Here is a 144179-nt window from a genome sequence, read left to right as displayed (position 1 = left end):
CTGCCAGTTCCCATTTCTAGTGAACCAAGCAGGACGTGTGATTTAGGCGCCAAAATGCTCATTTGGAGAATTATAATTACCGGTGTATTCATCATGTATTTATTTCTGTATTTATTTATTTACTTGTTTATCTATTTTGAAAAAGTTGTAACTTTTTATTTAACAAAGCGGGAGATGTTGTGTCTTGTAAATAAAAGAATGCTGGAACTCTTTTGGTTCCAGCTATACACCTTAGGCCTGTCACATAAGCGTTGGAGAGATGATTTGAAGGCAGGCTTAGAATAATGAGTTCTGACTTATACGCAGCAGAATAAAGATTTAAAAAATTGCTTTCTATGTGTGCTGTGGTTATTGGCGAATACCTGGGCTGGTAGGACTCTACAACATGGTGTGGTACAGCCTCACTTCAAAATGTAAGGCAATACATCGTAGGTTATGTTAGCGTATGTTTGATTTAAAGCATTTTAGAATTAAGTCATTTTTTATTGACAATATGCATAGTAGAAGCCATACAAAGCAAGCCGCCTACAACCCTTTTGGGCCAACCGCAATGGAGGCACCAACAAGAGGGGTGCAATCATCAAGACATTAATGTACTAAGAATGAGCAAGGGTTACTGTAGCGATCACCCATAGAACAAGGCCTCGCTACACACCCATGCCCGGTTTTCGCCACTTCCACAGTTTATGCCCCAAAGACTACGACTCCCAGCAGGCCATGGGGCACATATCCATGCCTGCAGTACATAAGCACTGCCGCCGGGATGGTAAGGTGCTTGACAACAAGAAGCATATCAGGATTGTAATGGCGGATGGTGCTCCCCGCCGGAGTTCAGCTTGAAGCATTTCCGCACCTAGTCCCGTGTCGGGCCGTGACCCGTCTCCTTAGAGAACCTCGACCAGTGCGAGAAGAGAAGAGTCCGAGTCCCGTCTCCTCACAGGAAACGTGAGAGAAGTGGGAGAGCCTTTGAAACCCGGAGTCAGGTAACACGGAGATTGCTCCGTAACTTTCCAGCTTCACTGAGTTCATTACCCGTGATTGCAGCGACCTGTGGCTTTGAGTGCCTTCCGTGTACAAACATTGAGTGCAGGAGGAACGAGAAGTCCAGTCCATATTTCCCCGTGCGCGCTGAGATAGAGCGCATATTTTCGAGACTGTTCCCGGTTGGTGATTATTTCATTTACTGGAGTTAGAAAGGGCCAGATAGGGACGTAGGTATTCACTCGCATGCTTGGCAGCAAGACTATGGACAGAAGTTCGTTTTATGTGGAGTTTGGCATGAAGTGTCTTCTATCCAGCTGCCATTTTACTATGTTCTAGGGTACCCTCGTGTTGGTTCTTTCACTCCGCAATTTCACTTGTTCTGTTTTCTTTCCTGTGCAGTTTGTCCTGGCCCTGGTATTAGTGAGAAGTCATCACTGTCCACGCTAGACGAACAAAGACTAATTACAGGAATCCTTGCGGTGTCAAGGACCTTAGCCATTCCTGCTCATTCAGAAACAAGCATAGGATTGCACCCTTTCCTTGAGTTTCCCCTTCCCTGTATCCCCCAGATAGCGTCTCACGCAGGAGGGTTTTCTATTCCTCTGTTGGGGGCGCTGTTCAAGGGAGTCAGGGAACAATTCATCGTCCCTGCTGGAGCACTGGAATTACGGTTAGTGGCGTTATTTGGAATACCGTGTGCTACTGACAACCTGACAATCCTGACAGTTTGTCAAGCCCACGAAAAGACGCACAGCCCGGACGATGGATACCAATGCGGTATTGGCTTCCTTGTTGGAGAGTCTGACGGCTCTGCAACAGGAGGTGCAGACCTCCAGAGTAGAGAATCACAACTTGCATAAAGAAGTAAGCTCGTTACGACGGGAAGTAGCGGGTATTTCATGTAGAGGCCCTGTGGAGGGTTCATACATCCGACCCGCTACTCTGCCCCCTCCTGTATCGTCTATACACACTCCCAACCCTGGCAGTTCAGGAGCGGGGTTTTTTACCACAAATCCGCATCCACCCTCCACGTCGGATACGGTACCTACAGTACACATAGTACAAAACACTAGCATCCCCTTGGCACCCCCGGAAAGGTTTTATGGGGATCCGAAGAAGTTCGAAACATTCCTGAATCAATGTCGACTTCATTTCCTCTGCAAACCTGCCGTGTTCCAGGACAAAGAATCGAAGACGGCCTTTATGATGTCATATATGGGCGGAAACGCCGCCAGTTGGACTATTCCTCATATGGAAAGAAACGATCCAATCCTCCATAACTTCCAAGGCTTTTGCCAAGAACTAAGGAAACTGTTTGATCGGAAGAATCATATGATGACCTTGGATCGCGAACTTCTCACCTTACGGCAAGGATCTCAAGATCTACTGTCCTACATCACGTCATTTAATCGGTTGGTGGTTGAAACGGAATGGCCCCCGGAGAAAAGAATCACTCTGTTTTACCAGGGGTTGAGAGGGGAACTTAAGGACGTCCTCGCTCAGGTTGTAAAACTGCCTCAAACCTGTGAAGAGCTCATTGACCTGACGGTGCAGTTAGATCATCGCTTGCTGGAACGCAAAGGGGACAAGAATAAGAGTGAAACAAGAGCACCTTATCTACGTCCGAGAGCAGTCCTGGACGACCAGTCCAAAGCCCTGGAGGGACCCGAACCAATGCAGTTGGGAGGAATTCGAGGCCCTCTAACCCAGGAAGAGAGAGATAAACGGAGGAGATTAAAACTATGCCTCTATTGCGGTAAAGGGGGCCACTTCATAAGGGAATGCCGAGCCCGAACCTCAGGAGACAGCAGAAATTCTAGTCCGCGAGGGCTATCTACTCCCAGACGAGAAGAGCTGACGGAAAACTAAGGAGCCCAAGTCAGGATGAGGTCTCTGGCTTGAGCATGTCACCTAACATGATCTCGTCGGTGTTAGCGAACACACAACAATCCGCCGTGGCACACCTCCATATTGCAGTGACTTTATGGATTGCCGCCCAAGACAAAGCTCAAGTGGACGCTCTGCTGGACTCAGGCGCCACTGGTAATTACATCGACCAGGAATATGCACTCAGAATGGGAATCCCATGTGTAAAGAAGGACTTCCCAGAACTGGTGAAATCTGTGGACGGAACACCGCTTTCTTCGGGTATTGTACGATTCCGTACCCCGACCCTCCGCATGGCCATAGGTGCGGACCATTATGAAGACATCCACTTTGATCTGATAGATGCACCACAGTTTGGGTTGATATTAGGAATGCCTTGGCTGACCTTGCATGATCCTGTAATCAGTTGGACCGCACGAACAATTGCCATGTCATCTGTGTACTGCCAAGAAAACTGCAAACCAGTTGACGTTTATCCTACAGACTACGAGAGTACACCAGCGACATACCTTGCTACCGCCTGCACTCCAGAGAAATACTGTTGTTCTACGGTTCTGCCTGACGAGTATCGGGTGTACCATACTCTGTTCAACAAACAACAAGCAACACGGTTGCCACCTCATCGACCCTATGATTGTCGTATCGATCTGATACCAGGAGCGGCCATTCCGTGCAGCCGAGTGTACGCCTTAACGGAACCCGAAACGCAATATTTGAAAACCTATTTGGAAGATAATTTGGCCTCTGGGTTCATCAGGCATTCCTCGTCTCCCGCATCCTCTCCTCTTTTTTTTATACCGAAGAAGGATTGCGAGGAGTTACGAACGTGCATTGACTACCGTGCACTCAACAGGGTGACTATTAAGAATCGCTACCCTCTGCCCTTAATCCCGGTACTTCTGGACCAATTAAAGGGGGCACGATATTTCACGAAGCTCGACCTCAGAGGAGCCTATCACCTCGTGAGGGTTCAGAAGGGGGATGAGTGGAAGACCGCTTTCAGAACCAAGTTTGGGCTCTATGAGTATCAGGTGATGCCCTTTGGGCTCTGCAACGCCCCCGCGGCTTTTCAGTTTTTTATGGACGAGGTGTTGCGAGGGTACTTAGACACGTTTTGCGTTGTCTACATCGATGACATTTTAATCTACTCCTCTACCCTCACGGAACACATCACTCAAGTAAAAAAGGTGTTGGAGAGACTCCGGCAACATTCCTTGTATGCCAAACTTGAGAAATGTCTCTTTCACGTTACGGAAGTGGCATTTTTGGGTTATATCATCACCTCTCAGGGGTTTCGCATGGATCCAAGAAAGGTGGAAGCGATCACCCAATGGCAAACCCCTCAGAACGTAAAAGCAGTGCAGAGTTTTCTCGGCTTCGCTAACTTCTACCGGCGATTCATAAAGGATTTCTCTGCAGTGATTCATCCCATCTCCAGCCTACTGAGAAAGCATGTTCCGTTTGTTTGGGGGAAAGAGGCAGCACACTCATTTCAAATACTAAAGAACAAATTCACGCAGGCCCCCGTCTTGCGCCATCCGGATCCACAACTCCCTTTTATTCTGGAAACAGACGCTTCCCAACATGCCTTAGGAGGCGTACTCTCCCAGCGACACCCCGAAAGCGGCCAACTTCACCCAGTGGCATTCTACTCTAAAAAACTCTCTCCCAGTGAGATCAATTACACCATCTCTAACAAAGAATTGCTAGCGATCAAAAGAGCATGTGAAGAATGGAGGCATTATCTGCTGGGTGCCCTTCACACCACTGAAATTTACACTGATCACAGGAATTTATTGTTTTTGAAAACGGCAAAGGCCTTGACTCCTCGTCAATTAAGGTGGACCCTGTTCTTTTCGGACTATGATTTTGTGATCAAATACCGACCGGGACCTCAGAATGGGAAAGCGGATGCACTCTCCCGTATCGGGGAATCAGAAGACACACTGGCTCACAACCCGATGCCACAACCGTTCATACTCACTGAAGTCGAATCTCCCCAACAATCCCTAGCACTGCTAACTTCCCCGGATTTCCTTGAGGACGTGAAAATCTCCTTGACGGATGTAGACATCCCTGCGTGGATCCAGGAGGAACCGGAACACAGATCGGAAAGAGACGAATTGGTCTATCATTACCATGCTTTGTACATCCCTCACAAGACACAACAACACCAAGTATTGGAATGGGCGCATGATTCGGTACTGGGAGGGCATCTAGGAATCTACAAAACCATTGCCTGTGTGGAACGTTCCTTTTGGTGGATAGGGCTACGCCAGGATGTCAAAGACTATGTCAAGAATTGTGTGGTGTGTGTACAGGGAAAAGCTACCCACAACAAACCAACGGGATTACTCCGTTCCTTGTCGACTCCCCCGTCTCCCTGGCACACCCTCTCCATGGACTTCATTGTTGAAATGCCCCCCAGTGAAGGGAAAACAGTAATCCTGGTGGTAGTCGATCATCTTACCAAGATGGGTCATTTCATCGCCCTCAAGGGGTTACCCACGTCATCTGAACTGGCTTTGATATTTCTCCAGCATGTGGTCAGAGCACACGGACTTCCAAATGTGCTTATAACTGATAGGGGAACGCAGTTTACTTCTCGCTTTTGGAAATCCCTCTGCAGAATATTGAATATGGAAGCACGACTGCCCTCTAGTTACCACCCCCAAACTGATGGCAAAACAGAACGCCTAAACCAGACATTAGAGCAATATCTCCGCTGTTTTACCATGCAAAACACCTTACATTGGCCCACATTGTTATGGTTGGCAGAGTTCGCCTACAATAACGCAACACATTCCACATTGGGTTGTTCTCCTTTTTTTTGTGTTTATGGTCATCACCCCAATATGCTCCCTTTTGAATGGCCAGCTCAGTCCCCGGTACCCAGCATACACGAACACCATGCACATCTTCGAGCGATCTTGATAGCGGCCAAACAGAACATAGCCAGTGCTCAGGAGGCCCAAAAGACCCAAGCCGATAAGAAAAGATCAAAAGAACCCGAGTACCAAGTGGGGGACAAGGTTTGGCTTTCAACAAAGAACTTACATTTAAGGGGTATAAATAAACTCAAACCCAAATACATAGGGCCGTATGGTATTGAGGAATGTATCAACCCGGTAGCCATGCGATTGTCTTTACCTCACTCCTGGAAAATCCATCCGGTTTTCCATGTGTCCCTTCTTCAACCTTGCTTACCCAGTATGAGATTACCCAGGAAGCCATTACCCGTCGATATCGATGGGCAAGAGGAATACGAGGTAGAGGAGATCCTAGATTCCCGTTTGGTACGCGGGCGAATACACTACCTGGTGGACTGGAAAGGCTATGGGGTGGAGGACAGAACTTGGGAACCGGAAGACAATTTGCATTGCCCTGAGTTGCTGAAACGCTTTCATGAGGCTTATCCGGGCAAACCAGGCCAACCGCCGAGTCGTCGGTCCTTGAGAAGGGGTACTGTAGCGATCACCCATAGAACAAGGCCTCACTACACACCCATGCCCGGTTTTCGCCACTTCCACAGTTTATGCCCCAAAGACTACGACTCCCAGCAGGCCATGGGGCGCATATCCACGCCTGCAGTACATAAGCACTGCCGCCGGGAGGGTAAGGTGCTTGACAACAAGAAGCATATCAGGATTGTAATGGCGGATGGTGCTCCCCGCCGGAATTCAGCTTGAAGCATTTCCGCACCTAGTCCCGTGTCGGGCCGTGACCCGTCTCCTTAGAGAACCTCGACCAGTGCGAGAAGAGAAGAGTCCGAGTCCCGTCTCCTCACAGGAAACGTGAGAGAAGTGGGAGAGCCTTTGAAACCCGGAGTCAGGTGTGAGAAGTTGGCCTGATATGTAGTGCTCACTATTCTAGTGATCACTGTGTATCATTCCAAACGACCCTTATTGATGATTGGTTGTAAGTCAACCTTATAGACCAGCTATCCTAGTAGCGTGGATACGAGCAGTCTTAGGCTAAACTCTAGAGGGCGTGTTAAGCCAGCTGTTTACCATCACATATACCCCTTGAACGTCAAGTGAAAGGACACCACACAAGTTGTTATGAAAATAAAAGATATTTATTTATAACAAGACTACCCTGGCTCTTTATGAGTCAGGGAGCTAAGCACACTACAAAACTCTTGGAAAATACTTCAAGTTGCACAATTTACACAAATGCCCGAGGGGCACGAGAAACCATCTACGCTAACAGTGAAATGCGAATGGTTAGAGTCTGGAGTTACTGATTCCGGAGTGATCCGATCAGTGGGACTAAACGAAAAAGGAACTGGACACTTGTAGAGCGAACCTGCGATGTAGCACCGAAATGCTCGAGTTACCTAGCCCAGAGGCTGCGGCTGCGGGATGTTCGGCAAGATGTCGGGAGTCCTCGTTGTAGTCTCAGGAGCCTGAAAGAAGAAGTTGCTGGCAGGCGACCAGTGACGATGTTCAGCGAGATCCAAGCCTGGATCGGTGATGAAGGAAACCTGAAAGCAGAGGGGACTCAGTTCTCAACCGCTAGCCAGCGATCGTGTGGGTACCAGGAAGGTACCGGCTGAAGTCACCTCGACCAGGTGAGTGGATGACGTCGGACTCGGCTGTTCCTCGGACCAGGAGGCGCGGCGGCGACCAGGCTGGAGGGCGAGCTGTCCCACGAAGGTGTCTGCTGTCGACGATGCTGGGCCCAAGAGTGAGGCAGCAGGTCTTGGCAGTGGCAACCCACGCGGTGGAGTCAAGATGGCGTCTGGAGTGGACCAGGAGGGTCCGAGGTACTCCTCTGTTGAAGGGGAGCAAGGGCCAGTCTGGAGCAACCAGACCAGTGATGAAAACAAACTATCGTGGTGCGTCGTGAAGAGGGCCACAAGCCGGTCGGCGAGTGGTCGGACAACGCGGTGAACAGCAAGGAGCAGAAGGGCCCCCACGCAGATCTCGTGGATGCTGGGGAGGCGGACTTCGGTGCTGGAGCCGCTCAGGGTTAGGGCTTCTCAAACCCTAGGTACACTCACTCGAGGGTCCCTCGGTGGGCGTGTTAGGTAAGTGTCGTGCAGGTTCTGAAGATGGCCGGTCCCGCAAGTCTCGTCACACCAACGAATCTCAGCTGAGCTGACGATGTAGGTAGAGGTCAGAGATGGCAGGGAACCCGGGTCTCGTCGAGCTGGGCAGTCTTGATCCGTGGGAGAGACGTACAGCAAACCGCAAGCGCTTAGTTGGTGCCTGCTGGTGCAGGGTGGCTACTCCTTAGCCACAAGGGAGAGTCTTCAGAAAAGTCAAGAGTTCGTTTCGCGGAAAGTAGTTCAAGATTCAGAATTATCCCATTTGGGAAGGGGACCCGCTCCCACCTTTATTCTAGGAAAAAGGGGCTGGCCTGTGACTAGGTCCTACCTATGGGTGGGACCAGGAGGGGGGTGGTTACACCCCTATCCTTTGTCCGGCTTCGCCCCAGCTCAGGGGCTGGTGTGCCCCCAAAACTGGTTTGAGCCGGGCTATGCACAGTGAGCACCGGGGTGCCACTTGCAATCACCTTCCTTTCAGCCCTGCCTACCTGGGATACACAAACCCTGTCTGGGATGGTGCTAACACCGCCCTCGACAGGAAACCCTTTGTCCAAGCTCCCTTCGCTGGAAGGTCTCCCAGCAGCAGGAGGTCAGACTTGTGTCTGGTGGCAGCATCCATTTTGTGATGCTGAGGCTTGAGTCAACTTTAACCGGGGTTCAAGGTTACTTCCATGTCGTGCCCCTCTAAAAGGGGGGAATGCTAACCCCGTCGCCAGAATTGGCGAGGGGTTCGTATTCCAATTCGTATGACACCTTACTCGACATGTGTAGATGATGCGATGCCAAAGTTAGCAAATAACCGCAAGGATTATAATGCATTTTAAGGTAGTTGGCCCGCGTCACCATGGAACGGCTATTTAGGACTTGGTTCCGCAAGCCGTCGACGGGCTCAGCTCGTGCCAGAGCACCGTCCCACATGATCCCCAGCACTCTGCCTTCAGGATTGATAAGGCCTGCCATAGGAGTGACTGATAGGAATCCATGTGTCCATTTTAGGGTTAGGTATAGGAATACTACACCTACAGCAACGGGTGATTACACCACCTTGCCCCAGCTGTCGTGCAGCCAGTTGTGTCAGATTTGGGCGGCCATCCAGGGGTGGCATAATACATGCTGCAGCCCCTGGTAGGCCCTGGGTACACCGATGCCCTGGATACCTGTGGTATGCTGAGACAGGGACTGACAAGGCGGCCCAGTTCCAATTAGTGGATGCACCTAATGTACATGTGTGTTAATTTCGAGAGAGAACAGCTAGGCTGTGGGTCTGATTGGCAGGCCCACAGCCAGGGAAAGTCGTAAACCAATGAAGAAAAAGCAAAAAATCTGGGTGATCATAGGATTGCAGACCCTACTCTCCTACATCAGGTAACACGGAGATTGCTCCGTAACTTTCCAGCTTCACTGAGTTCATTACCCGTGATTGCAGCGACCTGTGGCTTTGAGTGCCTTCCGTGTACAAACATTGAGTGCAGGAGGAACGAGAAGTCCAGTTCATATTTCCCCGTGCGCGCTGAGATAGAGCGCATATTTTCGAGACTGTTCCCGGTTGGTGATTATTTCATTTACTGGAGTTAGAAAGGGCCAGATAGGGACGTAGGTATTCACTCGCATGCTTGGCAGCAAGACTATGGACAGAAGTTCGTTTTATGTGGAGTTTGGCATGAAGTGTCTTCTATCCAGCTGCCATTTTACTATGTTCTAGGGTACCCTCGTGTTGGTTCTTTCACTCCGCAATTTCACTTGTTCTGTTTTCTTTCCTGTGCAGTTTGTCCTGGCCCTGGTATTAGTGAGAAGTCATCACTGTCCACGCTAGACGAACAAAGACTAATTACAGGAATCCTTGCGGTGTCAAGGACCTTAGCCATTCCGGCTCATTCAGAAACAAGCATAGGATTGCACCCTTTCCTTGAGTTTCCCCTTCCCTGTATCCCCCAGATAGCGTCTCACGCAGGAGGGTTTTCTATTCCTCTGTTGGGGGCGCTGTTCAAGGGAGTCAGGGAACAATTCATCGTCCCTGCTGGAGCACTGGAATTACGGTTAGTGGCGTTATTTGGAATACCGTGTGCTACTGACAACCTGACAATCCTGACAGTTACCCACGAAGATGCCTACAACCCATCAAGGGCCAGCCTTATCATCCGGAGAATTGAGGTAGCGGGCAAATCAACAAGATTCCACCATAGCAGACAAAATCAAATGTCTTTGTAGAGTAGCCTCCACTACTCAGTCTCATACAAGGATGGCTGCTGGATTTCTTTTAGATTGTCTTTCCCAAACTGAAAACAACAAAGAAAACCCAGAAATAGGGAACTCAACAAAAAAAAAACACCCACCCCTACCCCAACCCCTTCTCAGCAAGCCAAGCACCCCAGGTGTATCGCACTCAAGGAGAGAAACTGAATCCTAGCGATCAGCAGGTGGCACTAGTAGCCTCCTTATCTTCTTGGTCCATCAGGATCAGCCACAATATGCACAGATATTTTGGGAAATTCAGTTCGCAGAACTCCCAGGAGAGGATGGAAACAAATGGTCCAAATTTCAGTGTAATCTGATTGATCTCCCAGGGTTGCCATTGACAGACGCTCCATGCCCAATAGGACCCACAAATGCTGGAGCCACTGCTGATGATCCAGGATTTTATCAGAGTTCCAATTGGCCAGCAGCACATGGTGAGCATTGTTAAGCGCAAGGGCCATCTCTCTACCTTTTATAGAGCTGAGCCGGAATGATTAAGGGTTCGGTAGACCTAGGAGTGTATATGTGGGAAATCTGGGAATAGTCGTGTCAAAGGCCCGGTCAACCTCGTCCATAATCTGCTCCCAGTATCTAGTGAGTTTCGGGCAGTGCCAGAGGAGATTAAGCAATGTGCCAGGTTTGCCACTCCCCCGCCAACACACGCCGTCGCTCTCAGGATTCCATTCTTGCATCCGGGAGGGGGTGTAGTACCAGTGGGAGATGATTTTGTAAGAAGTCTCTATATGCCCCAAGGTCCATGGTATGTGCGATGTGGTGTGCTCTATAAAAAATGTCTTTCCATCCCTTATCGGTCATTATTCGCCCCAAAACTTCTTCCCATCGCGTCTGGCCTGGGTATCTACCTTTGTGCGTCTGCAGCGACAAATGGGAGTAAATTTCCTAAATGATTTTTTTATTATCTTTCTTGAGGAACAACCATTTTTCAAAGGGGAACATAGGTCTGCTTGCCTGAGCCCTGGTTGTTGCGCCAAGCAAGCAGTGCATCATTTGCGAGTGGAGAGATTGGTCCCAATCAGTCAAACCATAATCTTCCTTAAATTGGGCAGAAGGGATAGGGCCGATGTGATCAAAGAAACAGCCAATCTGTTTGCACCCACCTGCCACCCAACGCATGTTAGCACCTTTTGCCATGCCAGGAGGGAAGCCTGGGTTCAAGAATAAGGGGGCTAGAGGAGAGGGGAACATGGTGAGTTTCTCAGAGATTGCTACCTTATCCTACACCTGGAATGTCGGACGCGTTACAGCAGAAGAGTACAACCCCCAGGCTCTAAAAGACCTAGGTATCCACGTCTCTCTCCCGATATGTCGTCCCGCGTCTGATCCATAAAAACCAAATGCTTCTCTGTAAATGGTCGATTCCACTCCACCAGGTAGCGCAGTACAGCAGCTTGGGAATAGCGAGTCACATTGGGTATAGCAAGACATCCGTTCTGCTTTGAACGTTGCAGAAGCTGTTTCTGCAACTGAGGTTTTACAGTCCCCCAGAAAAAGTGATCGATCTCCCTTTGGAGCTTGTCAAGTAAGGCGAGAGGTGGCTGTTGCGGTAACATCTGAAAAATGTATAGAGCTCTAGGAAGGATGTTTATTTTTACCACGGCAAACCTGCCAAACCATGGTAACAGGAGTCGCTGAGATTGAATCAAATCCTTGCGAATAAGGGCAAGCATCTTAGCATAATTAGAATCTGCGGTCTTAGCCAGAGTCCTACTGAACACCAAGCCCAAATAAGGTAGATCTTCTGTAACCCATTCGAAATCAAACTAGGAGCACAACACACCTTCTGTGTGTACATGGAAGTCAGATTCAAGATTTGAGATATTTTGCAAATTAACCTGGAAACCAGAGATTCGGCCAAATGTTTGAAGATCTGCCATGATAGCTGGGAGTGAAGTCCCCAGGTGAGTAATGGATAAAATGATGTCATCAGCATAAAGACTACTCAAATGGTGATCGGCTCCAAAAATTATGCTCTTAGCCCTGGGATTATCGCGGAGCCGTTGAGCAAAGGGCTCCATGTAAAGGGCGAACAAGAGGGGCGAGAGAAAACACCCTTGTTTTGTGACCCGACCAATGTGAAAGTTGGCGGAACTGATCCCATTTACTCTAACCGAGGCGCAAGGTGAGCTGTAAATGCTCGCGATCCAGCTTCAAAATGCCATAATGTTTGAGAGTTGAGAACAGATAAGGCGAGTCAAAAGCTTTCTCCGCGTCTCCCGCAAAGAGCAAAGCCTCCTCTCTGAAACGCTGAACTTTGTCAATTAAGTAGCAGAGGTGTTTGGTGTTGTCGCCACACTGTAGACCTGGAATAAATCCTGCTTGACCTGGATCTACGAGGCCAGGCATGAGGGAGTTGAGGCGCTGAGCTAAAATGCTAGCAAACAACTCTGCATCTATTGAAATGAAAATTGGGTTACAGGTAAAATGCCCGGCGCCCTAAAGTCTCAGACACTGGTCCCCACCAGTGTTAGTCAAAAATATTTAACACAAACAAATCTGAGAACTGTATATATTCACACATTCAATAAGACAAAGAAAATTCGTCTTCTTATTCGTTCATCTTTTGATGTTTTTATTCTTGTTTCTTTTGAAGTCAGGTTAACAGAAAATTTGTCACAATAATGCCAACAAGTGTTTCGCGCCCACTGCGCTTCTTCAGGGCTGTCATATAAACAAAATAATATACTTAGAAATCATATATACAAACATATTCTTATAATTGTACATACACTCATAATATCTCATAATATCTCATACTTATTTGAATTTCGTAAACTCTAGCAAAATAATCCAAAACAAATCGTATTTTGTGTTGAGACACACAGATAAAAGGGGCTGACATATTTGTAATACACTCAATTTTTGGTTATCTAACCTATATATCTTGCTACTTCAGTTTATTATCTAATGACCACGTGCATTTATTAAATGGATTAAGGACTGGAGCATAGTTTACCTCATCTTCCATTGTTAGTCCCATTTCTAGAAACAAAGCTCGAAAGTGTCTTCCGTAATGATATAGGCTCCCTTTATTTCGAAACAGGTCCTAAAATGACATATATTTGTTTTTATATCCCTGTTGGTTGGTCTGTCCAAACTTATTCTCCTAACATTATTTGCACCAATGTAGATTTAATAGTACTCTCACCTTATTATTGAGTCTATTCCAATTGAGACTTGTCATTGAAAAATTATTTTTCGATTGATGTTGCATCTATTCAACAGAGAAATCGTTTTGGGCCCTTCCCTGTTTTGACTGTAATCGAGGCTTGGAGCATCTTTTCAGTAAGAGAGCCCGTTTCAGCCGATGAGAAAGGGGGCTAGCTCCGGGCAAAAAGTTTTATAAAAAGTGGCGCTGAACCCATCCAGTCCGGGAGCTTTCATGGGTTTCAGGCATGCGATCACCTAAATAATTTCCTCAGTTCAAATAGGCTCCTCTAGAGCAGCAGCATCGCCAATGGAGAGGGGGGTAACCACAGCCGCATCTAAGTAGGCTTTTTGGGTCCTTTGTGATTGAATCATCGTTTGAATACAGTTCCGAGTAGTAAGCTCGGAAAGCATCAGCGATTCCAGTGGTCTCGGTGACATCTACTCCCACATTCCGACAGATCGCTTTAACTGCTTGTGCATGTTGTTCACTATGGACACAGTGGGCTAACATGCGCCTCCTCTATTAGTTCCTATGTAATATTTATGTTTCAGACGCACTGTCGCATGTTCCGCCCTATCTAAATCCAATTGTTTAAGGTGAAGCCTCTCTTTTTCAAGTTGTCTCCAGATCCGCGGAGCACCTGAACGCTTATGAATAGCTTCTAGTTCCTGCACCTTTAACTCAAGCTCCTCCATCTTGGCACTCCTTAATTTATTGTCATGTATGAGCGCCTCAGGCTACCAGCTTCAAGGCCTCCCACACCGAAGACAGAGCGGTGTTGCCATCATCATTTAACAATAGGTACTCCTGTATAGTGGTCCTAAGAGCGGCCGTAGTCACAGAGGACGACAAGATGGGTCCCAGGCGGTAGGGGAGACTAGGAAATAATCCAACAGGGCGTAAATCTTGTGAGCAGCGGAGTAAAAGGTAAAAGGTAAAATCTCGCTCCCCAGGGTGTATGGCGCGCCACACATCCCCAGTCCACATTCTTCCAACCATTCCCGGCTGCCTGTGGACAGGGCGCCCACGCCACCAACCCTTTGGCCAGAACGATCTAAATCGCCATCCATTAATATATTCAGATCCCTGCCCACCACTACCCCCTTTCTTGCCCTTCCCAGAGGAACAACATTTCTGCTGAAACCCTCTAGCATGCATTCTGCGTGTATCTTTAGGGTGTAAATGTGTCTCCTGAAGCAAACATATTCCCCTCAGGGAGTGCTCTAACAGGGATAATACCGCCTTTCTCTTGGTAGGGTTATTAATGCCTCGCACATTGATGCTAACTAACTTAGTCTTGCCAGGCATAAGAAGCAAGACAGCTCTTGAGAGGCCAAGTTTGCACTTTGCTAGTCCCAAATGAGATAGTGAGGCAGCGTAATCCATGAAGCCGTCTGCTAGTGATAGACGAGGGTAAAGAGTACAAAGGAATTGACTCGCTGGAGGGGGTGGAGGGGGGCCCAAACGCAAGAGATTAATGGCCCCAACATAGTAAAAAAAAAATAAAGAAACATATAAATAACAAAAGTCATGCAAAGTCCATCAATGGAAAGGAAGAGGGGGTGGCCAAGAGGGCAGGAGACACTCACCAAGATCAAAGTTGGCCGACCCCGTCCCCACCAAATCCAACGCAGAAGATTCCCCCATCACCTGGATAAGCTTCAGCTTGGAGGATCAGCAATGTCTCCTTCAGCGCCGGAGAGTGAATTAATCACTGCAGACCTTTCTTTGATGATGGTAGCTAAATACGGGCAAAGACGGTCAAATCTAGACACACGTCGGCGACTAACTTGAACCCCCTCTCCATTAGAGTAGCTCTGTGGTGTTTGCTCGTCCAGATCCAGTTTAAGAAGCTTGCAGGTCTCCGACAGGGAGCGAAGCTGGTGAAGCTTGCCCTCATAGCAAAAGATAAGGCAAAAGGGGTGGCCCTAGGAATATGCTATTCCAGAGGATCGCAGCTGGTTAGACACAGGCCGGAAGTCTCTCCTTTGTAGAGTGCTTTCTGCAGGGTCCTGGAAGACTGCGGGGAGTGACCTCTAAATTGTAGTGTCTAGACGGATCAGGTCGCTTTCAGAATGGCTTCTTTTACTTTAAAGTCCTCTGCGCAGGCTAAAATGTACGCGGCGGTGGTACGGATGGTGCAGAGGACCCACCTGGTGACACCGGTCCACTTTCATCACATTTTCTTCTGAGGAGCCTATAACTGCATTAAACAAGGCCTGCATGTACCCCTCCAGGTCCGCTCCCTCCAAACCAGTAGGAACCGCCCAGATGCGTATATTATTCCACCTGGATCTATTCTCCAGATCCTCTGCGTGTGATTGGAGATCAATTTGCTGGTCTTGTAATCAGACCACTTCCTGTTGGAGCGCAGCAAATTCCTCCTCCTTGGACACCAAGCTTTCCTCTAGGGCAGCCACCCTCTCTCCAACCGCATCCACATCCCATCTCACTGCCCTTAAGTCGTCCTTCAGGTCGGTCTTCACCATCAGGATGTCCTCGTGGAGAGAAACACACTGAGATTCCAGAAATTCACGAGTCACCGCAACGTTGGCACCCTCTTCTCTTCCGGCCTGCGCTGGGCCTTGTGGGTCCCCAGTAGTCTTCAGAAGCAGGTCGCACACTGACCGCTTCTTCTTCAACTTGGGTGTCACCATGGTCTCAGCTCAGGTGGCTCAGCAATCCGGGCCGCAATCCGGGATAAGAAAAATAGCCCCTGCTATCGTCCCACAGCAGTGCACTTCAAAACGCCAATGACTCCGGGCTCACGTACTTCAAAGCAGTGACTGGGGGTACCGCAGAGGGCACCGCCGCAACACCACACCGTCACCTTGGTCTCACCGACGATGCCTGTCGACACTGCCACCGAGCCGCTGCTCGCACCGCGACCTGTGAGCACCGCACTCCACACCGCCTCACTTCATGACGATGCCTTGGTATCCCCGACGACGACGCTCCACGCTTGACTCAACGCCACTGCTTGCCCCGTGGTTCGAGGGCACTGCTCGTAAAGTTACACGACGCACTGCCCTTATCCCGCACCGCAGCCTTGGCCTACCGATGCCGGTGCCATCGACGACAGCGCTTCAGCAACGACGATGCCGCTGCTGCACCGTGACCTGCCAGCACCGTGACGAGCACCGCCTTCATCTCACACCGCGACCCTGGTCTCACCGACGACGCCAACTGATGCCGCCACCGAGCCGCTGCTCGCACCGCGACCTGAGGGCACTGCTGCACTTCGCACCGCAGCACCCGATGCCAGCGCCCCTGACTCCATCAGAGAGGTGATCGACCTGCAACGCGTGTGACAACAAAAGGTCATCGACGACCTGCATTTCTGAAAGGTACTGTTTGTGGGTCTTCCCGACACCGTAGCTGACCCGCGACGCCACGGTCAGCCTGGACTGTTTGGACTTGTTTGTTCACGACGCCGTGATACCCCCGGACGGAGCTATCGACATCCAGGAACTGTTTTTCAAGGATACTGTGATAGCTGAAGATTTTTAAAGTACTGTACTGTGGATTTTTATCGTTTTGGTCTTGTCTTAAGTATAAAAAAATATTGGATATTTTTCTAAACTGGTGTGGTGTCCGTTAGTATTGCTTACACTGCATTACTGTTGGTTTTGTGCAAATGCTCATTACTGTTGGTTTTATGCAAATGCTTTACACACTGCCTCTAAGATAAGCCGACTGCTAGTGCCAAGCTACCAATGGGGTGAGCAGGGGTTATTTAAGGAGTGTAACTCCCTTATCCTGACTAGGAAGAAGGGTCCCTACTTGGACAAAGGTGCAAGCCCTTGCCAACTAGAGACCCCCATTTCTAACATTGGTTGTCAGCAGTGAGGATAGCACTTGACTTACAGCGATTGGTGTGCCCTACTACCAAATCGCAGACCATTACATAAAACATACAGGTTCTTTTTGGCCTATTTTTGGTCTTGCTAGTTTGAACTTGTTACTTCAACATGCTTGAATCAATTACATCATCTATTGCATCAGTGGAAACTGCCTTTGAGGAGAATTGATTGGAAGCCTACAATGTAAAGGAGTTAAAATCGATTTGCAAGAACCTGAAAGTCCAAGTCAGAGGCCTCACCAGGAAGGATGAGCTACAAAAGGCGCTGAGGGCCTGGGTAGCAGCCCAGACATGCCAGTGGGCAATCTGGTGTTCTCGGTAGAGAGGTGGAGGAGCCTGTTCCTAGGGTGGATGTGCTTTTGGGAGGGGGGAACCCTTCAGGCAGGGCAGCAGTAGCTTGTCCCCAGAGGAGCTGGAGGACAGGTGGGAAGCCAGGAAGTCTGAGTTGGAGAAACTCAGAATAGAAAGTGAGAGGGAAGACAAGAAAGTAGCCATGGAGGAACGAAATATGCTACTAGATCATGAGAGAATGATCAAGGAGCTGGAGCTAAAGAGTAGAACCAGCTCAGATGGTGGCAGCAACCCTTCAGCACACACAGACAGGATTGGACACATCCCTAAGAACGTAGGTAAAGAGTACAAAAAGGGTGATGACATAGAAAGGTGGTTTCAAGGGTACAAGTCGTCTATTCATATGATTGGGGTCCCTGAGAGGAACTGGGGTGCAGAGTTGTGGCCTCTCTTTCCAGAAGAAGCTAGGGATCCTCTGATAGCTTTGGTTAAGGGGCAGGACCTCACATATGCTGACATGAAAGACACTCTCCTCACTAGGTATGGACTCATTCCTGAAAAGTACAGGGATCAGTTTAGGTCCAGTAAAAAGTCTGAGGCCAACACTTGGTTGGAATGTGTAGATTTGTTCTGTAGGTCGCTGGATGGCTGGGTGATGGGCAGTAATGTAACAGATTTTCAGGGGCTCTACAATTTGATTGCGTGGGAGCACTTGTCTAGTCTATATTTTGCAGATCTGCACCAGCACCTAGTTGATAGTAAGCTTACTGACCCCAGGCAGCTTGCTATGGAGGCGGACCGCTGGGTGAGTACCAGGGTCCACAAGAAAGCGTTTGGGGGAGACTCAGCCAAAGATGGGCAGGGTCCCCAGCAGAAAAGTGGGGGGTACAGGAGTTCTCTAAAGGGCCCCAAACTAGTACCCAGGATAAATGTTCCCATCCCCCAGGAGATATGAAGAAAGGGGTCTCTACAGGAAAGCCTGCTGAGACCGGCCCCGCAAGTGTTTTGCATGTGACCAGGTGGGTCACTTGAAGGGAGACCCCAGGTACCCAAAGGGGACACAGCCACCCACCGGTGGACAGTCCAAGGTGTTGGCTAGTGTAGCGCTTGGGGAGTAGGGGTGCCCCCAGTAGGGTGGGGATCCCGCAGAAATGACCCTCGTCTCACGAGGGGACAGTGAGATGGTCCCAGGAAACCAGGTGCCCCTAACACAAAGAAATATAGCACCTGGGTGACCATCAATGGGAAAAGGGTAGAGGCTCTCAGAGATACTGGAGCCAGTGTGATCTCAGTCCGTTGTCACCTGGTCTCTGAGAAGCAGGTGTTCCCAGGGGCATTCAACCAAGTAGTTGCAGTAGACAACTCTGCGCGCCAGTGTATGGTGGCGCAGGTTCCGTTTGAGTGGGGGGGTCTCAGGTCCCTTGAGGGTGGTTATGAGCCCTACCATGCCTGTAGATTGTCTGCTAGGTAACGACCTGGAGCAGTCCCTATGGAAGGATGTTGAGCTCAGGTCTCACTTGGAGATGCTTGGGTTGCCAGAGTGGGCATGCGTATCTACTCAGTCAATGGCAGCCAGAAGGGGCGACCAAGAGGGCTTGGAGCCTGAAACAGTTGCCCAAGTCCATGCCAAGAGAAAGGGCGGGGCGTGCTGGAAACCGGCCCCTGAAGTTCCCACAGACCGGGAGGAGGCAGACCTTGAGGGGGATGCCCCGGTGCCTACAGGGGAGCAGGTAGCCGAACTGGGAGACATCTCTGAGCTGACCCATTGGCAGCAAGAAGGGGGTTCCACCAGGGAGGAATTCTCCAAGGAGCAGAAAGAGTGCCCTACTCTGGAGGGTCTGCAGTGGCAGGCTGCAGACCAGGCAGCTGGTGTACAGTCCTGGTCACATCTGATCTACTGGGAGAATGGTCTCCTATACAGTGAGCCTAAGGTTGCTGAGCCTGGGTCAGCCCGTGTGCTGGTGGTACCCCAGCGCTTCAGGACCTTCCTACTGGGTCTGGCTCATGACGTGCCTTTGGCAGGACATTTGGGGCAGGGCAAGACCTTTGACAGGCTTGTCACCCACTTCTTATAGCCCCAAATGCGAAGGCAGTCAGATGGACACTGCAGGTCTTGCCAAACTTTCCAGGCAAGTGGCAAGAGTGGGAGGAAGGTCAAAGCTCCTCTCCAACCTTTTCCTGTTGTCGGAACACCCTTTAAAAGGGTAGGGATGGATATTGTGGGGCCACTGGATCCCAAGACAGCCATGGGCAACAGGTACATCCTGGTCTTGGTTGACCATGCCACCCGGTACCCGGAGGCAATCCCTCTCAGGACAACGACGGCGCCAGTGGTGGGCCGGGCGTTAATGGGGATCTCTTCCCACGTGGGATTCCCTAGAGAGGTGGTTTCTGACAGGGGGACCAATTTCATAGTCAAGTATATAACATCCCTGTGGAAGGAGTATGGTGTAACCTACAAGTTCACCACTCCTTACCACCCACAAGGAAATGGTCTGGTGGAGAGATTCAACCAGACCTTGAAAGACATGATCAAGGGTCTAACAGAACCCATGAGGCGTAAGTGGGATGTCCTCTTGCCACGCCTTCTCTTTGCATACAGGGAGGTGCCTCAGAAGTCTCTTGGGTACAGCCCCCTTGAGCTCCTGTATGGCCACTCTGCCAGAGGACCTCTGAATTTGGTAAAGGAAGGCTGGGAGTCAGCTCCCAGGAAAACTCCCCAGGATGTGTTTAGTTACATGCTGGCCTTCATAAACCAAACTGCCCGCTTTAGTAAACTCACTCAGGCGAACCTAGAAGCAAGCCAGGAAGAAATTAAGAGGTAGTATGACCAGAATGCCACTCTTGTCGAATTTCAACCTGGGCAAAAAGTGTGTGTCATTGCCCCAGTGGAACCTTGTGCCTTGCAGGACAAGTGTACTGGACCATATGAAATGGTGAAGTGCAAAAGTAACGTCACCTACCTGGTGGATTTGCGGACTCCAAGGAACTCTTTGAGGGTCCTCCACCTGAACCGCCTCAAGCCCCACTTCGAGAGGTCCGAAGTGAGTATGCTCTTGGTGACAGATGATGGGGTGGAAGAGGAGAGTGAGCCTCTCCCTGACCTCCTGTCTACCAAGGAGCTGATGGGTCAGTGGAAGGTGTGATCCTCTCCCCTACAGTGACTCCGGAGCAGCAGGGGGACTGTCACCAGTTGTTGGGACAGTTCACCCCACTGTTCTCTCTGACCCCAGGTGTTACTCACTGGTGTATCCATGGACACTGGTGTCAGCCCTCCTGTAAAACACAAAATGTACAGGTTGACTGACCGGGTCAGGGCCAGCATCAAGCAGGAGGTCTCTAAGATGTTGGCGTTAGGGGTGATTCAGCCCTCCAACAGTCCTTGGGCCAGCCCAGTGGTTTTGGTCTCAAAAGCTGCTGCACCTGGTGCCACTCCAGAACTCCGGTTTTGTGTGGACTACCGTGAGCTCAATGCCATCACCAGGACTGACGTGCACACCATCCCCAGAGCTGATGAGCTCATTGATCGGTTGGGAGCTGCCCGGTTCCTCAACACATTTGATTTAACGTCTGGGTACTGGCAGATTGCCTTAACCGATGAGGCCAAGGAGAGATCAGCATTCTCAACTCCAGAAGGTCATTACCAGTTTCTGGTGATGCCCTTTGGGTTGAAGAATGCCCCTGCCACCTTTCAGAGGTTGGTCAATCAGGTGTTGGCTGGACTGGAGGATTTCAATGCCGCCTACCTGGATGACATTGATGTGTTCAGTTCCAGCTGGGAAGAACATTTACAGCTTCTTGAGAAAGTGTTGAGGGCTCTGCAAGGTGTAGGCCTCGCGATCAAGGCCAGTAAGTGCCAGATCGGGCAGGGTTCTGTGGTGTACTTGGGACACCAGGTAGCAAGCGGCCAGGTGGCGCCCCTACAACCCAATATTGACACCATTCTGGCTTGGGAACCCCCCAAGACCTAGACAGAGGTGAGAGCCTTCTTAGGTCTCACTGGCTACTATAGGAGAATTGTTAAGGGCTGCAGCACCATTGTTGCCCCCTTAACAGAGCTGGCTTCCCAGAAGCAGCCCAGGAAGGTGATCTGGACTGAGTCCTGCCAGAAAGCTTTTTATGCCCTGAAGGCAGCCATGTACACGGCATCCATGCTCAAGGCAACTGACTTCTCCAAAGAATTTGTCGTGCAGACTGACGCTTCGGAGCATGGTGTGGGAGCGGTGCTCTCACAACTGAATGAAGAGGGCCTAGATCAGCCAGTAGTCTTCCTTAGCAGGAGACTACTCCCCAGGGACCAGAGGTGGAGTGCCATAGAAAGGGAAGCTTTTGTTGTGGTCTGGGCGCTGAAGAAGCTGAGACCATTCCTGTTTGGGACTCACTTCCGGGTTCAGACAGACCACAGGCCCCTCGGATGGTTGATGCAAATGAGGTGTGAGAATCCAAAACTGCTGAGGTGGTCCATCTCCCTACAGGGAATGGACTTTACGGTGGAACACCGCCCTGGCACAGAACACGCCAATGCAGATGGTCTGTCCAGGTTCTTCTGCCTTAGTGAAGAGAACTCCCAGGAGGTTGGGTAGTTCTCCCTACTTTCAGCTGGAGGGGACATGTGTTAGACTTGGCATCTTTTGGCGTGTTTCCCCCGACTTTTTGCTTTCTGACCTCCCGTTTTGACTCTGTTTTTGCTGGTGTAATGATTCTGTGCACTTTCCTCACTGCTGTCCAGTGGTAAAGTGCAAGTGCTCCTGTATAAACTGTGTTATGGATTGGTGTTTCCATGATTGGCCTATTTGATTTATGTGTTAGTCCCTAGTAAAGTGCACTGCGAGTACCAGGGCCTATAAATCAAAAGCTGTTGGTGGGCTGCAGCACTGGATTGTGCCACCCACGCAAACAGCCCGTAAAGTGTAACTCTGGCCTGCCATTGCAGAGCCTGTGCGCAGCCTGGGGCTGCCATGTCGACTTGGCAAGTGCACACACTTGCAAGTCCCTAAACTTTCCCTTTTCTACATGTGAGTCACCCCTCTGGTAGGCCCAATGTACCCCCATGGGCAGGGTGCATTGTATGTGAAAGGTAGGACATGCCCTGGTATGTGTGGCATGTCCTGATAGTGAATTACAGCCTACTTCATTTTTCACTATTGCAAGGCTACCTGTTCCCCATAGGCCAGAATGGGTAGTTTGATTATTACATCCTATAATCCTAACTGACCAAGGGAACATGGTAGAAATTTGAGTTTAGTATGCCTGAACTCAGAATGATAAAATGCATCTTTTAGTGAAGTTGGTTTTAACATTCTGGGTTTGAAAATACCACTTAGTAGGTATTTTCTTGTCTAACCATCGAAGCCTGCCTCTGCTAGGTTGTGTATTCCTTGTCTGGAATTTGAGTGACAGAGGCTGGGGGATTCCAGGAGACAGGGTGAGTCAGCACAGGGCTGAATAGCAAGATCTACATGTAGATGGGTGGGAGGAGTTGTACCTGGGACCTGAATAGGGCTGTGCATTCACTTCACAATGCTGGCTCCACCTCCCGTGGTGCGTCTGATGTCCCTAGCCTACACTGTGAAAGGAAAGAAGGAGTCTTGTTAACAAAGTTCTCCAGGACTGACCAGAACTTGTTTGGACTAGGCAAAGGCATCTCTGCCTTCAGAGAACAAAGATAAATTGAGGATAAAAAGAGGGACCCAGACCCCAGAACTTTAGAACTCTTTTGGATCAAGAAGACTGCCAAGAAGAAGAGCTGGAGAAGCTGTGAGGAGGAACTACCACTTTGTTGTGTGCTTTGCTGTGTTGGCCTGCAGTGGCTGCTTCTGTCTTGGGCAGGGAAAGGACTGGACTGATCTTTCAACAATCTACTTTTGTGGGTTTCTCCAAGGGCTTGCGGTAGAGCTTGCCCCCTGTTCAAGAAGTCTCAGGAACAGCAAAGACTTCAAGCCCGACGCCATCTACGACGCCACTGTCGACTCCGTGTCCTAAAGGCACCGCAGAGGGCATGGCCGCAACACCACACCACCACCTTGGTCTCACCAATGACGCCTGTCGATGCCGCCACCGAGCTGCTGCTTGCACCGCGACCTGTGGGCACCGCACTGCGTACCATCTCACTTCACGCTGAAGCTTTGGCACCGCAGAGAGCATCGCCACACTGCGACCCTGGTTTCATAGCGACCCTGGTCTCACCTGTGGGCCCACACTCCGCACTGCCTCGCCTCACGACGACACATTGGGATCCCCGACGATGCCGCTCCATGCCGGACTCGATGCCGCTGCTTGCCCCGTGGTTCGAGGGCACCGCTCGTAAAGTTACGCAACGCACTGCCCTCATCCCGCACCGCAGCCTTGGCCTACCGACGCCGGTGCCATCGACTCCAGCCGCCGACACCACTTCAGCAACGACGACGCCGCTGTTGCACCGTGACCTGCCAGCATTGTGATGAGCACCACCTTCATCTCACACCACGACCCTGGTCTCACCGGCGATGCCATCTGACGGCGCCACCGAGCCGCAGCTCGCACCGCACCGCGACCTGAGGGCAATGCACGCCGCACCGCTGCACTTCGCACCGCAGCACCCGACGCCAGCGCCCATTACTCCATCAGAGAGGAGATTGACCCACAACGCGTGTGACAACGAGAGGTCATCGACGACCTGCATTTCTGAAAGGTACTGTTTGCGGGTCTTCCCGACACCGTAGCTGACCCGCGACACCACGGTCAGCCAGAACTGTTTGGATTTGTTTGTTCACAACGCCGTGATAGCCCCGAGCGGAGCTATCGACATCCAGGAACTGTTTTTCAAGGATACTGTGATAACTGAAGATTTTTAAAGTACTGTACTGTGGATTTTTATCGTTTTGGTCTTGTCTTAAGTATATAAAAATATTGGATATGTTTCTAAACTGGTGTGGTGTCCGTTTTTAGTGCCTACACTGTATTACTGTTGGTTTTGTGAAATGCTTTACACACTTCCTCTAAGATAAGCCTGACTGCTCGTGCCAAGCTACCAAGGGAGTGAGCAGGGGTTATTTTAGGAGTGTAACTCCCTTATCCTGACTAGGAAGAAGGGTCCCTACCTGGACAAAGGGGCAAGCCCTTGTCAACTAGAGACCCCCATTTCTAACACCCAATGATCCAGATGTTGCGCCTTCTCAGAGGCAGACCTGGGCCATATAACTCAAGACCATCTGCTCACTTCCCTCGGGAAGCCCAATTTCCTCGGATGTCGACAACAAGGAACCAGGACCAAAGCAGTGGTACTTCGGATCCAGTCCCCACCCAGACAGTGCCTTGTCCAGAGGGGAAAGCCACCTTGCTCCTAAGGTTCTTCGGCTGGGTCCTCTGCCTTCGCAAGTCTCTCCCGGTCCAGTCAGGCAGGTATCACAACAAGCTCTCCCCCCTCAAGCTCTTCCCCCTCACCCATGCAGGCCTTGCCTCCTACACCTATTTTGTGGGAAGCAAATGTAGGCAGCCATCTCAGGTAATGCTGCGCCATGAGGACAGCCCGGAGCTTGGCCAGAGGAGGACCCTGGATTAGTGGAGCGGTGTGTCGGGCCAAGTCCTCTAACCCAAGTCAAACAGGAAGATCATCCTGGTCTCATTCTGAAGTCATTCGATGATTTCAGCTGAGCTATTCCTGTAATTATCTGGGGCAGTCATATGAAGCCATCCCGAAGTATGCCTACAGGGCAGAATATTTAAATGAGATGACTTCTAGAGTCATCAGAGAAACTACTCCAGGATTAGTTCCTGATTACGTCATTTAAAAGTGTGTGATGATCTCCTACTACTTCAGGAATACTAAGTGACAACTTCAGGATGAGTGTGAATTACTCCTGGATGATTTCAGGACACCTTCGGGATGAGTCGTAATTACACCAGGATGATTTCAGGACAACTTCAGGATGGCTGGGTATTACTTGAGTATTATATTAGGATAATTTAAGAATGAGCCTTAAACTACTCTATGATAATTTTATGACAACTTTAGAATGCACATGGATTACTCTATTATTATTTTTTATCATCGTCCAAATTATTATGGGATACGTTTGAAGGATTTAATGGCAACTGTGTGATGAATTGCAATGATTCCATAAAAAGGGATGGATAATCACAGATTATTCCCCAATGACTAAATATTAAGTTAGGGTTGTATCACCGTGAGGGTTCTGTGAAGGGAGTATAATCTCCGATTGACACTTTGCCCATCCAGGGTCCATCAGGAAGAATTAGGAAAACAAACTTGTAAGTAATAACTGGAGAAGTACCACCTTCTTTTAAAAATGGCAATTGTGTTTGGGTGTAACAAATATTCCTTCTATGTACAATATAGCTATTTAAAAAATAACCAGTGATCAGACCAACCAATGCTTTTTCTTTGGCATATAATTTTGTGCATCTTCACAGTAAAAGGTGGAGAGTGATAGAAACCTGTGAGAAAAGTAGATGCCAGAAAAAGATCATATAATTTGTATTTAAAAAAAGCAGTATTGCATCTTGTGACGTTCACCCATACTAATAGGGTCTTAGGTACAGTTTATTATACCATGTTTAACAGTGACTTGCTAATTGAAATAAAATGGACTTGAATGACATTTCAACATTTAATTTTAATACGTTAAAACACATACTTTGGTCCGCAGGATTCCAGGATACCATACAAGACAATATTAAAAATATGCATAAATAAAAGTAGTCAATGAAAACAAGCAAAATTGTTGTAAGTTTTCAGTTTCAGCATTTCCTTTAGTTCTCCTCTGACAGCATTTTCATGTTAAGCTTTTTCTTCATAGATCTGTTTTTGGAGATTGCCAGCTGTTGGGTCTTGTACAAGGGTTTCATAAACTCTAAATAAAAATAAAAAAAGATAACAAAAGCATAGATTAGTACCTTGCTTCTATTAGACTGGCCTGCCTTCAAAACTCAGCAAATGTATTTACAGCCAGCATGATAAAATGTTATAAGTATAAGGATTCATAAGTTCGCTTAGGGAAAGCTTGTGTCATAGGTGCAAAAAGGAGCACATGTACATATACAGCATTTATAGGATTATAGGTAACAAAAGAAAATCTCTCTCTCTCTGAACTAGACGAGTGATGGGCCAGAATGTGGCAAAGCCAATAGGTCTCTCCTATGCAAGAGCTATTGGCTTTGCCAATATGTTTTAGCAATGTTGTACACCAGAGTGGCTGCTGTTTGGCATAGCTCAAAGTTAGTAGGGTAAAAGAGAGTGGCATGGAGTATTGTTAAGTGCAGCAGAGTAGAGTGCAGTGTTATGGAGTGGCATACAATAGAGTTGAGTCGCGTGGATAGGAGAGGAGTGAAGTGGAGTAGCATGCAGTGTTGTGGAGTGCTGTAGAGTAGAAGGGCTTCGAGTTGAATGGAGCACAGTGTCAGAGCTGAGTAGAGTATCGTAGAGTGGCACAGTGGCATGGAGTGGTGTAGAGCAGAGTGGAGCGGTGAAGAAGGTAATGCATAGAGGAGAGTGGCGTACAGCAGAGTAGATGGTCATAGAGTGGAGTAGATTGTCATAGAACAGAGTGGAGTAAAGTGGCCTAGAGAAAGCGTTGTAGATTGGAATAGTGTCGTAGAATGGCACAGAGTGGAGTAGAGTGCTTTGGAGTGGCATATAGTGGAGTAGATTGTCAGTGGAGCAGAGTTTAATGGGATAGAGCATCATAGAGTGTAGTGTATTAGAGTGGCCTCGAGTGAAATGGCGTAAAGTAAAGTGGTGCAGAGTAGATTGACGTAGAGCCCATTGGTTTGGAGTACAGTGGTGTAGAATAGCACAGAGTGCAGTGGAGTAGAGTAGTACAGTGGCATAGGGTAGAGTGGTGCAGTGGCATAGACTGCAGTCATTTTTTTTTTTTTTTGAAAAACCTTCATTATTCACAGGTTCATCATCCTATAGCATACTTTCACCATCTAAGGCGTTGAATCAGTTATACAATAAGCACATGGTTCCAGACAGTATGACACAGCCATTCAGCCGGCAACCCAGGGGTCCGGCGGCGTTGTACGTGTTGGCATTATTACAGGAATCAGGTGTGCGCTTTGTTAAACGGCAGGTCTATGTTGTTTTTTGGTGATTTGTCGTGGTGTTCCTTATTCGTGATATCAGCGACAAAGGATGGCGCTGTATTCCAGCCCGCATCACGGCTAACTCGGTCGCCACTCAGGCCCCTATCTGGAGTCGTGTAGGACACCGTGGTTAACCTCAAGCGTAAAGGCCTTCGGTCAGTACAGCGTCAGTGTCGTGCTCGCAATGCGGGCCGGAGCGCGGCAAGAACATTTCGATATAGCTCACTGAGACATAGATGCTAACGTTTAGATCCGGTGAATCCTGTCTGCAGCTTCGCAGTTCGAGACCATGTGTGGGCTACGTGGCACGCATCCGTCCCCTCGGCGCTACACCCCTCAAGCCGCTGATTATCGGGGTACGTCTGGTATTCAATACAGTGTGCTCTTGTCAAGATCTTGCTGCTCACTCTGGGCGTACCCGTCCCTGGTATGGTGTGTGCGTCATCGCTGCTCCTCTGTCAGTAAGCGGGGCACACTAAGTAGGGTAGCGTTTCGGGGACGCCTGACAACGCATACACCGTCTGTTATCTGTGATTAGGTAGGAGTCCGGTCAGGGAACTCGACCAGTAAACAAATTGTCCCCTGCGCTTATGCGGTGATAGGGGAAGTAGGGGTTAGGTTTATAAATTCAAACAGAATCAAGGGGGAGGGGAGGAGATCATCCTGCGTTAGAGCGGGGGGGCGAGCAGCCGCTGAGTGGGGCGCAGCGGGACCGCGCGGTGCACGCGGGAAGCAGCGGGCCGGGGGAGGGAGGGGAGGGGGCTTCCTGGCAGGTTGGGATCTCAGTGCGCCAACGCCCACACCCTTTTTCTTGCTGCATAGGGTGCTCCGCTGTATTGGACAGGGAGCAGCAGGGTAGGGTGATGCAGTCGTGTCTTCCCGTCTGGGCCCTCAGCTAGGCATTGCGCGTGGTGCTTCGGATCGTGGCAGCAGTGTTCGCTGGGTGCGCGCGATAGCGTGCGGTGGGCAATCCCTGGCAGCAGTCTCATTTAGGGCGGGAGTAGGGGCCACCAGGGGGCGAGCGGAGGGGGGTGGGAGCTAGCTCCGTCGCATTCTTAGGGCTGTCGCTGCCAATCAGCAAGAGAGTGACAGATTCTAGAGGCTCAGGTTATCCCTCGGTCCTGGCAGGCCATCTGAAACGCTTTGAGGAGGTTATCCCAAAGCTGGGCGATGGGGAACTTCCGGAGCCCCGCGGTTTCCTCACGGAGGAGCACTGCGCTCTCCGCTTGTGCCCAATTAACGAAGGAGGCTTTCCAGTGTCGGATGTGTGGGGGGGTCGTGGCCTTCCAGTGTTTAGTGAGCAAGCGTTTGGCCGTTATAAGTCCCATGTCCCAGAAGCGTGCCTGCGCTTTGTTATCTTTTGTGCGCTTATACAGCCCTAATATGCATGCTTCCCACGTGCGCGAGAGTTGCCCGTCAGTGTCGCGCGCGAGTAGTGTCAACACTTCGTCCCAATATGTCTGTATATCAGGGCAGTGCCACAGCATGTGTAGGAGGTCCGCTCCCAGTAGCGAGCAGCGCTGGCAAGCTGCATCCGTCCGCAAGAAGTATCTATTAATCTTATCGGGCGTGAGGTATGCGCGTTGCAGTATGTAGTATTGTATAGTTTTAAAACGGGGGTTACGTGGGATGTTGGTCAGGCCGGCCAGTATCAGTGCCCATTCTTTGTCTGTCCAGTCTCTTCCCCTGTCTGTCGCCCAGCGCTCCCTCAGTGGTAATGTGGATGGTTGCGAGTGTGCCTGCAGTGCCTGCGCTAGCCAGTGTATGATGTGTGAGCCATTACCCATAACATGCAGGTATTGTATGAAGGTGTGCGTCGGGAGCTCTACTGCGATGTCGCCCCAGGAAGCAGTGAGCGTGTGCAAGAGGGAGGCGTGCAGTAAGAACTGCCCCGCCGGGAGGGCCGTGTCATCAGCCAGGTTGGCGAATGTGAGTAAGTCACCATCTGCGTATAAGTCACTCAGCGTGTCTACCCCTGCGCGCTCCCAGCTAGCCAAGTGGACCTCTGTGAGCGGCCCCGTCGGGCCAGGCGTGCCCAAGAGTGGTAAAATAGGGGTGTTAGAAATGGGATTTCTGGTTGGCTAAGGCTTGCGCCAAAGTCAGGCAGAAACCACCACTCTAGTCAGGGCAAGGAAGTTACACGCCAAAGATAACCCCTGCTCACCCCCTCGGTAGCTTGGCACGAGCAGACAGGCTTATCCCTGAGGCAATGTGTAAAGCGTTTGCGCGCGCACCCAGCAACAACACCCAAGGCCCACCACAAAAGAAACTCCACACAAGGTATTATATAAAAATAGCCTTTGTATTATAGCAAAACACATTAGATAATAAATATACACTTTACAAAGTGCCACTGGTACGGGTAGAATTTACAAGGGATATGTACAAGACAGGGCCACCTGGACCACTGTCAGGAATAAGCACTTTTTGGACATAGCCCGTTTTGTAGAACTAGTACTTTGTAGGAATTAGCACTTGGTAGAAATAATACTTTGAGAACATAGCACATATAATCACTGTAGCACCAATTAGAAGACGTAGAGCACAACCAGTAGCCACTGGTAACAGGTAAGTACCACCTACGCAACCCTAACCACCTTAGGAGAATCTCACGCAGAGAACCAGTACCACTATGCTAGGTAACACAACCTCCTAGGGATAAAAATACATCTAGAGGGGTACACAAAGCATGGTATAAATCATATTAGGAAGGCATCAAGCATCACAGCAATGCACAGGCGCAAAAGCGCATAAGTAACAATGATCAGGAAAAGTTCCTTCTTTAGGAGATAGTTCCTTAGCAACCAAATTAAATATTCTTCTGAACACAGTTCTTTGGCAACAATGTGACCCCCACGGGAGTCACACGACGTCGAGTCTACGATATTCCCAAGGTTCGGCGTCGACCGCGAGGAGCGCTACGTCGAGCCTGGAGTTACAACAGACCCCATAAACACAGTACCTTTGGAAATGAAGAAACGATGATCCACGGCGTCGAGAGGTCGGCGTCGAGGTCAGCGTCGATCGTGCCTCGGAGTCGGGTCGATCTGCACCGGCGTCGAGAGATGTCGGGCCGGAGCAGCGCTCACAGCGTCGAGAAAGGCGTCGAGTCGATGCGATCAGCAGCGGCGTCGAGACGGGGTCGCTTGGAGCCGGGGCCGATACCCACTGCTCACTGGCGTCGATACCGGCGTCAAGACGGGGCACTTGGAGCCGGGGCGATACCCACTGCTCACTGGCGTTGCTGCTGGCGTCAATCGGGCCCGGCGGCCGGCGTCGAAGGCTCAGAACACTGGGGCCGTTACCCACGATGTCGAGCTGGATTCGGCGGCGTCCGGCGACGTCGAGACTGCAGATTTTCCCTTGGGTACTGGAGACAACACTTTCCAGCAACCAGCAATTCAGTAGAGGGTGAAGTCCTTTGGCCCTGTGACTTCAACAGGAGGCTGGCACTCTTCCAGCCCTTGGAGATTTTCTTAGCAAGATTGAGAGTACACACACAGTTCCTCTCTCCTGGTCCCTAGGCAAAAATAAAGAAGCAGCTTTCAGGTTCCTCCACAGCAAAACAGCACTCTGGCAGAAAGGGGAGGCAAGTCCTTAGATCAGCAGGCTTCTTGTCCTTGGTACAGGTTTCCTTGTCAGAATGGATCTCAAGAAAAGCAAAAGGTCCTAAAGAGTCCTGGAGTTATCAGGGGGACAGAACAGCCCCCAGCAAAGGCAGAAGGGTCCCAAGAAGTCCTGGGCATAAAGAAATGGAGCAGAAAAGCTCCCAGCAAAGAAAAGTCCTCCAGGCAACCAGGGGCAGGGCAGGGCCCAGGGAGGCAAGCCTTCCCCTGAGCCCCAGCAGCAGCACGCCCCTGGTAGATTCAAGTCCAGAACAAGAACAGAACAAGAACATTTTCATGGGGTCACAGCCCCTCTTTTATACACCAAATCCCTTTGTCTCAAGGGTGCAGGGAAGGGGCGAACCAGATACAACTGGTTCCTGAGCACTTTGTTTTGCTCAGCCCCTCTCCCTCTTCAGAGGACAGGCCAGGGTCATCAGTCGCACCACAGGGGGCGGAGCCATCAGTGTGTGGGGAAAACCCAGCCCTATTCAGGACCCAGGTGTACTCCTCCCACCCATCTAGCTGCTGATCTCTCCATTCACCACTGGGCGACTCCTCCTGACTGGGGATTCCCTAGCCCGTCACATGACCTCACTCAGCCAATCACGCGACAGGCACACATTTCATACTGCACACAGAAGTGCCTACTTCTAGAAGTGGCACTTCCACACTAGGTACATGCACGCCGCACACATCATCGCGCAGCATTCAATCCCACGAGTCTGCACATACCAAACTCGGGCCTGCACACCCCACGCATCAGGAACTACCAGGACACATACATTCCCCCATGCATTCCTATGGGAGGGCAGGCCAACCTCAACACACGCACGCACTTTACCCTGGGACACAGCGGTAAAGTGCGCAGAAACCCCAAAATCACTACACCATGTCATCAATAAAAGCAAAAAAAAAGTTCCGGGGTGAACCTGCCAGAAGGGCCAAGTCCAACAAGGGGCATATGGCGTGGTCGCGCGTGTGAGACGAAGGCACCGCAGAAAACACCTGCGTGCCACCGCCAGGTATATCTGGGAGGGGCATAGCGCGCGGGTTATCGGGTGGAATAGCGTATGTATTTGCGTTCGTGTCCAGGCATCTGCGTACGAAGCGGTGTCCTCGAGTTGTTTGCCACTCAGCCATCCCGCCACCCATTGCATCTGTGCCGCGAGGTAGTATAGTTCCATGTTAGGGACTGCCAAGCCCCCCGAGTCCGTGGGCATGTATAATTTGGTCAGCGCCATGCGCGGTCTCCCCTTGTTCCAGATGAGGCTGCGCAGCAGCACCTCTAGTTCGCGGAATAGCTTGGTGGGAACATACATAGGCATGTTCGCAAAATAATAGAGTAGTCGAGGCAGCACAATCATCTTGGTCAATGCTACGCGGCTAGGCACGTTAAGGGGTAAGGTGTTCCAGAAGCTAATTTGTGCTCGGATAGAAGCTATCGCGCTAAGGAGATTTCCCTCCAAAACGTCTGCTGGTGTTCTGTATATTCTTATCCCCATGTAGCAGAAGGTGGTGGGGTACCACTGCAGCCTGTCCCCTCCCAGCCGGATGTCGCATTCAGGCATGTCTGGGCTAAAGGGATAGGCCCCCGACTTGGACCAATTGACTCTCAGGCCCGATACCTCCTCAAAGGTGCGGAAGATGTCTGTGAGGGAGGCGGGGATGGCAGTTATGTCTCTGACGTACAGCAATAAGTCATCCGCGTACAGTGACACCGCATGCAGACCGTCCGCCAATGGGACTCCCCACTCCAGCCCGTGCGTCCGAAGAGTCGCGGCCAGTGGTTCCATGGCCAGAGAAAACAGCAATGGCGACAATGGGCAGCCCTGTCGAGTGCCTCTGCGGACCTGGATGGCGGCTGAGAGGAGGCAGCCCGTGCGGACTCGGACTGTCGGTCCGCCATAAAGCAGGTCGACCATGGCTCTGTACCCTCCCCCTAGCATCCCGCTCTGGGCCATTGCTGTGTGGCGTATTCTTGCACCCGAAAGAGGCGTCGGATGTTGTAGGAGGTGTGGCATGTGGGGACAAAGCCATTTTGGTCCCGGTGCACCAGGCTGGGTACATGAGTGACCAGCCTCCTGGCTAGCGCAGAAGCCAGGATCTTATAATCCGTGTTTAGCAGCGCCAAAGGGCGGTAAGAGCCCACCTGTGTGCTATCCTTGCCAGGTTTAAGAATAGAGACCAGCGTGGCCTCATTTAACGTTGGGGGTAAAGCGGCGTCTTCTGCTGCCGCATTATACATTCTCAGTAGTTCCGGGACGAGGATGTCCGAGCCGGCCTTGTAAAGCTCAGCTGGCAGCCCATCCGGGCCCGGTGCTTTGCCATTTGACAGGTTGAAGATGGCTTCTCGGAGCTCGTCCGACCCGAGCGGAGCTCCCAACTCGTCCTGCTGCGCAATAGTCAGTTGTGGCAATTGCAGGGGGGAGAGATAGCCGGTTATATCAGGATGAGGGACAGAGAGGCGGGAACGATACAATGCTTCATAGTGGGCGATAAAGGCGTTGTGTATGCTAAGCTGCGTGTATACTAAGTCCCCCCTCCCGTCTGTATGGCCGCCACTGGGGCTGAGCGGGTTTCTTGTGAGATCAGCCACGCTAAAAGTTTGCCAGGCCTGTCGCTGAGGTGGTGTGTTCTCGCCGAGTGCGCAGCATAGTTGACATTTCGGAGTCGCTCTAAGAGGCGCGCATGTTCCGTGTGGGCTTCGTGTAGCGGGTCCTCAGCGCCATCCATAGCCCCCTCCTCCCTTGCGAGTAAGTCAGACTCCAACCTAGTTAGGTCCCTCTCCAGTTGGTGCCTCACGTGGCCTTGTGCACGCAGACAGTGTCCTCGGAGCACTACCTTGAAGGCGTCCCACTCCACCTGGGGAGTGGATGCCGTACCGGTGTTATCTTCAAAATACTGCGCAGCACGCGCATGTAAGGAATCACGGAAAGCCGCGTCTAGCAGCAGTGTAGGTTGTAGACGCCATGTGGGCACAGGGGGGTGTGGGTGGTCCCAGGTTATGGACATGAAGTGTGGGTTGTGGTCTGAGTGTGTGCGGCCCATGTAATGCGTGTCTGTCACGTGGGGCAGGAGGTCAGTGGATGCCATGAACCGGTCCAGGCGGACATATAAGTCATGAGCGCCAGAGTAGTAGGAGTATGTCCGCGTCCCCGGGTTGCGTGTTCACCAAACGTCATGCAGATCCCACCGTGCGGCCCACTCCAGTAGTGCTTTTGTGGCTCCCCGTGTGGAGGCGTTAGCTGGGGGTGGGGAGGAGCGGCCCAGTGGTATGTCTAGAGTGCAATTATAATCGCCTCCTATTATCCACGAGGTTGCATGCCAAGGTGCCATGGTCGCTGAGAGCCGCGCCAGGAAGCTGCCCTGATCAATGTTGGGGGAGTAGAGGGACACTAGTGTAATATGTTGGCCATCTAGCCTGCCCTGCGCAGCGGCATATCTACCCTCCCGATCCACTACAATATCTGTGGCTTCCCAAGGGGTCCCAGGGCGGATCCATATCAGTGTTCCGCGTGCGTATGAGGAATAGTCCGTTGCATACAGTTGCCCCCGCCATCTACGGTGCAGCGCCCGCACCTCAGCTCTGCTTAAGTGAGTTTCCTGGAGCAGCGCTATGTTAATTTTATGTCGCTTTAGGTATGGATAAATGTGATAGCGTCTAGCCGGTGTGTGCACTCCCCTGACGTTCCAGGTGCATATTTGTACATTAGCCATAACGGTCGTGTGTGTGCGCGCCTCCCACTCCCTCCCAAGGCGGGGCCCCCAGCTCAACGGCCCCCCAACTCCAGCGGTCCGCTCCCACCGTACAGCTAGGATTAGTGTCGCGTGTGCGGTGCCATGATCTCCAGTGGGGCAAGGGGGTAGGGGAGAAAGGGAAAACATAATGCCTCAACATGGCAACAATATCAAAAATACCAAAAGGTCGGTTGCACAACATTTCGCCGTCCAAACACTCAAGTGAGCTCGTAAACTATACAGTCTTAGGGGGATCTTGTGGTTTATAGTTTATCAGTAAGCAAAACGGTGCAGTCTTGGAAGAGCCCGGCATCCCACCCGGGCGGTGTGGAGGCCGCTGCTGTCCGGCGGACGCCTAGTGTCTGCCGCTCAGTGTCGCAGCAGCTGCGTGCCCAGATGTCAGTCAAGTGTGGGCAAGGGTGTCAGGGGGGGCATACCCCTCTCCAAGTGGTTCATGTGGCAGCGAACCGACAGGAGAGCACCGTAGGGCACATTTGCGTAGCTGCGATTTGGGTGATTGAGTCTCGTGTCTATGATTAGAAAATGTACTTACAGTGTCTGGCTCCGTGCTTAGGCCCTCCAGAGCGGCGATGGTGCGGGCGCAGGTAGGCCCAAGACATTTTCATTGGAGGGCGGGGCAGCTATGCAGGAACCTAGGTAGGTCTGTGCCACGCGGTAGGTGGCAGTCCGCTACCGGATTCCCATCAGCCAAAGAGATCTGCTGTTTGCGGCGTGACCTCCAGGGGTCCCCCAGAGCTCTGGGTATCCGGGATACCATAGATCGCCTCATCATCCGTTGAGGACACAGCCGGGCTAGCGCCCGGATGGAGTGATGGCGCCGGGGAGTTGCTGATTGCCGCCACCTTGCGTAGGGCGTCTCGCTGTTCTTGCTGAATGAGTTCCACCGTTGGGGAGTGAATCAGCGCTTCTCGGACCAGTGGTGGCGTGGGCGACCTGCGGCGGCGTCGTCGCCTTGGTCCTCGGGTCCGCTCTGTGGTAGTAGTTCCCGGCGTTCTCCTCGGTGCTTCGGGCATTCCTCCATCCAGCCAGGCCTCTGCTTCCTCCGGGCTCATGAAGAAATGCGTCTTGTCTCGCGCTATCACCCTCAGTTTGGCAGGAAAAAGCAGCGAGTACTTAAGGTCTGCTTCGCGCAGTCGTCTTTTTACTGCCAGGAAGGAGTGCCTCCGTCTCTGTACTTGCACCGTGTAGTCTGGAAAGAACATCACTGCGGCGTTGTCTATGGTGATTTCACCTAGTTTCCTGGCTTTGCGCAATATGGCGTCGCGATCCCTGTAGTTGAGAACCCGAAGGAGAAACGGTCTAGGGTTAGAGCCAGGGGGGAGCGGTCTCGTGGGCACTCGATGGGCTCTCTCCACCACAAAGTAGGGGGAAAGCGCGCTTTCCGGCAGCAGTTCTCTTAGCCATTCCTCCACCCTGCGAGTAGGATCCGCTCCTTCCCATTTCTCCGGAATGCCCACTAGGCGGATGTTGTTTCTTCGTGCCCGTCCCTCTGCATCCTCGGCTCGGTCTTCCAAGAATTCTACTCTGTGCAAGAGGTCTTGCATTTTTTTGTCTGTCTGCGCCGCCGTTGGTTCGATAACTGCCATTGTATCTTCCAGCGCCTTAGTGCGAGCCTGCAACTTCTTATGATCGGCCCGAAGGTGAGTTAAGTCTATCGCCACGCCGTCGATTCTGGTCTCCAGGGAGGTGCGTGTCTGCTGGAGGGATTCTTCCATCCATTCCATGACTGCCAGGACGCTGTCCAGCTTCAACGCCACCTGCTCAGCATCCATCTTGGGCGCCGCTTTCGCTTGCTTTCCCTTCGCCGATGCGGTCCCCGATCCGGTGCGTGTTCGCACCCCTCCAGGCATGGGGCTGGCGGCGCGTGCAAGGTATTCTCTCCTGTCGCAGGGGGGATGGAGGTCCGTCTCGCGTGGCGAACCACCCTTGTGGCGCCGAGGCAATCGTTGTGGGCCGTGTAGCGCCTCCAGGGAGCGGGGCGGCCAGCGCACTTATCTCAGTGTGGCGCCAGGTTCCGCTGCCCCAAGCTGCCAGTCCTCGCACAATGCGTCCCGGTCGTCGCGGATCCAGAGGCTCCAAGTAGTGAAGGGCCCAACGGCCGCTGGGCGGGTGCTAGACGTCTCCCCCCTAGTGGTATGGTTGCATCTGTGCCGCTTGCCCACTCCGTGTACACGCTCCCCCTCCGCAGTGTCCGGAGGCACAGGGTCCGCGTTTCGAGGGCCTACGGGGTCCGGCCAGTCACCCCATCAGCCCCCCCGGCGCCGGCAGGCAGCGACGACGTGGGCAGCTATGTCCGTTAGTGGTGTAGCTCCTGTCCGGAGCGAGTCCGCCTCCAGTTTCCAACATCTTGCAGGAGAGGGGGGGGGGAGAGCAGCCCCAGCTCAGGAGAAACCGGGCAGAGCGGGGGGAGGGGGAGCCTCAGTGTCCCTTTGTGCGTCCTTGGATCTCTATTGCCGTTGGGGTACCCCACTCCTCCAGTAGGCCATCCAGAGGGCCTCCACCACCGCGTGGCAGCGGCCAGGTACCATCGTCTCCCCGGCACCGCCCCGCCGCTCCCAGGGCCCCAGGCAGGCAACCCACATGCAGGCCAGGCGCTTAGGACTTCCTCCACGTGGTTGCCCCAGGCCGTCTCCAGCTCGTCGCTGCCGCCAATTAGATCTCCGTGGGGGAGGGGGGGTCCCCAGGCATCTCCGGGCGCAGCCTCAGTCGTGCGGGGGGCCTCTCCGCGAGGGTCGCGGGCCTTCGCGCGTTGCCGCGATGCTTCCCCCGCAGGCCGCTGTTCAAGGCCCAGGGGTCCGTCAGAAGCCGCGGGCTCGCGTAGCCAGAGTCCCCAGCTGTGCCTCCATCAAGGCGGCCTCAGTCTCGCCGTCGGGGTCGGTGCGGAGCCCTACCTCCGATTCGCCCCAGAGTCAGCCAGGGCTTGCAGCAGGTCCCGATGCAGGTCCGCCGGCAGTATCGGGCCGTGCAAGAGAAGTTTGATCGGATAATCGACCCGGGGTAGGGAGGCTCAGCCGGGAGCTCTACCCGGGCACGTCCATTCGCATCGCGTGCTAAGCCACGCCCCCCCGTGGCATAGACTGCATTCATGCAGAGTAGAGTGTCAGACTGCAGGGTCGTAGAATGGTGCAGAGAGCAGTGACGTACAGAACAGTGGTGCAGAGTAGACTAGGTTGACGTAGAGTGCAGTGACGTAGAGTGATGTGGCATAGAGTGCAATGGCAGAGTAGAATGTTGTAGAGTATAGTGGCAGAAAGTGTATTGGTGGAAAGTAGTTGGCATAGGTGCAATGGTTTAGGATGCTCTGACTGAGTAAAGTGGTGTAGAGTGCATTGGCATAGAGTGCAGTCATTTAGAGTACAGTGACATAGCATCGAGTGGTGCAGAGTAGAGGGGTGCACAGAGCATTGACACAGTATAGTGGTACAGAGTAGAAAAGAGTGGCATAGAGTGCAGTGACAGAGCATAATGGTGTAGAATGAGGTAACATGCAGTGATATAGAGTGCAGTGGCATAGAGTAGAATGTTGTAGAGTATAGTGGCATAAAGCGTAGTGGTGCAATGTAGTTGGCATAGGTATAGTGGCTTAGGGTGCATTGGTTTTGAGTAAAGTGATGTAGAGTGAATTGGCCTAGAGTAAAGTGGTTTAGAGTACAGTGGCGTAGCGTAGCCAACAGTGCAGTGGTATAGAGTGTATTGTTTTGACAAAAGTGGTGTAGAGTACAGTGGCGTAGAGTGCAGTGGTGTGGTATGTAGTGATGTGGAGTGGCGAAGAGTGCAATAGAGTGGCGTAGACTGCAGTGGCAGGGTAGACTGTTTCAGAGTAGAGTGAAGTGGCGTAGAGTGCAGTGGTATGGAGTAGAGTGTCTTAGAGTACAGTGGTGCAGAATAGACTAGAGTGGATTGGCATAGAGTGCAGTGGCGTACAGTGACAAAGTAGAGAGTGGATTGGCAGAGAGTGCAGAGTATATTGTCGTAGAGTGCAGTGGTGTAGAGTAGCTTAGAGTGCATTGGAGTAAATTGACATAGAGTGCAGTGGCAGAGTAGAGTGGCGTACAGTGTAATGGCACAGATTTGAGAGGCGTAGAGAGCAGTGGCATAGAGTACAGTGGTGAAGACTAGAATAGAGTGGCATAGAGTGCAGTGACGCAGAGTAGAAAATAGTGGCTTAGAGTGCAGTGGCCTAGAGTGATTTGGTGCAGAGTAGATTGGCGTAGTGTGCATTGGTTTTGAGCAAAATAATGTAGAGTGCATTGGAGTTAAGTGCAGTGCTATACCCACTTATAGCACTGCCGTCTATGCCAATGCTCTACACCTCTATAGGGTGCGGTGTTGCAGAGTAGTATAGCATAGAGTGGAGTGGTGCAGTTGTATAGAGTGAATTGGTGAAGTGTGCAGTGGTGCATAGTAGAGTGCATTGGCATTGAGTAGAGTGGTGTAGAACAGTGACGTAGTATGGAGTGGTGCAGAGGAGAGTGGAGTAATTTGGAGTATGCATAGTATGCTAGCCTACTGCCATTAAAGACACCACATCTTCAATTGAAATGACCATTATATTTGCACTCACAAAGTTTTACTGATAAAAGTATACCGCGCACAAACAATAATGTGTGGAAATGTCTTACCCAATGTATTGATTTGATCATCAGCATAGTTTATTTACAGACATTTACATTTTGTTGTGTGCTAGGAAAAAAAACAACATCTGAAGAGCCTTCCTCAAGCAGACTCCCACTAGACAGCCTGATTATCACATAAATCCTCTCACTTTGAAGTCAGAGAAAGACAAATTAACACCAAGCTCCCTGGAAGACACAACCTGACATTTGCCCTCATTCTTTGAATGGACAGCAAATGTGACAAGATAAGAACATGATTTAAAGGCCTGTTTACAGAATGGGAGTACATGGAAGAATACAGTAAACAAGGTTTGGGCACAGGGAGGGACGAACTCGAGCTGGACAGCCTAAAGCAAAAAAGCCAGCAAATAGAAAGCCAGAAAATGTGAATTACAAAGCCAATGGTAAGCAATGGGCGGAATGCATTCCTAGGCCAACCTTCTGGATGTCTCCAATATGTCTTAAGCAAACCAGACAGCTGTGCTGTCGGGTAGGCTGTGACCTAAAAATGTCCATCTGTGAATGTGCGGTTTCATTTTTGTTCTGTTTTTCAACTGAAGAGGAAAGTGGAGGATCTTAGCTCTACCCCATGGGATGCCATAGTTTTACATGGTAGCATCTTTAGACACTGTCTCTCTGGATTTTGAGATGTAGAGATCATAGCAGGAAAGAAGAGAGACAGGTTAAGGTACAGAAGTAGAAAAGTAAAACCCAATAGAATGTTTTACCAGTACCACCAATTGTAGTCAACAGATCTCAGCTGTGCAAACAGAGGATAAACAGTCACGACCTCAAGATATGGCTTCTTCAAGATGGGCACTGAGGGAGATTTGATATTTAACTGTGCTTGCATCATGCTTAACTAGAAAAAAGTTTTAAAACTGTTCTGGAGATCAGTATTGTATGACAAATAGAAGCCTTTATACAGCACTATTACATAGTCTAACCAGCACAGTCTAATATAAAGCTGGGAACACAGTGTGCCATCAATGTAGTTCCGTCTAATGCAGATTTATGGTTTGAATTATTTTCACGAGACCAGGAAAGACTTGCTCCTTTAGAAACAAGTGGCTGGAAAAGTGGAGAGAGAGAATACAAAACAGCAATGATTTCATCCTTTTCCAATGTGATTTGCTAGGAGGCTAACCTATGCATAGCGGTTTTAAGGCTCAAAACAAATATATCATGTATAATACTATTTTTATGCAAACAATACAATAACTTTCACCGGAATGATTGTTACTAGTTGATCCTTGTGCAATTCTCTCTCTTGAAGACTAGTGTATTTGGTACTCAGGAGGGCCCATTGGATTCCTTCAGCCGATGCTGCAGATCAGTCTGCATGTAACAAAACATAGTATTATCATACATGTCATTATGTATACTTAGGTGTCGATTCCAACCCTGTAAAACCCGTGTACTGTGGTAAATAATTTAATTACCGGGACTTAATTTGATACAGAAACATAATAAAAATAGCTCAGTAAATAAGAGGCAAAATCCGTGGTATTAGAGGTTCGGAATGGGCTTTATTCCAAAGGACGATTCGAATCGGTGACTCCAAGTTCCATCACCACGGAGGTTCAGAAAGTGAAGTACATACTTTATTGATAAGTAATTACTTTTATACAATAGGCATTACAGTGAAGCAAATGCAAGAGGCGTAACAATTGATAGTGTAGATAAAACTTACATGCGTAGCAAAAGTGGGCGTAACTGGGTGTAACTAAAGAACGTCATCAGGTGTGATGTCATAATAGGGTGGTTCCATAAAAGAATTTCGCAATGTCAGCAGAAATACTTGGCAGAAATGCGCGCGCAGCAGCATGACGTGTGATTGACGTGCAACTAGGGGGTGAAGGGGACTTGACATTTAGCTCTACATGTGGCGACAGAAGTCTGGAGGGTCAAGTCAACCTAATCCCAAATCATATCTAACATCCTATGTTTAAAGAACTATGTTATCCAAAAGAGAGGTCTCTTAGAGTAGAATCTTATTCTATACTGACTATACTGACTGTTAGTGCGTGTACAAGCGTCTAAGTGTCTACACTAGATGCGAGGGCAGAAGTCTTCCATAATAATAGGGCTATGAATTACTTGCATAAAGACAGAGAAACCGGGCCTTGCTCGGTAGCTGGAAGAATGTTTACTTAAACTACTAGACAGGAATGCATTGGGCAGGGAACGGAGCAGATAATTTCGAAGGTGAAATACAGTTTTTGGCAGGCAACAGGCTGATGTCAGGCATCGTGAGCTGCGCAGGGAATGAGACAAAGTTCATGGTCACAGATGCAGGCTCAGACTGGAGCTTTCAGAGACAGAAGGCAAGAAAAAGCTTGATGACAGAATCAGGGCCTACTTGCCTGGACTGTAAAATGGCATAAGTGAACCATATAAAGCCGATGGCCTTTCATACTTAGGAATGGAATATCCGGCCTATTCATGGCGGATCTGAAAGAGGACATGTTGACGGTGGACGCACATGTGTTTGCGTCTTCATAACTGGAACTGGAGGGAACATACATGTACTTGTGATTCATACATGAAACCGTTGGGGTCCAAGATAGGGGACATAACTGATCGGAAAAATCCATATTTCCACATTCCCTCCTTGTCCCCTACTTGCCCGTTAAGAGATATCAATCTTCATCAATCCGTTGATCTGTTCATATAGCATCATTTGTTCTTCTTTTTTCTTCTGGGATGAATGAAATCTTGGTGGTGGAATACACGATGTGGCACACAGACCACAGATCGCTGGTCCACATTGTAGACATAGACAGCAACTGAATAGTATGAGAAGGCCAATACCTAGGAAGGATAGGACCTTCCATCCAAAGGTAGATAATACACTCCAAAACCAACCGGACCAAGTCCAGGTGCCTGGATTCTGGTGTATCTGGCTTACAATCTTATGAAGGCGAGTTATGGCTTTATATACAGATGGCGAATTTTCTGGTATGAAAATGCAACAACTTGATCCGATGACCCTACAAGCTCCGCCCCTATCGGCCAGGATGACGTCAAGGACAAGACGATTTTGAAGCACAACAATCCGCATAGCAGACTGCTCTTCTGTTAAATTGCCTAAGGCGGAAATAGTTTCGTTCACTACTGCTTCAAGGGTTCTAGTTAACCTACGTATCAGCTTACTATTAGTAACGGTACCTATATAGGGAAAGAGACCTTTATTGAAATCTGTGTATTTTTCCCATGCTGTTTCAGTGTAATCGACTATTGGGAGATCTCTCCTTTCTCTATTGTGTACTAAATGAGTATTTCTGTGATAGTCAGGAGGAGCTAGGAAAACAGGTGGCAAAAGGAATCCAATGTAGCAGGTACCATCCCAATCTAGAGGCAAACGTACATATGCCGTCTGACCACATATGAAATAGGAATGGCGGGAAGCTCTAAATGTAGACTTGCCTTGATCACTAAATTCTATTACAGTGGTGCATCTACTATGGCCCATATGTATGGAACCATTCTTTCTTACACATAATTCACCTTTTACTGGAAATATTGACATAGCGGGCAAAATTGGAGTAGCTTCGGATTCGATATTTAGGATCATAAGATTAAGCGTAAAATTACCTAATCCATACACTTCATTTTCTAGATCAGTTCCTGTTCTTTTGGGAAGTCCCTCCTTGTTAGGGTAGCAGACTTTAAGTAAAACTAAGTTCAAATTTCCCCATACCCAGTTGTCTTGATAAACTGCAGAATTCGAATCTAGGGAATTAATTAAACTAAACCATGCTCCACAGGAGCCGTTGTGTGTGAACGGGTATGGAAAGAGAGGTAGAATTCCTTTATAATTCTGATAGGGAGGGAGTCGGCCACATATCCAACAATTAGTAGCATTGCTAACCTGATGGGAATGATGTAACATACTAATAAACGTGTTATTGCGCAGCGCAAATCTATAAGACAACTCATGCGGAGGTAATTCACTAAAAGAATGTTCAGCAGTAACATTATAAACATGTCTAGAAATAGGATAATATATGTGCAACAATATACTTGCAGTGATTATTAAAAGACTTAAGAAAAACAAAATTAATAACGTCACTGTGCAATGACTACGCAGTGATTTACAGTACGCATGTCGTTTCAACATTTTTCGGGTTTTTTCTCTATTCAGGTCTAAGGGATACATGTCAGAGACAAATTCAACCGCTTCACCTTGGAGAGGACTTAAACAATCAAATTGCCTGACTGGTTAGACCTGAGTTTTAGTTTGTATAGTTCGTGATTACTCAGTTCAACCAAAGGAAGCTTTGAGTCAATGGGTGAAGACACACGAGGTGTGGTATTTACATCCGATGGTAGTCCATGAAATTTCTTAATATGACTTGAATGTACCCAGCCTTTTCTGCCTTCGATCTTCACGGCTGTCCTTGTGGTAAGCAAGACCAATCGCGGCGACTTCCACCTAGGATCCAGCTGAGTCTTCCGATCAAAGTTCCTCACTAAGACCAGGTCCCCCGGAACTACGTCATGGGGTTTCACCTCAGTGTTGTCAGGAAAGGCTGCAGCTACCTGTGAACGACAAGATTGTAGTGCAGACATCAAGGAAGCCAAGTAATCTGTCAGCATATTACAGTCAATATCAGTTATTTTGCGTGGCATAGGCGTCCCCCACATATTTGGTGGTCTGCCAAAGATCACCTCATACGGGGATAGCCCTGTTCGAGAGTGTGCTACCATTCTCATGTAAAAGAGTGCAACTGGTAACGCTACTATCCAGTCGACACCTTTCTCTCTGCATATTTTGGACAATCTAATTTTCAGGGTCTGATTATGTCTTTCCACAAGACCTGCTGCCTCGGGGTGTCGGACACAGTGGAATTTCCACTGATAGCCTAACAAAAGTGAAACGTGTTTCATTAATTCGGATGAAAACGGCTGGCCGTTATCTGAGTAGACAACACGTGGTAAACCGTATCGTGGGAAGAATTCTCGAACCAACTGTTTGGCAGTAGTCGGGGCAGTGTAATCTGAAACCGGGTATGCCTCTGTCCAACGGGAAAGAGCACAGACAACTACGAGAACATATTTGAATCCTCGACATCGTTCCATCTGGATATAATCCATCTGGAGGACTTCAAAAGGGTGATCAGGAGGCTGAAATCCACCCTGTTCTACGGGAATGCTTTTTCCTGGGTTGAACTGACAACAGATCATACAGGTACGAACTTTTTGTTTGGCTGCTGCTCGTAAATGTTTGTTGAACCAAATGTGTTGAATGCTGTCTAGCATAGCTTTTTCTCCTAGATGCGCTGGACTATGTATAGTGTTAATAATGACTTGGACCATTGAATCAGGAAGGAACCACACAGATTTTTCCTTCGTCATCCATCCTTGATCCGTTTGAATCCCTCCTAACTCAGTCCATTTCCTTATTTCGTCTGGTGTAGCATGTGTCTGTATGTCAATTACGTCAAGAGTGGGATCTTTAACCATCATACAATGTGTTGGCGTCGGGACTATTGTCTTTGTCATGTCGGATGTTTGAGTTTGAGCAGTCTGTTTAGCTGTTCTGTCAGCTAGATCATTGCCTTGAGAAATGATATCAGTAACTTTCGTATGAGCTTTACATTTCATAATTGATATTGCAGTGGGTAGATGTATTGCATCTAATAAGGCATGAATGAGGGGTCCGTGCTGAATGTGGGCACCGTGAGAAGTTAAATAACCTCTCTCTCGCCACAGCACGCCGAAGTCATGTACAACTCCGAATGCATAACGTGAATCAGTATATATGTTGACTTTTTTATTTGTGGCTTGAATACAGGCTTGTGTCAGAGCGATGAGCTCTGCGGCTTGAGCTGACAAGGTATTTATGCAATTTGTTTCAATGATTTCAGTGTCTGTTGTGACTGCGTAAGCGGCCACTAACTCTCCTGTACTTGTTCTCATACATGAACCATCTACATACAACGTCAGGTCTGGGTCTGACAATGGGACATCTGTCAAGTCTTGTCTGGGTTTCGTCGTGATTGTAATAACTTCAATACAATCATGAGCTAGTGGGTCTATTCCGATTACAGGTAAAAGTGTGGCAGGATTCAATGTGTTACAACGTCTGATTTCTATATGTGGTTGGAACAATGTTAATTCATACCCTGTAAGTCGCGCTATAGTCAAATGTTGTGTTTGCGTTCGATTCACAAGAACCTCTACTGCATGTGGTACTTGAACTGTCAATGGATGTCCTAACACTATGGCATCGCTTTGTCTGATTGCTAACGCTGTTGCTGCCACTGATTTTAGGCATGCAGGCAAAGCCTGAGCTACGGGATCTAATGTACTAGAAAAATAAGCACATGGTTTGTGTGATCCTGCTTGTTCCTGTGTGAGTACTGACAAGGCAGTACCTTCGCGCTCTGTAACAAAGAGTGTAAACTGTTTATTGTAACATGGTGTTGCTAAAACAGGTGCTTGGCATAAGGCTTTCTTTAGGCTTTCAAAAGCTTGTGCATGTTCCTGAGTCCAAGGGAGAACTGTGGCTGCCTCCTGTGTTGTCAATTGAATGAGTGGTTTTGCTAGAAATGCATACTGAGGGATCCACTGCCTACAATATGAAGTGAGGCCTATGAAAGCCCGCACCTCCTTTTGTGTCTTGGGTATTGGCATATTAGCTATTAACTGAATGCGGTCGGGTGTAAGCTGCCTTCCCTCCTTGGACAGCGAGTGTCCAAGGTAAACAACTCGCTGGACACAGAATTGCAGCTTAGAAGGGGACACCTTGTGCCCCTTTTCGGCTAGAAATTGTAAAACTGTCAGTGATGCTTTCTCACATTCAGGTTCGCTTCTAGCGGTGATCAGCAGATCATCGACATATTGAAGCAAGGCAGTGTTAACTGGCATGTGGATACTGTCGAGTTCTCTTTTCAGTGCTTGACTATAGATGCTGGGGCTTTCTGTAAATCCTTGAGGTGCGCGTGTGAATTTAAAGCTACGTCCATTTAAACTAAATCCGAACAAGTATTGGCTTTCCGGATCTATTGGGACGCTGAAAAAGGCATTCTTGAGATCAATTACAGTAAAGAATGTTGCTTCGGAATCAATAGCTGTCAGTAATGACGAGATATCTGGGACCACAGGGAATTGTGGCACAATGCACTTGTTCAATTCGCGCAGATCAATAACCAATCGATATACTGGCGGGGCCTTTGGATCTGTTCGTTTAAGAATCGGAATTATCGGTGAATTACATACATTGGAGTCTGTTTCCACAACCACTCCTTGGGCAATGAGCTCGTCAATGATTTGCAGTAAAGCCACTACAGCATCTGGTGGTAACTTGTATTGTCGCATTCGTGGTAGTACCACTCCTGCCTTTAGTGTAACTCGATATGGTGTAATATTCATGCAACCAACATCAGTAGGGCCTTGTGCCCATAAATGTGTAGGTAAAGTCTGCAATCGGGGATCCATGTCTCGAGACACATAGTGACCTTTGAAATCACGTAAAAACAATCTTACTCCTTCCGGAGAACAACATATTATAGCTCCTAGAGCTTTCAGTGTTTTTATACCTAACAAGTTTTCTGGACATGATTTAGTAAGCAATAAATCTGTAGTTCGGGTCAAAGGTCCTATCGTAAGTGGAAGAGGCTGTGATACTTCATTAACAATAGGTTTTCCTGAAAAACCAAGGGAAATATTCTGTGAGCCTGAGAGGGGTGCCCCTGGAACTTCACTTCGTTTTATAGTTGTTCGACTTGCCCCTGTATCAAGTAAAAATTTTCTATCTTGGCCTAATAATTCACTATGTACATAAGGTCCTTCTTGGTCTACAGGGACCTCGATAAGGGGTAAGTCAACTTCCCTCTCTAGGCTGGTTCATGCGTATCGTTGATAATCAGGATAGTCGTACTGTGCGGTCTGGTACAGCTGTCGTGTCGTGGTTTGTGTGGCAGCAACAGGCAGCGCTGGTGCAGCTGGCACAAACTGTATAGACTGTTGTGGAGCTGGCATGGACTGTGCATGCTGCGGGGCTCCTTGTTCATTCTGATCCTGTCTAGGTGGCCGTGGTCTTTCCTGTGTTTTACCTGTGGCGATATTACGCTTCAGGACCGGGCAATCGTGTATGTAATGTCCTGGCTGTTTACAATAGTTGCATGTCCCTTTTACAGGTCCTGCCGAATCACCGGAATGTGTCGTACCCTTTTTATGTCCTTCAGCTGGAACTGTCTGAGAGACTAGCATTTTCATTTTCGTGTCTTTCATGCGTCTTTGTTCATGTTCTTGTTCCTCTCTAATTCTATTGTGATGATACTGTAACATTTGTAACATTTGTGATGGGGTGTTACCTTGCCAGGTACTCTCGAATTTTAATACTCTATTCTTCACTTGGGGCAAGGAATTTTCAACTAATTTTGTCACAAACAGATGTGGGTATGATTCGCTACTTGCTTTTTTGCCACTATTTATACCAAAACATTTTTCAAATCGGGCATAGAAATCACTAGTGTCTTCATCTTGCTTTTGTTTACAGGCTGAGATTGCACCCCAGTCTTCTTTTTTCGTAGTTAATAAACGTGGCAGTACCTGTACTAGTAAACCTGGTAGTGCTTTAGTTTTATCCCCAAGCCCTGCTCCTGCAGTTCGGGCCTTTTCTTCTGCTTCTAATGCTGTCCAGTCTATCTTTTGGTCTCCCACCTCCCACTCTTTTTCCTTGAGTTTTTCATAAATGCCAGCAGGCATTAATACCTTTAATATAGTCATAATGTCGGGATAGGAATACTCTCCCATGAGTAACATGTCTTTAATTTCTCGGTGGAAACCCGCTGGGTCTTTGTCATGACTGGGTACCACTTTCTTCATTTGTAACAATTCTATTTTCGATATGGGCGTATATACAAATACACGTTTAAACTCATTGTCCTCGCCTTTTATTGGGTGTACTTCTCGTAAGGGATTCTGTCTGTCCATGTAATACGTCGTTCTTTCCTTGATGGGCAGTGAGACACGTTCTGGGCATACAAAAAGAATGTACTGCTTTCTTGATTCTAGTATTTCTCTAATTAACTTAGTACCTGAACCTCTCCATCTATTCGTGAGTAGTTCAGTCAATATATCAGGTAAGGGACCAGGATCTGAATGTTGACTTTTATATAGTATAAGGAGTTGTTGAATCATATAAATCCCAGCTAAACGCTGTTCATCTGGGGTGGGGTTCAAAAATGTGTGTGCTACTGTATCATCACCATATTTTCCGGGACTGTCAACCCAATGAACGGCTGACCTGGCTAATTCTTGTTCATCCATAGAATCGAGTAGATGATAACCCCTTCGTTCTCGGAGTAATTTGTCAGCGGCTTGGAACGAATGCTCGGGGGACCTTATATTTATTATAGGTGTTTGGAAATTCCTGTTATTATCTGGACATATCGGACGTATCGGGTCAGAAAAACATCTAGTACTATTACAAGATCTTCCTCTACCTACATAGGCTATAGTTTCTGACTGTCCTGTGGGCAGTCCTGATCCTTCCTCCTCGCTTTGTTCGAACTGGTCTACCGCTAATCTCTCTTCGTGTAGGCGTTCTATTTCTCTACGGATCTTTCGGCACATGGCTATTATACATTTTTGCTTATCATGTCTCCCTTCTGATATATTCTGGCTCCATCTGGTAAGAGTTTGCATTGCTTCCGGATCTACCCCCGGTCGGTCTTGATTTCTGATCACACAATTTATGAGGAAACGTAACAGTTCCCCCTGTATCTCCACTTTCTGGTATTCCATAGCTCTGTTAATACATTCAGAGTCTCGCCCTGTTTGGACAAAATGGTATATATTATCTAGATGCACAGTCATTCCTGGTAACTTCCCTAAATACACCGCGGCTCGTCTGATACGTAATGATGCCATGATCATTTCGTCCTCTTTGCCGGGCACAGGGTCATATCTACAATCTACTAGAAGTTCCTTAAGCGTGCGGGCATTTATGAGTTTGGGGGTACGTGGATGTGCTGATTCTTGAAAGGTAAGTTTATTTATTCTGGGTGGCGTAGAAAAAATGTTGGTAGCACCTCCGGTAGCCCCATCTGGGGTATCGGGCGTGAAAGGATTCGTTGAACGCGATACAGCAACTATGGGTGTGGACACAACTGTAGAAGTAGTTGTAGGAACAGATGTGGAAACAGATGTGCTTGCCGGAACTTGTGTCAGGATTTGTTGCTGTAGAGATACAGATACAGGATCTTGGCGTTGAACCTCCCCGGCAGACGGTCTATGTGGGGCGGGGTTAGCATACTCGGGAGCTGCGTCATCTAAGTATGAGGAAAGAAAAACATCTTCTGCTGTTCTAGGATGCCCCTTAGGATGCATTTTTATTGGGAACAATGGGGGTGGCAAGTCTTTTGGTATCTCCGGAGTAGCCTTAGGTAATCCCTCGGCCAGGAGGGGATACATACCATTCATAAGGGCATTTCTTTGTCTGTCTACTTGTTCTGATTTCACTCGTGTACCTTCTTCAATCAATAGACTTTCTCGGACTTTATTTGAACTCTCCTTATTTTTCTCCTCCTGTCGGAGTGCTTTTTCTATACGTCTATGAGATTCTTTACGCCATAACTCAACGGCGTCTTTCTGTGACTGTCTGGCTTTCCTTTTCCATAACTCTTCCTCTACTTTCATGATGCACTCTGCATCCCAGGTCCCAGCTGCGGGCCACCTCTGACTTTCTGGTAATTCCTTGGTGTAGTCTACCCATAAATCAAGAAATAATATAGCGTCTAAGCCGTGTTTATGATACATGAAGTACCCTGGAGTGTCCCTAGGAGGAATAGGAACAGCTTCTTCGAGTACCCCTTTTCTAGTTGTGATCTGTCTTAATTTCGAAAAGAGCGGCATATTGAGAACTGATCTGATACTTGATCTTGAACAAACTTAATACAATAAACACGATAATGAACAGTCATTCACACCACAATATGCAGGACGTATTAACACATTTAACATTTAACATTTAAATGAGCAACAATGATGATGACGATCTAAGGAAACTTAATCACTTAAACATAATACTCGGCATTAACTGAATTATTCTGAATTTATATACTTGATATACTAGATATACTGCTAAACAGTACAGATACACTGCTAAAACAGTGCAGACCGGATTTGTGTACCCAAACCCGTCTTGACCGGCACAACCTATGTGCACGTCAGAACGCCTCCCCAGTAATGGTACTCACCGGGTAGCTCGGAACGGAAGGCCTCGGAACGGAACTGAACTGGACCGGACTGGACTCGACTCGAAAACTTCGGACACTTCGGAACATCGGAAACCTCGGAACTTCGGAACTTCGGAACTTCGGAACTTGGTGGGCCTCTGTATACCTCGGATCTTGCTCTCTCAGCTAGGCTCTGGTCGGGATACTTCGCACTTCTCACCGCCTCGTCTGGGTGTTGATCGCAGCCTCAGTCGCCCCCGCTTGACCGGAGGGAGATACAGGAAATCCTGCTGGTACGCGTTGTTGTCCGTCCAGCTGTGGCAGGAGACCGGGCCTGCAACGCACCGCCGGCGCGTGAGATGAGAAAGTGTCCCTGTTCGGGCGCCATTCATGTGGTAAATAATTTAATTACCGGGACTTAATTTGATACAGAAACATAATAAAAATAGCTCAGTAAATAAGAGGCAAAATCCGTGGTATTAGAGGTTCGGAATGGGCTTTATTCCAATGGACGATTCGAATCGGTGACTCCAAGTTCCATCACCACGGAGGTTCAGGAAGTGAAGTACATACTTTATTGATAAGTAATTACTTTTATACAATAGGCATTACAGTGAAGCAAATGCAAGAGGCGTAACAATTGATAGTGTAGATAAAACTTACATGCGTAGCAAAAGTGGGCGTAACTGGGTGTAACTAAAGAACGTCATCAGGTGTGATGTCATAATAGGGTGGTTCCATAAAAGAATTTCGCAATGTCAGCAGAAATACTTGGCAGAAATGCGCGCGCAGCAGCATGATGTGTGATTGACGTGCAACTAGGGGGTGAAGGGGACTTGACATTTAGCTCTACATGTGGCGACAGAAGTCTGGAGGGTCAAGTCAACCTAATCCCAAATCATATCTAACATCCTATGTTTAAAGAACTATGTTATCCAAAAGAGAGGTCTCTTAGAGTAGAATCTTATTCTATACTGACTATACTGACTGTTAGTGCGTGTACAAGCGTCTAAGTGTCTACACTAGATGCGAGGGCAGAAGTCTTCCATAATAATAGGGCTATGAATTACTTGCATAAAGACAGAGAAACCGGGCCTTGCTCGGTAGCTGGAAGAATGTTTACTTAAACTACTAGACAGGAATGCATTGGGCAGGGAACGGAGCAGATAATTTCGAAGGTGAAATACAGTTTTTGGCAGGCAACAGACTGATGTCAGGCATCGTGAGCCGCGCAGGGAATGAGACAAAGTTCATGGTCACAGATGCAGGCTCAGACTGGAGCTTTCAGAGACAGAAGGCAAGAAAAAGCTTGATGACAGAATCAGGGCCTACTTGCCTGGACTGTAAAATGGCATAAGTGAACCATATAAAGCCGATGGCCTTTCATACTTAGGAATGGAATATCCGGCCTATTCATGGCGGATCTGAAAGAGGACATGTTGACGGTGGACGCACATGTGTTTGCGTCTTCATAACTGGAACTGGAGGGAACATACATGTACTTGTGATTCATACATGAAACCGTTGGGGTCCAAGATAGGGGACATAACTGATCGGAAAAATCCATATTTCCACAGTACGAATGGTCGGACGGAGCGTTTTTGCCGTCCGAATGGCACCCGGGAAAAACACCTTACAAACTCGCAAGTACGATTTGCACAGAAATACCATTCCCGGGCGAGTCGGAAAAAACACCGACCGGCAAAATGTGTACATACGAGTCAGGCAGCGTTTCACGGACCAGCAAGTACGATTCGTGTCGACGTCACTCCGCACGCTGCAGTTTTTAAGGGAGCCAAAAACTGCCGGGAAAGTGAGGACGCCGCGAACAAGGAGCCCCGGCACGCCAGGGACAGCGATGGACCCCAACCTACGCGTCGTCCCGGCCCTCATAGCCTACCACCTCGTATACAGAAACCGACGCAGACGCCGCAGAAGGTCAGAACAACCCCCAGGGGCAAAGGGGGGGGGGGTGTGTGCAAGGGCCAGGAATCACAACCCACACCCCACAAATAACTACAACAGCATGCACAGCAATTGCCACCATGGACTTGTCACTTCGGGGGGCGTGTCCACCAATCCCACGTCCCGCCACAACGGAAGTGGACGTGGACGCGTACCCGTCACCACCACAATGGTGGCACGGCACATACCACGCCCACCCCTACGTCACACGAACTACGCCGGTACGGCCGCACCCACGTCCCAAAGGCATGTGAACGGGCCGCACCCCCAAAGTTGGGGCGCCCCAGGGGCACGGGCCCCAACCAGGCCATCAGCGCGTGGTTACGGCCATACCACGCCCACCCACACGTCACACGAACTACGCCGGTACGGCCGCACCCACGTCCCAAAGGCATGTGAACGGGCCGCACCCCCAAAGTTGGGGCACCCCAGGGGGACGGGCCCCACCCAGGCCATCAGCATGTGGTTACGGCACATACCACGCCCACCCCTACATCACACGAACTACGCCGGTGCGGCCGCACCCACGTCCCAAAGGCATGTGAACGGGCCGCACCCCCAAAGTTGGGGCGCCCCAGGGGCAAGGGCCCCACCCAGGCCATCAGCGCGTGGTTACGGCACATACCACGACAGTGGACAGATACATAGGGGTGTGTGCCTATCACTCCCAGCAGTGCCCAGACACAGGAGGGGTGGGTGCAGAGTCCTCCCAGCAGTGCCCAGACATAGGAGGGGTGGGTGCAGAGTCCTCCCAGCAGTGCCCAGACATAGGAGGGGTGGGTGCAGAGTCCTCCCAGCAGTGCCCAGACACAGGAGGGGTGGGTGCCGAGGACCCCCAGCAGTGGACAGAGACATGGGTGAATGTACGTATCCCTAACTCAGGACAATGACGATAGTGCCATAACAACACATCACTGACAGCAGTGTCCCACTCCCAGGAGGATGATCGGCCAACACGCACTACATGACACACCACATGTGGGTGTGAGGACAAATTACACATGCATACCCACCCCTGGCGGAGGCAGCACAATACACACACTGAGATTTTGCCACAAGACTGCACCCTCATGTCAAACACCACTAAACAATGCGAGCCAAAGGGAACACACACTGTCACGCACAGCCCACGAATGAGAGGAATGCACAGGTGCCAGGGCAGCCAACAAGCAGATGCCCCCCATGGAAGTGAAAGGGTGGAGTACACACAGATACAATGCCCACAATTGTCAGGCAGGTGCCCAAATACTCTGCAGAACACGCAACACATGTGTGTGAGGCAGGGAGTACACACATGCAAAGTGCGGAAAACGGAAAATGTCCACATGAAGTCATGACAATATACGCCATACACAAGTACAGTGACCAGCAAGGATGCCACAAACGATGCAGGTGGAGACATAGCAGAGCATGCATGGCCAAAGTCGAAGGGATGTGTCACACACTGAGGCAATGTTGACACAGCTCAGCACAACAATTGGGAAACACCATGCAGGGAAGATGACAGGTGCCACAGAGGAAGGAACACACCTTGGGACAATGTCACAATGCAGTAAGAGCCAACATGACCCACGAATATATGCAGACACCATGTGATGGCATGCAGATACCAGGGTCCACCCCATGAGCAGGACACAACAACATTTACCAGACACCCAACACATCATCACCACCCCAACCCAGGGATCAGCAGCACCAGCAGCAACAGCAGAATAGAAATAGTGTGCAAACGAGAAAATAACAACCACATACAGCATCTCGAAGGAAAGTAGCCACAGTACACCATTCCACAAGCCCATAGGCCACACCAGATGCGAAGCACCGGGGGGGGACACGTAGGGACGCGTCTCCCCAGGCTCGCTTGCACAATACACTGTACCATATTATCCACAGAAGTGGGGGCATCATGTGGGGGGAAGAACCAGGCACCGCAGGGACAGGAGGGGCACGGATAGGTGTCGTGGCTGCAGGGACGGATGACCCCACCACAGGGGGTGCGGTGCCTGGCACGAAGGAGACATGTTTGGCTTACCACAAACTCCCCTCAGAACCCAGAACCCCACATCCGACTAGCTAAGTGTCCCATTCGAAATCCGAGGTTGGGCCCGGCAGTCCCAATGTATAGACAAGCCCGAATTAGCGACTTACAACATCCCCATGAATGGTGTGAATCATACATAGCTGTGCGTCATGATTCACAGATCAGCCCACAACAGAATAGACACAGACAAGGTAAAGTTTAATGAGTACAAACAATGAACCTTGCGTCCTAAGATGCAGGACTGTGGCCAACATAAGCAGACAAATGGTCAAGGCCAGAAACATCAGCATTGTTGCAATATCATACACATTGAAAGGAGCAATCTTAAGAAACTGACAGTGGAAACAGCAATCTTCCTGTCGGCAGTAAACTAATAGTAGTATCATTCGACTAATAGCAGGTCCCTAAGCCAGAACGGGGGACCCCCCACCGTACAGATCAGCTCAGTGGTATCACATCACAGGATCATCTAGTCCCATCTCCTGCAAAAGTCCTCCATCCATTAGGGGCGCTAATTCGAGAACGCAGAGTTCAAGTTTGATAGAACGGAACGAAGGGCATGAACTGGAAGTCCATAGAAGGGAAGCGAAAAAGTCAGAAAAGAAATGTCAAACCTGAACGATGTTGCAGGGAAATCAACCATGTAAAAGGGGAGGAATATATCACATCGACGGATGCACCATGAAATGAGCAGGGCTACAGTTCATCCATCAAGGCATAGGCACTATAAGTTGCAACAGCTTCCAAGAGGAAAATATCTGCACGTTCCGAAAAACTGTCTGCCATCCAGTTAAGCAGGGTGAAAGAACACACGTGTTCCTCAACAATCGGGCCATCCAGCACAACTTGTGGACAACAGGTGGGGACATCAAGATAACTCCTGGTTAAGAACTCATTTGCTGCTGTTCGGATGTCCCAATTACCCAGGACTCCATGTACAGCAGCACAGGCCATGACACTGACGCCAGAACAGTCCAACTCATGAGCCACTAAGGGGCACATCAGTCCATCCAAATCCGGGTCAGGAGGCACCGAGTTACACAGGTACACATCCAGAGCCCATTCGAATGGACAGTCTAGGCAATGAAAGACAGGTTGCACGCAGGGAAAGAAGGGAAACCGGAAGGACAATCCATAGGCACTGCTTAAGGTCGCCAGCGGCAGAGTGCCGTATAATTCAAGCATCATGTTCCGAAGATGGAGCAGCCGGTGCATGCTGTCTTGTAACGCAAGAGGTGAAGCCACAGCGTAGTACGCTGATCTATTATGGCACCCCAGCTACGAGGGCGACAAGCAAAGGGACACCTCCGAAGACGGTAGACAAAAGCGAATGATGAAATGCGGGGAGCACACCAAACAGAGTTTGAAAGGAGGTCACGAGGCCGGAGACCACAATGTAAAAAAAACAACCAGGCCACCTGTTGACGAGGCATGAAAGATAGTCTGAATCCGAGTTCAAAATATGTAGTGGGAGATCAGTGTTAATAAGCCTCTTGCACCTCTGTGGGCGTGTGATCTTCGTGAAGGCCAAATGTTTCTCGGGAAGAAGTCAACACGACTTGTGTTTGAGACAATGGAGCCCTTATACTGCTCATCTTGTTGAACTCCGCTTTCAAGGTTGCAATGGGAGGCCAGATGGATACATCCAGCCGGACATGCGGGGGTGGGAAAAGCCGAAATGACAGAAAACCACTCGTAGTGATACAGTCACGATCTCAGGAATTGCCGGAAGCATCCCACAGCAAGCTACTGCATTGAATAGCACATAATTGCCGTTAGCAAGCAGCGCACAAGATGGGGTCATGACTGGCACACGCATCCACTTCAGTATACGAGCCACGTCATGAGCGTCCATGTAACAAGCACCATGCACTTGAATGTGCCTGCACACCACAGAATTATCCGGAGTGGAAGTGCACCCTTCACCCCTTGAATACACCTCCTTGCCGTCTCTCACGCACCTGTTGTCGCCTAGCATGGACACAAGGGACCCGAGCAACTGGGGGGGGGCGGTGATGAGAATGGAGGGTGTGCCGAGGGATGGAGTGCTGCCTTCAGCACTGGGGGCAGCCTCCGCCCCCTCTGGGGGCTCAGCCTCGGACCGGTCAGCGTCATAGTCGGTGTTGGGACTGGACGTGTCTTCCGCCTGACTCCCCTCGGCCTCCGTGCCACATGCTGCGCCAGACACCCCAGCACTGGTGGCCACGGTGCTGGCTACCTCCCTCACGTCCGTGCCAGTGTCTCCCTCTGTTTCCCCCGATGATGCTGTGGCCTAGGTGAAGAGACAGGAAATGACCAGACACCTGTATACACATGACACATGAGTCCAATCTACATAGGACACAGCGCATAGCATTAACGCCAACATGGGTGACATCTACAAAACTACAAACATAAGTAGGCCCTGCACCACACAGTTGGTTTACCCACCATGCCACAGGGAAACAATGGGGAGCATGACACAACAGAAATGTATTTGTCCTAAATCGATACAGAGGAGCTACTCACTGGGGACAGTCGAGCACTGCATCACTGGCATGGCACGGTCACCTGCACCCGCAACTGTCCACCGATGCAAGGGACACGGTTAATGACACCTCAAATGTTACTACCGGCGTTGCACTTTGTGACTATGTCATGTGAGTGTCATGTGATCCCATGAGCTAGCTGTATGAGTTCCGTGACATGCATCTGCATTTGCTGCATCCAACATGTGTTTGCGTGTCGATGGGCATGGCACACTATTACGCACACCAGGCCACATGTGGAATCAGACGTAACGGGTGTATGTGTGCATCGCACATGCACTTGCGAGACAAGGACTATTCTGCGTATTCTCAATGTATGTGTCATCATACCTGACATGTCCCCCTTCCTGCCAAGGTGTGTGGACTGTCCTGTTTCAAGGACATGTGACCTGTGCCTCTAGTGTCCCGCAACCGGTCTGTGTGATAATACATCCTTCTAATGCACATATGTGGATGTCTGTCACTCCTGTCATGCGTCAGCCTCTTCACTTACACTGGCCCACAGCTAGTTCCATGTCATGTCATGTTGACCTTGCGCACCCACGTGTGTAGCTGACTGTTGTTAGGGGTGTTACCTGGCTGGCATACGTGTCCTGGATGCATTGCACAGTACAGACTCTGTATGTAGCATATATGCATTAGCTGTTGAACATGTGCTCAGTTCACTGACAGTGGTGTATTGCTGTACTCAATCTTCGTTATTCCTTCCAAATTTCTGCAGGGCACCGCCTCTCCCCCGACCAATGCCAGACTTGGCTGCCATGAGGGAACGTGACTGTATCCGCCGCTACCGCTTCACCCAACCGTTGAGTGACGACTTGACCACAAGGCTCGAGCAACACCTCCAACCGCGACACAGGTATCCTACTGCACTGACACCCAAGATGAAGGTGATGGCAGCCCTACATTTCTTTGCCACCGGTACGTTTCAATTGACTATAGCTGATGTAGGTGGCATGTCCCAGACCATGTTCAGCCGTGTCCTGCATGATGTGTTAGAGGCCATGTTGGTACACCTTGATGAATTCATTGCCTTTCCAACTCGTGAGCAGTTGACAGGTGTCAAGGGTGAGTTCTATGCCCTGGGAGGGATGCCCCATGTCATTGGGGCCATTGATGGGACACATGTGGCTTTGGTGCCACCACACGCACAGGAGGTAGCTTTCCGTAACCGCAAGCATTACCACTTCATCAATGCCCTTGTGATATGTCTTGCCAACATGATGATATCCCATGTCTGTTCACGTTTTCCAGGATCAGCACACGATGCCTACATCATGAGGCGTAGCAGGGTGCCCGAAATGATGCTGCAGCTGCGCAACGAACGTGCACGTCTTGTTGGTGGGTATACTCTTTCAGTCCTGTATTTAACGGTTTCTTCATATCTTACTGCTTCTCCTGACCCACTTCTGTCCATGATGTTTCCATGTAGGGGACGCTGGCTATCCCAACATGCCATGGCTGATGACGCCTCTCCGCAACCCCAGAACAGCCGCCGAACACCGGTACAACGACACCCATGGGCAGACGAGGCACGTGATTGAGAGGACGTTTGGACTCCTGAAGAGCAGATTCAGGTGCCTCCACAAGACCGGCGGCGCCCTCCCGTATGCCCCGGTGAAGGTCTGCAAAATCTTCCTTGTGTGCTGCATGCTGCACAACATGGCAGTGGAGAAGGCCGTGCCACTCATCCTGGATCCTGATGAGCAAGATCATCCACCCGTGGAGGATGAAGGGCTTGGGCACGGGGCAAGTGAGGATGAGGATGAGGACATCCAGAGTCAGCTGATCTGCAACTTCTTCTCATATTGGTGAGTTCCGGTGTCTGAGTGTGCACGCCTAGTGCCTTGTGTGACATGTTTTGCAATGTGTGTGTCGAGCTGACTGTGTGGCAAGTTACTTGGAGGTGTGTTCTGATGTGTCATACAAGTGCAAATGTCATTCCCCATATTTGTGCAGGTGCACAAAAATCATTATTCCCATGGTGACAACATCAATCCTGTAGGGTGCATGTACATGTGTGCGGATTACTAGCTCCTCGCTGACTTGTTGTGTGTCTGTCCTCCCCAGGTTCCTGCGGCTGTCGTCTGCTCATGTCATCATTGCACTCCTGCTATTCCTCATGATTTTACCATCGTGTGCTGGATCAGAGTTACATGCACAGAGATGGTGAGAAGTCTTTAAGGAGTGCAGTAAGGCCTTTTGTGGGTGGTACGAGTTTGTGATATGCGGGTACTGCTCCTGTGCATGTTGTGTTACCATGCATACATGTCGACTCACCATGGGCCACGTGACGTGTTGCATGGCTCCCATTACTTGATAGTCAACCTTCCTGACAGTCATCTGTCATGGATTGTGGATTCTGATGAAGGCATCAATGTGTGTCTAACGTCCCTCAGGAACATACGGGATGGGCATGCTGGACATGGTGTGGGACATCCCCATATGAGGCTCAATGTGGAATTGTAGACTCGCCGTGTGCAGCAAGGGGTGTGAAGTCAACCCCTCCACTTGTGTGCCAGCTCAGTAGGAATTACCACATCTGTGTGTTGCAGGGGGTGTCCAGTGTGGGTCACACATGTTCAGCCGAATGACCTGTGATTCTGTTCCAATGGATGCAACTCCATTAGTGTGAGGCTGAGTAATAAAGGTGTTCGTCATACTCCAAGGTGCCTCGTCTCTGTCAATGCTGGTCTCTTGCCACTTGGCATGCGGCATCTCTGGCATACTTACTGTAGATAATGCATAGGAGTCCCTGTGTAGTTTAGCGACATGCATGCAGTTGCTCATGGATTTGGCTCCCTATTGGGCATATCGTACATGGTCGTGTATGTCTTTTAGCGAGGTCAACCACACAATGGGCCATCACCAGTTGCTGAGGGTGTGTCTCCAGTGCGCAGGTCGACCTTCAGTTTCCTGATCCTGTGTAATGGTTCTTTGGGGATTGGGCATGCATTGTCTCTGGGTGTGCCATGTGACACTGGACACTCCTCACTTTACACACGCGCCTGTTGCAGTTGCTCTTCTGACATCCTAGTGTTTGTGTGCAAGATGGGCCATTTGGCAGGGGGATGGCGCCTGCTGCTGCAGGCCCTGCACAGGCACACAGTGGCCACACTCACAAGATGTTGTGCATCCTGTTTTGCTCGCTCACATTTGCCATGCTAGTCCACAGCATCTGTACCCCATGCTGCTACGAACTCTGCATCATTGACATAATCCACAGATAGATCCACTCCAAGTTACGACAGGCCATCCCCCAGGTCCATGACGACATCCATCTCATATACTGCCCTGCCCTCTACGGAGCAAGTACATCCACACTCAAGGACACTGGTCCACTTCCAGGGGGCATCTCCACACCTCAGCTTCTACGCCCTGTGCCCCACCCACCTCACCGTCCACCATAGCTGGCTGCAATGGATCACTGTCTGCTGCAGGATGTCCTATGCACACCCCACCCACACTCAGGAGGCAGTCCACAAACCCGACCCCGCACCAACCTTGTACGTCTGTCATCCTAGATCCCGTTGGTCCATCTCCGTGCAGCCAACCTTTCCCTGGCCCCCGTTCTTCTCATCCACCGTACTCCAGCATACAGGACATAGTTCTCCCACCTGGCCACACATACCTGGGGCTCCCTCCCCGGGTACCTCCACATGGGCCATGACCTCTACGCCTTGATGATGATCTCCCAAATAGGTCTGTCCGCACAGTTTAGCAAGCCCCCCCTCAGCAGCCAGAGGCCATCACAGGTGTGTGTTGTGCTCCATGCCTACATTGCCTGATACTTGTGACCCATGTGTGTCCTGTACCAGACTCTGTTCCCAGGGGATGGATGGCTGGAGTTGGTTCAACACTCACGCATAGTTAGACATTTCCACACACATGTCGTAGAATAATGCAAAATGACAGCAACATCTCATGTGCAGAACAATGTGACTTTATTTTTGGTGGGTTGCGTCTTTTGGTGGATGTGCTAAGGTGCACTACCGGGGGAATAGAATCCAAAGTTCACTGGGGGAGATGGCATCCTTGGCATTGGAAGTCATCAGAGTCCAGACCACAGTGTTGGTCATCATTGGTCAGACTGTGACCAGCAAGTCCATGTGGCAGAGAATGTCATTGGGTGAGGTGCTGCTGTTGCGCCCTAGGGCCAGGTGCCAGGCCAGGTGACCTGGGAGATGGTCCGCTGACTCTCACGGTCTCTTACGTGGACGACCCACTTTCCTCCAGGGAACCTCAGATGCAGGCCTTGACGATGCTAGGGACGCTCCGTCAGATGAATCCTCCTCCTCCTCCCTCCCTGTGTCTGGTGCTGGTCTACGCCTGGTGGCACAGGGAGGGTTTGCCAGACTTTGGGCGATCTGACGGAGTGATTGTCCCACGTCCCTGTGCACCGCCAGGAGCTCAGCCAGTCTTGCCTCCATCCGTTCTAGTTGTTGTTGGTGACTGGCATGATGCTCGACCTGCAGGTCCTTGATCTCATCGAGGGTCCCCTGCATCCCGGAAAGTATGACCACGACCTGGTCGATGCCTCTGGTGTCACGCCGGTATGTTGCGTAGGTGGGCCATACCGGGCTCCTGAGCTGGCTGGTCAGGTTCGCGCCACCGCCTGCCTCCACTCCCACCACCCCTGCCCACACGAGCCTGGCCTGCCGTTGTGGGCACATCGGGTCTACAGGACCCCTGAGGGATGGCATCGGCAGGGTTGTCTGCCTCCTCCTGGGTGCCCGCAGAACGTTGTGCCTCCCGGTCAGACTGGCTGTGTTGTTCAGTGCGAGCAGGGATCCTGGGTGTGTCCTGGGATGTGGCGGGAATGGGGGTGGTGGTTGGCGCAGATGTACCTGACGCAGGTGCTGCAGGAGCTTGTACACCAGAGGGGCCAGGTTGGTTGGGGTCATCCACGGAGTGGTGAGAGTCGTCGCTGCCGGTGGGATCGTCGTCACGCGGTGCCTGGGACTGTGAATCTTCCCCCCCAGTGTTGGGGGGAGATCGTCGACGTCGCCCTGTGTGTGAGAGAGGGACAATGTTAATGCTGTTTCATGCCACATCCATGTTTCATACATATTCAAGTTGACACAGTTCCCCCAGGTATTTGGATGTCCCTGGCATTCCTCTCAGTGTCCACTTGGGGATGGGTATGTTGCGGGGGACAGATTGGGATGTTCTCCTGAGTGTGTGGCCTGTAGATAGTTGGCTCTGATCAGGTGCGCAACACCCAATGGGCTAACCGGGCTTGTGACCCCCCCGTCATGTGTGTCAGCCCGGCTGAGACAGCCTCACGGGTTGGCGTCCGTCTACTTGCATCCGGACCCAAGAACTTCACAGGTGTATGGTAGACCATTCACTCGAACATTCTGCTTTTGTTGTGTTTTCACCCATTCTTACAGCCACTCTGCCTAGGACTGGTTGATTTCCCCCCCTCCAATCTTTTACTGCCCCCCCCGGAAGTTGGCTGTAGTTGCCCGCCTGACTCTGATGCTTACTTGGCTCCGGATTCGTCTTGTTGTGTCACATGTCCTTTGTGGGAGTGGGTGTATCCGTTGCCTGCCCCGGGGATGTGTGCTTGTGGGGGGGGGGGGTGACCTGGCATGCTGTGGTGTGTTGTGTGAGTCGTCATTGGGTCTCCCAGGTGATGTGTGTGTCCCCTCATGGTGTGTGCTGGCATGACAGTGTGTGTGGGTTCCTGTGCTGGATGCCTGTGCTTGTGGATTTGGTGTTTGAGTGTACAGTGGTCCCAGGAGGGCCTTGTGCTGCATACAGCAGGGCCCAGTGTCAGCGACCTTGTTAGTAGTTTGCCAGTCCCTGTGCATTGTGCATGGGTATGTCCCTATGCCATATGGGCTGGGACATTGGTGTCTGTGTCTCATTTTCACGATGTGTTGTGTGGGGCCCACCCTCCCAGCCTCCCGGACATCCTGTCTTGTGTTTGTGGTTATTGTGGCCTTGGACATGGCCTTGCCTTGATTTGTGAAGGGTGAATGGTGACGTTCGTGGCATGGCCATGGTTATTGAGTGTGGTTGTGTGTGGTGAGTGCTTGGGGGTGGGTGCGTGCATTTGTTGTGGTTGGCAGGCGCGCAACACCCATTGGACTCACAGGGCTTCAGCCCCACCCCCATCGTGTGTGGCAGCTCGGGATGAGACAGCTTCCCGGTGAACTCACAGCCGCACCCGAACACTTCACAGGTCTTTCAGAGGCCATTTGCGTGTTAATGAGGCCTCGCGGTTGTTTCACCCCTTTGACAGCCCCTGCAGCTCCACTCTGCCTATGGCTTACAAGATTCATCCCCCCACGGCAATTTTTCTTAGCCTCCCCCGAAATTTTGCTATAGTTGCGCCTCTGGTGGTTGGGGTGTGGATGCCATTCCCCCAAGTTACTTGAGTTGTTTGTGTACTCACCAGGCTCTGCGACTCCGTCCACTCCATGTACTCCCACCGTCGGTAGCATGGCCATCACCCTCTCCTCCCAGGGATGGTACTGTACGGGTCTGCGGGGCGGCCCACCTCCAGTGATGTTGGCCTGGGCATGTTCTTCATTCATCTTCCTCTTGACCGCCCTGCGCAGATCGTACCACCTGGCTTGGCATTCATGCCTGATCCTTCGAACGGGCGCAACAGCATTCACCTTGTCGATGATCCTCTGCCACATGGCAGATTTTTCAGATATGCTGGTCTGTCTGACCATTGTTCCAAACAGCTGTGGCTCGACTCTGATGACTTCGTCGACGAGGAGCTCCAGCTCCGCCGTAGTGAACATTGGATTCTTGTCTGTGGGCATGGTGTGGGGTGTGGGCGGTTGTGGGTGTGAATGTGTGTGTGTGTGACTGTGAAGAGGGGGATGTTTGTGGGGGAGGTTGTGTGAAGGTGTGTGAGTGGCGGGGTAGCAAAGGTATGAGTTCTGTGGGGTGGTTTGTGTGTGAGCTCTGTCCGCAGTAGGTCTGTTGCAAGGGCTCATGGTTTGTGTGTGTGGGCCCTTTTTATTGGTCCATTGTTGGGTGTGGCTGTGTTTGAATTTTGGTGGGTGTGTTATAAGAGGTGGTTGTGTTTGGGGCCTCTGTTGGCCAGTTTGGATGTGGCAGGTCAGTCATTGAGTTGTGTTTTTTTAGTGTGAACGTGTTTTGTGTGTTTGTGGGAGTCGCTTTGAACCTCCTTGTGCTGTTTTCCACTGTCCTGGTTCTGTATGTGTGATTTTCGAGTAGGTAGGCGCCGTACATTCGCGATGGTGTGTGAGGGTGCTGGGGTTCGGTGTTGGTGTACGGCAAGTTAATGCGGTGGGGGGGGCTGGGGTACAGTGCGGACTGGGTGGTGTACGGTGCAGACGTATGGGGGGCTGTGCGGCTCGTACACGGGCATGAATTTACCCGTGTACTTGTGTGCTTCAGCGTTGGCTCCGTACGGGCCTTTTTCCGTGCGATTGGGTTTTCGGACGGGCGGTCGGGATCGTACTTGCGCGCTCGGACTTGTGTTTTACGATTTGTAAGTGGAACTGTCCGGATCACTTTCGGACACTTTTCCAGACGATATTCGGACGTGGTCACTTTCTGACGCACGCTCGTAGACTTTTCCCAACACTATTCGTAGTTATTTTTCACGTCCCATTCGTACTTGCCAGTTTGTACGGTACTTGTGCGACTTATACGTAAAAAAATACGGATGCGAGTCGTACGGTATTTTTTTTTACCGGATCGGAATCGACACCCTAATGTTAAAAAATTAAAGTAGTGGTTGTGGATGGCGATTTGACATATATACAGAGCATGTGAACACAATCAGATGGTTAGCACCAAAAATACAGATTAGCTATAATCTATCCATTAATCAGCTTCCTTTTTCAGGAAATCTTTGTTTCTCAAACAAACTATTAGTACTACAGAAATACTATCAGAGCTTAAGAGACCAAATATGGTAAGTGAGGAAAAAAAAGCAAGTCATCATATGTTCTATAAATGAGGCACTGCATATTTTAGAGAATGCTGCATTTGTTAGTGCCTTTGAATATTTCAAAAACAGTGCTCACTACAAATGTTGAGCAGCCAGCTAATTTCCATGTCTGCCTCAGAACTGTGCTACCATGAAGTAAAGTTTTTAAACCCATCACATTTGGTAAATGCAAAAATACTTTTGAGCTATGCAAGTGAGAGATGGAAAAGAAAGCGTCAGAGAATTAAGTGCAGAGTGTTATGTGGCCTGGGTTTAAATTATCAGTTGCACTTACCTTTTAAGAAGTAATTCTCACCTTGTAAACGTCTCACTTCTGCTTGTATTAATACACGTTTCTTCTCCGCTCAGGCCCAGTCCAGTTTACTGCAAGTCTGGCCGCAGGCTCTAATCTTCCTCCTTCCTCCCTTGATGCTCCTCTGGTACTGCACACTATATGTATCTCTGAAGTTTACTTTGTCTTAGTACGCAGTAACCAGCCCACCCCCATGTGGTACCCCTCTTGCTGCCAAAAACCCCAGCAGGCGTCTGTGCTGGCCCTCCTTACCATGTTCAGGTCAGAGTAACACATCCGTACCAAGATTCTGCTTTCCATTCTACATGTGTTGTCCTGCTCAACCCATTACGGAATCAGAACTACAAGTTATTTAATGCAAAAAAAAAAGAAGAAAAAAAAGGAGAAAATTACAAAGGATGCTATTCTCTTACATGGATTTGGTATCATTGAACTCTGAACCCCACAAATCACTGCAGAGAAGCAGCCGCCAATGGTTCTGTGCAGGTAGAGGCTTGAGAGAAACTGGCACAGCTGTCAGAAGGCATACAGATAGTATTTGGTACTGAAAGCGATGTTGAGGTGGCCAAACCAATACAAGAGGAGGCTTCAGAAAATCCTCATTTGGGAACAAGATTCAAACAGTGCTTTTAAAGTTAAAGAAGTACTACAAGGTGCCTTACAGGTAAAAGTAAACAGGGCAGCTCAATAGGTTTCTTGTAGGAAGAGAAAAGGAAGGAATCAGAGCTTCCTGTGTGAGTTAAAATAGAACCCTGGTACCTCAAAATGGGAAAGAGAATGCAGGGGAGTCACAACAGCTGAACAGGGTCTCACGTAGAGTCGCGAAGAGTGCAGTGGTATAGAGTGCAGTGGCAAAGAGTGTATTGTTTTGAAGAATGCATTATGGGCTACAAGAGTCACTTATGAAAAGAAGAGGGTCTGTAGAAAAAGGGGCTCCAACAGAGAAACCAGGATGCAGGGGTGACCCAGACAAAATGGTTGCAGGGCAGTGTTCCTGGGTGGAAGTGTATGGTCCAGGGTTTCCCTCTGAGATATGAGAACAGAGGTTTGTGTTTTTCTGAATGAAACATAGGCAAAGGTTGAGGAGCTGAAACCAGTTTGCATCTCTCCCCAGTACTTCTACACTGCCTTCAGCCAAGCGACGGTCTGCTATTCATCATGTAATTTATTGGTGGCTTTTTTAACTCCATGTAGCACATGTACGCATCTTCAAGGCACATTGAAAAGTTTGGAAGCAAGGGTCTATGAGTAGGCTGTTCAACTGGCAGCATAGATGGGTCTGCCTGTTCTCATCTCACATTAAATATGACCATGGCTCAATCAGTGCAAGATCAAAGGCAAGGTTGGTGACGATAGAGAGCATTGCAGAAGCAAAATAATGGGTTGAAAAAGTGGACCTACTTTAACCTACTGCCCCCCCACCCCTTATCCCTCGTAAAGTACCAGCAGCACAGACAGAGTTGGAGACTATGGGCCAGATGTACGAAGTGGTCGCAATTTACGGGCAGTACTTTTGCAACCACTAAAAAATTTCACGAACCAACCTTGGTTGGTTAGTAAAATGCAACCAAATACGTTGGTTAGTAAAATAGTGATTCAGAGTAGGTAGTAATCCTACATACATGAATGTTAATAGAGAAGGTAGCAAGCTGGACTCACTCAGGCTGGTGACCATCACAGGGATCTTTACCCCTGAGGGTCAACAGACCATGATGTCTGTGATCACCTTTGAATAAAGAAACCTTTTTTTCAATGCAGGAACCCCTTTTCGTAAAGGATTCGGATGGCATTTTTTGTTGTTGAAAAGCCTGAGACTTTGCAGTGGTCTCCTGGACCACTGCCTACTCCCCACTAAACTTATGTTTTTTTACATTAACAAAGTGATAAATGTCCTTTGGACCCATTCCCTTTGACAACGAGTTATCACCCCAATTCCAGAGCTGGTAACTTTTACTTGTTCTGCAAACAGATTACGGTTGCAAAACTTGGATACATCACAAATCAATTCGATATTGGGAAGGGATGCTTACACCATGTCCCTTCCAAATACTGAATCGGTATGGGGGGTCACAATAAAAATAAGCATTGGCAATCCAACAGTTGCACCTATGTGAGAGCTATTGTCTTTGCCAATGTCTTTTAGCAATGTTGTACAGCAGCTTGGCTGCTGTTTAGCATGGCTAAAAGTTAGTGGTGTGGCGTAGAGTAGAGTGGCACAGAGTCAAATGGCATAGGTGGAGCTGGACAGAGTGGCAGTGATAGGACTGGCATAGGGTAGAGTGGCGCAGAGTACAGTGGGATAGAGTGACATGGAGTAGAGTGGCGTTGATTGACATTGTGCAGAATGGCATTGTGTAGAGTGCCATAGAGTGCAGTAGAGAGGCATTGTGTGGAGTGGCATGGTGTAGAGTAAAGTGGGGTAGAGTAGCTTTGAGTGGAATTGTGTGGCATAAAGTAGAGTGGAGTGGTGCAGTAAAGTAATATTGGAAAGATGAAAGGCCGAGTTCACCACACAAGGATTCAGACTGCTGCTAAATCTGTGGCGCTTAAACCAAGTTATCCCTCACTGCACAGGTTCAACTTCATATTCTGCTATAAAGGGTGTGTTTGGGAACTCAGTGGGTTAATGAGCCTGCTGAAAATAATCACAATCAAGCGAAGGAAAATAAAACCGGGTGGGCTATGTTTAACGAGGTCCAGTATACAAGCCCTGAGGTAATTATGCGAGAAGGGTATACCGTTCCTCCTAGTCTGGGGAGTTAGTGTGAAGAGTACACTTACCCCTAAGATTGAGACAAAGTGGGGGATAATGTCTAGACAGCCTGGGAGCTAATAGCATGTGATGGGTGGGGGAACCCAGACTGGTGGAACTAAAACCCTCACACACCCAGCAAGCTAGGTGTCATGCTTCATCATCTGGGTTTTGCTCCTCGTCGGGTCGGCGCTGCAATTCCCAACGGGCTCCCAAAGATGGGGCTCTTTAGCGGAGATCTTTTGTTCCTTGCCGAAGGTGAGTGCAAGTGAGGGCCAGGTAAGTGTAGACGTTGGTGAGTGTATTCTAAAACAGGGTTGGTTAGTCTGAATAATGAATTTTATTCGGTCAGTAAACCACCCTATTAAAAACGAGATGAGTGGCGGTAGTCTGGACACAATGGGTCAAGGACTAACTCTGCTCTACTCAGATGGTCAACATGTTTCTTGCCTCATGGTCAGGGGGATCCAGCGGCAATTCATCAGGACCAGTGAAAGGTGAACTATCTACAAATTGTGAGGGTGTAAAACAGGATATTAAATTATTGTGGTAGTGCCTGGATAAAACCACCCTAGGGAAGTGTCTGGAAAACTTAACACTTCCGCATTGGAATGGCCTAAAGGAGAAGGAGAGAGGAAGCAAAACAGGCCAACACAGAACATTAAAAATACACTTTGTAATATATATACAATTCGTAGTCTGGAGCCAAAGACTCCTCATATGCATGTCCAATACACGTAGCGATTGCGCTAAACAGGAGTGATCATGCATAAGTGGATGCAGTGTGAAAACACGTGTCAAGTGATACAAAATCCAATCCAATCTGAATTTTACGTCATGAGGTCTGACAATGCTCACCTAAAGTTATAAAAGGTGCCGCTCCAATCGGTACGTGGCGAGCCTCTTGGGATGGCGTGATAGCCTACTGTGGATAGTAGTATAAAGCAAGAGACTCAAACAGGTAGGTGTATACGGATAAAACACCTGCTGATGCTAGGTGTTATCTGAGGAACTGGTAAGCAAGGTCCCCCGGTACCCCGGTCACCGGAAACCACCGCTCGAGGAGCGAGCCGACCCCAAGCCCGAGTACTGCCCAAGGGAAAACCGGCACAAGGCAGCGTAGGGGTCGGTCCGCCACAACAGCAGCGGTCAGCCGTCCACCGGCGTCTAGGGAATCCCAGACCGTTCGATCTAAGTGATGTTAATCGGGTGGTGATTACTTACAGTTCTGATGCCCAAGGGTGGTCTGCAAACCTACCCCGCTCCGCCAAAACCGGGAAGTGTGGTTCACTTTCCAATGCTCAATTAAGAACCACTCCGGTCAAGTGTAGGCGAGTTCTAATTGGGCGTCTACAGTCTGACGACTAGTTTCGGAAAACCCCGCCTACGTAGAGTGACTACGGGCGCCATCTTGGAATGGGGTGTTGAGGCAGCCTCAGGTCGTGATTGGTATGTCTCAGAGGCCAGGAGAGGGTCCCCGGGAAGGCTAATGAACTCCATTATGCCCTGGTCTTGAGTATTAGGGTTGATCAATGTCTACAAGGGAGAATATAAGACTAGTTGTGTGCATAATGCCCAAGATCAGGTAGTGCAATCAGGTAATGCGGATTGAATCAGGCTATTCACGGGATTACAGTTATGTCAGTCATGTGTCAGTGATGCCCAGAAGATGCTATAAGATATTGGAGGATCGCTGTCGTATCTGTAAGTAACTAAGTCCATCCCTTGTCTCCCACGTGTTGTAAGGTTTGTTGACAATAATCGGGCGGGTATCAGGATATCAGTGTGTTAAAGTACCCCACGGTATATCGTCATTCAAACCTCTCGTGTCAGATGCCAGTCTGTGCACCCATCTTTGTTCTAATCTAAACAGGGCTTGTGTTGTAATTCTTGGATGTGACTCTAATACGACCCATCTCAGGGAGTCTGGTGTATGGTGAAGACTCTTAAAATGGCAGTACAGTTTTGTGGTCTCTTTCAAGCATCTTATGTTGCTTTTATGCTCCGTGATGCGTGTTTTGATGGGCCGTGTCGTCATCCCTATGTAGTTCAATGTACAAGGGCACTGTAATAGATAAATACAGTTGGTGGAATTGCAATTGGTATGACGTGTCAGTGTCCAGGTTAGGGTGTCAGACAGAATCACTTCCTTGGTAGTCATCGTCTGTTTACAGGACGTGCAATTACCACAGGGGAAATGTCCAATGACAGGTGGAAGCCCCCAGAGAGTGCCCTGGGGGTTCTGTGTTTCTTTTTTGGCAGGTCTGGTGTGGATCAAGATATCTTTCAGATTTTGAGTCCTTTTAAAGGCGAATCTGGGTTGAGGAAAAGAGAGGTTACCGGCAGCTAGGATACCCCAATGTTTTTTAATTACTTTTTTCATTGTATTTGAGGAGGGGGTGAACGAGGTAACACAGGTCAGGATGTCAGTTTGTTCCCTGGTCCTGGTCTCGAGCAACACCTCTCTGGGGTTATTCCTAGCACGTTTCATGGCTTTTGTGATAGTGATGGTCGGATACCCTCTCTCTTTTAGATTGTTTGCTAGGATATCTGCCTCTTTTTTGTAGTCCGACACTGAGCTACAATTTCTCCTCACACGGAGAAACTGACCGAAAGGTAAGTTATCCCTCAATGCCTTGGGGTGGTGACTACTATACAGCAGAAGGCTGTTCCTGTCTGTTGGTTTTTTGTAGAGGCTAGTTGATAAAGCCCCGGACGCTAATCTAATGTCTAGGTCCAAGAAAGCAATGTGAGACGGAGAGATGTGATTGGTAAATTTTAAATAAGGGTTCTGTGCATTAATCCATTGGCAGAACTCTTCACATCTACTCCAAGATCCTTTCCAAAGGATGAGGACATCGTCTATAAAGCGTCTCCACATGATCAGATTATCGCCAAAAGGATTGGTGGGGCTCTGGATGATCTCTTCCTCGAAAGCTGCCATATAGAGGCAGGCCAGACTAGGGGCAAATGTACTGCCCATAGAAGTCCCTTGGCATTGGTGGAACAGTTCGTTCCGGAATTCAAAGAAATTCTCCGTTAATGCCAGGGACGCTAGGTCCATAATGAAAGACACAGGTGTAGGTGATGTCCAGTCTTCATTGCGAAGGGCCTCTTCGATCACTGTCAGGGTTGCTTGTTGTGGGATATTGGTGTATAACGCCTCCACATCTAAGGTGACCAGAAGGCTGATCTCCCCATTCGGTTCAAACCCTTCAACTGTTCTTAGGATGTCACTGGTGTCTTTGATGTAGGACGGTATTCTTTGGACCAAGGGTTGTAAAAAGTGATCTACAAATCTGGACAACGGCTCTAGAACAGAGCCAATCCCGGATACGATGGGCCTGCCTGGGGTCGGTAAAGTACCTTTATGGACTTTGGGCAACGTGTAGAAGTATGGTGTTACAGGATCACGCACGTTAAGATAATCTGCTTCTTTCTTCGTGATCCACCCATTAGTCTCTGCCTCAAGGGTAAGGCTATTAATGGCGTTCTTCAATCTTGGTGTGGGATCTAATGTGATCGGTGTGTAGTATTTCTGATCACATAGTTGCCGTCGACATTCTCTCTCATAGTCGAGGGTGGACTGGATGACTGTAGCACCACCCTTGTCTGCTTGTTTAATTGTGATCGAGTGGTCGTCAGCCAGAGCCCTGGCTGCATTCATTTCCTCTTTAGAGAGGTTGTAAAAAGTATTAGACCTATCTTGTGCCGCGGCCAGATCTTTGAGAATGGCCTTTTCAAGGGTCAGGACCTCTGGGGGAACCATGCCCGCACTGGGGGTGAAAGTTGATGGTTTATGTAGCCCAGTGTCTGTGTTATCTGCATCTATAGAAGATTTGTTATGAAAAAAGGCTTTTAGGCGAATCTTTCTAAAGAAACTGTGAAGTTTGCATGCTTCCCTGAATTTGTCTACCCTTGGGGTGGGTACAAAACCCAGTCCTTTTCGAATCACTCGTAGCTCAACGCTATTGAGTGGTCTGTCAGACAGATTGATAACTAAGTCCTTCTGCCCCTGCGTTGGCTCTGGGTCTCCATCGGGGGCTGGGCTTGGTCCTGCCACTGGACATGCTGTGTTCCTCGCCTTCGCCCTCTTCCTCTGCCCCAGCCTCTGCCTAAAAAAGGTTGGGGGTTAGCCCCTGGGTAGAATTGGGGAGGGCACGGTGGAAACAGTGGATATTGCCAAAATTGAGGTTGTGGTGGGCCGGGGAACATTGATTCCCCTCGATTATAGAAAGTTCGGTTGTTCTTTCTTCTCTGGTTAGGGGTGTCCCAACTGCCAGAGCTCGAGTTGCTATTGTTGGAGTCCCTCCTGCTGTTGTTACTCGATTCCTCATCACTGGAGTAATTGCTCCTACTAGGTGTGAAATCCGGTTTCAGGTAGGGGAAGATCTTTTCTTTGTCGAACCTCGAGATATCCTTCTGCAGTTTGGCAATCTTTTGTTTTAGAAGGTACTCTCTATTCTCTGCTATTTCTGAGTTGATCTCTGCCAACTTGGTTTTAAAGGTACTGTTAGGTACTGTAGATTTCATGGTAGACTCAGCGGCTTGTATACGTATTAGCAGGGCATCAGCAAGTCTTTTGGCAGTATTGATTATAAGGACTAGGAGATCCCGGGTACATTTCCAAGAGACTGAGGACCAATCCTTCTTAAATGGGGGATCCTCCAGAAATAATCTGGGGAAGATATTGACGATCAGGCCATTCGGGGCGATGTTAGCCCTCAAATACTCAGTCATTACTGCTCCATGCATCGTAATTCTGAGCCATTCTTTCTTGAGGGAGACTAAGTTAGACCAGTCATCCGAGTAGGACACGCTTGCTGTAGTTCCGTCTGCTCCTAGAAGTGACGGTGTTCTGAGGATATTAGTGACTGCATCTTCGCCATAACTAATCCCTAATTCTCCATCCATTATGTGGAGTATAGGGAACAATGGCCACTAACCCAACGTTAGTGATTAGTGTGCTCCAGAGTGGGCCTACCAGCGTCAATTGATACTGTAGGTAACCTCAATACGTTCCTGCGGTTGTCAGCCGCGCTAGAAATCACAATCAAGCGAAGGAAAATAAAACCGGGTGGGCTATGTTTAACGAGGTCCAGTATACAAGCCTTGAGGTAATTATGCGAGAAGGGTATACCGTTCCTCCTAGTCTGGGGAGTTAGTGTGAAGAGTACACTTACCCCTAAGATTGAGACAAAGTGGGGGATAATGTCTAGACAGCCTGGGAGCTAATAGCATGTGATGGGTGGGGGAACCCACACTGGTGGAACTAAAACCCTCACACACCCAGCAAGCTAGGTGTCATGCTTCATCATCTGGGTTTTGCTCCTCGTCGGGTCGGCGCTGCAATTCCCAACGGGCTCCCAAAGATGGGGCTCTTTAGCGGAGATCTTTTGTTCCTTGCCGAAGGTGAGTGCAAGTGAGGGCCAGGTAAGTGTAGACGTTGGTGAGTGTATTCTAAAACAGGGTTGGTTAGTCTGAATAATGAATTTTATTCGGTCAGTAAACCACCCTATTAAAAACGAGATGAGTGGCGGTAGTCTGGACACAATGGGTCAAGGACTAACTCTGCTCTACTCAGATGGTCAACATGTTTCTTGCCTCATGGTCAGGGGGATCCAGCGGCAATTCATCAGGACCAGTGAAAGGTGAACTATCTACAAATTGTGAGGGTGTAAAACAGGATATTAAATTATTGTGGTAGTGCCTGGATAAAACCACCCTAGGGAAGTGTCTGGAAAACTTAACACTTCCGCATTGGAATGGCCTAAAGGAGAAAGAGAGGAAGCAAAACAGGCCAACACAGAACATTAAAAATACACTTTGTAATATATATACAATTCGTAGTCTGGAGCCAAAGACTCCTCATATGCATGTCCAATACACGTAGCGATTGCGCTAAACAGGAGTGATCATGCATAAGTGGATGCAGTGTGAAAACACGTGTCAAGTGATACAAAATCCAATCCAATCTGAATTTTACGTCATGAGGTCTGACAATGCTCACCTAAAGTTATAAAAGGTGCCGCTCCAATCGGTACGTGGCGAGCCTCTTGGGATGGCGTGATAGCCTACTGTGGATAGTTGTATAAAGCAAGAGACTCAAACAGGTAGGTGTATACGGATAAAACACCTGCTGGTGCTAGGTGTTATCTGAGGAACTGGTAAGCAAGGTCCCTCGGTACCCCGGTCACCGGAAACCACCGCTCGAGGAGCGAGCCGACCCCAAGCCCGAGTGCTGCCCAAGGGAGAACCGGCACAAGGCAGCGTAGGGGTCGGTCCGCCACAACAGCAGCGGTCAGCCGTCCACCGGCGTCTAGGGAATCCCAGACCGTTCGATCTAAGTGATGTTAATCGGGTGGTGATTACTTACAGTTCTGATGCCCAAGGGTGGTCTGCAAACCTACCCCGCTCCGCCGAAACCGGGAAGTGTGGTTCACTTTCCAATGCTCAATTAAGAACCACTCCGGTCAAGTGTAGGCGAGTTCTAATTGGGCGTCTACAGTCTGACGACTAGTTTCGGAAAACCCCGCCTACGTAGAGTGACTACGGGCGCCATCTTGGAATGGGGTGTTGAGGCAGCCTCAGGTCGTGATTGGTATGTCTCAGAGGCCAGGAGAGGGTCCCCGGGAAGGCTAATGAACTCCATTATGCCCTGGTCTTGAGTATTAGGGTTGATCAATGTCTACAAGGGAGAATATAAGACTAGTTGTGTGCATAATGCCCAAGATCAGGTAGTGCGATCAGGTAATGCGGATTGAATCAGGCTATTCACGGGATTACAGTTATGTCAGTCATGTGTCAGTGATGCCCAGAAGATGCCATAAGATATTGGAGGATCGCTGTCGTATCTGTAAGTAACTAAGTCCATCCCTTGTCTCCCACGTGTTGTAAGGTTTGTTGACAATAATCGGGCGGGTATCAGGATATCAGTGTGTTAAAGTACCCCACGGTATATCGTCATTCAAACCTCTCGTGTCAGATGCCAGTCTGTGCACCCATCTTTGTTCTAATCTAAACAGGGCTTGTGTTGTAATTCTTGGATGTGACTCTAATACGACCCATCTCAGGGAGTCTGGTGTATGGTGAAGACTCTTAAAATGGCAGTACAGTTTTGTGGTCTCTTTCAAGCATCTTATTTTGCTTTTATGCTCCGTGATGCGTGTTTTGATGGGCCGTGTCGTCATCCCTATGTAGTTCAATGTACAAGGGCACTGTAATAGATAAATACAGTTGGTGGAATTGCAATTGGTATGACGTGTCAGTGTCCAGGTTAGGGTGTCAGACAGAATCACTTCCTTGGTAGTCATCGTCTGTTTACAGGACGTGCAATTACCACAGGGGAAATGTCCAATGACAGGTGGAAGCCCCCATAGAGTGCCCTGGGGGTTCTGTGTTTCTTTTTTGGCAGGTCTGGTGTGGATCAAGATATCTTTCAGATTTTGAGTCCTTTTAAAGGCGAATCTGGGTTGAGGAAAAGAGAGGTTACCGGCAGCTAGGATACCCCAATGTTTTTTAATTACTTTTTTCATTGTATTTGAGGAGGGGTGAACGAGGTAACACAGGTCAGGATGTCAGTTTGTTCCCTGGTCCTGGTCTCGAGCAACACCTCTCTGGGGTTATTCCTAGCACGTTTCATGGCTTTTGTGATAGTGATGGTCGGATACCCTCTCTCTTTTAGATTGTTTGCTAGGATATCTGCCTCTTTTTTGTAGTCCGACACTGAGCTACAATTTCTCCTCACACGGAGAAACTGACCGAAAGGTAAGTTATCCCTCAATGCCTTGGGGTGGTGACTACTATACAGCAGAAGGCTGTTCCTGTCTGTTGGTTTTTTGTAGAGGCTAGTTGATAAAGCCCCGGACGCTAATCTAATGTCTAGGTCCAAGAAAGCAATGTGAGACGGAGAGATGTGATTGGTAAATTTTAAATAAGGGTTCTGTGCATTAATCCATTGGCAGAACTCTTCACATCTACTCCAAGATCCTTTCCAAAGGATGAGGACATCGTCTATAAAGCGTCTCCACATGATCAGATTATCGCCAAAAGGATTGGTGGGGCTCTGGATGATCTCTTCCTCGAAAGCTGCCATATAGAGGCAGGCCAGACTGGGGGCAAATGTACTGCCCATAGAAGTCCCTTGGCATTGGTGGAACAGTTCGTTCCGGAATTCAAAGAAATTCTCCGTTAATGCCAGGGACGCTAGGTCCATAATGAAAGACACAGGTGTAGGTGATGTCCAGTCTTCATTGCGAAGGGCTTCTTCGATCACTGTCAGGGTTGCTTGTTGTGGGATATTGGTGTATAACGCCTCCACATCTAAGGTGACCAGAAGGCTGATCTCCCCATTCGGTTCAAACCCTTCAACTGTTCTTAGGATGTCACTGGTGTCTTTGATGTAGGACGGTATTCTTTGGACCAAGGGTTGTAAAAAGTGATCTACAAATCTGGACAACGGCTCTAGAACAGAGCCAATCCCGGATACGATGGGCCTGCCTGGGGTCGGTTGGTTCTTTGGGAGCCCGTTGGGAATTGCAGCGCCGACCCGACGAGGAGCAAAACCCAGATGATGAAGCATGACACCTAGCTTGCTGGGTGTGTGAGGGTTTTAGTTCCACCAGTGTGGGTTCCCCCACCCATCACATGCTATTAGCTCCCAGGCTGTCTAGACATTATCCCCCACTTTGTCTCAATCTTAGGGGTAAGTGTACTCTTCACACTAACTCCCCAGACTAGGAGGAACGGTATACCCTGCTGAAAATAATCTCATGTAAAATGCAGTTAAGGGTTTTAATCCCAGTATGCATAATTTAGGCTTTCAAATCACACAATATTGGTAGTCACTTATGTGACAATGCTTGTGGTGGTCGACAGAATAAAGAACTTAAAGAAAGTGTAAGGATATTTTGCTAAAATAATAGCTACCTAGAAGTTTGGTAGAGGAATGTCTCTTGGTAAGTTTAACGATTACTTCTAGGGTTGCCACCTGGCCAGTTTAGTACAGCATGGCTGGTTTTATAATCTCCTTGCCGGAACAAAAGGTAGGAAAATCCCACTACGCCCGTATTTTTCCCTTATCAGTACATACTTTAAACATTAATTAATTTAACGAGAAAACCATTTTAAATGTGTTCTACAACATCATTAATGACCTCAAAACGACAATTAAGATATACAATGACAGAAAGGCTGTGTTCACAACGAATACAGGCGATTTCATATAAAGTTCTAGTTAAGCAGACTCTCAAAACATGACGAGCTGGGCTGTATTTTTCTCTGGGAAAGGGGACATCCCTGATAATTGATATCAGCAGCTAAACATTTGTCCTAGCAACAGACTAAAAGTAAGCTGTGCAATATAAGAAAAGAAGCAAGCTGAAGCGAAAAAATGCAGTTACTGACAAATATTTTTGCTTTTTCGGAACAGTGTAAAGTCAGAGATCTGCCTCTTAATTCTTTGCAGATGTAAACTCGTGTACCATAAAAATCACATAAAGTGGACATGTCTCCAAAGGATATATTTGAGACTCGAGTTAGCTTTGCAACAGAAATATATAGGTTTTTGCCGGATACCTTTGAAACTGTGATAACAAACGGAAGGAAGCCATGCCCCCTGGTGCCAGGAATCCGATCTTTGGCTGCCGATTACATCTTCTTATGCAGCTCTGAAACTCTACAAGGTAGCAGAAATAAAAGAGAGTACAAGAAATCGCCGTAGTACTTGCTGTAAGAGACCTCGACGCAGTTATCTCCAAGTTGCTTTGTTCACACAATGGTGCACGTAGTGACGTAATTTCCGGCGCCACAGGATGTACGTAAGCTAAGAGTTGAAGCACACAGCGTTTCTCTAATGAAACTAAGTTTTGAGCCAACCAACAAACATGATGGAAAAGTTTTGTTTTTCCAGGTCTGTTTCTAAACTTTTCCTTAGTGTAAAGACATATTCAAAACTCAAATTGGTAAGAGATTCTGGTAACCATATACACTAGTTACAGCCTGCGCGCCCGCTCTCGTTGGGAGATTAAGGGGGAGGGGGGGGCAAGCCGACACCAGACCACTTTATTGTGTGTGAAAAAGGCCGCTTTATTGAAACAGGTGCATATTACAATTTTAACTCCTTGGCCACTGCCTTACAAAACTAACACCTCGCTATACAATAATTTCCTGACCTCTTGTTCCTTCCCCCACCCCTACGATCCCAACATCAGTTCCCCCATCCCCCAAAATACAACATAGCATTCCATAACCAACAATTAACCCAATCCTACACCATGTAGCCTTTCCCACTCCCAAACTCCCCTGACCGTAACCCCTACCTGCCTTCTGTGCAACTGTAACTATCCAACCTCTAATCTAATCTTATCCAAACTGGTTACCCTTCCCTGTTCCTGGACCCAAACTACCAAACTTATAACAACAAACTCTAGCCAATCCCGGCCAACTGTCAACCACCCCGCCACCCAGAAACAAGGGGGGGGAGTGTAGGCGGATACACCTCTTCCTCCCCTTTTTCTGCCCCCCCACGGGACCGCGTGTGAAACCTAACGCCTGTAAACCCCTAGCAACCGTGCTAGGACCTCCCGCAACTCCAAACGGTACAGGGCCAACCCCCTACGCGACAAGTGTACCCCATCGTCCCTGAACAGCACTTGCGCATCGTAACGGATGTCCCTATGAGCCAACCATCCTATCCCCACATGACTACAAAACCGCACTATCTCGTTGGTTAGCTTCCTCCTCGCATTATCCACTGCCCCAGGGTTTACAGCCCCCGTCCAACTCCTCCGGGGGACAAATTCCGACCCGACAATGGAAAACGCCGCCCATCGCCCCCTGATACACATCAGGTCCTTTCTCATACCCGCATCAGTGCCAAACCTGTCTCCCTGACCATGTAAGTCTCCCCCAAATGTAATACTAACACAACCGGGCACCTTCCCGCCCGTAAAATCCCGTTCAACCGTGGCACCAATTCCTTCCCGCGCATACCGCCCTTACCCCTCCATGCCACAGAGAATAAATCTTTATTGAACCCCAAGTTGTCCCCAAAGAAACTCTCCCAGGCCTGGCCCGCGCCCGTCTCAAAAAAGCATGCCCCACGATCCAAATGGACATCTCCCTGGCGAGGGGTCCCGTAACCGAACCTGAAAAGAAAACAAGAATGAAGACCAGGAAAACACCAACTAACCATTTTTTATTTTTTTATTTTTTTTTACCCCGTCTCGCTGCGCACATACCGCTGATAACAATTCGGTGACCATCTGCCCAACTTCATGATGTCCCTACTCTCCCAGCCCCTCGCCTGTGCCTCTGATGCCACCCCAATGCGGAGGGAATGCGTGCCAAAACCCTTCTCCTCGACACCCAGTCTCCTCAGCGTTTTACGCAGCACTGCCCGCAGTTGCGAAGCCTAACGCCCCACCCCTGCCTATGTGAACAGACCAAGTCCCCCAACCCCCCCGAGCAAGATTTCCAACGCAAACCCACCGAAAAGGGAAAACCGGCGGCGAACGCCCCCTCATCAAGGCTACCCATTTCCCCCAGCTTTTTGGTCCGTTTCCACCTTCCTGAGCCAACTACTAAACACCTCCGCCCCGAAAGAGACCTCCCCACAACAATTTCCCGACGAAAGCGACCCCCGCCAACTTTCCCACAATCGTCACCTCGGTCCGACCTTTTTCCACCAAGTCCAATATGAACTGCACAACCTCCTCCTTTCTTGCCACCCCGAAAACCCACCCCCTCGTCCCTGAATGGACAAACTCCTCCCACGCCGCCCGGTATGCCGACCTCGTAGCCAATGCTAATGCGCCTAAAACCAATTGTAGCATCCGGTGTTGCCTACTTCCCCTAGTTGGTTCATCATTCTGGTCGGAGTCCCGTCCGCGTCCGAGGCGAGCCCACGGAATCTCCCCCATTGTGAACTAGACAAGGCAGCCGCAATGTCATCGTCCCCACCTGGCACATGCACCGCGCGGAACGTCATATCATGACTCAAGCGCCCCAGCCCCAAAACGCTCAACAACTTGAGCACCTGCTCGTCCCGTGCCGACTGCCTGTTGACCACCTGCACCACTGCCACGTTGTCACTCCTGAACGTGACCTTCTTGTGAGCTAACAAAGCCCCCCCACAGCGTGACAGCCACCACCCAGTGAAAGAAATCCAAGAAGGCCATGCTCTTGCCTCCCTCCAACCATTCTGCGGGCCAGGGTTCTGCGCACCACCTCCCCTGCCAGTACAGCCCAAATCCCCTGCTCCCTTCTGCCTCTGAGAAAATCTGCACATCCCACACCATGTCCGCGTCCCTCATCAAAGGCACCCCGTTAAACTGGTGCCGTAAAACTGCCACACTCTCAAGGCTACCCTCACCCCGGCTGACAGCCGAACAGGATGGTGCGGGGGCCTCTTCCCCTCCAAAGCTCTCCCCGGTCGCCTACAGAACGTCCGCCCTACTCTGACCACCCTACAGGCAAAGTGATATGTCCCAGCAAACCTTGTATGTCCCTAACCGTCACCTTCTGTCGCGTCAACACACTTGCCCCCAGCTCTAACATGTTTCTTTTTTTTTTTTTTTTTTTTCCTTCCCCACCGGAAGGCGTGCCTCCACCAAAACGGAACCCAGCTCCATGCCTAGAAAAGTCAGTACCATACTGGGCCTTTGTGTTTTCTCCGGTGCCCATGGCACGCCCATCTCCCTCATGATCTCATGGAAACTGCCCAGCGCCTTCTGGCAGTCCGCGGAGTCTGAGGTGCCGACAAAAAAGAAGTCATCCAAGTCATGCATTACGCCTTGGTGACCCGTCCGTTCCGTAAACAATCCTTGTAGGAACGTGCTGAAACCTTCCAAAAGTGCGCAAGACATGGAGCAGCCCATCGGCGATGCTTTGTCCACATACCAGTGACCGCCGAATTGTATGCCCAACAGATCCAAGTCATCTGGATGAACTGGCAGCAGCCGGAAAGCTGACTTTATGTCGCACTTTGCCATCTGCGCTGTTGCGCCCGCGGTCACCACCAGTGACATAGCCACGTCAACAGAGGAGTAAGACACAGTGGCCGCATTTTCCTCAATACAGTCCTTGACCGACCCACCTTTGGGCCAGGACAATTGGTGTATCAGCCAAAACTGCCCCTGCTCTCTTTTTTTTTTTTCCTCCTTTTGGCACCACTCCCATGGGTGACCCAATCAAATTATGCCACGGCCACTCCTGAAAGGGGTCCGCCATGCGGCCCTCCTGTACCTCCTTATCCAGTTTCGCTTGTACCACCTGTGGGCGCTCCCGCGCCGATTTTCAAAGTGCCTGCTCATCTCCACCCTTTGTACCCTCGTACCCCAACCTGAACCCGTCCAGAAACCCCAACCGTAGTCGCTCCGCCTCTGCCCTGTCCGGATACCCTCAACAACTTCTCCCCCTCAACCGGAGTAAGAGCCCTGTGGCCCAGGCCCCTGAGCCCCCCTCCCCCCTCCTGCCTGCTGTGCCTGCTGCTGGCCCCCCAGCCTTAAAGGCTCCGGGCTCCCCCTGCTGACCGCCGTGCGACTGACCCTGAGCCCCCCAACACTTGACCAACGCATGTCGCTTGCCGCCGCCCTAGCCTTCGTGCCGAAACCGGCAATATTCCCGCGTGCATAGTCTTCTGTTATAGTCCCAGCACGTACCCTTCTCCCCCGTTGTTCCCCTGCCTGCTCCCCCCACTGCCACATCCACTACGTACGCTCCCTTGCGCAACCTCCCCCCGACCCCCCCTCCCTCCTCAACAGCCCCCCCCCCCACCCCTCTGTAAACCATCACTGGGCGCCCGAGAAAATGTTTATTACCTGGCGCCAGTGTCTCTGTCTGCCGCTCCTCCCGGCATCCTGTCCTGGGGGTCGAGCAGTTTTCCCACCTCGATGTCCGACCCGTGGGCCGCGCCTGGCATCGTGACACCTGCAAGAAACTAGCCACACCATTACTCGGCCCCCCGTCCCCCTTGTCCACCTCACACAACTCCCCTTCTTCCATGCTCTCCTCCTCATCATCCAATTCCTCCTGCCCCGCACCCCCAGCGCTCCCCGCTGGTGGCGCCATCTGCTTGAGTGGTAAACAAACATTCTCCGCTGCGGTGCTCCTCTGCCGATGCCCCCCGGGGCGCTATGCCCCGTGGGTGTTGGGGCTGGCGAGCCCGTACCGGGCCTACTTATGCCAGCCGCGCCGGGATCCCTCGCCGGTACAGGATACGCCGCCCAAGGCTCCACCCTCCCTTCTCCTTGGTGCCGTCGAGCCGCTCCCAGCCCTACCAAGTCCGGCACCCCGCGACGGTCCAACTGTCGGTCCACCGCCTTAAAAGAAATGGAATGGTCTGGTGTGCTGGGCCTACCACCTTTCTGACTCCCCTCCCATCCTCGCTTACCCGCCCCCCACGTATTTGCTACCCACACCCGCCCCACCGCTCTCAAATCCACCACCTCCCCCTCGTCTCCGTCCCCGTCCTCCCCGTCGCTCCACTCCCCCCTACCCGACCCCCCCACCCCCTGTCCGCTCGCCCCCACCCCCCCATCGTCCCCCGCCCAACCCCCGGACTTCCGCCCCTCCTTCGCCACACCGCTCCCCGCACCGCCCCACCCGGAACCCCCCGTCCCCTCGTCCCCCGGCCTTTCCCCTGCACCCCTTGTCCCGGTCGCCCCCCCCAACCCCTCGGCCCAGTACTCAAAGATAACCAGGCCATCCCAGTCCCGCTCGCTTCCGTCCGAATCCAACAGCACCGGGGGCGTCCCCCCCTGCTGCACTCCCCTCATCCCCGCCATCCGCCTGACTCCCCACCCCCCCCACCGACATTGGCGGGAAACCCCGTGCCCGCCGGCTCCCGGTCAAAACTCCCCACGCTGTGCCCCCCCCACCCTCCCCCATGCGCTGCGCCCGTCCGCTCTAACTCAGCTCCACTCTGGGGCCCGTGCCCCTGCTAACCGAGTGGCCCCCGTCTGCAGCGCGCTCCACCGTAGCCTCCTGCCACGTGCCTCTCCCCGCTGTCCCCCCTCTGCGTCCTGCCCCTTCTGCCCTCTGCCCTCCACACCCTCCCCCAGCCTGTCACAAGCCGTGGCAGCGCTCCACCGCCCCGCGCTGCCCCGTGAAACCGCCGCCGCAAGCATGCCTTGTACCTCCGTGCCCCCTTCGTACCCGCCCCTCCCCCCCGATCCAACCCACGCGGTGCGTTTAGGGCCTGCTCCCGTGGAAGCCGAGCGCCCTGCCAAGACTTTCCTTGCGTTCCCGCCCCCCCCGCTCTAACTACCGCCGTCTCTGCACCCCCCGGGGCTGCGCTCCTCCCGGCCGCGCCGCCCCTCCCACTCCCCGTGCCGCCTCTCGCTCTCCCGGGGGCGAACTTGTCACCTCCCAGGCCCCGCTTACATGCACGCAACCAGCTTGAAATACAGCTACTATCGTATAATTGCATTTGCAGCCGTCAAGGGTACTCTCAGATTCGGCGCCGGAATCATAATCCATACTTTAATATTACTCGTGTCGTTTTAACCTCATCCAAGTCGCAATGTACTTTCACAGAGCGATAAAAAGCTACCACATAAAAAAGTCACGAACTAATTTCGATTATCGGTAAATCGCACGCCCTTGAGGAGGGCTCTCGAGTCCCTAGAAGCGTCCCGTCCCAGGCAGATCTCACCTCGGAAAATCTTCCGACTACTGAAAAACTTTCGCTACTGCCCGCGCTCCCAGCCACCAGGTCACCAAACCTAAAATGGTGGCTGGGGAGGCGCGTAACTGGCCTATATAGCCCTTGGGCTACTTTTTCCGAAATTGGGCTACATTTGGGCTATCCCCAAATGTAGCCCAAAACTTGCAAAATGGCCGCTACGGCCACTCCCCCCCTCCCCCTCCCAATCTGCCCGGGGGGCAGACCTCGCTGTGCTCGGCTGCCCCCCAAGCTCCCATTTCCCTCTCGTGTAGCAGCCCACCATGAAAAGAAGTTAATTGTTTTAAGGCATCGCCTGGCTGTAGAGCTGCATTCCTTATTCATGCAGCACAGCAGGCATTAAAGGGGTGCAAATCGCCTGAGGACCCAGGAGACTTACAGCGTGGGACCAGGATCACATGCATTCCTCGGAAATTCAGAACGTTGTGAAAATGAGAAAAGTTATTTATTGAAAACAAAACTTCACAGCATGCTCGTCCATCAGCTGTGAGCAGCTGACAGTGTTAATGTTCAAAAGGGGACCCGTTTTTAGGTCTCGCCAGAGCCAGCGCTTTAGCGCTGCTCTCGCGAGAGCTTTTGTAAAAGGTGGATTTGGAAGTGCAAACCAGTGCTTTCAGGCCGCCAACAACAGTGCATGTGCGCAGGGCGCGCGCACCATTTGGCAGCCTGCGTGATCATTTCGCGGCCGCTTTGATGTTCTCAGTGAGCCGCGCGGCCACTGAGAACATCAAAGCGGCCGCAAAATGATTACTTTCACTTTAGGAGCCGCACGGCCGCTTTGATGTTTGATCGCAATCTTTTCTTACTGAGCTACTCTCACTGTAGGCACAACGTGCTTCAACAGAGCATTGCGCTTTAATTTTAAATATGCTCCGTTCTCCCCTTCTCTCCTCCGCTGCACGAATGCCTGCATGGCGGGCGCTGGCTTAATTGAAAACAATCTGCTCTCATAATTTACATACTTAAATGGCAGTCTTGTTTCTTTTCATTAGTGCTCTGCCAAAGTGAGCCTTCCTTTTCACCCAGCAAGCGAAGAAGAAGAAGAAGTTAGCGTGTCTAATATTGTTAGAGAATAATATTTCTGTGCTTTCTGGTGTTGCATGCTGTCGCCCAACCCCCCTCCTGATTCGCAGCTTGACCCGTCACCCACGCCCCTCCCTCATCGCTGCGTACTTTGCACACGAGTGAGATGCACTAACAATCGAGCATAAACTTGAAACTTTGGACATGGACAGAGCGCCTTGCTTGGCTTTCTGGGAGTGCCGGCTGCCCTCGTGTCTTCTGAGATGCCAAGGGAAGTGCCATGGGTGGAACAAGCATTTGCAATGCAAGAGGTCTCACATTTATGCAGTTTGAGCTATTGGTATTGTACATGACAATGCCCTTTATTTATCTTTTGGTTTTCAAAACATAAATAAAAGGCATTGTCATATACAATGCCAATAGCTTAAACCCGCGTAAATGCGAGACCTATTGCATTGCAAATGCTTGTTGGTTTTTGTTTCCTTACATAGAATTAATGCAAATAATTCCTGTCACGAAGCATTGTAAAATATTCTCACCTCATTTGCTTGATTTAAATGCAGATTAACGCTGGTCTTTCTTGAATTTCTTATGTCTATTTGCCCTACAGTTCTGTGAGGCGGTGCATTTAATGGGCACTTATTGAAGGGAACAGATATTTTGATGGCGAGTCCCTGCATTTCAAGCATTGCTATGGGACATGTGATGAAGCCTTACATATTGGCGTCCCGGGTCAATGCCAACAATTAATCTTGCGTCTATGTCTTTGGCATGGATCGCCCCGTTTTCAGTTTTGAATACCTTATCAGGATGGATCTGAGGGCTGCACGGAAGCCACATTTTTTTAAAACCACTTTTAGGTGAGTTGGGTGAAATCAAAAGTAGGTAATTTGGATTTGCTTTTGGGAAGTAGGCAGTACAGCAATGTTAGGGTGCAACATGGTTAAATAGGGAAAAATGGCTATCTCCCATTTTCAAGCAGCTCGGAACCCGCGACTCCGGTGCAGCTTTGCGCTTATTGAAATCACTAGATAAGCACTCGTGTGCACAACAGAAAAGTTTCCTGGGCCACATGTGGAGAATAAGAAGGAAGGCCCAGAGCCCAACCTCGACCCTACCCTAAGCTAGTGGAAGTACATCACCCAAAATCTCATCTGTACCACCCTGTTGTAAAGCCACAATTAACCAGTCCCTCACATGCACAGGGCTCTGTGAACTAGATAGCTTTCAGTTTTTATAGCATCTACTGCATTGTTTTTAAGGCTTATATTGATGAAATTGTCGTGTTTTATGCTTCATGATGGCTTTTTAAAATTTCAAAATTTTAATTGGGCAGTATATGTGCATTCTGTACTTTTATGGTCTGATTACTGAATAAAGTTTATTGATGAAATACTGCTGTAGATGTGTGTATTTAGACAACAGCTATTTTTTCATAATTGTGCCCTATTTTACGTAGTAAATGCACCATAATTTTCCTCATCCTGCTTCATTATTGCATACAACATTTCAAATCAATCCCAGTGGTCCTGCCTTCAATGCTTCATTTGCATCATTAATATTAATTGTTCATCATTTTAATGCTTGGATCTTTGTTTTTATTAATCATTAAAAAAAATGTTTACAAGTATAATAAAAGCCTGTAAAAGTATTAACTGTGATTTAAATAAAACACAGTTATCTGACACTGGGTGCTCATTTGCATATAATAAAAGATACATGTAATATTTGAAATGGTTGTCATTGTGCAGTAATCATGCAATTCTGAAATCACAAATCGCATAACGGGTGAAACTAAATTGGTGGATATTCACTACAAGTAATCAACTAATCTTCTCCTCCTGATGATTGCAAATAGCGCCTGCGAAGTAATCAGTACTCATTTTCAAATAATCATCAAACATCACAAACAAACTCATTTTGTGAAGTAATCGAATGCTCATTTTCAAGTCATCCTGAAATCATCGGGAACAATCCCATCTGGTGAAGTCATCAGGTAATCATTTTCAAGTCATCCTCAAATTGTCAGGGCGAGTTTCTAAACCTTGCTGATGACTTTAAGAGCTTGATGATGTTGGATGACAATAAAATTACTTCTACAGTAGTTGGATGATCATCCAATGACTCTGGGATGGCTTCTATTGTCATCCTGTTTGACCTGGGAAGGCTGCTCCAGCAGAGGCCCAAATCAAGGTACCCTCGAGCCATCTGCCCAGTGACACGCAAACCCTGGGTATAGCACCGGTCGTGCCTCAACCTCCTCCACTCTGGCCCCAGGCTGTGAGCCACTGCAATTCACCCCACGCAAAAGTTCCCCGCTTGGCGGGCAGACTCCAGCTATTCAAGGAGGGTGGGAGTCTAACTTCACTAACCAATTCTCCAATCCAGGCTGCAGGCTTCTCAAATCGGCGTCAGGCTCAAGAGAGCCTGTAGCTTACTCTCATCGATCCTTCACTTCTGTGGGCAGCTCAGAGGTCACAGCAGCTATACCACGCCTCGGTCCATCAGCAACGAGGCTATTCGGAGCACTTCTGTTCAGCTCTAATTCTCATGCAGTCGCTGCTTCCAAGATAGCGCCACTGCTCAGTGCTGGCACCCCCGTATCTTCGAGGGAACGCTAACAAAATAAGGTTGGCCTCCACTCCTGGGCAACGACATATGCCTCTGATGCGCTGGGGTCTCTCCTTTCGCACAGCCAGAGATTTTCCTGACCCGTGACTGCCCAAGATGGCTGCTCGCGGGAGGCCCCGGGCTCCGAGACACTCAATCTGCGGACGAAGCTCAAACAGCGTGCGTCGGTTCACCCTGCCATCCTGACCACGACCCCATTTAAAGCATTTTTGAAGCACAAAGATAACACAATGATTTCTAAATCATCACATTGACGTCTGTATAACAACACAGATTATATCAGCTTGGGGTTCTTCTGCTTTGATTCGCCCTAAGCTTTAATGGTATTGTAGAGATATCTTTGCATTTCTTCAATTATAACATTAATTCTCCTTCTTCCTCTCATTGCTGACAGCGTCTTTTACCCACAACCAAACCCATTGTTTGATTAAATTCCCTTGCAAAATCTTAGGAAGAGAAGTACACAGACAATTCAAATTATCAGGAGAAGTAAAAAGCAATTTCAGTATTCCTCCACCTACACTACTTAACCATTCACCTATCTTGCAAATCCTCTTCCAATCAACCCAAATATTAAACCTACTCCTCCCCACATGCCTGCTTTTCCAGTTTGATTAATTCATGTGTAATGTTTTTCATGTTAATAATATAACTATCAAGCTGATTATCTATTTTCAGAATGTATGCACAACATTCCTTCGTAGGCAATACATCTAGATCAGATCAGAAAATGCTTTATTCGAGTTTAACCATTAAAATCACAAAATCAAACAGATAAAATACAAGTATACACATGTTACACAGTTCATTAGATAAAAACAATGCTAAGCTGATCATATTAATACATTAAGAACAGGCCAACTGTGGGGAGGCGGTCTCAGGGGCTCCCACCTACCCGACACTACAGCTACCAGGACCCCTCGCGCTAACAACCCGGAACTGTGAGGGCAGATACAGACAACAATCGACCAGGAAAAAAGACACTCCCACCTGTCCTGTTTCCCTACAGCACGGCCCGGAGGCGGAGAGGGGAGGAGTTGACCCCGGAAACACTGCCAACACATCAGTAAAAGATAGGCCAACTCAAGTGAAAGCGTCGTCATCGACCTATGGAAGGAGAAGACTTCGTGGGAACCCAGAAGCCCAGCCAGACGCGGAGAAAAGCGCTGTGAGAGAGGAAGGCAACCGGAGCGGAACCGAGGAGGAGGAGAAACCAAGGCCGGAGGTACAGCCGGACGTGGAGCAGAACCCCGGGCGAGAGGCCGGCATCCACAGCAAGGAAGTGGAAGAGGAAGCCGACGACCACTGGATGGAGGAGTGGTGGCGTCCACTGGAGGAAGCTGAGGAGCGGCCGCAACTCTGGAGAGTTGCGGCGGAGCCGGTGAGTGACACGGGACCCAGGGAAGGAGGGTTGTTGTTGCCGAGGGAGGAGGGGGGGGGGAGATCGGCTAAAGGGCGTACGGGCCCCACAGAGAGGCGCTGAGCACAATTTCTTGTTGACCACCCCAGAGCCTGAGCACCGGTAATGCGCTATAGTTTTCAGTTTGCACCCTCACTCCAAGCCCTGAGATTAGGCACGGTCTTCCCCATAGTGGCTTCTTTCCCCATCCTTGGATAAAACACGCCCATGATATCTTCCCATATTTTGTGCACACCACCGGGTGCTGGTGACGGGTTATTATAAATGTCACAGCAATACTGACGACCTCCATTTCTTCCCTCCTGGCGAGCCTCTGGGTGAATCTGACAAAACCGACGAGCCAACACCCCACCCCCTGCAAGACAGCCCTGAAGACGAAGGAGAGGATCAAGCATCGGGATACTGTCAAACTGGGAGGGAGAAGAGCCCTCTAGAGGACGAACGTGTCAACCCTATTGTAACACCAAAAACTGTGACTACTTCTAATAAAACACCCCTTAGACAATATATCCAGCCTCCACGTCTGTATATCCGCCCTGCACTCCCACACCAACCCTACAGCTAATAGTACAGACAAATTCATTTACATAGAAATGTTAGCTGTTTATTCTTTTGCTTGCAAGATGTTCTTTAGAAAGCTGGCCATAACACCAATACAATACATGCTGTCCAGCAGCTGCAGATATAAAAAGGCAGGACGGCATTGCCTCCATCCCCCCACCTTTAATTGGAGCACAATCCATCTTGCTCTTTCCTTTCCATAGTATTTACAAAAGAAAATCACGTGGATAGTTGTTTGAGGGGAAATGTTGTCACAAGGGCTGGGGCTGAGATTACTAGACCAATCATTCATCCTTGGATAGCTAATTAGATGATGAAAGATGCCAAACCTAATACGTGTTAAAAGATATCTATCACATCCCCCAGTACAGCACAAAAGGTACGGTTGGATTTCATAAGTAATCAAGGTCATTTGATGTTGGACTACCATACATTTATTAATCTCGGCGGCCATTCTAAGCGACTCAAGATGGGACATGCAAATTGCTTTAAAATCCTTCCTTGGTATAGAATTCATTGACTCTGGGGAAGTGTAATATTCTTGATGCCCCAAATCAGACATAAAAATTCTTACCATATTTCAACCAAGTAATCTTACTTGCATGATCCAAATTCATTGAGTCCTTGATGATTTCCCTGTTTGGGCCAGTAAAACTGGAGGTCCAAATGCAGTGCCAAAGAAGCACCGGTTGTACTTTAATCACATCTGTAATATAGGAAATACCCAACTCGCTGTGGCAGTTAAAAACTGGGGAACTAACAGGTACTACTAAAATATACCTTCACAAAGCGTTTTCCACGCATTGTATAGAAGATACGTAGCAAAAACCCCAAACTCCCGCCCCATATGTCGCAATGCTCACGCATTTTGCTTGATAGATCTTTAGGAGGTTCCCCGGAGGTCTTGTACCCATTTTCCTCGAGAAGTTTACCACTGGACTTCATAAAAAGCTCCTCGCCTTGACTGCCGGCCCCCATGAACCTGACTGCTCAAACACGACACCAAGGTATATGAAGATGTTGGTGGAGGCAACCCTGCTATCTCCCAATGGGAGACTGCTGCATTTTTTCCTCCCCCGCCCACAGGTCATAATAAAAGTATTTTTTGGCATTTAATTTGAGCCATAGATCATCCATAAAACTGGTGTACGAAGCAAGGGCCTTCTGCAGACCAAGCTGCGTGCGGGCCATGAGTACTGAGTCGTCTGCGTAGAGAAGGGAGACAATCGGATGTTTGTTCACATATGGCAGGTCTCTGGCCTTTCCTGCCAGTTCCTGTTCCAAAGAAGTTGTATATAAAGTGAACAGGAACAACGCCAAGACACAGCCTTGTCTCATTCCCCTTTCCACTTTAACGGTGCAGTACACTCCCCTTTTGTTCCATACTGCACCTTAGCGGTGGCCCTGGAGTATAGTTGTCTTAGGAACTAGACCAAAACTTGATCGACCTTCAAGTCCGCCAGAATATCCCATAATTTGCTGTGTATAACACAGTCAAAGGCGGCTGTGAGGTCTACAAATGCCATGTAAAATTTCCCTGCCTTTGCCTGGGTGTATTTTCCTATTAAAATACTTACATTTAAAACCTGCTAATTTGTTCCGAGGCCCTCTCTAAAACCGTATTAGACGTCACTTAAAATATTATTCTCCTCTGCCCAGGTCTGCAATCTGTCTAGGACTATCCTTCCTGCTACCTTCATCAGGGAGTCGAGTAGGGATATCGGGCGATAACATGCTGGATTTTCCCTATCGCCTTTTAAAAAAATCGGTACTATTACGGATTCAGACCAAGTTTTAATAAAACCATTCTTATAGCAAGCTTGGAGAGCCCGTGTTATTAGGGGGGACCATAGTGAAGGTGTTAACTTAAACAGGTCAATAGGGACCCATCAAGGCTGTGAACCTTGCCGCTCTTGCTTGCGTTAATCGCCTCAATAACCTCTTTGTGATTAAAATGGAGTTCAATTGGCAAAGTTAAAGGATCTCCCCCCTGACTATTCGCAGTGTCCGTGGTCCTATCTGCACTATCCTGTGATTTATACATGTTTGAGAAATCTATCCAGGTTTTCTCATCAATTGCGACCGCTAATGTCGCAACGTCAGACTTGGTAAAGAACGGAGCATTAACTGCCCTCCAGAATGATGAGCTATCTTTGCTCAGAGATGCTTTGTGAAGGGCATCACAAGCTAGGTCTCTTTCTTTCTGGTTTTTCTAGCCAAATTGTACTTTCTTCCACATTCTCGGATTTCCTCCTGATCTCTCTCGGCCCTATGTAAAGCCTCTTTAAGTTGTTTTTGTACAAGCAAATCAAACCATCCGTTTTTACAGGATCGTGAACCCTTCGTTTCCACTGTTAACAGGTTTTGGATAATCCGAGTGATTTCAGAAAAAGCCCACAAAGTATTATCATGGAGGTAGTTTCCCCCAGACACGTTAAACTTAAATCATAAGCCATTGTTATAATTTGCTTATTCAATTTAGCAGGGTTATGACTGGACAAACATAAGGTATATCCATTTAGACGTGCAAGAGATACGTTTTTGGTTCATGCCAAATGTTTTTTTTAATGTGATTCAACAGCAGTGGGCAGAAAAATGTTGATACTCAAGGGCAGGTGATCACTCAATACATTTGAATGTATTTTATAATTTGCAATAAAATTAGCAAAACGTTTAGGAGCAATTATAAAATCTATTGTAGATCGTAGTCCCCGACCAATAAATATGTCATCAAACTCCACATTCGGGGAGCACAGACAGTTGGCAAACCCAAGATCATGTGAGAACAAAATTTCATTGAGCATCTCCCCCCTGGAAGTGTGCTCAGAAATGCATCCTCTTCTACCTCCATACCACAGATCTCTGCTGCCTGCCTCTCCAACAGTTTCTGGTTCAGTGCAGCTGCTTGGGTGTGGCCACTTCCTTGTTGGGAGTAAATAGGATGCACAGGATTGGCTGATTCCTAAATTGCAGGACTTTTGAATCACCGATTCGGTAATTCAGAAACGGTAATACCGATCGGTATTAAGGATTCGGTATTTTTTTTCCGAATTTTACCGATTCGAAATACCGATTTCTTAATATCGATTCGGTAAAATTCGGTATTAAGAAATCGGTATTTCACATTTACCTACATCTGGCCCTTAGGCTGATAGAAGTAGCCCAGAGGCAGAACATTAATACCTGAATCAGTCATGTATCTGTCCCTGGCTCTAAATAGAATTTCCCTTACCAAGGTGGGAACACCGAAGGAAAGAACACAATCTCCCTAAAGACTTTACATACTATCACCAACCCAAGGTACACGTCTGACCATTTAAATTCCCTAAACATTTCCCTGGTCAGTCCAGTTTTATTCCCTAAACAGTGAATGGCTTTGTTCCGCAATGATATCCATGTCTCATCTTCCTCTGGGCGGGGACGTTAGCTAAAATCACAGTGAATGGGGTTGCCGCCGGGGGTAAATTTAGACTGGGTCGACTGCATAGTTTGTTGTGTGTATCAAAGTTAATAGGCTGAGTTTTTATCGGTGGCTCGTGTTCATAACTCGCCCCGTGTGTATTTCTGACCCATCATTATCTTTATTGTCAAATGCTACGGGGGGATTAGGTTTTACATCTTGTGTTACGTTTGATGAACTTAGAGAGTCCATTTTACACATGTTCCCCTTATGCTTTATTAGGCTCTGGTTTCTTACAACTTTATTTTATTTATTTGATAGTTTTATAGAGCGCGAACCAGACCCGTGAGGGTATCAGAGCGCTTTACAGTAATAAGAGTGGTGTACAAAGCGATGGGAAGGGAGGGAACAATTGGGTAAAATATGAGATACATGATGCAACGAAGAACACGTAGTCAAGGTTCCGGTTACATGTGGGAAGAAATCAAAACAGATAGATACAATGAACAGGAAGGCATATAGTCTCATTCTTGGGGGGGATGCCCAGGAGCGCAGGGATAGGTATCGTCCATGGAAAGGTAATAATGTAACGTGTTCATTAGGCAAGGTATTTACACATTAAGAAGGTTTTGGTCTCCTTCTTAAAGTGTGCCAAGGACGGAAGTCTTCTGATGGCGGGTGGGAGAGAGTTCCAGATCCAGTGAAGGCCCAATAGTATGTTTTTTTCTTCTGGAAGCGTGCAGGTTGCAGCAGTAGGTTTGTGGCAGATCGGGAGTTTCTTGGTCCTCCTGATATCACAAGTTTTCGTGCTAGAAATGAAGGGGAGTTGTTATAAAGAGCTTTGTGAGTAATGCAGGCCAATCTAAATTGGATTCTGGCCTCTAGGGGAAGCCAGTTCAGCCCTTTGAGGTGGGGAGAGATGTGGTTGAATTTTTTTGAGCCGGTTAGTAGTCTGGCGGCGGTGTTGAGGCAGGCTTTCAGTGGGGCTAGAGATTTCTTGGGTAGCCCTGCAAGAGTAGAGCATCCATATTCTAATCTGGAGATGACCAGTGCCTGTACTGCTGTTTTAACGTCGGACACATCGAGGAAGGGTTTTAGGTTCCTTAGGTAACTGAGGTGGAATCTAGCCGTTTTGACCATCGAGTTAATATGGTCATGCATGTTCAGGCTGCCATCCAGGGTTATTCCAAGGGATTTCGCCGAGTCAACAATGGTAGGAGGGCAGTTTAGAGCAGAGATGGTCTTGATCCATTCCTGGATGTCTGGATTGGGTTTGGGTGGAGAGATCAGAAGAAATTCAGTTTTATTTGCGTTGAGTTTAAGCTGGTTGGCGGTGAGCCAGTGGACAATCAGCTTCAAGGCCTCATTCAGGGAGAAAATGTCCTCAGGGGAAGAGATTTTTATGTAGATTTGTGTATCGTCGGCGTACATAAGGTAGGAGATATTCGCAACACGTAGAACCTTGGTGAGAGGTTCAAGGTAGAGGTTGAAGAGTGTAGGTGAGAGGGTTGATCCTTGGGCAACTCCAACCGTAACCTGAGAGGGGGCTGATAGATTACCGTTGATGAGGATTCTCTGTGAGCGGTTTTGGAGGAAGGATCTAAACCATTCAAGGACTGTGCCATCCAACCCCATCCTGGATTCAAGGCGGTCAAGGAGAAATTGATGGTTAACTGCGTCGAAGGCAGAGGAAAGGTCTAGGAGGATCAGGAGACAGTTTTTGCCTTGGTCGAGGGCTTGGAGAACGTCGTCTACAATGTGGAGGAGGGTGGTTTCCGTGCTGTGTCCCGATCTGAACCCAGATTGAAAGTCATCTAGCAGGTGAAATTTGTTGATGTGTAGGCTCAGTTGCTGTTGCACACATTTTTCATTTTACATTTATAGACCTAGTTCAATTTTTTCTAATCTACCTTCCGTAGTGAGAATAGACTGTTTCACAAAGTCTGATAAGTCCATGATCAATTTAGAGAGTTTCTCGTTTTCGTTATGGGGACCATTTCCTTTGTTTTTTAATCAGGGATCAGTTCCTTTGCCTTTTGAGACTGGACATTACCTTTTTTCCCTTGCTGTTTTTTCGGGTTTGTTTTAGATGGTCTATTCTTGGGGGGCCAGGGATATTACTCGGGGGGGGGGGGGGGGGGGAACTATCCAGTGACTCAGCTGATCTTGGGTTACAAGGTCTTTTTGATGGAGGTGATGTTTCAGCATCCAGCTCGTTAATAGAGATATCATCAGTAATTATCTGGATGCACCCATTTTTTAATAGCTCTGGGTTTGAAGTTCCCGGGAAGCGGGCTTCGTCTGTCACTATTTCAGGTAGAGATGGTTCCTTGCTGTTGCTAAGTAACCCCTGTGCGTCTATATTTAGTGATTCTTCCACACAGGATATCTGCTTTCTATGGCACCTACAGCCCCCGTAAGGTAATTTAACAGGGTCATTTTAGCATCTTTAGGCTTGCTAGAGTGTTTCGCAGTAGAGTTAGCTGTTAATTTTCTTTTCCCCATGTTAGTCATGGTCCCAGCAAATTACTACTTAGAAGAAAACGTTACTGGAAAAAAAAGGAAAAATGCTCCTTTTGCCAGTCACTTAATGATTATGTGATTTACCAGTGATGCACAAAAAATATGATAAATAAAAGAGCCAGCTTATTGTCTGTAAAAGTACTTGCCCCAGAGATCACGTTGTTCCGGACTAAACGAAAGCAAACTCAAGGGGGGAGGCCCAGCCCAGCCTCATCCGGCCTCTGATGGGCTCGGACGGGACCGCCCTTGGCCCGAGCTTTACACGGGCACACCCCACGCTGCGGGAGGCTAGGGCAGGTTATATCGCGCCTTCAGGCACGTTGCATGGCGTCACAGGTGGCGACTGGCTGAGGGGGTTCTGGGAGTGCTAGTTCTTGCTGGCCGTTCCCCTCACGGCAGGCAGGCAGGTAAGGGCAGAGTCAAGACCGCGTTGGCTGTACCCCTCACGGCGAAATGTTGTGTGCGCCTCACTTGCTGTTGGCGCGTCCCGCGCTGCGGGAAGCTAGGGCAGGTTTTATCGCACCTCCAGGCACGTTGTGTGGCATCACAGGTGGCGACAGGCTGAGGGGGTTCTGGGAGTGGTAGTTCTTGGCGGCCGTTCCCCTCACGGCAGGAAGGCAGGTAAGGGCAGAGTCAAGACTGCGTTGGCCGTTCCCCTCACGGCGAAATTCTGTGTGCTCCCCACTTGCTGTTAGCGCGTCCCGCGCTGTGGGAGGCTAGGGCAGGTTTAATCGTGCCTCCAGGTAGGTTGCGCAGCGTCACAGGTGGCGACAGGCTGAGGGGGTTCTGGGAGTGGTAGTTCTTGGTGGCCGTTCCCCTCACGGCAGGCAGGCAGGTACGGGCAGAGTCAAGATCGCGTTGGCCGCTCCCCTCACGGCAAAATGCTGTGTGCGCCCCACTTGCTGTTAGCACGTCCCACGCTGTGGGAGGATAGGGCAGGTTTTATCGAGCCCCCAGGCGCGTTGCATGGTGTCACAGGTGGCAACAGGCTGAGGGGGTTCTGGGAGTGGTAGTTCTTGGCGGCCATTCCCCTCACGGCAGGCAGGCAGGCAGGTAAGGACAGAGTCAAGACCACGTTGGCCGTTCCCCTCATGGCGAAATGCTGTGTGTGCCCCACTTGCTGTTAGCACGTCCTGTGCTGCGGAAGGCTAGGGCAGATTTTTTCACGCGGCATCATAGGTGGCGACAGGTTGAGGGGGTTCTGGGAGTGGTAATTCTTGGCGGCCATTCCCCTCACGGCAGGCAGGCAGGTAATGTCAAGACTGCGTTGGCCGTTCCCCTCATAGCGAAATGCTAGGTGCACCCCACTTGCTGTTAGCGTGTCCCGCACTGTGGGTGGCTTGGGCAGGTTTTATCGCACCTCCAGGTGTGTTGTGTGGCGTCACAGGTGGCGACAGGCTGAGGGGATTCTGGGAGTGGTACCTCTTGGCTGCCGTTCCCCTCACGGCAGGCAGGCAGGTAAGGGCAGAGTCAAGACCGCGTTTGCTGTTCCCTTCACGGTGAAATGCTGTGTGCGCCCCACTAATCTAATGCCAGACGGTTCTGCATAATCATAGCTCTCATGCCAAGCAACTCTTTATTTATAACAGATAGTGCTCCTCTAGTGTTAGTGGCAAGCTGATCTACTAGGGTTGATAACTTTCTAATCTTAACATTGTTTAGTGCCATTTCTATTGAAGGTATAAGAGCTCCAAAGATATCATTAAGAATCTGTTTCTCTTTGTTTAATGTAGCGATCAAGAAGATCCATCTTGTTAGTGTGATTGATTCTAGGTAAAACTAAAGCTGTGTAGCTACTACCTACCCAGTTACATGGTAACTGGAACTAAGCTGATTTACCACATATATATATATAAATGCCTTCAATACTCACCACAAATTCAGCAAAGGTCCTGACCTTGACCAAGTAACTATGTTTACATTTGCTCCATCCCAATATCTCAATGGTCTCTTTTCTCTCTTGCTTTCTTATCATACATAATGATCCCTTCTTAGTCATATTGATACTCAGCCACAGGGTGGTTCCTTTCAAATCTCCTTTCCTTTCCCAATAATGTGCTGGGAATTAACTTTCCTTCCCCCCCTCGTTGTCTGCCCTTATCCTCTCGTTCAATTAATCTACAAAAATTATTTCCTCTTTGTTGATTCTACAGGTTACATCATGCATGCTTTGGTTAGTAGCACTTATGTTAGTTAATGGAATAAATAATTTCATCATATAATTACGCTGATCTCTTCATCTAATAGCTTTGAAATTATGAGAAACATGTTTTGTAGCTCACAAATGCATATTTGTATCTGTCACAATTGTTAAAATTTCTAAAGGCTTGTCATAATCAGAATAAAATAGCTTAATCCAGTTTTGTTGGTAATACCAGCTCAGAAATAGGGACATTGAAAATGAATATGACGGGGGCAAGCGAAAATATGCTGCCCCTTCCACCACAGAGGCTGGAAGATAACAGCAGACATAGTAATATTCTACCTGCATAAATTTCACATTCTTGATTAATAATTGTAAATAAACATTATAACCATAAACACACTCATTCTGTGGGACATATGAAACATTGTTACTATGCACTGATTTGCTGGCAGCAGGTTTAATCATGGTGTTTGCTGGGGCATGAGGAATCTCTACACTTCCAACATCTATCCAGCCATAGAAACAGAAATGGCAATTGCTATGAGTAAGAATTTGCAGCGTTGCTGCACCATTCTAACTTAAATCAAGGAAATAGTTCAAAACCTCATAATGAAGTAATTAGTCCTCTAATCTCTACCATCTCCTCAGTGCCCTATCTCAAAATGTGATGTACAGTGAGAGAGAGAACTTTTGTTTATTTAGACCATAGTCTTTAAAACAATACAAAGCACAATTAGGATCCAATACTAGGGACAATATGAATTCTATACCAAATAAATAATTAAAATTCCTGCAAGTAAGAAGAAGGTAACACCCTCAGACAATCACAATTCATTAAACACAATTTATAAAAATCTCTAAATTTCTAAAAATTCACATTGATGGGAGAGCCCTAAAAACATTTAAGATCAATGCCCCTCCTTAAATTTCTCCCTTACAAATTCTCTTGTTGCCTTCAGAAATGTTCCCAATGCGATTGCAATTTGTAATGATGGCATATCTGTAAGTAAGCGAACCGCTTGGGCACGCTAATTTAATTTGTGTGATAAGAATATTGGGCGTAAAAACAATTTCCGTATGGCTAAGACAAATGTGCAATCAAGCAATATGTGCAAAATGTCATTTCTTGTTCCTAGCCCACACTTACAAATACCATCTGAGCCAATCAATGCAGCCTTTACTTTTTCTTCCGACTTCCAAGGATTAATCCCAACTTGGGTCCTTGGGATTTCATGTCTTAAACCTTGGTTGGGCAAATTATCTAAATACGGAAACCAGGCTTCATTTGCCCATGAGCTTTTTAACCACTGGACCGATTTTTTTTTTTTTTTTTTTTTTCTTTTTTTTTTTTTTCCCTATCATATAATCTAGGTCCTGTGATCTTGAGTAAGTCTGCCCTTGTTCCTTAAGCATTCTCTTTGTAAAATCGACTACCAGGGATTGCTGAGAGAGTCTCACATTAAGGCGCACTGCTATTCTCTGGAGATTTCTTCTCACCTCCTTTGCCCAACTAAGGCTACTTGTTTGAATCTCCTCTCTGCACCACTGTGAGACCTTCTGTACATCCCCTGGATCCTGACGTTTCCAAAATCTTAACAAAGACATTTGGGTCTGCACACTCCATGATGTTAACCCTAGCTCCATTCTAATTGCTTGGATCATTGTGCTGCTAGGTAGTGACATTAATATTTTAAAAATGTTTCCTTCTTCCCGATCCCACCCGCATTTACCACTCAGGTAAAGGACCTCTGCCCCGTACAGTACTTGCGGGGGGTATCATTGCTTCGAATGCTTTTAACATGGGTCTGTGTGACATATCACCATATTCTTTGTTAAATTTAAATCCACCCTGTTCAACTGGAATAATTGATCCCCGTTCTGCCCAGTCTTTTAACTTACCTAGAATTATTTTAGCAAAGATCTTTTCACCAATATCAAGTAAGTTAATTAATCTATAATTCTTTGGTGCATAAACATCCCCTTTCTTATGGATCGGCCTGATTATAGCACCCTTCCAATTAGACGGAATCGTCCCCGATTCTAAAATTACTGAGAACATTAGGGAGAAAAATTCTGCCCACCAGGACGGGCTTGATTTTATTATCAGAGCTGGCAAGTTATCTGGACCTGCAGCTCTTGTTAAGTTCAAAGACTTTATCGTGTTAGACACATTATCTACTGAGAAATCTATTTTTAGGTCATCTACCAGGCCGCTCCAATCCCCTAATACTTCCTCTTCTATTTCTCTCCCCGGGGTATATAATTCCTTCAGGTAGTCCTCCCAGGCACCCTCTTCTACCACACAATTCATTGAGGCAGCTGAAGGTTCTGTTGCTGATTGGACCATCGTCCAGAACTGCCATAAGTTCTTAGATTCAATGGCCTCCAGCAATTTTCCCCAACCGGTTTCCTTGTGGGCTCTTTTGGTACTATAGAGAAGCATGGTATATTCTTTCTTTAATTTGACGAGAATCTCAGCCCTAGTCTTATCAAATTTTTTGCGCAGGCTACACTCTTCTCTCCTTAGTTCTCTTTTCTTGTTTAGACAGTCTAAGTTGAACCAATTTCCTTGTCTGGCCAATATATTTTGTTTACTCTTAGTAGCCCTTGCGTCTGTTCTAAGTTCTACCTTGATACTTTGTACCACTTGATATATTTTTTCAATATACCAAGCCAGGTTTAATCCAGTCACACATCCTAGATCAATGTTTTGTTGGAGCCTGGTTAACCTTTCAATATATTCTTCTGTTAGCCGTATTGTTATGCGCCTTGGGTAATCCATCTGTTGTATAATTACTTTCTCACAGACAGTCTGCTGAAAGTTTACCAGCTCTAATTCTAGGATATTGTGATCACTGCCTTCTATATGGCAAATCCTGAAACCCTTTATTAAAGCAAAATTCCATGCTGGCATAAAAATATAGTCTATGGGGCAATTTTGTGCACCTTGTTTAAAGGTTTTCTTTGCTGGGCAATCTTGGTATAGCCTATCGTTCAAACAAAAAAGACTTTTTGTCGCTAGGTAATTTCCCAACTCTGCATCTTGCATTGAACAAACGCTTTCAGGAAACTTTGCTTGATTTATATCATAGGACTCCAAGATTTCTAAATACAAAAGATCTAACTTCTTTGGGTTTAATTTATGATTAAAATCTCCCACCAACATGATCATATCTGAATCATATTTTTCGCACAATAGATCTATATCATTCTTAAAATGTCCCATTTCAACACCATATTCCTCCTGAGAACCCCATTGCATATATACATTTAAAAGCAACACATTTTCCTTCTTTTTATCAGCAGCAAATATGGTTATTCTACAGCCAAGCAGCCATTTGCATGTTACAGTGAGCTGAAATAAATTTTTCACTAATTTAGTAGATAATAATGTCAATAAGCCACCTGCGGGGCGGCCGGACCTAGATTTTATTGCCGGACGGTAGAATTGCCGAAACCCATCGACTACAGGGGTCTCGCCCATTAGCCAGGTCTCTTGGATACAAATGATCTCATTATTTTTTGTCAATTCTTTTAACCGTTCATGCTTTATTTGATTTCCTAATCCATTTATATTCCAAGAGACCAATTTTAAACCATGTAGCAACCCAATTGCCTATTCTATGTCACTAAGGAGCCCATACCCATTGGTTTCCTCTAAGTGACGCTGCGAAGGCCCTGGAGGACTTGTACTATAACTCCAATTCTTCCAGGAATCCTCCAGAGCAGAGTTATTTATTACTATATTTAGATTTCCCAAGCCTCAACCTACCTCTCTTTCCAGCAATCTCACTTGCCTCTTTCCTAACCCTGTGTGGTATTTTAGGAAGGCTTTCTCTTGCTGGACATTGTATTCTGCCCCTACTTCTTCGTTAGGTACTAGCCGAATCCCTGCTTTTAGTATCTCACCCTCTGCCTTCACTATGGCAATTTTTACCAGTTCGGAATACACTTGTACCCTTGTAAACTCTTTTCCATCAATGGTTGATTGAAAGCCCACCTGACAGAGGTCTTTTGAACCTATTCCTTTCAAGTTGGGACAAAGAGCAAATGAGTTAAGGAGAAGGGACCTATTCAAATACGACCTTCTTCGCTTTTTTCCCGCCCCTTCCCATTTTCACTTGTTCAAAATACAGCCACCTATTCCATTTATCCTCCATTCCTACCAATATTGGCTCCCTGTGTGGCTGTTGTATGTTATTTTTAGCCACTTCATCTAATGTATTACCCAAATAAGAACTCTCTTTAGGGGAAGTAGTAATACCAGGTATTCTAGGTACATATTTTATATATCTTGTCAACTTCTCCTGGTAATTTTGTTTGCTACTGCAGATGCCCTTTTTCGCTAGTATCTTTACTGGTTCCTTAAAACTTTCTGTTCGAATTCTACTCACTCTTTCTCTCGTACTTTTAAAAGGTTTTAATTTTGGCTCTTGTTCAGCAAATCCTGACAATTCCTCCATCTCTCGCCCTTTTCCCACCGCTCTAGCTATACCATTTCTTTGAATGCCTCTTCTTGCGGGTCTCCCCCGTTTTAGTAAGCCATGTCTGGTATAACAGCCCCTTCTTTTTACCAGCATCGGCCATTTTGAAATATAAACTTCGTGATTGGCAATTGGGGGTTCTGTAATCCCGGCCTCCTCCCCCCCCCCCCCCCCCCCCCCCCCCCACAACCAGGGCAGGAGGCTCGGGGTCATGGACAGATCTTAACATTGATGGCATATGGCCCGATTCCTTGTAGCTCCCCATGAATCTTAGAAAGGTGTAAATTCTGTGTTTTTAAAATATCATGATTTAACATTGTAACTTCCAGGAGCCCCTGGAGTGATTTTTGCAGCATTAGCATCAATTCCAGCATTGAAGAAGCTGGTGTTGCAGAAGTTTCCAAATTAAACTGTAACGATTGATTACAGTCATTACTGCTCTTGGACGCTGTATTCTGATCCCCATACACTTCATGTCTTTCTGCTCCCTTCGGGCTTCCGTCCAGGACTGAACCATCTTCCTCCTCTTGCCTTAAGTCCCCACTATTTGTTTCCTGGGGATCACTGTGTAAAGGCAACCTTGGAGATGAGGATAGTCGAGGTGACATTATTAGTCCCTTATAACTTGTTAAGGACTGTAGGGATTGGTTGATCAAATTTACGGAGTCCATCATTTGTTCATCAAAGATGAGGGAGGAACCCCCCTTCCATGATTCCTCCCCTATTATTTCTGTTTCAGCTGCAGAAGACTTAGCTGGTGAGAAGACCCTTTTAAAATGCTTTCCCACAAAGTCTTTCAGGGAGTTTGATGCTGTACCCCCCCCTTTCGTCCCACTTGCAATGACTCCTTAGGTATTTTTTCTTTTTTCTTCAGTACACGTTTAGATTTTGGTTTTATCCCTGGGCACACTGGGCTTTCTTCTGAAGCTTTTTGATCTATGGAAAAGTCTTTTTGCTTCTGAGTCTGTCCCGGAGCGTTTTTATTCCTCCTTGGAGCCATCTCTTAATCTATATATAATACCTTCACTGTGTCCTACCTGGCACTACCCCTTGTTTCCAAACTCAATCCTCAGGACAGGGGTGGCCAGTAATACTATTAAAAGAAAAAAGAAAAGGGAGAAGAAAAAAAAGGGGACTCCCTTTTTTCCACTTACCTCTGTTGTGCTTTATGTGTATACCTGCGCCCGTGCCCTTCCACGCTCTTTGGGGGACCCTTCTTGAGAACAGAGTTCCTCTTGCTGCTTAACTCGCTTTTAGTTTTTTCTTTCGCGCCTTCCTGCAACCCTGTCCCTTACTTCACCAGCAGTGATGTCAAGTGATATCGGGTAAGGGAGGTAGATGCTACGAGCACCTCACACCTTGCGCCTTCCCCCGAGATAATCCAGCTTCATGCTTCGTGCGGAGTTAGTTGCTGAGGCGGCGTCACAGCTTCACGGCGTCTCTTCCTGCCTCGGGCACCGGGTGCCGGATTCTACTCATCTTGCATCTCTCGTCCCCTTCCTCGCGTAACGTTGCGTTGCATAGCCTCACGGGTCACGGGATCACGCAGCAACACGTAATACGCAATAACAGAGAGACAACTATAGGGAAACAGTGACAAAGGGCGAAGACAGGGATAAGGAGGCAGGCGGCATGTACAGTGGTTTTTATTCTGCATCGATAATAGGTTTAAGACTCTAGCGTCCTCTGACTATTACCCTAGCTTTCTAGCCATCCTTTAAATGTTTGTCAGTGACGTACGTGAGTGCCTTCCCATGTTGCGATTGTCTTGCCCTCAAGGAGGCTCATCAGTGTCAGTCAGGCATTTATCAGATTAAATATCAATCTTTGCCAGAAAAGTCTAGTCTGGACTGGAGTATTTTTGATTGACCTTTCTCTCACTCCGTTTAAAAGTCGTCAACTCTGTTTTTGTATGCAATATCAAGCTGTTCTACAGAGTTTAGTTATTCTGGCTCACTAACTTCCCTTATTGTCTCTGATGTTTTCTTATTTGTCAGTAGTCTCTTTTCGCTTGTTGTAGTCCTTAGCCAGCCTTTCTCCATCGAGTCACGATCCTTCGAAGAACCTGTGATTTCTGGTTCTGATGAAGCGGACTTACTATCGGAGATGGAACTTTCTTGAGCGTACTACATGCCGGTTCCTGCGATCTTGACTCAGGCAAGTTTGATTCAGCTCTCCATGAGTTTTTGCTGTCTCTGTGAATACATATTCTTGTCCCTGTGTTTGGTATCACAGTTGGTGCTGGAATGACTAACCACATTATCACTCCGGTCCTATGAGAATCGCGCAGCACTCCCGCAATTGGTGAGTCTGAATGACGGTATGAAGAGTTTGTGTACACATTGAATGAGTGTGTCCATACATGCATGGTGTTTATTTGGTTGTTTACTCATGCATGAGGTTTATTCAACATTCTTTTTGTAAATAACGGTGCAATTATTACTATAGCTTGAGACACGGTTACTGGTAAAGATATTTCGACTAACACGCAGATAGTGTTAGAATGCGAGTAAAATTGCCACCTCACTAGATCTGTCACATATAACTAGTATGTCACAGAGCTATACAGTATAAGTGGCACATTGAGGAGAGTTCTCCTCCACCGAAGGCATGCACATAAAGGTTAGCATGTAATCACTATACACCTATAGGGTATGACTAAGATTGAACGTTCCTTAAAAATATTTTTTTTAAATCATTGTTTTTTACGGTGTATCTATCCACTTTTATAATTTTTTCAGATGGAGACTGGCTATTTACAGATACACATACATTAAACATACAGCGAGGAGTAGCTACTCTGCCCTTGCCTCACAGAAAGTATAGGGAATCCCCTTTCTGTTAGAACCCTCACATAGGGGTTGACCTTCTGCCCTGAAGAAAGTCCGGGACCTTTTTTGGCCACTCTGGACTGAAACATGTTGGCACTAGGGTCTGATAAAGATTGCATTAATCTGTTAGCATGAGCTGAAAGCCATTTTGTACTTGGCATCCATTTTAGTTAGCTATGTGCTGGCCATTTGCTGTTTCCCTCTTCCAGAGTCTTGCACATGCTCAGAAGGGCCTAGCTAGTAGAATGCACCTGCTCCTAGTATAGAACTGTCAGGCTGTTCTAACTTATTACTCCTCCTACTTGTTGACTGTGCATTTTCTGTATGACCATCTATGTGTATAACTCTTCTCATGTGTACTTGTACCGCCTTCTTTTGAGCCCCTGTGTGGGTATATAAGGCCCCTGTTCTCTGTACTCCTTAGAAATGTCTCCTACAGTGATTTGAGAATACTGTATGACACATTTTCCCTCTTCTGAGGTTAATAAAAAGATGTCTTTTATATTACAGCTTCTGTGCCAATCTCTTCTTTGTTAGTTTAAAAGGACCAGGTGTATCAGTGAAGCCCCTGAGAAGGTTTTGATTTCTTCAACTGGTGCACTCTGTGAGGCTCATCAGAGAAGTGGCTATCCAAGGGAGTGATCTTGATGGGAGACAGGAATCTACTGAGGAGGACAGAACAGGACTCTAGTAAGAAGGTACCATAAACTGAGATTCTGTCTCTGCAGCCCAGTATATTTCTGGTCTTCCTGATTGGACTCCTCCAACTGCTTACCACTCCTGACTGAGAACATTTTTGGAGTGAGTATTCTAAAAACGACCGTTTGGTCACTCAGAACTTGGCAGTTAGAATCTGGAGACCTATGCTAGGTAAGGTCATTTGTGAGATAGTGAGAGAAGTGCGCCGGCTGCACAGATAAACGTGAGATATAAAGTGAGATAAACGTGAGATATAAAGTGATATAACGTGAGATATAAAGTGAGACATAAAAAGTGATATAGAGCAATATAACGTGGTACAGTGATACAAAGTGATAACGTGATACAAAGAGATAACGTGATAAAGTGATATATAGTGATATGGAAATTGGCGATGGGAACGTGAGAAATACATAAAAAGCAATTTATGTAGGCAGGTAATGAGAAACTTTTGTAAACTTGAACGGCACACTTTGAGTTAAGTGCTACTTTGTGTATAATATTGTATATGCTGCAATATTCTTGGCATGCCTGTTAGCACACATCGTAGAATGTGTTGCTTTCTTGGAGGTACCATTTTGGAACTTGTATAGAATTAGCCGGCTCCCCTAGGTTTAGGTATAAAAACGTATTTCTTCCTTGGTGACTAGTACCCCTAGGAACTAAATATGTACAAAGAAAGGATGCTGGTCTGTGCACTTCATAAGTGGTGATATGCAGAGCGTTTTTTTTCCTGGTGTTCTGCCAGCCAAATCTAGTGAATATGACTTACAACTATTATTTACAAAAGGTTTGGTTAAGTACAGTCTATGGGCTGTCTTTTGTTTCTGTCCTAAGTGTTGATCTGTGGGTTAAATGTGTGCTTAAATGTCTGTGGTTTGTAATTAGTGGTACTTGTGTGAGTAATTAGCGATTGCGCTCTTGGTGCAGGCATGGCTAGCCTTAAGCGCACTGTATTATGTGTTCTGAGTATATGACACCGTTTTGAAAATGTCTGGAATGAGCTCAATGTGTTTTTTGTCATCATTCTGTTATGCAATATATCATTAACATAAAAAATATATTTTAAAATAATCCAGCAATGAATGATATAATATATGCTAAATAGCTGCACGCTATCATTAAATTGGCAGAGTAATACACTATACATGTGTGCAAATTGCCACGATGTTAAAGATAAAATTAGAATTCACATTGAATAGGAATAAAAAAAAAGCTTCAAAAACGAAATTGTGTGTTTTGCAATAAATAAATTAAGATACAAAATGTCACAGCATGTATCCTTTTGTATTAGGTATTAAAAGGCATTCACATTATCTGAGTGAGTTGGTTGTTGCTGAACTAAATACACATTACAGAACAACAGATTTGTGCTGGCTTGAAAGGCGTGTGAATTCGACGCCTCTTCATGTCAAGCAGCTGTGTAAGCATATGGCTATTTCTGACTCGAGGCCACACAAAGAAAATAGCTGAAGTCGACTACATCTTAAGTCAGTGCAAACACGGTGTAAAACCCTGCATTTCAGACTGCTGTTTTAAAAGTTAGAAATCAGGTTCATTATTTTTGATAAACAGAGAACAGATTGACAGTAAGGATTTCTTTTCTTAATGCCTTTTTAAATAAGGATAAGAGTGGTTTTAATGTTAAATAATAATGACTCTCTTTTAAAAGTGGCGCAGACTTTCATGTTTCAAGTTAGGCTTCTGTGCTTAGGGTTATGAATGAATGCGTTTAAATATGATAGGCAAAGGGATGCAGCTTGCTTTTCATATGTGGACTCATCAAAATGATTAGATTTATTAAAAAAAACAAATTTATTTAAGAAAGGTGCATTAAATTTGTTTTTTAATATTTATAATGCCTAATAATGATACTGTGAACTCCTAGCATCCAAATTGAATTTAAGCAGTGCTATACAGCAATAGGGGGTCACTTACATGTGAAATGTCACTTTACCCAGGCGTACAAAACTCATTTTTATAAGGGTATTGTTGTGGTTTTACTTATTTAATTCATTTCCTTTTTATATAACCTTGTTCCTGTATACATTATACATTTCTGATCCCCCATCTCTGGGATATGTAGAGGACATTCTGGGGATGCCTATTATGCAAAAACATTGTAGGATATTCATTTTTAAGTGCCCCAAACATCAAAGTCGAAATTGGGTAAAATTCCCTATTTAAATGAGGTTATTCCAATCAGAGCAGCTTTTAAAGTGCCTTAGGCTCCAGTAAATGCACAAATGTAAGTATAGAATGAATAGCTGACATCTATACTGCTAAACAAGCACTCAGCACACTGCTTACAAATATAAATATGTACAAAAAACTGGCGGAAGATATTAAGCTTACCTCTGAATTGCTGGTAGACAGGAATGGAGTGGGTTGTTGAACTCCCAGTCTCCAGGGTCACTTTGAATTGGGAGAACTGCATGAAAATCTTGCCCACAAGATGGAACAGCTGCATAGGTTAAAGGTCGAAGTTCTACATTTAGAAGCCTAGCAGGGCTCAGCGCAAGGTCTGCTTTGACATTTCGACATTTAAAAGACGAAATGGCAGGGCAGGGAAAGAAAGAGGTTTTAATTAATTTTTTTTGCCAAAAGCAAGTTTTTGTGCACTCATATGAACAGAGGGAAATATAATGGTATATGTGAGCTCTGATTAAGAGAATGGCTCTGCCATATATATATCACTAATGCTTTTAGGGCTGAATTAAGGAAGCAATGGGATTTCGTTTGAATTCATGCGCCCACGTGTTACACTTGTACATTTGCTAAAGGAATATGTCCTTTAGCTAGCTCAATGTGCTATTTAGCTCCTCAGAGTTTGTTTATGCCCAGTTGCTACAAATAGGGCTTGATTGTGTTGACAGAATGAAACCTTTTACAGGGTTCCTACTGTCAAAAATGGGGGATGGAGGCTAGCTCCTCTACAAATTAAGGGTGGGCAAATTTATGTTTTCTCTCTCTTTTTCTCAATTTCTTTTGAGCCTGTCTAACCTGTCTGTGAAATAGCCATGAGACATTTATTTGGCTATTCAGTAATACTGTTTTAAACATTGTTAGTATTAATAAAATGAATAAATAAATTTGCTATGTTACTTCCCATCCTGTTTGATGAAATTATGAAAGGATGAGTAGTCTAGATTGCTGTTTCCTTATTTGATCTTTAAGGGGAACTAGATGTGGGTAGTTTTTGTTCTAAAATTCTCAGGTGATAACACCACTATTGTTTGTTATTCTCATGCTACATACAGTTTTGCAAGGGCATTGCTAGTTTTTATTAGCTAGTCTGTGTAAATAAACTGACAGTCCTTACTAGAGCTGATGTTGCATAGTTTGGATTGTGAAAAGTAGAATGCAGGGAAGATGCCCATGTGATCCTTAGCAAAAAATTTTGAGGGAAATATTGTTTTATAGGAACATGTTCTGCTGGAGAAAATGTACCCATTATGTTGAAGTTTTTAGTTCTTTATGTAATAGGAATCCCTGTTAAATTAGCAGTTTTAGATTTTCCTGTTGCTCCTATAACATGAGATCATGGTCCTAAGCATACAATGTAGGTGCTTTTATTAATAGAAATCATTTTAGAATTGTCTGCAGTCCTGTACAAGTAATGCAAAGTCTATGAGTAAAAGTGTAGAATTTTTCCTTTTTTCTTGAGGGTCTTTAGATGATTAAGATAGGATATACAGATGTAAGGATTTGGAGTATATCTGTACTGTTTTTTCTCTTTTCCTCAGAATCTAGTAAATGAACACAGACTTCCTTGGCTGCTTGGGATTGGGTGACGTATTACTCTTGTCAGTTCACCAAAGAGTTCCTTTTATACTTGCCAATAGGTCCAGGCTGTTGTTTTTACTCTCACATAGATGAAAGTGGTACTTGGGTGCCTTGCTAATATATGGGGCGTCCCTAGACTAGGAAGTATTCTGAGACTATCCTCTCTGTTGATAAATTATTTCTGTGCCTTGTCTAAAGACCTTTTGTTCTGTCCACCAATAGATATTTGCTGCCTTACAACCATTGCCAGAGGGGCGCGGACATCAGATCCAGCTTGGAGAGTCAGCACCAGTCCAGCTTGAAGTCAAGGTGAAGGTAACTAGCACAGGCATTGCTGGCAACCAGGACTTCAGTGAAGGTAGAAGGCCGGAAGCACTGGGATGTGAAGTGTGTACCCCTGCCACTGTCTTGGGCGAAAGACAGGCTCACAAATCAGAAAGGAGAAATCGTGGATCAAGTTTTTGATGCCCAGCTGAGAGTCACAAACCGACCAGAACAGCAACAAAGTTTTGGCTTGAGGTAACCCCCTTTGAAACAAGGGTTGCTTCAGGTACTTCAGTATCGAGCTCCTGAATGCTGGCTGTAAAGTCTTCACCTGTGTTGGTCAAGAGATACCTGGGCGCACTGGATGCAATGTGTGGCCCCAACGAAAGAGCAGTGTGCCAGCAGAGCAATACAGGAGTTAGGGAAGGACTTGAGTTCAGGGTACAGGTGCTGTGTCTTTGGTGCCTGTTAGATTGAAGTGAAGAAAACTGGTGCACTGCCTGAGACACTGGACAGGATCGCTGAGAGCATTTGCCCTGGTGGGTGATTGCCCTATCCTGAAAGAAGAAACTTTTCCCTTGAAACTGGGTCGTGATTCCTGAGTTGCAAGTTGTGCAGCTCCACCGTGGGAATAACAAGAGCCTGCCTGTGAGGCTCAAACGGACACAGTGAGAAGACTCCCCTCGGGCTGGTTGTACAGCGGCTTTAATTTCCCAAGGACTTCTTTTTCTTTTTTGTTGAAAATGTACCCCATTGGTCGTCCCATTTTTGAGGAAGAGCAGCCCTTTGCAGCTCTTTATCCTAATTCTCATGGTCCTGTGTGGTCCTCCAGGATCATTTTTGTAATATGTCTAACTGCTTTAATGTTTGTATTAGGAATAATGTTTATTCTGCAAGAGAAAATTTCATCTGAGCAGTTGACAAATGTTACTTTACCCTTTCCTTGATTATAATGATTGATACTCTAGCCCTCATAAAGGAAACACTGGAAAAGTCTAGCGAAAATGTTTTTATTAGATATGTGCTGTTGGCTATTCTGAAGTTGAAATGGATGGTCACTGAAATGCATAGGAGCCTTGAAAATGTTTTTACTGGATGGTTCTAGGATTTGCTTAGAACTAGAAAACTAATAGTTCTGTTTCTGATAATAGTAATTACTCTCTCCTGCTATCTGTATGACCCAATGCTTTGTTCCCTTTGTACTCCTGCTTATACCTTATATATACCCGCTTAACAATATTTAGAATGAGAAATGCCCACCTAGCAATGAATTAGGATATTGATAAATTTATGAAAAATTAATGTGCACATTTTCTGTTTTCCTACTGGATCATGGGAAATGTCTTTAGCTCATGCTAAAATGACCATCTGTTAAAGATTGCATTAATCTGTTAGCATGAGCTGAAAGTCATTTTGTACTTGGCAGATATTTTAGTTAGCTATGTGCTGGCCATTTGCTGTTTCCCTCTTCCAGAGTCTTGCACATGCTCAGAAGAGCCTAGCTAGTAGAATGCACCTGCTCCTAGTATAGAACTGTCAGGCTGTTCTAACTGATGTCAGCAACTTATTACTCCTCCTACTTGTTGACTGTGCATTTTCTGTATACCATCTATGTGTATAACTCTTCTCATATGTACTTGTACCGCCTTCTTTTGAGCCCCTGTGTGGGTATATAAGGCCCCTGTTCTCTGTACTCCTTAGAAATGTCTCCTACAGTGATTTGAGAATACTGTATGACACATTTTTCCCTCTTCTGAGGTTAATAAAAAGATGTCTTTTATATTATAGCTTCTGTGCCAATCTCTTCTTTTTTGGTTTAAAAGGACCAGGTGTATCAGTGAAGCCCCTGAGAAGGTTTTGATTTCTTCAGGTCTTAGGACCATAATACCCCACAAAGACCCGTATTTTAGATTTTTTTACTGACCCAGACAGACCCAAGAATAAAGGGAAACCGGGGGTCTGCCTGAGGTATTTTATCTTTAACCCCCCTACCTTCATCTCTCAAAAGAGCTCCCAACATTGTGGTCGAGCCCACCCCGACTTATAGGGGTCGGGGTGACCCGATGATGAAGCATGACACCACTAGGGTGTGTGAGGGTAACTAAAACAAGAAAAGTTCTCTCCTTGACACAAGTTTGTGCTTAGCACAACCTCTCACTAGAGAGGCCCCACGCGTTTCCCCTCTTTTGCTCTCTGTTCTTCAACACGAACAACATAGTAACATCCCTGACCATTTTTTGGTAAATTGGAATATTTTTTGTGTGAATAATGTTTTGAAGGGAGGATATACTCCAAGTAAGATTCCCTCTCTAACCCTTTGGATACTGGGAGTACCTCCAGCATCACTTTGTGTTAATATACTTTGAGCAGCGCACAGCTGTGGGTTCAGAGTCAGACCAGGATCTATACAGATCCGGCTTTTTCTCAGATACAGTACAGTACCTTTTTGTTTTATAGTCTCTCGTGGTAGCTTATTTCGCACCCACTTTACGCACACCACAGCACACTACACTTTTACCATGGCTGAACATTTTAGAATTGGTTACACGGATGATGATGCATCCGCCATTCTAGCAGGCCCATCCCTACTACCTGACACTAATATTAGACAAAGGCTCACCCAAGCACAAAATTGGGATGAGCTGAAAGAACTGAAACGCTGCCAGATGCGTGTCCTTCTACATGGAGCGATCATGACTGAGTACCTTCGGGGAAATGCTGCACCAACAGGACTGTTGGTCACAAACGCACCTAGGATTTTCCTAGACGATCCCCTTTTCAAAAAGGAATGGTCACTGATCGCTCGGCGATGCTCCCGGGATTGGCTAATCCTGATCATCAATACCGTCAAGCGCCTCTCAGATGCCATTCTGGTAAAGATCAAGACTAGTGAAGACCATCTACTTACAGAAATCAAATTGACACTCTACAAGAAAAAACTTGAAGTCAATAAATAGATAACAGAACATAAAGACTACTTGATGCAAAATAAAATCACTAAATTACAAAAGGATCTCAAAAGATTTAGTCATGAGAAAATATACCCATACATAAAAGATGACTATAAAGGACAGGAACTCTTCAACACCGGCTCATCACGCAGCGGCCAGTCTGGGTCATCTGACTCAGAACAAGATGATTGGTCTAGTGAGGGATCGAACAGGAGTTGTCATAATAAACCCAGAAGACCACGACGAGGCAGTTTCAACCAGAACTATGGTCCCCCCCCAGATGTACCCTTGGCCTGGCCCGTTTGGTCCAATACCATACCATTGCCCACCACAGTACCCCACAGGACCCTACTTCCAACCTGAATTTAACTAACGTTTTTTAGGACAGGGCGGAAGGAGAGACAAACGAGGCCTACGAGGCAACAGAAGAATACAATGGGAGGAGGACAGACAAGGACCACACACGAGAAGCAACACCAGAGACCAACAACTACCAGGAACGAGCACAATGATGTATTGATAGTCCACCTTACAGATATCACCCTTAGTAGTGACGAGATGACCGTCCTGGAGAAGGGTCCAGGATTTGTCCCAACAACTCATCTGGACGAATTCCAACTACGGTGTGAACTGGGGGAATTCTTCAGAAAGATCAGACTAAAAACGTTCTTTCTCAATAAAGAAGTCATTACAACAGATGGGAACTATACAGATCTGAAACTTAAATCCACCTTCTATCCACCATCAAATCTGATGCCTCCGGAAGTACTCGCCTTTGAGGAAGCAGTGATTAAAGAGATTGAGGAACTTGAACCACAGAAGAACGCCTACAATAATTTGAGTAACAAGGAACGTAATGCCCTGGAGAAATTGAGTAACAGGACAGACCTGATCATAAAACCAGCAGACAAAGGTGGGGCCACAGTGATTCAATACACCCAGACCTATCGGACCACATGTCTCACCCTCCTGACTGATGACAAGTTCTACAGGAAGATCAACAGAGACCCTACACAAAGACTAAGAAAAACCATCTCCTCTATGACAACGGACGCCCTTGAAAAAGGTTAGATTTCCAAAAGAGAACATGAGTTCCTAAACCAGGTTGAACCGCGGACTCCCCTTTTCTATACTATTCCCAAAATTCATAAAGGGAAAATACCGCCACCTGGAAGACCGATTAGTATCCGGCATTGGATCAATCCTCGAACCACTGTCCAAATACACCGACTGATTCTTACGACCATTAGCGAAACATATAACATCCTTCGTACAAGATACCAAACATTTACTCAACCTTCTTGCAGACAGTGAGTATAATCCAGCTGATAACATCTTGGTCTGTCTCGATGTTGAGGCCCTATACACCAGTATACCTCAAAATGAGCGCATTACAGATATTGAAGAAGTACTCAGAAAAGAAGACTGGCAATGGACAGCCCCTGTTGAGTGGATCACCCTGATACGATTAGCACTCACTGAAAACTTCTTGTTATTTTAAGACCGACTATACCTACAGGTCCATGGTACTTCTATGGGCAGCACCTTTGCTCCTAGCATTGCCTGCCTTTATATGAGCCACTTCGAAGATCAGCACATATGGACCTTGAACCCATACAGCAGTAACATTTGCAAATGGTATTGTTATATTGATGACGTCCTTATGGTCTGGAAAGGAGAAGAGGGGACTCTGGTAGAGTTTGGTCACTGGATCAATCAGCTGAACCCACATCTGCGGTTCACTTTGAACAAAGATATGGAGAAGATCTCCTTCCTAGATATCAACATCACTGCCTCCAACGGCACATTGAGCAGTTCCTTATACACAAAACCTACAGACAAAAACAGCCTGTTAAGATTTGACAGCGCACATCCACGGTCTCTGAGAGAGAACTTACCGGTGGGACAATTCCTACGCATTTGCAGGAACTGCTCCGAACTCCATGATTACAGGAAGGAAGCTCAAGTACTTAAAGAAAAGCTAAAGCATAAGAACTACCCTACAAAAATCATTGAGAAAGCTAAGAAAAGAGCACGGAACACCCCGAGAGAGGCTCATTTGGAAACCACGGAGAACTCAACCACAACAAATGATTTGTGTTACCACCTTCAACTCCTCATCTAATAGCATCAAAAAAATAATCAATAAGAAATGGACAATACTCACATCCAACAAGCTAACATATGAGAAACCGATGTTCTCATTTAAGAGAAACAGGAGCCTAAAAGACTCCCTTGTCCATACAGACACATATAAACCAAGAAGTGACAGCCAAATGACGTTGTGGAACACCGTACCAGTCACAGGCCACTTCCCATGTGGGACATGTGTAGTATGTGAATTCACTGAACCTACCAAAAGTATTGATCTAGGCCTACGCACGCCATGGGAACAAAGATCCCACACTAACTGCAACACAGAATCAGTCATTTACCTGATCAAATGTCCCTGTGACCTAATTTATATAAGTATGACCAGCCGCAAGGCCAAGATCCGTATTAACGAACACAGAAGTACAATCAGAAGGGCCATCACAGCAACCAGACTCACAGCACACAATGTGGAGAAACATCATAAAGACACTGACATATGATGGACGGTTATAGAGAAAGTAAAGGGTAGTGGGAACCTACAAAAAAGACTACTAGACAGAGAACAACGGTGGGTATACCGTTTGAAAACCCATCAGACGGGATTGAACGACGGCATCCCGTGGAGCCAACTTAACAAATGAACCAGACATCCCATTCATACATGAGTGCAGTATTCAATCTATAACGTACCTCCCCTGTGAAATAAATTAATCATCTGAGGGATGTACGAACATCCTTTTTTTCACCCTGTGATTTCTATTGATCACTTTTTCTAGCACCATGGAATAAAAATAAAAACCTATGCCCTTTCATCAACGGCGTACGATGGGTATTTACTATCTGTATAAGAAGGTTTCCAAATAATCAAACACTCGGTTTTTATTGACCACTAACCGATAGATCTGCACCGTGATTTTTTTACACCCGCTGCACGATCATTCCCCTCTCTCTCGTACTTTATTTATAACTTGTAGTCAACTCCTTCTGATGTATAACCTCCGTTTTATTAAAACTCACTCTGACACACCATCTCAAGCGGATCATTGCCCCTGCCTTTAGTTTATCTCCGCTTTAATTAATAAGTACTTTTGGTTGCCCAGGCACCCTAGATTTCTTGCTAATTTCGCTCCCCACAACCTGGGTAGGGCGTTAGTAATTATTTCTGTCTTTTATTCTGTAACGCTCATACCAATTGCTGAACCTTCCAACTACATTTCCCATCATGCTTATGACTCACACCACGCAAGGTCACGGCGGCAGCAGCACTTCCGGTTCATCCGGGGAAGGCGTACTCTGCTCCCGTACTCCATGGTGCCATTATTTTACCGGCTCTCGAGGCTCATTACTCGCACGAGCCGAGGACCGGAACCACAACAGGTTGAAATGCTGGGTGAGATCTTCATGTGAAGTAAGTGCGCATATAGCCTCATGACACATTCGGTGTCAGCATACCCGCTCTTAGCCTCCTTGTTACTCTCCAGGGGAATCCTTCCCCAAGGCTAGCTCGTCCCTCACCATTACCTCTATCTTCTCTTACACTTACAATAGGACTACCCACATTATCGCTCCGGTCCTATGAGAATCGCGCAGCCCTCCCGCAATTGGTGAGTCTAAATGACGGTATGAAGAGTTTGTGTACACATTGAATGAGTGTGTCCATACATGCATGGTGTTTATTTGGTTGTTTACTCATGCATGATGTTTATTCAACATTCTTTTTGTAAATAACGGTGCAATTATTACTATAGCTTGAGACTGTTTTCAAACTGGTGCGACACTGTTACTGGTCAAGATATTGCGACTAACACGCAGATAGTGTTAGAATTCGAGTAAAATCGCCACCTCACTAGATCTGTCACATATAACTAGTATGTCACAGAGCTATACAGCATGAGTGGCACATTGAGGAGAGTTCTCCTCCACCGAAGGCATGCACATAAAGGTCAGCATGTAATCACTATACACCTATAGGGTATGACTAAGATTGAACGTTTCTTAATTTTTTTTTTTTAAATCATTGTTTTTTACGGTGTATCTATCCACTTTTATAATTTTTCAGATGGAGACTGGATATTTACAGATACACATACATTAAACATACACCGAGGAGTGGCTACTCTGCCCTCGCCTCACAGAAAGTATAGGGAATCCCCTTTCTGTTAGAACCCTCACATAGGGGTTGACCTTCTGCCCTAAAGAAAGTCCGCGACCTTTTGTGGCCACTCTGGACTGAAACATGCTGGCACTAGGGTCTTAGGACCATAATACCCCACAAAGACCCGTATTTTAGATTTTTTACTGACCCAGACAGACCCAAGAATAAAGGGAAACCGGGGTCTGCCTGAGGTATTTTATCTTTAACCCCCCTACCTTCATCTCTCAAAAGAGCTCCCAACATTGTGGTCGAGCCCACCCCGACTTATAGGGGTCGGGGTGACCCGATGATGAAGCATGACACCACTAGGGTGTGTGAGGGTAACTAAAACAAGAAACGTTCTCTCCTTGACACAAGGTTGTGCTTAGCACAACCTCTCACTACAGAGGCCCCACGCTTTTTCCCTCTTTTGTTCTCTGTTCTTCAACACGAACAACATAGTAACATCCCTGACCATTTTTTGGTAAATTGGAGTATTTTTTGTGTGAATAATGTTTTGAAGGGAGGATATACTCCAAGTAAGATTCCCTCTCTAACCCTTTGGATGCTGGGAGTACCCCCAGCATCCCTTTGTGTTAATATGCTGGAATGACAACGCCACTACCTGGCTCTTTTTGTTGTTGATGCTCTGCTGTGGGTGACTGCGAGCCTTCAGACTCGTCGTCTTCTTCTTTGGAAGCCTTAGAAATTGTTTACCTAGGCTGACTCGAGGAAGTCATGGGTATTGGCTCCGCGTCTTCCTCTACCCATCTTACCCTGTTGGTATGGGAGGCATGTATCCAGTTTGGTAGACCAGCACACTTCACAGGAGTGTTGGTTACCAGGATCACCGGATACGAGCCTAGTGTCTAGTGCTCCTCCAGACAAAGTTTCAGATCTACTTCTTTATGTGAACCCAATCTCCAGGGTTCAAATCATGCCCTGGAGACTCTCGGACAGCTGTAGTAGTACAATCAACCGATGAGAGTTACAATACACCACATCAGCCAACCCCTTGCAGTACTCAAGAACCAGTTAATCTGTGATATTCACAAGAGCAGCTGCTAAAACAGAGAGGATTCACATGCCTCTTCCCATCAACACCTCGTGAGGAGATAATCCTGTTTGTCTAGAGGGGGTACTTTGAATGCTTAACAATACCAAAGGAAGGGTGTCTGGCAATTTAAGATAAGTGGAGGCACATGCTTTGATCAGTTTAGCTTTGATTTTCCAAGTCAGTCTCTTTATCACAACTGATGCCTCAGGACTGTATCCGCAATGAAATGTCTTGTCATTCCCTATAACGGTGCACAATAACTGCATCACTTCGCTCTTGAACTGACTTCCCTATACGGATTTAAGATGAACTGGCATCCCAAATCGAAGTATTAACACCTGCAACAATAATTTGGCGCCTTTTAGACTGTCACATCTCTTGGTGGGATATGTCATGAACCATCAGGAAAATAAACACACAATGATGAGGATATACCTCAGTTGGTTACACAAAATCGATCTGGAGTTGGTTGAAGGGACCATGAGACCTTCCATTATGGCTCCTGGTCACTCAACCTTTATTCCCACATTATGTTTTTGACAAGTATCACAACATTGACACAGACTTTCTGCTATTGATTGGAAATGGAGATTGTACCAGCACAGGCAAAAAGTAGACACCATCCCATCTCTACCTACATGTGTTGGATCATGCATGTGTCATACCATAGCAGATAACATTCAGTCGGTAAGCACGGGCTTTCTAGACACCAAATGTCACTAGCATTCTTTACACATCACATTTTCTCCCATTTGGCCATTTCAATGTCCGGGGCTAAGTGCTGTAATTCCCTCAGCTAGTTGAAGGTTTGCATAGTGTTCAACAACATATCTGTCACTGTCTCTACTTTCACATTATAGGGTTCATCCATGTAAAACGTGCTTGACTCACAATATTGAGTGATTTCATCTGCATAGAGGTTGCCTTGGGTTCCAAAATCATTGCTGCTCTTGTTTGCAGCACTTTCACTACTGCAATTCCCCATGGCAGTTGCAAAGCTTATAACAGGTTAAAGACATATAGTCACTTCCTGATGGGGGACCCAGCAGAGGTCATGAAACCTCGCTGTGCCCATAAGTGTCCAAAATCATGCACAACCCCAAATCCATACTGGCTGTCAGTATAAATCGTAATTCTTTAGCCCTCTGATGTACAGCAAGGTCTGGTCAGAGCAATCTATTCGGCTACTTGTGCAGACATTACATGGCACAGGTAGGATGCTTCCACAACCCCACTTAATGTGCATGCAGCATTTTAAGAGTAGACATGTAGTGTCTACTATGTGCATACATTACATGGCACAGGTAGGATGCTTCCACAACCCCACTTAAGGTGCACACAAAATAAGCAGCTCTTAAAATGCCATGTCAGTCTCTCAGACAAGGCCCATCAACAAAAAGGGTATCGTCAAGTTCGGAAAGGGGTACGTTCAGTATGTCAGGCCTTGGTTTTGTGCATAATTTGGTAACCCTGACACAGTCATGGTCAAAGTTGTCCTCCTTATCTCCTGCTGGAGTTGTCAACAAAGAAGCAGGATTTAGATTGCTGCATCTCCTGATAGATACGCTTTTGGCAGCCAGAAAGATTAACTCATAGCGGGTTAAGCAACTTTGTCAAATGCTGTGTGCATGTACAAGTCATTAGGATTTCAATTGAATGAGGGAAAAATTATGATTAGAGGGTGACCCATCACAATCCCATCTGTTTGTTAAATGCAGAGGCTTACCGCTATAGCCACTTTGAGACAACCAGGCAATGTTGCAGCTACAAGATCAAGAGCTGCTAAAAATACCTGATGGGGTGCTGGGGTGCTTAGTCTACCCATGGGCCTTAGTTAGTGCTAATAGTGCACACCTGTATCTCTCAAGGCAAAAGAGCACACATTCTATGATATAGTCTTGGCATTCCAAGACGGATGCACTGCAAAGTAAGCGTTTGAGCTCCTGGAAGACTCCTATGCTTTCATCATCCTTTGGGACCGGGTCATTCACATGAGTGTGTGTCAGCCTCAGTAAAGCAGTAATGTGTTCCTGGGACACTCATCTGGCTCCATTTTCTATCTGATGTCCCAGATACATGACTTCTTTTTGACAGTACTGTACTTTTTCAAATCTTATGCCCATTCTCGGCCTAATGATTTAGCAAAAAAGCAGTGGTGTCTTGTCTACTAGCTTCCTTGGTCATCGATGCAACCAGATCGTCGATGTACTGAATTAGGGTCCAGCTGCATGGTAACTGCAGACACTCTAGATTCTTTTAAGTATTTCATTAAAATAGAATGGACTTTCAGTGTACCCTTGAGGAACTTGACACTCACAATAGTCTTCTCTTGGAACCAAAACGTGAAGGGAAGACGAAAAGAACGCCTGGCAGAGGCCGATGACTGTGAAAAATTCTGCTTCTGGGAGGGCGGGGGGGGGGTAATTTGGAACAAGATCATGGCAGGGCCCAGCACCACGGGATAGCATGGAACGACAACTCTTTTGAACTATCCTCCCCTATTTGTTTCCCTTTTGTAAGGCCATGATCCGAGAACCCTGCAGACTTCCTTCAGAATGCCTTGTTCTATCATTCTCTCAATTACTGGAGTCATTCCTGCAATCACTTGTGGGGGCGTTTTGTAAGGGCACCTTTGAAGGGAAACTACATTGGGTTGAAGAATTATTTTTAGGGGGTCTGTGCCTTTAATCAACACAATCTCTCTTCCTGTAAAATCTGAAACCTCCTCTTTGACTGCTTCCCTGAAATGTATGGGTAAATCCTCTTTGATTATAAATGGATAAAACTGGGAAGACAGGCTCTGGTGTTTGCCGCTTGAATTCTGCATCTGCTGCTTGGGTCTCAATCCCAACTCCATCCTGCATCCAGCAAATGACTCAGTTAAGTTTGCAAAGGGGATTCTTCCCCAACAAGTTTACAGGACTCGAATCACACACCACAAACTGATTTTGTTCTTTGATGTCTCCTATTTTTGGTGGATCAGGGGCTATAATCCAATCTGTACCTTGCTGATTAATGTTGCCTACAACTTTGACTTCCTTTCCCAAAAGGGGTAGGTTCGGGACCTCAACTGTTTTAACAGTCGAGCAAGTGGCTCCTATGTCTCTCAAGAAAGAATTGAACAGGATGTCTGTTAACCTCTCCTTCTATATATGGTCCAAATTAGTCCCCTTCAAGGGCAGCGCCAAGTTCACACCTCTCCTCCCCACTCATCATTGAGTCTGATCAGAGTCTGTGGAACTCTCAAACCTCATGGAAACTGGGACATTCTGAAGCACAAATGGTTTTTGAGGAACTCCTGTTATTTGGTTGAAAGTGGGGATTTCCTGCCTGTATTGGAACTCTGTGCCATGCCAGATTTTGGGATCTTTGGGGTTGACATAGGCGGTCTAGGTATAGGAGAAAGCTCTCCCTGCGTTGTGAGATTCACGGCTTGGGCTTCGACCATAGCTTGATCAGGAATATAGATATACTTCTGCTTCCAATGCTCAACCTTGTTGCAAATGTGGTTACAGATAATCTTCTTTAGGGCACTTATGCTAGTTCCAAGAACATTATCTCAACTTCTGTCTACTCCTGGGGAATTTCTTCATACACCATAAAAACTTCTTGCATGCTCATCCCAATGCTGCGGTTAATTTTGGATCCTAGTGAGGATAGATTAAGTGCTTCATTCCTCCATTTTGTACCAGTTGGGTCTGCGCTATCATATACTTCTCCTTTAACCCTTTCCACTTTGCTTCTAGCATATCATTGCAATTTTTTGCATACTGCAGGAGCTCGTCGATTGCCCTGCCAACTAAGAACACCCGGTACAATCTGATTGCTAATTTTAGGTCGTAGTCCTTACATAAAGGAGGCAAAGAACCTACCATGTTGTCTCAAAGGGGTTCATTTAGTCGACTTTGTTCCCTGTATACCTGTATACCTATCTCAATCACACGAAATATGAGCACACAAATTCGTTGGGTTCTTGAGAGGTTTATTTCTGTTTTATTACTTCCTCATATGTTGTTTTAACCAGTGGCAATGCTGCATATTTTCCTTGTACCCTAGGAGGCTCCTGAGTCGGCCATTGAACTGCACTTTTGCATTCAGTCCACAGGTCATGTGGGACCTCTGCCTCAAACAACACATCCGGATCCTACCACAAAACTTTGAAACTGGTCACAGTTTGGTCCATCTGGGTATACCACTTATCAGGATTTTCCCTTAACTTTGGAAGACAATTCATAAAGAGGAAAAGATGTGTCTGGGACCACAGGACATGTATGTATGCTCCTCCCTATACTTTCCTTAAAGTGCATTCCCTTACTGCCTCTCCTTTCAGCCTCTCCTTCCTCTTCTTTGGCAGCTCCTTTCTTTCTTTTCTTCTTAACCCTTTCTTTCTTGGACCACAGCTCCCTAAACTTCTCGGTCTCTCTCCAATCCTTCATATTCTCAATCAATTCTCTTGTATGAGTTCTCAGTGCCTTCTGCTTGTGCAGTTTCAATTCCTTTTCGCCCATCATCATCCTCACATTGTTCCGCAACTTCTTTCGCTATGTTAAATTGAGTCCGCATGCATCCGCCACCTTCTCCATCTTCGCATGTGCCACTCTTGCCACTTTCAAATCTTCCTTGCATCTCTAGAGCAAAGCACCCTTGTTGTAATGTCCTAAGAAATCCATCCTTATGTTTCCTTTATCAATTCTTCAAATTTTGCTTTCAACTGATATACATTAAGCCTCTGTGGGGTGTATTTATGCTTGAATGGTCAACTTGTTGGGTCGCAACAACCAGTTGGCTTTTTGCCAGGGAGCTGGCTAAACCATGCTCTTGTGGGGGGCCTGATGCTATTGTGCTGGGTGCAGGTATGAGGTCCTGAGGAATGGCCAGACTCGGTGTAGGGTGGGGGAATTAATGACTGCCTCGGCAGGGGAGGTTTTCAGGGTACACAGCTAAAGCAATGTACTTGTTGAGGACAGGGCAGGGGTTGGAATGGCGGTTTCTGTGTAGCTAGTAGGTGTGTGAGCTTTGGTAGGGGTTTTGGCATCTGCCCTAGTCTCGGTTGCCATCACGGCAGTAGCGCTTGGCCCAACTGCTGCATCATATGGGGGTGGTCTTAGACTCAGAAGCTCATCTATGAAGTTGTCCTCTTCCTTCTCACTTTGTGCTTCTGATTTGCTTTTACATTTCTCTTTCTCCCCAGGTTTCTCCTTTAGCATTTCCGCACCCTCTATCAATGGGTATGCTTCAATAATTTCAATTACTTCTACCCTCCATTTTTTCTTTCATCGTCCTACGCATTTATCAAATAAATAAGCCTTATTGTGGATTTTGAGTGCAAACCTCGTCCTTTTCGTTTTTGTTTGCCATCTGTTGCCAAAGAGTTAAAGCCTCAAACTGTGTGGGTCTGTGCTGGGGTCTCAAATCACACATTCTCCGCCTCAAATGTTCTATTCTGGGAATATTGAAAGTCCTGCTCAGTGGGAACCACAGTTCTCCATCTTTGGACGTGTGTTCATGCCATTGGCTAAGCCATATGCATGTGTGTAACCCTTTCCTTACTGCCATTTCCTTAGCTGGTGTGCTTTTTGGTGGAATTTTCACTGCCCTATTCACATCTTTCTCCTTTTTCAAAAAGAGATTTTCTGTGCTGCAAACTTTCAATCACCCTCCATTCCAACTTCACACATTCTTTATACTGTTGGGTTCATGATAAGCTGACCAGTACCAACGCGTCTCTGTCAAAGGCCACTCTTTCACATTGTGTTTACAGCTTACACCAACCTATCCCTGTGCAATATCAAATGATGCAAATCCTAAATACTGCCAGAACTTTCTGAACCAAATTTCCACTACAATTCTTTGTAGGTCTGCTTTGTCTAAACAGAAATCTCAGCTAGAAGACTGAGGGCCAGATGCATAAAGAAACTGTTTTGCGATTTCCTAATTGCGAATCCTTGTGATTCGCAATTAGGAAATCGCAAAACGACATGCATGAAAGTGTGTTGAACACTTTTTGCGATTCCTAGGGGTTTGCAAATGACCTACCTCATAAATATTAATGAGGTAGGTCGCAATTGGCGATTCCCTAGGATTCGCAAAAATCACAGGGATGGTGGCCTGCTAGGGTCAGCAGACCACCATGTCTGTGATTGCTTTTAAATAAAGCAATTGTTTTTCTAAAATGTGGCCCGCTATCATTAAAGAAAAATGTGATGCGTTTCTAAAACAAAAATAAAAAGTTTTCTTTTATTTTTTTAAGAGTAGGCAGTGGTCCGTGGGACCACTGCCTGCTCCTAAAAAACGCTGTAATAAACATTCACAAAGGGGAAGGGGGCCCTTGGAGACCCCTTCCCATTTGCGAAAGGGTTATCAGCTACTTAAAGTAGATGGTAAAATGCGAATGTTTTGAGACCTCATTTCGGTCACAAAACATTCCTATATACCGATGCAATTCAGTATTAGGAAGGGACGCCCTAAACACGCCCCTTCCTACTTGTGAATCACAAACCCATTTTGTGATTCGGTAACAGGTTACCGTATCGCAAAATAGGGTTTGCTGCATCTGAAAAGCATTTTTTGCGTTCGCAAAGACAAAAAGGCTTGATGCATGTGACCCTAAATGCTTTCACACATCGGTAGACTCTCAACCTGCGGTGTAGACATACCCTGTGTGCTCACTCCCATGCACCAAGGAATGAACCGCCACTAAACTCTATTAATACACTTGTACAAAGGAAAGGCTATGTCCCTGCCTTTGTGTGACTGATCGCTCCTCACAGTACACCTCACCTTAGCAGACAAGTTCAACAATTTAGTCATTCGATTTGAGGTACCTTCACATTTGCCATACATATGACACTCCACATTAATCAGACTTATCAGTTAAAGAATATCATCAAGACCATGATAACTATCTTCCTGACAAGTCCGAGAGCTAAAGCCACATAATAATTGTTCTCAAAATCTGTTCACGGTATTCCACCACAGTACACCTACATACTTTGCCTTGCAAACCACTTCTCAGTCATCATTTTCATGTCTGCAATCCCTATTGATACTCATGTCATCTATATTCTGCCACCTTATCTCTGGGGAACAACTGACTGAACCATGAAGGTACATTAACTGGTTCTGTAGCCAATTGGATTTAACTAGTACTTATCAGAACCATCAGCCCTGCTACTAGATCTGTCCACGTGCAAAAAGGGCTTCTCATAACCTTACCAAGAGCATGCTGACGGTTCGGATCAGGAGCGATGTAGTCCCTATATGGACTTTGGTGCTCTGCGTTTGGACCCATCTGTCTTTCTCTTGAGCCCAAAACCAGAATCGAAACAGTAGCATTCTCAATAAGAAAGACAGACAAGGGTAAATATTTATGGAGTTTAAAAAAGGGATTATTGAGCAAGACAGGAAATATATTATAAGCTTAGTTAGCAGTAAAGAACATAAATCATAAGCACAAAGAACCCATTAAAGTTCAGTGCAAAATCCAACATAGATTCTCCTTACAGAAGAGGAAATGGGTGTGTATTGGTACAGAGGAAAACACATCCTTTTCTAGGACTGTGGACAGGATTTCATACAATTCTAAGCAAATACATGATTCTCAGGATATGCACCAATGAGGGACAGGAAGAAAAAACATTTTGCTCCCGAATACATTCGAGGATTCTCTCATAATACTACTACATTGAATACAGTGGCTCTCACAGTTTATTCAAGCACATTAGTCGCAACATTGTATAAATGTTGCCTCACTTGCCTGGGACAGTTGGGATGTCCTTGGGTTGGTACACATGGATGAGAAGCTCCTGGGAAGACGCACTGTCTTCTAGTGGGAAAATTGCATTTCTTTATTTAGCCAAGAAATAACATCAACAATGATCACATGGTGTGGTACGAAGACAATACATCTTAGGGTATGTGACTATGCTGCAGATCAGATCTTATAAATTCTCCCTACTTCCACGGATAGAGTAATTCCACAGTCATACGCACATACACTCACCATACGCTAGGGCCCATCATACCAACATTCATTCTATTACTCTATCCACACTGAATACACAAGAGAACTCCTAAATCACTCTGCATCTAATCTGAGGTCAATGCAACCTAAATGATTTGTCTTGAGTCATGGTTTAAACAATATAAACACATTTGAGATCTCAATAAATGACAAGAAATAACCACCCGACACTGACATTCAAACAAGAAATTACTTTATCTAAATTAGTTCAAATGAAAAGTTATTCAATTGCAAAATCATTATTCTCATAATTACCTATTCTAGCTAAATGTCGTATTTAAGGTCAGGACAGGTCTCTCAGTAAAGTCTCCCGAGTCGCCGTCCTCTCAATCAGCATCGATCCTCTCGAGCAAAAGTTCGGGAAGAAGGGAAGAAGTGGCCACAGACCCTCTCTGGTCTAACAATATTTATACTAAAACTTACACATTAAAAGTTACAAACAAACTCTAAACGTCCGTTGAGCAGAGCGAGCAGGAAAGGATGTTAACTGCAACATTTAGAAAAATCTTCACTCTCGGATATCTCAAAAATAAAAACACGGGAAAAGGAAGTCACAACTAGTTTGCAACATCCATGGATGCTCTTCTCCGGAATTAAAGTGAAGCCACCGCAAGTTTATAAAAATAATGTTCATTTGTGACAAATGTTCCTTTCCAAGGATAACTGGCGACGAGCCCGGAGCTGCTGTTCTTTCATAACTTTTAGCTCCGACAGAGGCCGAGGTCATGTTTTCAACCATATTCAGCGGGCCTCTCTTCATATTTCATCTACTCAAATGCAGGCTGTAGATGTCGGCCATTTTTCAATAGGCCAAAATGGACAATCTTAATTAAAAGAAACACAAAACAACGTTACTACATTGTATTGATTATACAGTGTTAATTCCCACTAATACCCTTATGTGTATGTAATTAACTAGCCATTTGCGACATAAAGAAGCATTAAAGCATATTATTTTAAAGCGTTTGCGCTTAAAACAAATAACATAACATAACAAATAGCTCATTAACCACACGTATTTAATTAGTTTGCTCACCAACTTAGTCCACTTATTAATTTAGGCCATGCCATTGCATTCCCACGTGTAATTTTCTCATTAGTAAGGTTGATTAGTTTAATCACTTGACAAAACTTAATATCTAGTAATTAATTATTAGTAATCTTAATTAAGACATATAAACATATAAGCTGATGTTCGGGTTTAAATAGAAAACCCTGCTCCAGCAATCCCCCCTTTGGTGATATATCATCACCACAAAAATCCAACCCAAAAATTTAGATCCCTTTTCTTAGGAGAAATTCAAATGTCTTTTTGCTTTTGCATGAAACACATTAAACCCCAGATTCTCTTACATTATCTTTTTTAGTCTCTAAATACATGCTCTCTCTAAATTCTTCTAATTCAATTTCTTGTGGGTCTCTTTTTGACCTCTTTTGTCTCTTTTCGTTATTTTCTTTTACTATTTTCTTTTTATTCCTCCTGTATCTACAACATAAACACCCTAATCTAAGAATCAATAAAGCAACAATCACACATGTCAAAGGAAATAATATCTTACCAAAAATGGTACTACCTATCTTAGCAATAATATTTTTAACAGCAATCATCTTATTAGCCATTTTAGTCCAGATACTTTCAGCCTCCAGTGGTACTAATTCTTCATGCAAATCAGTAATATTTTTTATATAGACCTTCAGATCTTTGCTTTCATCAGGAATGTAAGTGCAACAATGTTGAACCTTCAGCATTCCACAGACTCCACCCTCTTTTGCCAATAGAATATCAAGGGCAAGTCGATTTTGCATAGACATGGCGCGTAAGGCAACCATTTCTGTGTTTACCAATAGAAATCCTCCAGCGGTGCTTGTCGATAAGCGATCCACCACTGTTGATAGCTTCCGAATTCCATATGCATTTAATGAAATTCCCACTGCTGGTATTAAAGCTCCAAAAATATCTCCTACAATTTCTGACCAAGTTTCTCTTTTAAAGCGAGTTAGTAAATTAATTTGTTCTGCATCTTCTATTCTATCTATATGAAAAATCTTTGGAAAGACCAGGCCAACATAACACGTGCCATACCAATGGTCAGGCAACCTGTAATAAGCCTTATTCCCACAAATATAATACACTCCCGGGAAAACCGGATCTTCTCCTCCTTTGAATCCCCATCCCGTTGCAATAAAGTATGTATCATGGCACACACTAGTCCCAACAAAATAAGTATCATATTGGGATTTCCTTCTGGTAATGCATAGTTTACCCTTCTGTGATGCATCTAAAGCCAAAGTTGGACTGGCCCCATTCTTCAACTCCTTTCCCATCTCAATGTCCCACATTGTCTCACTCATTTTATATCCTCCTGCCTTTTCATGCATACTTATTCTCCTTTTCTCTACCATGTCCAGGAAAGCTTTTTCTTCTTCCTTCAAACTACAAGTTAAATTGTTTCTAAAAATGTAATCTAATGTTAATTCTTCTATTTCAATAAAAATCTCACCTAAAATGTTAGCTTCTTTAGCAGGAGTCAACCTTTTATTCATAGGCAATTGCCCAAAAATGTTATTTTTATTAGACATCTCATAATCTATTTTCCCTAACAAATAAAAAATACTAATTAACACACTACATGAAATCCCATACGTGGCTGGAAGATGATGATAAGTAACTCCCTCTGAAACGGATGCAGGTAACTGCATACAGACGTAGCAATCCCTTACCTCCATTGTCTTTACATATTCATATAGCAATTTTGAAAAAACATTGCTAGAAAAATCATTAATTGACCTATCTTTGTGTATGTATATATTACTAATTCTAGTTGGTACTACTTTCTGTGAACTCTTCCCTATGTTAGTCATATTCTCAGTATGTATTCCCAAAGTGTCTATTGTAACTCTAAAAGTAACTAATAAAGCAAGTACACTCCATAATAGCATTAATAATCCTGTACAGCAGCAGCACATTCTACACCATCTCTTCAAGAAGGCACATCTACTTTGATTATTTACTGTGTTAGCCATCTTATTACTTTGACCGTGTCTTTTGACTTAGCCTCTTCTACTCCACTACTATATCTCTAGAACACTAGATTATTACAATCTGTTAATTTTCAGAACTCTTCTTCACTCTTCTCCAAGTGACTCTTTTAGCTCACTCAATTTGGGTTTTCATCACTCTTCACTTCTTCTTCAGCAACATCAAATTGTATCAAATCCTGAATATCCTGAGCATTTGACTCTTCTCCAATGTCAGTCAAGATAACTTTCAGGATTCCAACACTTTTCTCCTCCTCAACCACTCTCCGTAAGGTCCCCTCTGGATTTCCTTGACTCTCTGCCTCTTCTTCTTCAGGCAGTGCCACATACGTCCATTCTAGTGACCTGTACTTCTGGTTGGGCTTTCTGATTCTCTTGATCTCCTCAGGTTCCTTTGATTCTTTTCGTTCTTCTTCTTTAGCTTGATTTTGACTTGACACCTCGTTCACCTGTTCAGCTTTCGATGGGTTAACTCGTGTCAGTCGATACCTCAGCCTCTTTATCTTGTTAGGCCAAAGATCTCCTCTCACATTTATTTTCTGCTTTGCTTCTTTATTGTTTCTTTCTCCAATCCAAGTTCTCTTTCTCAGAACTTGACCCTCAGGTATCTCATTCTCGCTTTCATCAGATTCTGTCTCATTTGCATCAGCAATTTTCTCTTTTTCCACAGTCTTCTTCACCGATTGAGATTTCCCTACTACTGTCCCTCCTCGGGTCTCCGACACGCAATCTTCTTGCTGTCTACTTGTCCCTTCACCTAGCTTATCAGGAATGTTCCCTACACCTCCTCGGGGGTCTTCCGCAATCTGTCCCTCTCTATCTTCTTCTGACCCTACTTCTTCAAAAGTAATCTCAGGTGGATCTCTCTCATCCTCTTCATTTGTCTCAGGTATAGTCTCTGTGGAACTGCTCTTTTCTTTTCTTTTTTTCTCTTTATTTTCTCCACTGCTCGTTGAAACTTCAGGCACCTTTCCAGAATCTGATCTCTCTTCTGAGGTTCGCAATATTCCTCTTGAAGCTCTTGAAACTTCTTCTGGTAAGAAAAAAGAATCACCTGGCTCTCTTCCTGACTCTCCTTCCCCCTTTTCAGGATTCTTTTTTCTTCTCACTGTTTCAGTGTCCTCGTCATCACTGGAATCTGACTCGTCAAAGTACTCTTTCCCGGTCCCATCCTTTGGATTTGGAACTCTCAGAATATGACTTGCATGAACCCAGTTCTTCACTCCAGCACACTTCACAGCAGTCGTAGTAGTCAGAATGACTTGTCTTGGCCTTCCCCACCTTGGAACCAAGCAATTCCTTCTCCTGTGCACCTTTATTCTTACCCAGTCCCCTGGGCTCAGATCATGGGCTTGCTTCTTTTCAAGTGTAGTGGCGTCTTCTCCAACCTGGTGAAACACAGAATGAACTGCGTCAGCCAGGCCTTTACAGTAATCCAAAATCATGTCATCAGTTATAGTCATCAGCTTGTTCACAGGCACGAATGCATGTCTCATTGCACGTCCCATCAATATTTCATGTGGACTCAACCCTGTAGTTCTGTCTGGAGTAGATCTAATAGTCATTAGCACTAGAGGCAAGACATCAGGCCATTTCATTCCAGTAGCTAAGCACATCTTGCCAATTCTGTTTTTTATTGTGCCATTCATCTGCTCAACAACGCCAGAAGCCTCTGGCCTGTATGCACAATGTAGCTTCTGCTGTATGCTCAATGCTTCACAAATTAAACCCATGAGTTCATTGTAGAAGTGTCCCCCTCTGTCTGACTCAATTGTCACTGGGAACCCGTACCTAGGAATCCGCTCTCTTAACAGCAACTTGGCAACTGTTATTCCATCATTTCTCCTAGTCGGATATGCTTCCACCCACCTTGAGAATAAACAGACTACCACTAGAACATACCTCAAACTATTGACTTGGGGCATTTCAATGAAATCTATTTGCATTCTGGTAAATGGACCTCCTTCTCTGCCTATTGTTCCTAGGCTCACCACTGGTTTTTTTCCAGTATTGAATTGCTGACAAATCAAATATCTTTGACAGATGCTCTCTGCAATCAGCCTGAACTTTGCATTGTACCAGGTTTGTTTAAAGGATCTAATCATAGCATCCCTCCCCAGGTGTCCCTGGCCATGATACATTCTAGCCATTGTTGACAGCATGGAATTTGGCATGACTGGTCTTCCATCCCTATAGATCCAAACATGATCTTTTTCTCTTGGTGCACAACCTGCTTTGATCCAATCTCTCATTTCCTCATCTCCTGCTTCATCCTGCAACTGCCTCACCTCATCCCATGTTTCCAGGACATTAGTAAACATCACTGAACAAAAAGACATTTCCTTCTCTCTTCCCTTGTTAATCGAATTATTATTCTTTGCACAATACTGTGCTGTCATTTGCGAACCGATTACCAAGAGTAACAACATCATCTCCTTGTCCATGAGCAGCACATTTTACAACTGCTAGTTCTTTAGGCAGCTGTATCGCCTCAAGCAATTTCCCAATCACCTCAGCATTCTTTATAGGAGTTCCACTCGAGGTCAGGAAACCTCTCTGTAGCCAAAGCTGGCCAAAGTCGTGAACAACTCCAAATCCGTATTGACTATCAGTCATTACAGTCACTCTCAAATTTTTCCCAATTTTGCAAGCTTTTGTCAATGCCACCAATTCAGCCACTTGAGCAGACTTAACTCCTTTCAAAGATGAAGCTTCCATAACTTCTGAAACTTTGCAAACTGCATATGCTGCACTCAGCACACCTTCTTCTGTTCTCAGACATGATCCATCCACAAACAACACATGATCACTCTCAGGCAGTGGCAGATCTCTTATGTCTGGTCTCGGTTTTGTACAGTAATCAAGCACATCCAAACAATCATGATCAACATCATCTCTCACACTCACATTTTCAGCATCTGGCAACAGTGTCGCTGGATTCACATTCACACATCTCTCAAGAGTCACATTTGATGCTCCCAGAATGATTTTTTCATATTTAGTCAGCCGACTATGTGACATATATTGAGTTCTGCTTCTTGTCAAAAGAATTGCCACATCATGAGGTACGAATACCCGTACAGGATATCCCATTATTATACCCTCACTCTGTTCCAAGCTTCTGCATGTAGCAGCTACTGCTTTCAGACAACCTGGTAAACCCACAGCTACTGGGTCAAGTGTGGATGAGAAGTACGCAACTGGCCTTCTCAGACGTCCATGTTTCTGAATTAACACTGAAAGTGCACATCCATTTCTCTCACTACAGTACAGTTCGAACTCTTTCTCATAGTCTGGCATTCCCAGAGCAGGAGCTTCACATAATATGCTCTTTAATTCTTCAAATGCTGCCATTTGTTCTGGATTCAGTTCCAATGGGTCTTTTATTTCACTTTTAGTCAATTTAATCAGTGGCTTTGCTATCAGGGAAAAGTTACTTATCCACTCACGACAATAACCCACCATTCCCAAAAACATTCTAACTTCTCTCTGGGTCATTGGGGCTCTCATTCCTCTGATAATTTTGATCCTGTCATTTGTCACTTTCCTTAGACCTTTCTTAATATTGTGCCCAAGATAATGTACTTCTTTCTTGCAAAATTGCAATTTGGCTGGAGATACCTTTAATCCTCCATCTGCCAGATGATTCAATAAGGCTATGGTATCTACTTCACAAGCTTCACGTGTCTTCGATGCCACAAGTAGGTCATCGATATACTGTACTAGTACTGAGCTTTCAGGCATGGTCAGACTCTCTAAAGACTTTTTCAGCAACTGATTGAATATTGAAGGGCTCTCTGTATACCCCTGTGGGATTCGGCACCATGCCAAAATACGCTGTCCAAACCGAAATGCAAAAATCGGCTGGCTGTCATGATGCAATGGAATTGAAAAGAAAGCATGACACAAATCAATTACCGTGTACCATTCAGCATCATGAGGAATCTGATACAAAATCACTGATGGATTTGGCACAATGGGACAACACGATACCACAATTTTGTTAACTTTTCTCAAATCTTGTACTATCCTGAACTTCCCATTAGGTTTCTTCAGCCCCATTATTGGTGAATTACATGGGCTACTAAGTAACTCTCTCAAAACACCTTGCTGAATCATCTTATCGATTATAGGAGTTATTCCTTCAATTATCTCTGGTGTCAATCTGTATTGTGGGATATTAGGGTAAGTAATTCCCTCTTTCACTGTAATCTTTACTGGATCTACATTATTCATCAATCCCACATCTTCTCCAGTAAAATCCCAAACTGCTGCTTTTACTGTGTGTCTCAACTCTTGAGGCAAATCATCTGGATTAAATACAGCATATGTTCCAACAATTTCATTTTCTCTATTATCTAGAGTCATCCTTTGTAAGACATCCTCATCCGGTGTCTCAAAAGCTATTCCATCTGAAGTACAAAAAATTGTGCAATTCATTTTACACAATAAGTCCCTACCTAACAAATTCACTGGACTAGTGTCACAGACCACAAACCTGTGCATATCTGAAAATGTCTCTATCCTTACCCTTACTGGCTCAGTAAGACGAGTTTTAATCTGTGTATTAGCTACACCAACCACTTGGATTGCTTCATCCGAGAGAGGAAGATTTCTTATATCTGCTGACCTGACAGTTGATCTCGTCGCTCCTGTGTCTACTAAAAAAGTAACACTCTCCCCATTTATTTTCCCATCTACAAATGGTCTATTTCTAGAGTTGCTCCAAGTATGCACTCTTCCTCCTCTCTTCGGCACCGTCAGTAGTCCCCTTCAGACTCACTCCCCTAATTTTTTAACCAGTATTGCTGTACTGGGTTAGTATGTCTCGGTTTGATTACCTGCTCGTCATTGTAGAATCCTGAGTCCTGGTTATATTTCTGGGACCCTCTGTTCTGTGGCAAGGGCGGTTTTGGTTCTTGATTCTGCTGCTTGACAACCTTTTGCTGTTGCTGCTGATGATTACACCCCTCGTTCTGCACCTGCTGATTCAAAGATTTACTCTCATTACTCACTAATGGTGGATTCGTACACTCGGATCTCCAGTGCCCCAATTGTCCACAGTTGTGACATGGGAACTTCTTTTTGGCCTCTTCTAAATTCCCCTTTCCTTTTCCTGTACTATATCTAGGTCTATTTCCTGGATTGTTTGCTTGTTCAACCAGCTGTGCTTCTTGTCTTTCTGCAACCTTCACCTGTGCCCACATTGCTTTCTCCTTCAGCTTTCTTTGTTTCGCCTCAATTTCATCACTGAAGTATTTCGCATGTCTCAAGATCTCATTAAGCTTCTTACTCTGCCAATCAACTGTATGTTCACGAATCATTTCACTGATCTCAGGTCTCAAACCATATACAAATCTGTATACAAAATGACTCAAATCCTTATCACCCAGATGTTCATCTCCACTAAACTGTTTAAAAGCCAGTATTAACCTTTCATAAAAAGCATGAACCGATTCTTTTGCTTCCTGATGTGTTCGATCTATCTTAACCCAATCTGTCTCTTTAGGGGGTACTTTATTCTTCAGGAACACTATGACCTGCTCGTATTTCTTCATAACCTCCGGGTCTGGAGCTCCTGTCCTTTGATCCCTCTGGTATTCTTTAGTAGGCCAATCTATGACTATTTTACACTCTGCCCACAAGTCTGCTGGAACAATTATATCAAACAGACTATTCAGGTCAATCCACAGCACTTTTGACAATTTCACAAACCTATCTACCTGCCTATACCACTCGACGGGCTTCTCTCTCAGTCGAGGGAAATTATTCGTAAATGACAAAATATCCTGTCTAGTCCATGGGACATGTACATATCCTCCTCCAGGAATCTCTCTCATTGGATAAGCATCCACTGTTTTTTCCTTTTCTCTCATGGGGAATGCTGAGTAAGTCCTGTCCACTGAATCTTCCTTTTTCTTGTACCACCTATCCTTCCACTTTTCCACATCACCCCATTTTCGCAATATAGAAATAATTTCCTTAATCTGTCCTGTTCTACCAGCATCATTTAAATTCTCAATGTCTTTGTCCGAGAAGTCCACTCTGTAAGGCCTCTGTAAAGCTTTTACCTTGTCCATGTCAACTCCCATTTCACTCGCTATTCCTTTTAACCTATCATGTGTACTCTTAGCCCTCCAGGTGATACTCTTGCACATAAATAACAACTCCCCTCATGATGATTTTTCAGTATTTCTGTAGGAATTGTCCCTGCTATAAGCTCCTCCAGTTCTATGCGCAACCTGGCTACATCAATTGCCTGGGAATCTTTATCCTTCTTTTGAAGAACCTTTAACCAATCATTCAAATCCTCAGCCGTTATTTCTGTAGACCTTTTAACTGTACCTGCTTGTTCTGCAATCCTCTGTGGTTCCAAAATTGATCCTCCTAAACAATCAGTATTCAATCCTGAATTAGACCGTACACCTGACTCTCCACCACATGTGTCATGTCTCAACTGTCTCAACTGATGCTTTCCCGTCCTCAATCCTGACTCTTCCTGTGAACCAACTAGTCCATTTCCTACATATGGAACTGTTAAGCCACTTTCACTCGTCCTTTGTTTATCAAAAATAGGCATTACTGGACCTATGGTTACAGGCACTGTAACAGCTTCTAGATTCTTGGTTAGTTCCCTAATCTTCTCTGTTAACTCAGATGTGGTTCTTGCTAATTCTCTTGTTTTCTCATTCCCGATTGCACTCTCTCTCTCTCGCTCTCTCTCTCTCTCCCCCTTTCCGTGAAAGAGCTACCACTTTTCAGATCAGGGGTCGCAACTTCTGTTTTAATGATTTTCAAAGTATCTCTAATAGGAGTAGCAACCGGTGTTCTCATTTCAGGTTCCGGTCTATATGGAGGTGGTCTCTTGTAAATCATGTCATCCAAGACTTCATCCTCATATTCATTAGCCCCATACCTTCTCAGTTCTGCATCAGGTACCCTTTCCGTACCTTTCCTCCCTTCCGTTTCCTCAACAGTTCTCATAGGATATAGTCCCTCTGACATACTAGCATCTCGCCATCTCCTCATTCGATCATGATGAGTTTCACGATCATATTTCCTACCACAAATGTACCTATAATTACCTCCACTCCTCTGCTTTTCTCGCTCATGCACCTCATCTTCCCATTCTACCAATGCCTCGAACTGTGTCGGCCTTGGTCTAGGCTCTAGACACATCATTTTCTCCCGTAAAGTTCTCAACACGGCCAGATTAAATGAACCATGTTCCGGGAATGCTAAAACACCATCTTCTCTAGTGTACTTAGCCCAATTGTCTAACCAAATACAGGTATGATACCCATATTTCGCAACCATGAAGGATGCAGGGGTTCTTGTCGGAGGTAGTAATTCACCCTCTCTAGTTATTATATTCTTATCCTTGTCGAACCACTTTTTAATTTTACTGAACAAGGATTTCTTCTTTCTCTCTTCTGTTTGATAATACATTTTCACGTTTACCACAATTCTCTAGTCCTTTCTACAACTGTATGATCTTTTGTCCAATAACAGCGCGACTCACACCAACGAACCAATCCTGGAGCGTCTACGTCACCCTGTACTCCTTCCAAACCCTGCGCGGCTCACACCAACGCACTAATCACAGCGCGAGCACTGTTCTAACCCACTGTCCAATCACAGCACGGTCTTTCTGACTCTGACGTCAGTAGTCGCTTCTACTCCTGTCTCCTGTCACTCGTCTACCCCTCCTTTACAAAACCTTCTCGGTAGACTCTGTTTCGTTTCAAATTCCACAAATCTATTAGTTACAACATATAAACATCTCCATTATCTGCTTCGCTAACCACAGAATAGTAAAAGACCTTTCCCACAAAAATCCCGCTTCTCTCTAGAACAGCGCTTACCTCTGCTCTATTACGGAATTATTACTTTCTTTGACACAGTAGTACATCCCTCTACTCTGCCCTTCTAACATGCATCTATTAACTTTTTTCTCTCGGAATGCTCCTAAGAGTTTCACAATCAACTAAATGCTCATACATTCACGCACTTTCACACCAGAAAATGTAGCACATTTACTCAGAATCCTGTGTTTCCCGAAAACAGCGAACAATCTGTCCTACTACAGAATTATAACATACGTTAACCAAGCAGCGCTTACCTCTGATTTGTCCTTCAAACCAGCTCAGAGAATACCTATTACCTTTCCAGTGATAAGCGATAACGGCAATCCCAAAAGGATCCCTGGTACTTAAGACCAGAACTTCACAGATAACCTTCGCAACCATACACACTTCTCTTATACAGAAAATATATTTCTAATAGTAACACACGACGATGTCACTGATTCCGAACCCAGGCAATGCGACGCGCAACTTCAATTGTCACACGCTTTTCCCTGCATGCGTACAGGGCCAACAATCCCGCTTTTCCCGAGAGCGGCACACACTTCCCTCTGCCCTACTACGGAACCGTCACCAGCTTCCTACATTCCAGAAGCCGTACACACTACATATAACTCAATACGACGACTTCAACATTTAGTATTAGTACATGTATCAACATCAATCAATAAATCCAAAAGCCTATGTACAAGCAATCTACCAAATCAAGACAATAATCAAAACCATCATACTGCTACCAGGAAACTGCTGCAGATCAGATCTTATAAATTCTCCCTACTTCCACGGATAGAGTAATTCCACAGTCATACGCACATACACTCACCATACGCTAGGGCCCATCACACCAACATTCATTCTATTACTCTATCCACACTGAATACACGAGAGAACTCCTAAATCACTCTGCATCTAATCTGAGGTCAATGCAACCTAAATGATTTGTCTTGAGTCATGGTTTAAACAATATAAACACATTTGAGATCTCAATAAATGACAAGAAATAACCACCCGACACTGACATTCAAACAAGAAATTACTTTATCTAAATTAGTTCAAATGAAAAGTTATTCAATTGCAAAATCATTATTCTCATAATTACCTATTCTAGCTAAATGTCGTATTTAAGGTCAGGACAGGTCTCTCAGTAAAGTCTCCCGAGTCGCCGTCCTCTCAATCAGCATCGATCCTCTCGAGCAAAAGTTCGGGAAGAAGGGAAGAAGTGGCCACAGACCCTCTCTGGTCTAACAATATTTATACTAAAACGTACACATTAAAAGTTACAAACAAACTCTAACCGTCCGTTGAGCAGAGCGAGCAGGAAAGGATGTTAACTGCAACATTTAGAAAAATCTTCACTCTCGGATATCTCAAAAATAAAAACACGGGAAAAGGAAGTCACAACTAGTTTGCAACATCCATGGATGGTCTTCTCCGGAATTAAAGTGAAGCCAACGCAAGTTTATAAAAATAATGTTCATTTGTGACAAATGTTCCTTTCCAAGGATAACTGGCGACGAGCCCGGAGCTGCTGTTCTTTCATAACTTTTAGCTCCGACAGAGGCCGAGGTCATGTTTTCAACCATATTCAGCGGGCCTCTCTTCATATTTCATCTACTCAAATGCAGGCTGTAGATGTCGGCCATTTTTCAATAGGCCAAAATGGACAATCTTAATTAAAAGAAACACAAAACAACGTTACTACATTGTATTGATTATACAGTGTTAATTCCCACTAATACCCTTATGTGTATGTAATTAAGTAGCCATTTGCGACATAAAGAAGCATTAAAGCATATTATTTTAAAGCGTTTGCGCTTAAAACAAATAACATAACATAACAAATAGCTCATTAACCACACGTATTTAATTAGTTTGCTCACCAACTTAGTCCACTTATTAATTTAGGCCATGCCATTGCATTCCCACGTGTAATTTTCTCATTAGTAAGGTTGATTAGTTTAATCACTTGACAAAACCTAATATCTAGTAATTAATTATTAGTAATCTTAATTAAGACATATAAACATATAAGCTGATGTTCGGGTTTAAATAGAAAACTCTGCTCCAGCAACCACAAGTTCAATTCAAGCATTTTAGAAGCACAAAGATCAAACAACATTCACAGCGTAATGGCCAAAACTGTTGACTTTGGAACTGGGGAACCAGGTTTGAGTCTCGACGTTGGCTCAATATCCTGTACTTCTGGACAAATCACTTAATCTACCTATGCATAGAAATAAAAAAAATTAGAAGTTCCCTGTCGGGTTCCCGTCCCCACAAACCCTGGTCGGCTCTGCCTGCCTCTCTTTCAGGTGCTGGACACGAACATACCTCTTGGAGAGCGTGAGCTTTCCTATACCCCGCCTAGCTGGCCCTTTAACTCCACGGATGAGGAGGATTCCGGCCCCGCCCCTTGGGGGGTGAGAGTACAGAGCGTCGATGATGGATAAGATGCCGGGAGCCTGTCACAAGTTCCTCATGGACAGGAAAGAGGAAGAAGGGGGATTCCGGGAGATCGAGAGAGAGCCGGAGAGCGAAAAACAGATGGGAGGAGCGTAAGTCCTGAGCACCACCGAGGCATTAACCGAGGAGAAGCCAGGAGGCCAACGGCAAGACGTGACGCCCAGCCACGTTCCCGGAGGGACGTGGCTAGAACAGGTGCGTGCTCGCTTTCAGGGCACTGGTAGGGCAGAAACGGCATCCCAGGGAGGGAGGAAGCCTATGGAGCAATTTCCCACTAGAAACAGGAGTGCATTGCGCTGCGCCAAACCCCTGTTCCTTTCTGGTGACGGCCCCTTCCCTTCACTGTCCAGAGAACCGACTGGGTGAAACTCCCTTCACACCTACCCCTCTAATATAGACAGTGTTTAGCACTAACGGTAGAGCATATCTTTGTTTTCTCCCTCGCCCCATGTCTCCACTGGCCCCGACGACCTACGTTCCAGAGAGATGCCAAGGAGGAGAACCGATCCCCCTGAGGAAGACGTCGCCTGGACAACGTTCTCCCGTTTTTCTTTATCCTCACACAGTAAAGAATAGTGTCAAACAAACCTGTATTGTCCCGTATTACCTGCCCAGCGCGACATGCCCTTGTGTAATGTAACTGATGTTCATTTAAAGCACTCTGATCAAGTTTGCGCTATATATGAGCACATGTTTAGCTTTTATTTTTATATTATGGCACAGTGCTTAGTTTGTAAAAAAAAAAACTCTTCGACTACTGGTACTGTTCACTTTCATTAATGGTACAGGCTGCATGCTCACCACCCATTAAAAGGTGTAATATATGATCTGAACTGGAGCACGCAAACCCTCCTACTGCAATGGGGGGCTTGAAGAAGTTTTTCCATTGATAAATTGAGGGGAAAAAACAGGACCAAATGGTATATTTACTCCATGCATTCAAGGGAAAATTATGCGGAATTTGAGGGTGAACGACTGCAGATACTCCTAGCCAGTTGTGAAGGAGAGTCCTGATTTTATTAAAGACAAAGGAGGCGAGTATTATGCAGTATCTTTTTTTTTACTGCTTATGTGTGGCATTTAAGTGCAAACTGCAATTCCCACAATCCTGCTCACCTAGGCAGGAAGTGTAAACATAGAAAACATACACTCAACACCCTAAAATAGAGCAGACCCACATGTAACTTCATATTTTCTTGATGATCACAAATGTTTTTCACAGTCCATGCTGCACCTAAACTATAAAAATGAGAACAGAAATAGCAGAAGCAACCACATCAGTTCCTCCTGTCCTTGGTATCTATCAAAATTAATCTTCTTTTTCCACTCCAGCGGACAAGAATCCTCGCTACAGCAATACCTTGCTCCTTCCGCATGTCACTTGGTTAGTTGTGACTTGAACTAAAATGAATGAGAAACGTCCTCAATAGTTCCATGGGTAGCAAGAAAAATAACAGCAGTGGGATAATCCTGACCTCCCCTGTCTTCAATAAGATGGGTACTCTCCTTCATAACTGGGTAGGATTATCTGCAATTTTGTTACAATACTGGAGGCTCATATTATGCATGTTCAAAGCAGATTTGCAAACCTCTCTGCAGCATGCTCAATTGACTTGCAGTCTGCTGCTCTAAAGAGGTCTTTTGATCTAACACCCACCTAGAAGGTTTTAGAGGCCATAGCTCCCCTAGCTGAGTGTGCCCTAAACAGCCTGTATCGACTTCTGCCATGGCCGTCACACCCTCAACTCATCTACCCAATGTAGTTGAGGTTATTGTTGTGAATGTCTTCTGCTTCTGAATGCCAATATTGTCAACTACCAAGGCTGCCAGGTTTTGATTCCATCCTATGCCCCTTTCTTTCACCCCAAACACTTCCTGTCTCTTTATTTTACTCTTACTGGTTCTTTTTTCATCCTGATTTTTACCTTTATCATCGTTTTTTATGTTTCTATTCCTCCTTTTTCTCCGCTTCTCCCTCTTTCTCTGTACTGGATCAAAGTCTGATGAAGAAAAAATAAGTCAGACAAGTCCTGGCCTACGACAATAAGTGCCAGTACCCATCACCTGCATAAATTAAGCACTGCCTTTGCCTAGGTGTCCAAAGATCCATGCATAAGACTTCCGAATAAAAGTATCGCCGCAAACAAATATGTCTCTACAAGTGTGTAGCATTCTTAAAAGGAGTGAAGAATTAGTGGATCAGAGCCCTTTGCAAGGACTGCTTTCTGGGGGAAAAGCTGCAGAGGCACCCAAGAGCTTTTATTAAGGGACTTTTATAATTGCAAATAAATACTTTGAATGTGAAATTATTTGAATATCTGTTAACATTTTAGAAATTGCATTAAGAAAGGCACTTAATTTTGCACAACACCCTTCACTTATTCAAAGTTCTTAACCTCAGATAATTTTGGGTTGCTGATGTACACCCCACGAGTGTAAGTGTTCTTGCTGCCTTGTATGAAGTAAGTTTTAAATGAAGAGTACATTTTTTTTTTATTGCCGTCTAAATTAAATAAGTAATGATAATTTGAAATTACTGTTAAGTAAAACTTCCCATTTATGACCATTTCAGAATACTTTTTTGAGGAATATGATTTTTTTTTTTTTACTGTTTAGGGCAGGGTTCTCCAACCTTTTCTGTAGTAAGAGCTACTTCTGTTTTTTTTTATTGAATTTTGCATTGATGGTAGTAATTCGATAATGACACAGTAGACATAGTAGCAAATTGCCCATAGGAGGCTGCCACAGTATTTTTTTTTAAACAATTTTTATTGGCATTTTATTATTTCACATTTAAGTAAGCATACAATAATGGCAGTAAATCAAGACTTTCCAAGCATATGTTGCGGTTCGCTAGTTCAGGTGAGATCCTGAGATTATAAGTTAAAACAAGAGGAAAAGGCAATTGAATCACAGAATGATGTGTCGTGGAATATGAAGCCAGTTTGTTAAAAGGGAGAACCTACCGGCGTGTGTGTTCCTAACTGGGAATTAGAACTTGGGGGATTCGGTTGGGCGACCTAGATTGTCTGCTTTATCCTTTGGGGAAAAGAATATTTTTTTGTCATGTGTTTTCATAAGCGGAGGGGATCAGGGGCTCTGTCAGGAGCACGTAAGTCGGGAATGCTGTTCAAACAGAGGCTGCCACAGTATAATCACTGACGAACAATGCAAAATAGAACTCCCAACAAATTCCCCATCCCCCACACTGGTAACATTTCAGTCCAGGTCGCAGTCCACTGTAACGATACTCTGCAAGAGACAAACACAATACCATGAATAGTGTATCACCCCAAATCAGAAGCTCACCCACGTTGCTCCCCCTGCAGTAGATTTTCTAAAGAATAATGAGAGATCCATTTATCTCATATTTTATGGAACTTTCTGTGGCAGCCCCTGTTGAAATATATCACCCTTTCAGCTATCATGTACATGTCTATAGCATTTCTCCATTCTTGAACTGTCAGGCTCTCTGCTGATCCCCAGTGGCGGGTCTATGTCTCTCTTAGGCAGCACCAGGGCAAGGTTACAGAATATCAGTTGGGCTTGTGGCAAATCAGTGTCGCAAGGAATCCCCCAAACTTTGTATTTGGGGTCCACAGGGAGAGAAAGGTCATTTATGGCAGAAAGTTCCCTAGTATTGACTCTCCTATAGATTTGGGTAACTCCAGATTGTATGGAAAAAGGAGCCCTTCTCGTCGGCACATCGTAGACAGGAGTAATCAGATGCGCTTCCCATGGCATGAAGTCGTCTATCATAATAGACCCTATGCTGGATTTTAAATTGAATCAACCGATGCCATGCCATTATTGCAACATTACGGGCATGCATCAGGGCGTCCTCCCAGTCAATATCCTCTATCTCCTCAACATCCTACTCCCGCTTCCTCCTTAGGCCCTTCAAATTTGACGAGTTTATTATTAGGGAGATTCGATACGTGGAGGAAATTGTTCCCCTCCCCAAGCCCTCTGTAAGTAGCCTCCCTTCAATTGGTGCAAATTCGGGAATTCCCTTCCCAGGGATCCCCTCAGCTGACCATGCATGTCGGAGTTGCGCGTATTTTCAAAATTGAGTGTCATTCGTACCGTATTCGTGCTTCAAGGATTTGAACGACATCAGGTCGGCCCCTTCCAATAAATCTCTGATTTTGGTGATCCCAACCATGTCCCATGCTCTGAAACCTTTCAGTTTGACAATTTCTGCCAGCCGTTTCCCCTCCCACAGTGGTGTTTCCCTGATGGGTGTGCCATACTGTGAGAAGTTGGCCTGGTATATGATGTTCACTAGTTAAAGTGACCACCTTGTACCATGCCAAGCAACCCTTATGGTGTGGTTGTAAGTCAACCTTTTCGGACTAGCTGCCCTAGTGGTAGCGTAGGCTAAGCAGTCTTTGAGGCTAAACTCGTTAAAGCGTGGTAAGCAGGCTGTTTTACCAAATGTAACCCCCCTTTATACCAATGAAAGGACACCACACAGATATATATTCAAAATATATATGTATTTATTTCTCAAAGTATCCCCTAGACTCTTTATGAGCACAGGAGCACAAATCGTTAAACAAGACAATGTTATAATATACAGAAGTTGCACTTTATATGGATGGGCCCTGGTGGCCACTCAAACCATATACTAAAATAGTGGTATAAGTACCACGAACAGGAAAGGGAAAAGGCCTAGGGCCTCTAGAATCGCTGGGCCTACAAGGAGCTAACTTCAGTTAGTGACCAGGAGGTCCACGGGTCGCGTGTGCAGTGAGGAAAGTTACACGCGGGCTCCCATAGGTTTTCAATGGGTGCGTAAAAGTTTAAAAGTTACTGCAGAAAGGGTCTTCTGG

General features: G+C 46.8%; 1 protein-coding gene across 1 annotated transcript; it reads left to right on the top strand.

The window, feature by feature from the left end:
- Positions 1–73349: 73349 nt before the first annotated feature.
- LOC146861726 (uncharacterized) lies at positions 73350–111505 on the top strand. The gene is made up of 3 exons (XM_085646262.1): positions 73350–73382; positions 88614–88985; positions 109677–111505. Exons 1-3 carry the CDS (start codon positions 73350–73352, stop codon positions 109917–109919), a joined length of 648 nt encoding a protein of 215 aa, XP_085502388.1. The 3' UTR covers positions 109920–111505.
- Positions 111506–144179: the final 32674 nt, after the last annotated feature.

Source organism: Triturus cristatus, chromosome 3_1 (genome assembly GCF_964204655.1).
Source record: "Triturus cristatus chromosome 3_1, aTriCri1.1, whole genome shotgun sequence".
In the NCBI taxonomy this organism is placed as follows: Eukaryota; Metazoa; Chordata; class Amphibia; order Caudata; family Salamandridae; genus Triturus; species Triturus cristatus.
The sequence above is the reverse complement of the archived record's forward strand: the minus strand, read 5'-3'. Positions and strand labels throughout refer to the sequence as shown.

Bases quoted from the DNA above. Each gene is read 5' to 3' on its own strand.
- LOC146861726 (XM_085646262.1), top strand. From the start codon at position 73,350: ATGTTTAACGAGGTCCAGTATACAAGCCTTGAG. The intron at 73,383-88,613 runs GTAATTATGCGA...GTTTCCCTACAG, and splicing joins TCCAGTATACAAGCCTTGAG to CACGGCCCGGAGGCGGAGAG. The intron at 88,986-109,676 runs GTGAGTGACACG...GTCCACCAATAG, and splicing joins GGAGAGTTGCGGCGGAGCCG to ATATTTGCTGCCTTACAACC.